Source organism: Petromyzon marinus, unplaced genomic scaffold, assembly GCF_048934315.1.
Source record: "Petromyzon marinus isolate PM22_M1 ecotype Great Lakes invasive population unplaced genomic scaffold, UKy_Petmar_22M1.pri1.0 PM_Scaffold_1, whole genome shotgun sequence".
Taxonomy (NCBI): domain Eukaryota; kingdom Metazoa; phylum Chordata; class Hyperoartia; order Petromyzontiformes; family Petromyzontidae; genus Petromyzon; species Petromyzon marinus.
In genome coordinates this window covers 5,160,774-5,304,952 of record NW_027423057.1, presented here as the reverse complement: position 1 = coordinate 5,304,952, position 144,179 = coordinate 5,160,774, and the positions used below count along the sequence as shown (strand labels likewise).

The 144,179-nt window shown below is 50.7% G+C and overlaps 1 protein-coding gene across 3 annotated transcripts; it reads left to right on the top strand.

Annotated features, from left to right (window-relative positions):
- Positions 1-61,583: 61,583 nt before the first annotated feature.
- On the top strand, positions 61,584-113,946 carry LOC142922534 (fructosamine-3-kinase-like). 3 transcript variants are annotated; one of them, XR_012940139.1, is made up of 5 exons: positions 99,560-99,968; positions 106,663-106,754; positions 110,894-111,016; positions 111,872-112,029; positions 112,770-113,946. XR_012940139.1 is itself a non-coding variant. In XM_076063328.1 (4 exons), the coding sequence occupies exons 2-4, from the start codon at positions 110,960-110,962 to the stop codon at positions 112,786-112,788; spliced, it is 234 nt and encodes a 77-aa protein (XP_075919443.1). In that variant the 5' UTR covers positions 61,584-61,849; positions 110,894-110,959; the 3' UTR covers positions 112,789-113,946. The 3 variants fall into 3 exon arrangements, 1 of the variants encoding a protein (XP_075919443.1); XM_076063328.1 differs by lacking the exons at positions 99,560-99,968; positions 106,663-106,754 and adding an exon at positions 61,584-61,849; XR_012940140.1 differs by lacking the exon at positions 106,663-106,754 and having other exon boundaries at positions 99,569-99,968.
- The last annotated feature ends 30,233 nt before the right edge of the window (positions 113,947-144,179 follow it).

The following is a 144,179-nucleotide window of genomic DNA, read 5'->3' as shown; positions in this document are numbered from 1 at the left end:
CTTGCATCTGCTGCCGTCTCTTGAAGAACTTCATGGCTCCTGTTGGGGGCGCAAGAGACAAACGCAGCCGCTCAGCTCGCTCGCCCTGCCGGAGTGACGTAACGCCATTGGGGTCGGAGGTGAGAGCGCAGGAAGTGACGCAATTGGCCCCGCCTACCATGGGCGGAGCCAGATCACGTGCCCCCAGGCACCCTATGGGGGCAGAGGAAGCTGCCTCCGTATCAGCCAGGGCTCAAAGTTCTCGACGCGGCTTTTGCGTCTGCGATTTGAAACTCGGAACCTCTTCACCCACGTGTCGAGAGTTCAATGTTCGAATGCAATTTAATCGAGGCCACTGTCTTGGTATGGTCCTTTGACTGTTGGTGTTTTGCCATCTTGCCCAAGCTTGGATTTGATGTTGACAAATCTACAAGAAGGTATGAGCTTGCACAGTTTGATTTTACATGACATTTATTCGTGACTTGACTACATTTTCTCAATCCTTACTCGAGTATCTTTAATTGCATTTTGTTGTTGATGCAACTGGCTAACCAACCATTCTGGACGTGTGTGAAAGAGAACGTCAAAACTCATGTAAAATACAGATTCTGATTTATCTACACGCACACGCGGAAGGCAAACGCGGGTACCTGGCCTCTATGCAGCAGACACGAGTAATTTATTATCTTTCAGGATGTTATTTAGAACTTTATTGAATGTTATGTCACCAACCAAACATCGAGCATAGCAACAAATATCATGCAACACTCCGGAGACGGACACCTCCCTTACCGACCTCACCTCATCCTCCTCACCCCTAGCCTCGTCCTCCTCACCCCTAGCCTCGTCCTCCTCACCCCTAACCCCTCACCTCGCCCTCCTCACCCCTCGTTCTCCTCACCCCTCGTTCTCACCCCTCATCTTCTCACCTCGTTCTCCTCACCCCTCGCCTCGTCCTCACCCCCGTTCTACTCACCTCGTCCTCACCGCTCGCCTCATCCTCACCCCTCACCTCGTCCACCTCACCCGTCGTCCTCAACCCTCACCTCGTTCTCACCCCTCGCCTCTCGTTCTACTCACCTCGTCCTTAACCCTCACCTCGTTCTCACCTCATCCTCACACGGCTACCTGCACTCTTTGTAGTAGACGTGAATAATTGACTATAATTCAGATTGTTATTAATAACTTTATTACATGTTTTGTCACGAATCAAACATCACCTCCTCCTCACCCTTCACCTCGTCCTCACCCCGTCCTCGCTTCTCGCCTCGTCCTCCTCACCCCGTTCTCCTTCACCCCTCGTTCTCACCCCTCACCTCGTCCTCCTCACCCCTCACCTCGTCCTCCTCACCCCTCACCTCGTCCTCCTCACCCCTCACCTCGTCCTCCTCAGCTCGTCCTCTTCACCCCTCCTCACCCCTCGCCTCGTCGTCCTCACCCCGTCCTCAACTCGTCCTCTTCACCCCTCGTCCTCCTCACCCCTCACCTCGTCCTCCTTACCCCTCAGCTCGTCTTCCTCACCTCGTCCTCACCCCTCACGTCGTCCGCTTGACCTTTCACCTCGTCCACACCCCTCACCTCATCCTCACCCATCACCTCGTCTTCCTCACCCCTCACCTCATCCGCTTTACCCCTCAGCTCGTCCTCCTCACCCCTCGTCCTCCTCACCCCTCAGCTCGTCTTCCTCACCCCTCACCTCGTCCTCCTCACCCCTCGACTCGTCCTTCTCACCCCTCATCCTCCTCACCCCTCGTCCTCCTCACCCCTCGTCCTCCTCACCCCTCGTCCTCCTCACCCCTCGCCCTCCTCACCCCTCGTCCTCCTCACCCCTCGACTTCGGCACCCCTCGTCCTCCTCACCCCTCGTCCTCCTCACCCCTCGTCCTCCTCACCCCTCGTCCTCCTCACCCCTCGTTCTCTTCACTCCTCGTTCTCCTCACCCCTCTCCTCGTCCTCCTCACCCCTCGTCCTCCTCACCCCTCGTTCTCTTCACTCCTCGTTCTCCTCACCCCTCTCCTCGTCCTCCTTACCTCTCGTCCTCCTCACCCCTCGTCCTCCTCACCCCTCGCTCTCCTCACCCCTCGCTCTCCTCACCCCTCGCTCTCCTCACCCCTCGCTCTCTTCACCCCTCGCTCTCCTCAACCCTCATCCTCACCCCCACACCTCGTTTTTCTTCTCACCCCCCGTCCTCACCCCTCGCTCGTCCACCGCACCCTGCTCCTCACCTCCTCATCCCTCGTCCTCCTCACCCCTCGTCCTCCTCACCCCTCGCTGTCCTCACGCCTCGCTCTCCTCAGCCCTCGCCTCGTCCTCCTCACCCCTCGTCCTCCTCACCCCCACACCTCGTTCTTCTTACTTCTCACCCCCGTTCTCCTCACTTCTCGTTCTCCTCACCCCTCGCTCGTCCACCGCACCCTGCTCCTCATCCTCCTCACCCCTCACCTCGTCCTCCTTACCCCTCACGTCGTCCGCTTGACCCCTCACCTCGTCCTCTTGACCCCTCACCTCGTCCTCTTGACCCCTCACCTCGTTCTCACCCCTCACCTCGTCCACATCACTTGTCCTCAATCCTCACCTCGTTCTCACCCCTCACCTCGTCCTCCTCACCCCCGCAGCTCGTTCTTCTTACTCCTCACCCCTCACTCTCCTCACCCCTCGTCCTCCTCACTCTCTTCCTCCTCACCCCTCGTCCTCCTCACCCCTCACCCCTCGTCCTCCTCACCCCTCGCCTCATCTTCCTCACCCATCGTCCTCCTCACCCCTCGTCCGCCTCACCTTTCACCTCGTCCTCCTCACCCCTCGACTCGTCCTCTCACCTCAGCTCGTCCTCCTCACCCGTCGTCGTCCTCACCGCTCACCTCGTCCTCCTCACCCCTCACCTATCCCTCGCCTCGTCCTCCTCACCCTTAGCTCGTCCTCACTCCTCGTCCTCCGCTCCCCTCGCTGTCCTCTCCATTTGCCTCGTCCTCCTCACCCCACACCTCGTTCTTCTTACCCCTCATCTTGTCCTCCTCACCACTCGACTCGTCCTACTCACCCCTCACCTCACCCTCCTCACCCCTCGTCCTCCTCACCCATTGTCCTCCTCACCGCTCGTTCTCCTCACCCCTCGTTCTCCTCACCCCTCAGCTCGTCTTCCTCACCCCTCACCTCGTCCACCCCACTCCGCGCCTCGTCATCCTCACGCCTCGCCCACCTCACCCCTCACCTCGTCCTTCTCACCCACACCGCGTTCTTCTTACCCCTCACCTCTTCCTCCTCACCGCTCGACTCGTCCTCCGCACCCCTCACCTCCTCACCCCTCGTCCTCCTCACCCCTCGTCCTCCTCACCCCTCGTCCTCCTCACCCCTCGTCCTCCTCACCCCTCGTCCTCCTCACCCCTCGCTCTCCTCACGCCTCGCTCTCCTCAGCCCTCGCTCTCCTCAACCCTCGTCCTCACCCCCACACCTCGTTCTTCTCACCCCCCCGTCCTCACCCCTCGCTCGTCCACCGCACCCTGCTCCTCACCTCCTCATCCCTCGTCCTCCTCACCCCTCGCTCTCCTCACCCCTCGCCTCGTCCTCCTCACCCCTCGTCCTCCTCACTCCCACACCTCGTTCTTCTTACTTCTCACCCCCCGTCCTCCTCACTTCTCGTCATCGTCACCCCTCGTCCTCCTCATCCCTCGTCCTCCTCACCCCTCGTCCTCCTCACCCCTCGTCCTCCTCACCCCACACCTCGTTCTTCTTACCCCTCATCTTGTCCTCCTCACCACTCGACTCATCCTACTCACCCCTCACCTCACCCTCCTCACCCCTCGTCCTCACCCATTGTCCTCCTCACCGCTCGTTCTCCTCACCCCTCTTTCTCCTCACCCCTCAGCTCGTCTTCCTCACCCCTCACCTCGTCCACCGCACCCCGCGCCTCGTCATCCTCACGCCTCGCCCGCCTCATCCCTCACCTCGTCCTTCTCACCCACACCGCGTTCTTCATACCCCTCACCTCTTCCTCCTCACCCCTCGACTCGTCCTCACCCCTCGTCCTCCTCACCCCTCGTCCTCCTCACCCCTCGCTCTCCCCTTGCTCTCCTCACCCCTCGCTCTTCTAAACCCTCGTCCTCACCCCCACACCTCGTTTGTCTTCTCACCCCCCGTCCTCACCCCTCGCTCTCACCCCTCGCTCGTCCACCGCACCCTGCTCCTCACCTCCTCACCCCTCGTCCTCCTCACCCCTCGCTCTCCTCACCCCTCGCTCTCCTCACGCCTCGCTCTCTACAGCCCTCACCGCGTCCTCCTCAACCCTCGTCCTCCTCACCCCCACACCTCGTTCTTCTTACTTCTCACCCCCCGTCCTCCTCACCCCTCGTCCTCCTCACCCCTCGCTCGTCCACCGCACCCTGCTCCTCATCCTCCTCACCCCTCACCTCGTCCTCCTCACCCCTCACCTCGTCCTCCTCACCCCTCACCTCGTCCTCCTCAGCTCGTCCTCTTCACCCCTCCTCACCCCTCGCCTCGTCGTCCTCACCCCGTCCTCAACTCGTCCTCTTCACCCCTCGTCCTCCTCACCCCTCACCTCGTCCTCCTTACCCCTCAGCTCGTCTTCCTCACCTCGTCCTCACCCCTCACGTCGTCCGCTTGACCTTTCACCTCGTCCACACCCCTCACCTCATCCTCACCCATCACCTCGTCTTCCTCACCCCTCACCTCATCCGCTTTACCCCTCAGCTCGTCCTCCTCACCCCTCGTCCTCCTCACCCCTCAGCTCGTCTTCCTCACCCCTCACCTCGTCCTCCTCACCCCTCGACTCGTCCTTCTCACCCCTCATCCTCCTCACCCCTCGTCCTCCTCACCCCTCGTCCTCCTCACCCCTCGTCCTCCTCACCCCTCGCCCTCCTCACCCCTCGTCCTCCTCACCCCTCGACTTCGGCACCCCTCGTCCTCCTCACCCCTCGTCCTCCTCACCCCTCGTCCTCCTCACCCCTCGTCCTCCTCACCCCTCGTTCTCTTCACTCCTCGTTCTCCTCACCCCTCTCCTCGTCCTCCTCACCCCTCGTCCTCCTCACCCCTCGTTCTCTTCACTCCTCGTTCTCCTCACCCCTCTCCTCGTCCTCCTTACCTCTCGTCCTCCTCACCCCTCGTCCTCCTCACCCCTCGCTCTCCTCACCCCTCGCTCTCCTCACCCCTCGCTCTCCTCACCCCTCGCTCTCTTCACCCCTCGCTCTCCTCAACCCTCATCCTCACCCCCACACCTCGTTTTTCTTCTCACCCCCCGTCCTCACCCCTCGCTCGTCCACCGCACCCTGCTCCTCACCTCCTCATCCCTCGTCCTCCTCACCCCTCGTCCTCCTCACCCCTCGCTGTCCTCACGCCTCGCTCTCCTCAGCCCTCGCCTCGTCCTCCTCACCCCTCGTCCTCCTCACCCCCACACCTCGTTCTTCTTACTTCTCACCCCCGTTCTCCTCACTTCTCGTTCTCCTCACCCCTCGCTCGTCCACCGCACCCTGCTCCTCATCCTCCTCACCCCTCACCTCGTCCTCCTTACCCCTCACGTCGTCCGCTTGACCCCTCACCTCGTCCTCTTGACCCCTCACCTCGTCCTCTTGACCCCTCACCTCGTTCTCACCCCTCACCTCGTCCACATCACTTGTCCTCAATCCTCACCTCGTTCTCACCCCTCACCTCGTCCTCCTCACCCCCGCAGCTCGTTCTTCTTACTCCTCACCCCTCACTCTCCTCACCCCTCGTCCTCCTCACTCTCTTCCTCCTCACCCCTCGTCCTCCTCACCCCTCACCCCTCGTCCTCCTCACCCCTCGCCTCATCTTCCTCACCCATCGTCCTCCTCACCCCTCGTCCGCCTCACCTTTCACCTCGTCCTCCTCACCCCTCGACTCGTCCTCTCACCTCAGCTCGTCCTCCTCACCCGTCGTCGTCCTCACCGCTCACCTCGTCCTCCTCACCCCTCACCTATCCCTCGCCTCGTCCTCCTCACCCTTAGCTCGTCCTCACTCCTCGTCCTCCGCTCCCCTCGCTGTCCTCTCCATTTGCCTCGTCCTCCTCACCCCACACCTCGTTCTTCTTACCCCTCATCTTGTCCTCCTCACCACTCGACTCGTCCTACTCACCCCTCACCTCACCCTCCTCACCCCTCGTCCTCCTCACCCATTGTCCTCCTCACCCATTGTCCTCCTCACCGCTCGTTCTCCTCATCCCTCGTTCTCCTCACCCCTCAGCTCGTCTTCCTCACCCCTCACCTCGTCCACCCCACTCCGCGCCTCGTCATCCTCACGCCTCGCCCACCTCACCCCTCACCTCGTCCTTCTCACCCACACCGCGTTCTTCTTACCCCTCACCTCTTCCTCCTCACCGCTCGACTCGTCCTCCGCACCCCTCACCTCCTCACCCCTCGTCCTCCTCACCCCTCGTCCTCCTCACCCCTCGCTGTCCTCACGCCTCGCTCTCCTCAGCCCTCGCCTCGTCCTCCTCACCCCTCGTCCTCCTCACCCCCACACCTCGTTCTTCTTACTTCTCACCCCCGTTCTATTCACTTCTCGTTCTCCTCACCCCTCGCTCGTCCACCGCACCCTGCTCCTCATCCTCCTCACCCCTCACCTCGTCCTCCTTACCCCTCACGTCGTCCGCTTGACCCCTCACCTCGTCCTCTTGACCCCTCACCTCGTCCTCTTGACCCCTCACCTCGTTCTCACCCCTCACCTCGTCCACATCACTTGTCCTCAATCCTCACCTCGTTCTCACTCCTCACCTCGTCCTCCTCACCCCCGCAGCTCGTTCTTCTTACTCCTCACCCCTCACGCTCCTCACCCCTCGTCCTCCTCACTCTCTTCCTCCTCACCCCTCGTCCTCCTCACCCCTCACCCCTCGTCCTCCTCACCCCTCGCCTCATCTTCCTCACCCATCGTCCTCCTCACCCCTCGTCCGCCTCACCTTTCACCTCGTCCTCCTCACCCCTCGACTCGTCCTCTCACCTCAGCTCGTCCTCCTCACCCGTCGTCGTCCTCACCGCTCACCTCGTCCTCCTCACCCCTCACCTATCCCTCGCCTCGTCCTCCTCACCCTTAGCTCGTCCTCACTCCTCGTCCTCCGCTCCCCTCGCTGTCCTCTCCATTTGCCTCGTCCTCCTCACCCCACACCTCGTTCTTCTTACCCCTCATCTTGTCCTCCTCACCACTCGACTCGTCCTACTCACCCCTCACCTCACCCTCCTCACCCCTCGTCCTCCTCACCCATTGTCCTCCTCACCCATTGTCCTCCTCACCGCTCGTTCTCCTCATCCCTCGTTCTCCTCACCCCTCAGCTCGTCTTCCTCACCCCTCACCTCGTCCACCCCACTCCGCGCCTCGTCATCCTCACGCCTCGCCCACCTCACCCCTCACCTCGTCCTTCTCACCCACACCGCGTTCTTCTTACCCCTCACCTCTTCCTCCTCACCGCTCGACTCGTCCTCCGCACCCCTCACCTCCTCACCCCTCGTCCTCCTCACCCCTCGTCCTCCTCACCCCTCGTCCTCCTCACCCCTCGTCCTCCTCACCCCTCGTCCTCCTCACCCCTCGTCCTCCTCACCCCTCGCTCTCCTCACGCCTCGCTCTCCTCAGCCCTCGCTCTCCTCAACCCTCGTCCTCACCCCCACACCTCGTTCTTCTCACCCCCCCGTCCTCACCCCTCGCTCGTCCACCGCACCCTGCTCCTCACCTCCTCATCCCTCGTCCTCCTCACCCCTCGCTCTCCTCACCCCTCGCCTCGTCCTCCTCACTCCCACACCTCGTTCTTCTTACTTCTCACCCCCCGTCCTCCTCACTTCTCGTCATCGTCACCCCTCGTCCTCCTCATCCCTCGTCCTCCTCACCCCTCGTCCTCCTCACCCCACACCTCGTTCTTCTTACCCCTCATCTTGTCCTCCTCACCACTCGACTCATCCTACTCACCCCTCACCTCACCCTCCTCACCCCTCGTCCTCACCCATTGTCCTCCTCACCGCTCGTTCTCCTCACCCCTCTTTCTCCTCACCCCTCAGCTCGTCTTCCTCACCCCTCACCTCGTCCACCGCACCCCGCGCCTCGTCATCCTCACGCCTCGCCCGCCTCATCCCTCACCTCGTCCTTCTCACCCACACCGCGTTCTTCATACCCCTCACCTCTTCCTCCTCACCCCTCGACTCGTCCTCACCCCTCGTCCTCCTCACCCCTCGTCCTCCTCACCCCTCGCTCTCCCCTTGCTCTCCTCACCCCTCGCTCTTCTAAACCCTCGTCCTCACCCCCACACCTCGTTTGTCTTCTCACCCCCCGTCCTCACCCCTCGCTCTCACCCCTCGCTCGTCCACCGCACCCTGCTCCTCACCTCCTCACCCCTCGTCCTCCTCACCCCTCGCTCGCCTCACCCCTCGCTCTCCTCACGCCTCGCTCTCTACAGCCCTCACCGCGTCCTCCTCAACCCTCGTCCTCCTCACCCCCACACCTCGTTCTTCTTACTTCTCACCCCCCGTCCTCCTCACCCCTCGTCCTCCTCACCCCTCGCTCGTCCACCGCACCCTGCTCCTCATCCTCCTCACCCCTCACCTCGTTCTCCTTACCCCTCACGTCGTCCGCTTGACCCCTCACCTCATTCTCACCCCTCACCTCGTCCACCTCACTTGTCCTCAACCCTCACCTCGTTCTCACCCCTCACCTCGTCCTCACGCCCACAGCTCGTTCTTCTTACTCTTCACCCCTCACTCTCCTCACCCCTCGTCCTGCTCACCCCTCGTCCTCCTCACCCCTCGTCCTCCTCACCCCTCGTCCTCCTCACCCCTCGTCCTCCTCACCCCTCGTCCTCCTCACCCCTCGTCCTCCTCACCCCTCGACCTCCTCACACCTCGTCCTCACACCTCATCTCGTCCTCCTCACCCCTCACCTCCTGACCTCGTTCTTCTTACCCTTCACCTCGTCCTCACTCCTTGCCTCGTCCTCCTCACCCGCTCCTGACACGGCCAACACACACGCCCATGGCAACCTCACTTAGGGCACGGCACACCGACTTAGCATCACCCTCATTTATACCTCCACGTTTATCGGCCTCGTTCTATCGTGACGGCCAAGACGCTGGACGTTTGTGATAAAGAACTTCGTAGCTCATCGGATTCCTCCTCCAGTGTACAAATAAATAAATATCACGGCTCTGATCTCTTTGCGGCGCCGCAGTGGCGTTCATCACTCGCCGCCTCCCCATGGCACGACTACGACGCCCTCTGTTGGACGCTGTGTGTCATCAACATTGTTGCCTGTGATTACACTAAACACAACGTCGCTGTGTGTGATTACACTAAACACAACGTCGTTGTTAGTGATTACACTAAACACAACGTCGTTGTTAGTGATTACACTAAACACAACGTCGTTGTTAGTGATTACACTAAACACAACGTCGCTGTGTGTAATTACACACAACATCGTTGTGTGTAATTACACTCAACACAATGTCGTTTTGAGTGATTACACTCAACACAACGTTGTTGTTTGTGATTACACTCAACACAACGTCGTTGCGTCTCATCAATATTTTTGTGTGTGATTACACACACAACAACGTTGTGTTTAATCACGCAACAATGTTGCGTGTAATCACTCACATATTGAGTGATTACACACTCGGCGTGTGTCTGTAGCAGTTGTACGTGTGCCACTTGTCGTAGATGTTCGCGGTTTGGTTCCAGCGGCCGCCCTGTTTAATGCTACAGGCGTGTTCACCGCAAAGACACCATGTGCCGTCTGCTTCAGTGGACGTTGAAGATCCCAGCGTCATGGACCAGATTAACCGAATTAAATACAATTGCCCGCAAATTACCCAGTTGGAATATACTGTGCCTAGTAATCATTGCTGGGAAATGTGGTAGAACCCTCCTGAAAAGAGCCAGTAGGGCTATCCTGGGTAAAACTGACCACCCACCCCCTCGTGTGGCATGCTAGCCTTAATAGGTGCTCGCTAACAGCACTTATTTATCGAACAGACTGTTAAATGAAGGGACTGTGTCTTCATTTCAGTCCGTGACTGTGTAACCTGGTACATAAGGCTGCCGCGGTGGTGGGATGTTAACTCCTTCACCTGGTATGCAATAGGTCGTGGGTTCGATCCGGACCCTGACGCCTGTATATTTGGAGTTTGCATGTCTCTCTCTCTCCCGTGGTCGCGTGGATTGTTCTCCAGGTCTTCCATTTTTTCACTCCATATTTAGAAACATGCGTTTAGAGCAGGAGTCTCAAACTCAACTTACCTGGGGGCCGCTGGAGGTAGAGTCTGGGTGAGGCTGGGCCGCATCAAGTATTCCAAAAAAAAGTGCAACTGATCCAATCTTCTCAATCTTTATTAATAACAGTTCAGAACATGAACGGTTCTTCAGAACATAGGCTTCTCTTACCTACTCCATGCTTCCAGAGACCTGGCAGCGCTTCCTCTTCTTACACAGCTGAGCCACATTTGGCTTGAGGGAGGAAGCAATTGAGACCCTCAGTATGGCTTGAAATGCTCATCAGTAAGTTTGGACCTGTACTTTGACTTATTAAAGTTCATGGTGCAAAAGAGCTTTTCACACAGATATGTGCTCCCAAAAAGGCACATGGTCCGCTTGAACATCCTGGAAAGCTCAGGGAAGGTGGGGGTGATATATTTACATGTTTTTATCCCAATACCTGAGTATTTGGGATCTTATTTAGTATGCCCTTGCTATATATTCTGAGAGGTATTTGAAAACTTTATCATTGTTCATGCTTTTTTTTGAGCACTTCGTTTTTCTTATCATTATTAAATTCATCAATCGTGTTCTCTCTCAGGTGTTTATACCTTTCACATTCATAAGTAAAGTGATCTAGATTTTCTTCTTTTTGTTCACATCCTACATATCCTTCTGCTCTACCGAATCTCTCTGGATGCCATTGAGCTAACTCTGGTGTCCATGTTACTCCATCTGTCTTAATTCTTAACATCAAGTGCATTGTCTCATGTTTTATATCTTTTAATTTCTTGCTCTTTTTTATTAAATTGTTCTTGGTAAATTATTTTCTTTTGCGATTGCACATATCTGTCCTTTTTCCTTTTCTTTGTTTCTCTTGTAATAATAATCTATAACTTCTTTATAATATTCAGGTTCTAACCAACATTTGGCTTTTGTTCTTGCCACCCATCTCATGCTATTTGCTATCCATGTAATTATTTTCCCTTTCCTATTGCAACACTCTGTTGTCTTTATTAGGTCACTGATTACACTTGTTGAGTCCGCCCACTTCCTAAGTCCTCCTGTACCTTGCACTGGGTGACAGGATATATTTTCCTTCCACTTGGTGTCACTCTGGAATCACGTTTCAACCAAGTGACTAACGTTGCTAATTCGCGTTGGCTAACTTGTCAACAAACACCGGAAGCTGGCACGAGCCTGAGCTATGGTAAAAAATATAACAATTAAAAAATAAATAAAAAGTTGATGTCAAATAGTGGGCCAGAAAATATCGTTGCGCGGGCCACAATTGGCTTGCGGGCCGCGAGTTTGAGACCCCTGGTTTAGAGTATTTTACTGCTATAAATTTCCACAAGATGAGCCACTCCGTTAAAACTAACATTTGTGACCAGATCGCTTATTAAAAAGAGCTATATGGCTCACTTACCTGGTAAAATAAAAAGTTACATTTCAAATAATCACCACGGTAATGTGTTACCCACACGACCTTGAACTTGAGGCATCGCGCAGAACGCGGCATGCAGTGTGGGGTTAGCTGGGTGGTGCAGGGAGCTGCTACTACTTGCAGAGGGGGGCGGGGCAGGGGGGGACTGAGTCCTCTTGCATAATTGACTTGCGGATTGACCGATGCATAGACGAAAAGATAGCACGTGAATGAATGAGTGTACGGCTGGACTGCAAATGAATGGACAATATTCTTCATCGCCATTTAAAAAAAAACTTTACATTGTAATCCATCACCCTGTACATCTGCTGAACCAACGTATCCTACAGCAGCATATGAGTGTGTTTTCATACTTTGCCTAAGTGTGTGTTTCTTGCGTATGATCGGTATGTGTTTTACGCATGATCCATTTTTGATATCACGCAAGATATTTGCCTGTTTTTCTAATGATCTGCACGTGTTTCACGCATAATCTCTGGGTTTCACACATGTTCTGTGTGGGTGGCCCGGACCACCCTCAGCTGCCTTTTTCTCCCGAGTTGCGATGTGTACACATCGTACCAGATACTAATTTAAGGCTGAACCGACCTCTCGAGATCCAGGACGCAGTGGTGATGGTGGCTGTAAGCGGGAATCGAGCTCGGGTCGCCTCGTCCTCCTCACCCCTCACCTCGTCCTCGCCTCGTCATCTTTACCCCTTAGCTCATCACCCTCACCTCGTCCCTCTCTAACCCCTCGCTCTCCTCACCTCGTCCTCACCCATCACCTCGTCCTCCTCACCCATCGCCTCGTCCTCCTCACCCATCGCCTCGTCCTCCTCAACCCTCGTTCTCACCTCTCGTCTCCTCCTCACCCCTCGCCTCGTCCTCCTCACCCCTCGTTCTCCTCACCTCTCGTTCTCCTCACCCCTCGTCTCGTACTCACCCCTCACTTAGTCCTCCTCACCCCTCACCTCGTCCTCGCCTCGTCCTCCTCACCCCTTGCCTCGTCATCTTTACCCCTCCTCACCCCTCGTCTCGTACTACACCCTCACCTCGTCCTCCTCACCCCTCACCTCGTCCTCCTCGGCTCGTCCTCTTCACCCCTCGTCCTCCTCACCTTGTCCTCCTCACCCCTCAGCTCATCTTCCTCACCTCGTCCTCACCCCTCACGTCGTCCGCTTGACCTTTCACCTCGTCCACACCCCTCACCTCATCCTCACCCATCACCTCGTCTTCCTCACCCCTCACCTCATCCGCTTTACCCCTCAGCTCGTCCTCCTGATCCCTCATCCTCCTCACCCCTCGTCGTCCTCACCCCTCGTCCTCCTCACCCCTCGCCTCATCTTTCTCACCCATCGTCCTCCTCACCCCTCATCCGCCTCACCTTTTACCTCGTCCTCCTCACCCCTCGACTCGTCCTCTCACCTCAGCTCGTCCTCCTCACCCGTCGTCGTCCTCACCGCTCACCTCGTCCTTCTCACCCCTCACCTCTCCCTCGCCTCGTCCTCCTCACCCTTAGCTCGTCCTCACTCCTCGTCCTCCACTCCCCTCGCTGTCCTCACCATTTGCGTCGTCCTCCTCACCCCACACCTCGTTCTTCTTACCCCTCATCTTGTCCTCCTCACCACTCGACTCGTCCTACTCACCCCTCATCTCACCCTCCTCACCCCTCGTCCTCCTCACCCCTCGTCCTCCTAACCCATTGTCCTCCTCACACATTGTCCTCCTCACCGCTCGTTCTCCTCACCCCTCATTCTCCTCACCCCTCAGCTCGTCTTCCTCACCCCTCACCTCACCTCGTCCACCCCACCCCGTGCCTCGTCATCCTCACGCCTCGCCCACCTCACCCCTCACCTCGTCCTTCTCACCCACACCGCGTTCTTCTTACCCCTCACCTCTTCCTCCTCACCCCTCGACTCGTCCTCCTCACCCCTCGACCTCCTCACCCCTCGCTCTCCTCACCCCTCGTCTTCCTCACCCCTCGTCTTCCTCACCCCTCGCTCTCCTCACCCCTCGTCTTCCTCACCCCTCGTTTTCCTCACCCCTCGCTCTCCTCAACCCTCGTCCTCACCTCGTTTTTCTTCTCACCCCCCGTCCTCACCCCTCGCTCGTCCACCGCACCCTGCTCCTCACCTCCTCATCCCTCGTCCTCCTCACCCCTCGTCCTCCTCACCCCTCGTCCTCCTCACCCCTCGCTCTCCTCAGCCCTCGCCTCGTCCTCCTCACCCCCACACCTCGTTCTTCTTACTTCTCACCCCCCGTCCTCCTCACTTCTCGTCCTCCTCACCCCTCACCCCTCGTCCTCCTCACCCCTCACGCCTCATCTTCCTCACCCATCGTCCTCCTCACCCCTCGTCCGCCTCACCTTTCACCTCGTCCTCCTCACCCCTCGTCCGCCTCACCTTTCACCTCGGCTCGTGCTCCTCACCCGTCGCCGTCCTCACCGCTCACCTCGTCCTCCTCACCCCTCACCTCTCCCTCGCCTCGTCCTCCTCACCCTTAGCTCGTCCTCCTCGTCCTCCCCTCCCCTCGCTGTCCTCACCATTTGCCTCGTCCTCCTCACCCCACACCTCGTTCTTCTTACCCCTCATCTTGTCTTCCTCACCACTCGACTCGTCCTACTCACCCCTCACCTCACCCTCCTCACCCCTTGTCCTCCTCACCCATTGTCCTCCTCACCCATTGTCCTCACCGCTCGTTCTCCTCACCCCTCGTTCTCCTCACCCCTCCGCTCGTCTTCCTCACCCCTCACCTCGTCCACCCCACCCCGCGCCTCGTCATCCTCACGCCTCGCCCGCCTCACCCCTCACCTCGTCCTTCTCACCCACACCGCGTTCTTCTTACCCCTCACCTCTTCCTCCTGACCGCTCGACTCGTCCTCCGCACCCCTCACCTCCTCACCCCTCGTCCTCCTCACCCCTCGCTCTCCTCACCCCTCGCTCTCCTCACCCCTCGTCCTCCTCACCCCTCGTCCTCACCCCTCGCTCTCTTCACCCCTCGCTCTCCTCAACCCTCGTCCTCACCCCCACACCTCGGTTTTCTTCTCACCCCCCGTCCTCACCCCTCGCTCGTCCACCGCACCCTGCTCCTCACCTCCTCACCCCTCGTCCTCCTCACCCCTCGTCCTCCTGACCCCTCGCTCTCCTCACGCCTCGCTCTCCTCAGCCCTCGCCTCGTCCTCCTCACCCCTCGTCCTCCTCACCCCCACACCTCGTTCTTCTTACTTCTCACCCCCCGTCCTCCTCACTTCTCGTTCTCCTCACCCCTCGCTCGTCCACCGCACCCTGCTCCTCATCCTCCTCACCCCTCACCTCGTCCTCCTTACCCCTCACGTCGTCCGCTTGACCCCTCACCTCGTCCTCTTGACCCCTCACCTCGTTCTCACCCCTCACCTCGTCCACCTCACTTGTCCTCAACCCTCACCTCGTTCTCACCCCTCACCTCGTCCTCCTCACCCCCACAGCTCGTTCTTCTTACTCCTCACCTCTCACTCTCCTCACCCCTCGTCCTCCTCACCCCTCGTCCTTCTCACCCCTCGTCCTCCTCACCCCTCGCCTCATCTTCCTCACCCATCGTCCTCACCCCTCGTCCGCCTCACCTTTTACCTTGTCCTCCTCACCCCTCGACTCGTCCTCACCTCAGCTCGTCCTCCTCACCCGTCGTCGTCCTCACCGCTCACCTCGTCCTCCTCACCCTTAGCTCGTCCTCACTCCTCGTCCTCCCCTCCCCTCGCTGTCCTCACCATTTGCCTCGTCCTCCTCACTCCACACCTCGTTCTTCTTACCTCTCATCTTGTCCTCCTCACCACTCGACTCGTCCTTCTCACCCCTCACCTCACCTCACCCTTCTCACCCAATGTCCTCACCCATTGTCCTCCTCACCCATTGTCCTCCTCACCGCTCGTTCTCCTCACCCCTCGTTCTCCTCACCCCTCAGCTCGTCATTCTCACCCCTCACCTCACCTTGTCCACCGCACCCCGCGCCTCGTCATCCTCATGCCTCGCCCGCCTCACCCCTCACCTCGTCCTTCTCACCCACACCGCGTTCTTCTTACCCCTCACCTCTTCCTCCTCACCCCTCGACTCGTCCTCCGCACCCCTCATCTCCTCACCCCTCGTCCTCCTCACCCCTCGTCCTCCTCACCCCTTGCTCTCCTCACCCCTCGCCTTGTCCTGCTCACCCCTCGTCCTCCTCACCCCCACACCTCGTTCTTCTTACTTCTCACCCCCCGTCCTCTTCACTTCTCGTCCTCCTCACCCCTCGCTCGTCAACCGCACCCTGCTCCTCATCCTCCTCACCCCTCACCTCGTCCTCCTTACCCCTCACGTCGTCCGCTTGACCCCTCACCTCGTCCTCTTGACCCCTCACCCCTTTGTCACCCCTCACCTCGTCCACCTCACTTGTCCTCAACCCTCACCTCGTTCTCACCCCTCACCTCGTCCTCCTCACCCCCACAGCTCATTCTTCATACTCCTCACCTCTCACTCTCCTCACCCCTCGTCCTCCTCACCCCTCGTCCTCCTCACCCCTCGTCCTCCTCACCCCTCGTCCTCCTCACCCCTCGTCCTCCTCACCCCTCGTCCTCACCCCTCGCCTCATCTTTCTCACCCATCGTCCTCCTCACCCCTCGTCCGCCTCACCTTTCACCTCGTCCTCCTCACCCCTCGACTCGTCCTCACCTCTCACCTCAGCTCGTCCTCCTCACCCGTTGTCGTCCTCACCGCTCACCTCGTCCTCCTCACCCCTCACCTCGTTCTTCTTACCCCTCATCTTGTCCTCACCACTCGACTCATCCTACTCACCCCTCACCTCACCTCACCCTCCTCACCCCTCGTCCTCACCCATTGTCTTCCTCACCGCTCGTTCTCCTCACCCCTCACCTCGTCCACCGCACCCCGCACTTCGTCATCCTCACGCCTCGCCCGCTTCACCCCTCACCTCGTCCTTCTCACCCACACCGCGTTCTTCATACCCCTCACCTCTTCCTCCTCACCCCTCGACTCGTCCTCCTCACCCCTCGTCCTCCTCACCCCTCGTCCTCCTCACCCCTCGCTCTCCTCACCCCTCGCTCTCCTCACCCCTCGCTCTCCTCACCCCTCGCTCTCCTCACCCCTCGCTCTCCTCAACCCTCGCTCTCCTCAAACCTCGTCCTCCTCAACCCTCGACTCGTTCTCCTCACCCCTCGTCCTCCTCACCCCTCGTGCTCCTCACCCCTCGCTCTCTTCACCCCTCGCTCTCCTCACCCCTCGCTCTCCTCAACCCTCGCTCTCCTCACCCCTCGTCCTCCTCACCCCTCGCTCTCCTCACCCCTCGCTCTCCTCACCCCTCGCTCTCCTCACCCCTCGCTCTCCTCAACCCTCGCTCTCCTCAACCCTCGTCCTCACCTCCACACCTCGTTTTTCTTCTCACCCCCCGTCCTCACCCCTCGCTCGTCCACCGCACCCTGCTCCTCACCTCCTCACCCCTCGTCCTCCTCACCCCTCGTCCTCCTCACCCCTCGCTGTCGTCACCCCTCGCTCTCCTCACCCCTCGCTCTCCTCACGCCTCGCTCTCCTCAGCCCTCACCTCGTCCTCCTCACCCGTCGTCCTCCTCACCCCCACACCTCGTTCTTCTTTCTTCTCACCCCCCGTCCTCCTCACCCCTCGTCCTCCTCACCCCTCGCTCGTCAACCGCACCCCGCTCCTCATCCTCCTCACTCCTCACCTCGTCCTCCTTACCCCTCACGTCGTCCGCTTGACCCCTCACCTCGCCCTCTTGACCCCTCACCTCATTCTCACCCCTCACCTCGTCCACCTCACTTGTCCTCAACCCTCACCTCGTTCTCACCCCTCACCTCGTCCTCACCCCCACAACTCGTTCTTCTTACTCCTCACCCCTCACTCTCCTCACCCCTCGTCCTCCTCACTCCTGTCCTCCTCACCCCTCGTCCTCCTCACCCCTCGTCCTCCTCACCCCTCGTCCTCCTCACCCTCGTGCTCCTCACCCCTCGTCCTCCTCACCCCTCGTCCTCCTCACACCTCATCTCGTCCTCCTCACACCTCATCTCGTCCTCCTCACCCCTCATCTCGTCCTCCTCACCCCTCACCTCCTGACCTCGTTCTTCTTACCCTTCACCTCGTCCTCCTCACCCCTTGCCTCGTCCTCCTCACCCGCTCCTGACACGGCCAACGCACACGCCCATGGCAACCTCACTTAGGGCACGGCACACCGACTTAGCATCACCCTCATTTATACCTCCACGTTTATCGGCCTCGTTCTATCGTGACGGCCAAGACGCTGGACGTTTGTGATAAAAAAAACTTCGTAGCTCATCGGATTCCTCCTCCAGTGTACAAATAAATAAATATCACGGCTCTGATCTCTTTGCGGCGCCGCAGTGGCGTTCATCACTCGCCGCCTCCCCATGGCACGACTACGACGCCCTCTGTTGGACGCTGTGTGTCATCAACATTGTTGCCTGTGATTACACTCAACACATCGTTGTTGTTGTTGTTGTAAGTGATTACACTCAACACAACGTCGTTGTGTGTAATTACACTCAACACAACGTCGTTGTGAGTGATTACACTCAACACAATGTCGTTTTGAGTGATTACACTAAACACAACGTTGTTGTTTGTGATTACACTCAACACAACGTCTTTGTTAGTGATTACACTAAACACAACGTCGTTGTGTGTGATTACACACAACGTCGTTGTTTGTGATTACACTCAACACAACGTCGTTGCGTCTCATCAATATTTTTGTGTGTGATTACACACACAACAACGTTGTGTTTAATCACGACAATGTTGTGTGTAATCACTCACATATTGAGTGATTACACACTCGGCGTGTGTCTGTAGCAGTTGTACGTGTGCCGCTTGTCGTAGATGTTCGCGGTTTGAATCCAGCGGCCGCCCTGTTTAATGCTACAGGCGTGTTCACCGCAAAGACACCATGTGCCGTCTGCTTCAGTGGACGTTGAAGATCCCAGCGTCATGGACCAGATTAACCGAATTAAATACAATTGCCCGCAAATTACCCAGTTGGAATATACTGTGCCTAGTAATCATTGCTGGGAAATGTGGTAGAACCCTCCTGAAAAGAGCCAGTAGGGCTATCCTGGGTAAAACTGACCACCCACCCCCTCGTGTGGCATGCTAGCCTTAATAGGTGCTCGCTAACAGAACTTATTTATCGAACAGACTGTTAAATGAAGGGACTGTGTCTTTATTTGAGTCCGTGACTGTGTAACCTGGTACATAAGGGTGCCGCGGTGGTGGGATGTTAACTCCTTCACCTGGTATGCAAGAGTTTGTGGGTTCGATCCGGACCCTGACGCCTGTATATTTGGAGTTTGCATGTCTCTCTCTCTCCCGTGGTCGTGTGGATTGTTCTCCAGGTCTTCCAGTTTTTCCCTCCATATTTAGAAACATGCGTTCAGAGCAGGAGTCTCAAACTCAACTTACCTGGGGGCCGCTGGAGGTAGAGTCTGGGTGAGGCTGGGCCGCATCAAGTATTCCAAAAAAAAGTGCAACTGATCCAATCTTCTCAATCTTTATTAATAACAGTTCAGAACATGAACGGTTTTTCAGAACATAGGCTTCTCTTACCTACTCCATGCTTCCAGAGACCTGGCAGCGCTTCCTCTTCTTACACAGCTGAGCCACATTTGGCTTGAGGGAGGAAGCAATTGAGACCCTCAGTATGGCTTGAATTGCTCATCAGTAAGTTTGGACCTGTACTTTGACTTATTAAAGTTCATGGTGCAAAAGAGCTTTTCACACAGATATGTGCTCCCAAAAAGGCACATGGTCCGCTTGAACATCCTGGAAAGCTCAGGGAAGGTGGGGGTGATATATTTACATGTTTTTATCCCAATACCTGAGTATTTGGGATCTTATTTAGTATGCCCTTTCTATATATTCTGAGAGGTATTTGAAAACTTTATCAATGTTCATGCTTTTTTTGAGCACTTCGTTTTTATTATCATTATTAAATTCATCAATCGTGTTCTCTCTCAGGTGTTTATACCTTTCACATTCATAAATAAAGTGATCTAGATTTTCTTCTTTTTGTTCACATCCTACATATCCTTCTGCTCTACCAAATCTCTCTAGATGCCATTGAGCTAACTCTGGTGTCCATGTTACTCCACCTGTCTTAATTCTTAACATCAAGTGCATTGTCTCATGTTTTATATCTTTTAATTTCTTGCTCTTTTTGATTAAATTGTTCTTGGTAAATTATTTTCTTTTGCGATTGCACATATCTGTCCTTTTTCCTTTTCTTTGTTTCTCTTGTAATAATAATCTATAACTTCTTTATAATATTCAGGTTCTAACCAACATTTGGCTTTTGTTCTTGCCACCCATCTCATGCTATTTGCTATCCATGTAATTATTTTCCCTTTCCTATTGCAACACTCTGTTGTCTTTATTAGGTCACTGATTACACTTGTTGAGTCCGCCCACTTCCTAAGTCCTCTGTACCTTGCACAGGGTGACAGGATATATTTTCCTTCCACTTGGTGTCACTCCGGAATCACGTTTCAACCAAGTGACTAACGTTGCTAATTCGCGTTGGCTAACTTGTCAACAAACACCGGAAGCTGTCACGAGCCTGAGCTATGGTAAAGAAATATAATAACAAAAATAAATAAATAATTGATGGCAAATTGTGGGCCACAAAATATCGTTCCGCGGGCCACAATTGGCCTGCGGGCCGCGAGTTTGAGACCCCTGGTTTAGAGTATTTTACTGCTATAAATTTCCACAAGATGAGCCACTCCGTTAAAACTAACATTTGTGACCAGATCGCTTCTTAAAAAGAGCTATATGGCTCACTTACCTGGTAAAATAAAAAGTTACATTTCAAATAATCACCACGGTAATATGTCACCCACACGACCTTGAACTCATCGCGCAGAACGCGGCATGCAGTGTGGGGTTAGCTGGGTGGTGCAGGGAGCTGCTACTACTTGCAGAGGGGGGCGGGGCAGGGGGGGACTGAGTCCTCTTGCATAATTGACTTGCGGATTGACCGATGCATAGACGAAAAGATAGCACGTGAATGAATGAGTGTACGGCTGGACTGCAAATGAATGGACAATATTCTTCATCGCCATTTAAAAAAAACTTAACATTGTAATCCATCACCCTGTACATCTGCTGAACCAACGTATCCTACAGCAGCATATGAGTGTGTTTTCATACATTGCCTGAGTGTGTGTTTCTTGCGTATGATCGGTATGTGTTTTACGCATGATCCATATTTTATATCACGCAAGATATTTGCCTGTTTTTCTAATGATCTGCACATGTTTCACGCATAATCTCTGGGTTTCACAAATGTTCTGTGTGGGTGGCCGGGACCACCCTCAGCTGCCTTTTTCTCCCGAGTTGCGATGTGTACACATCGTACCAGATACTAATTTAAGGCTGAACCGACCTCTCGAGATCCAGGACGCAGTGGTGATGGTGGCTGTAAGCGGGACTCGAGCTCGGGTCGCCTCGTCCTCCTCACCCCTCACCTCGTCCTTCTCATCCCTCAGCTCGTATTCTTCACCCCTCACCTCGCCCTCACTTCGTCCTCCTCACCCCTCACCTCGTCCTCGCCTCGTCATCTTTACCCCTTGCCTCGTCATCTTTACCCCTTAGCTCATCCTCCTCACCCTCACCTCGTCCTTCTCTAACCCCTCGCTTTCCTCACCTCATCCTCACCCATCACCTCGTCCTCCTCACCCATCACCTCGTCCTCCTCACCCATTGCCTCGTCCTCCTCAACCCTCGTTCTCACCCCTCGCCTCCTCCTCACCCCTCGCCTCGTCCTCCTCACCCCTCGTCCTCCTCACCCCTCACCTCGTCCTTCTCATCCCTCAGCTCGTATTCCTCACCCCTCACCTCGCCCTCACTTCGTCCTCCTCACCCCTCACCTCGTCCTCGCCCTCGTCATCTTTACCCCTTAGCTCATCCTCCTCACCCTCACCTCGTCCTTCTCTAACCCCTCGCTCTCCTCACCTCGTCCCCTCACCCATCACCTCGTCCTCCTCACCCATCGCCTCGTCCTCCTCACCCATTGCCTCGTCCTCCTCAACCCTCGTTCTCACCCCTCGCCTCCTCCTCACCCCTCGCCTCGTCCTCCTCACCCCTCGTTCTCCTCACCCCTCGCCTCGTACTCACCCCTCACTTCGTCCTCCTCACCCCTCACCTCGTCCTCGCCTCGTCCTCCTCACCCCTTGCCTCGTCATCTTTACCCCTCAGCTCATCCTCCTCACCCTCACCTCGTCCTCCTCACCCCTCACCTCGTCCTCCTCTGCTCGTCCTCTTCACCCCTCGTCCTCCTCACCTCGTCCTCCTCACCCCTCAGCTCGTTTTCCTCACCTCGTCCTCACCCATCACGTCGTCCGCTTGACCTTTCACCTCGTCCACACCCCTCACCTCATCCTCACCCATCACCTCGTCTTCCTCACCCCTCACCTCATCCGCTTTACCCCTCAGCTCGTCCTCCTCACCCCTCGTCCTCCTCACCCCTCAGCTCGTCTTCCTCACCCCTCACCTCGTCCTCCTCACCCCTCGTCCTCCTCACCCCTCAGCTCGTCTTCCTCACCCCTCACCTCGTCCTCCTCACCCCTCGACTCGTCCTCCTCACCCCTCGTCCTCCTCACCCCTCGTCCTCCTCACCCCTCGTCCTCCTCACCCCTCGTTCTCTTCACTCGTTCTCCTCACCCCTCTCCTCGTCCTCCTCACACCTCATCTCGTCCTCCTCACACCTCATCTCGTCCTCACCCCTCACCTCCTGACCTCGTTCTTCTTACCCTTCACCTCGTCCTCCTCACCCCTTGCCTCGTCCTCCTCACCCGCTCCTGACACGGCCAACGCACACGCCCATGGCAACCTCACTTAGGGCACGTCACACCGACTTAGCATCACCCTCATTTATACCTCCACGTTTATCGGCCTCGTTCTGTCGTGACGGCCAAGACGCTGGACGTTTGTGATAAAGAACTTCGTAGCTCATCGGATTCCTCCTCCAGTGTACAAATAAATATCACGGCTCTGATCTCTTTGCGGCGCCGCAGTGGCGTTCATCACTCGCCACCTCCCCATGGCACGACTACGACGCCCTCTGTTGGACGCTGTGTGTCATCAACATTGTTGCCTGTGATTACACTCAACACAACGTTGTTGTTGTAAGTGATTACACTCAACACAACGTCGTTGTTAGTGATTACACTAAACACAACGTCGTTGTTAGTGATTACACTAAACACAACGTCGTTGTTAGTGATTACACTAAACACAACGTCGTTGTGAGTGATTACACTCAACACAATGTCGTTTTGAGTGATTACACTCAACACAACGTTGTTGTTTGTGATTACACTCAACACAACGTCGTTGCGTCTCATCAATATTTTTGTGTGTGATTACACACACAACAACGTTGTGTTTAATCACACAACAATATTGCGTGTAATCACTCACATATTGAGTGATTACACACTCGGCGTGTGTCTGTAGCAGTTGTACGTGTGCCGCTTGTCGTAGATGTTCGCGGTTTGAATCCAGCGGCCGCCCTGTTTAATGCTACAGGCGTGTTCACCGCAAAGGCACCATGTGCCGTCTGATTCAGTGGACGTTGAAGATCCCAGCGTCATGGACCAGATTAACCGAATTAAATACAATTGCCCGCAAATTACCCAGTTGGAATATACTGTGCCTAGTAATCATTGCTGGGAAATGTGGTAGAACCCTCCTGAAAAGAGCCAGTAGGGCTATCCTGGGTAAAACTGACCACCCACCCCCTCGTGTGGCATGCTAGCCTTAATAGGTGCTCGCTAACAGCACTTATTTATCGAACAGACTGTTAAATGAAGGGACTGTGTCTTCATTTGAGTCCGTGACTGTGTAACCTGGTACATAAGGGTGCCGCGGTGGTGGGATGTTAACTCCTTCACCTGGTATGCAATTGGTCGTGAGTTAGATCCGGACCCTGACGCCTGTATATTTGGAGTTTGCATGTCTCTCTCTCTCCCGTGGTCGCGTGGATTGTTCTCCAGGTCTTCCAGTTTTTCCCTCCATATTTAGAAACATGCGTTCAGAGCAGGAGTCTCAAACTCAACTTACCTGGGGGCCGCTGGAGGTAGAGTCTGGGTGAGGCTGGGCCGCATCAAGTATTACAAAAAAGTGCAAGTAATCCAATCTTCTCAATCTTTATTAATAACAGTTCAGAACATGAACGGTTCTTCAGAACATAGGCTTCTCTTACCTACTCCATGCTTCCAGAGACCTGGCAGCGCTTCCTCTTCTTACACAGCTGAGCCACATTTGGCTTGAGGGAGGAAGCAATTGAGACCCTCAGTATGGCTTGAAATGCTCATCAGTAAGTTTGGACCTGTACTTTGACTTATTAAAGTTCATGGTGCAAAAGAGCTTTTTCACACAGATATGTGCTCCCAAAAAGGCACATGGTCCGCTTGAACATCCTGGAAAGCTCAGGGAAGGTGGGGGTGATATATTTACATGTTTTTATCCCAATACCTGAGTATTTGGGATCTTATTTAGTATGCCCTTTCTATATATTCTGAGAGGTATTTGAAAACTTTATCATTGTTCATGCTTTTTTGAGCACTTCGTTTTTCTTATCATTATTTAATTCATCAATCGTGTTCTCTCTCAGGTGTTTATACCTTTCACATTCATAAATAAAGTGATCTAGATTTTCTTTTTGTTCACATCCTACATATCTTTCTGCTCTAACGAATCTCTCTGGATGCCATTGAGCTAACTCTGGTGTCCATGTTACTCCACCTGTCTTAATTCTTAACATCAAGTGCATTGTCTCATGTTTTATATCTTTTAATTTCTTGCTCTTTTTGATTAAATTGTTCTTGGTAAATTATTTTCTTTTGCGATTGCACATATCTGTCCTTTTTCCTTTTCTTTGTTTCTCTTGTAATAATAATCTATAACTTCTTTATAATATTCAGGTTCTAACCAACATTTGGCTTCTGTTCTTGCCACCCATCTCATGCTATTTGCTATCCATGTAATTATTTTACCTTTCCTATTGCAACACTCTGTTGTCTTTATTAGGTCACTGATTACACTTGTTGAGTCCGCCCACTTCCTAAGTCCTCTGTACCTTGCACAGGGTGACAGGATATATTTTCCTTCCACTTGGTGTCACTCCGGAATCACGTTTCAACCAAGTGACTAACGTTGCTAATTCGCGTTGGCTAACTTGTCAACAAACACCGGAAGCTGTCACGAGCCTGAGCTATGGTAAAAAAATATAATAAATAAAAATAAATAAATAATTGATGGCAAAATAGTGGGCCACAAAATATCGTTCCGCGGGCCACAATTGGCCTGCGGGCCGCGAGTTTGAGACCCCTGGTTTAGAGTATTTTACTGCTATAAATTTCCACAAGATGAGCCACTCCGTTAAAACTAACATTTGTGACCAGATCGCTTCTTAAAAAGAGCTATATGGCTCACTTACCTGGTAAAATAAAAAGTTACATTTCAAATAATCACCACGGTAATGTGTTACCCACACGACCTTGAACTTGAGGCATCGCGCAGAACGCGGCATGCAGTGTGGGGTTAGCTGGGTGGTGCAGGGAGCTGCTACTACTTGCAGAGGGGGGCGGGGCAGGGGGGGACTGAGTCCTCTTGCATAATTGACTTGCGGATTGACCGATGCATAGACGAAAAGATAGCACGTGAATGAATGAGTGTACGGCTGGACTGCAAATGAATGGACAATATTCTTCATCGCCATTTAAAAAAAACTTAACATTGTAATCCATCACCCTGTACATCTGCTGAACCAACGTATCCTACAGCAGCATATGAGTGTGTTTTCATACATTGCCTGAGTGTGTGTTTCTTGCGTATGATCGGTATGTGTTTTACGCATGATCCATATTTGATATCACGCAAGATATTTGCCTGTTTTTCTAATGATCTGCACGTTTTTCACGCATAATCTCTGGGTTTCACAAATGTTCTGTGTGGGTGGCCGGGACCACCCTGAGCTACCTTTTTCTCCCGAGTTGCGATGTGTACACATCGTACCAGATACTAATTTAAGGCTGAACCGACCTCTCGAGATCCAGGACGTACTGGTGATGGTGGCTGTAAGCGGGAATCGAGCTCGGGTCGCCGGATTCATTGTTGCGCAGCGTGCTAAACCCACACGCTCACAGACAGGACTCCAGCTCATCCACCTCGCACACCTTTGCCAGGAACTTCCAATTGTGGAGCGACGAGCAAATGAAGCGACCCGACCTCCCCTCGGGATACGATGGCTGGCAGGTGGTTGAAGCTATCCGGCAGGAAGCGAGTGCAGGTAACGCTCACCTGAGCGTTGCGAGGCGTGCCCCGCAGGTGGTATCACGTGGGACGATGGATGTGCGACCACGCTATGGCCCTTTCACGATTCCGCTGCTGTATGGGGACCGCCACAACCTAGCGGATCGTTGCGGTGTATTTGACCATACTTCACCACGCTGGTTGGTTGCAGGTGTGGGGAGCGGCACAGTGCAAGGGTTCATGTTGCTGGACTGCCCCTTTTCTGATCATGTGACCCTTGCCAGATTAATTCTGCAAATGCGCAATCGCCGAGCCATGCGACAGCATCCCCGGTTTGCCACGTGTAGCTCTTGTAGACGATGACAACAAACACGCACCCTGCTCTACGGAGCCTGACAGCAGTCATGATGGTGGTGGTTTGCGTGGTACCTTACCATCAGACAAAAAAACTAAACAATTTTGTATTTTACCCGGTAAAGCTCACTGAGCTACATAGATGTTTCTCTGAAGCGACCTGGCTATCACAAATGATAACTCAACGAAGTGGCTTATCACGCGGAAATGTATTCTAGCCTCGATATTACAGCTGAATACAAATCCTCTGAGGGTACCCACGAGCCCTGGCAGCAAGGGGGCAGTTGGCAGATGGTAAGGGGCCAAGGAGCAAGGGGGAGGATGGAGAAGGGCAGTGGGGAGTGGAGCAGTGGTGTGGCACGTTCGAGTGATGCAAATATTAACTGATTTGTATTGAATACAACTAGAACAATTTACACCGGTGCGTTGATCGATATGATGTTGGTTATAATGTTAACGATAATTATGTTGAGATTAGGATATGCAGGAGATAGTGAATATAATGATAATGTCTCTACGCATGGTGATGGTAGAGATCTATTAATCTGGTGATGATGTAATGATGATGGCTTGGCAAGTTGAAGATGGTGATGATAGTGCTCCTGCTGGTGGTGGTAATTCAGATGATGATTATGATGCTGCGACTTGCTGTAGCTGCTTATAATAATAATGATGCTGCATTTGCTGCTGACGATGATGATCCCCCCCACCCTCGTCCACCTCCGCAGGTTTAGAGGATCGCCGCATGGTGGTGCAAGCACTGAGCCTGCTGAAGCGCGGGAGTGCGGAGAGGCGACCCCGCGAGATGGAATCAGGAGGGACAGGGTCCTCCTGGGGGGATATCGTGAGCGGCGCAGGGGGTCCTAGCGGGGTCGAGAGGGGAGGAGACACAGCGGATGGACACCTCATTGTTCCCCCCGACGGGGACCCTAATGGGGCCCCAGTGGGCGGGGACTCGGGTGGGAGATAACGGCCGAGGTTCGCGTGGCGAGAACAAACGCGCGACCCCGTGTGCGCGTGAGCGTGCGGGGCCACGAGGGCACGTACACGGGACCCAACCTCGGCGGGTTCGAGGAGGAGGAGGCCCTCCTGGAGCTTGGACTGCACTGAGGCTTGAGACGGAGGTAGGTGGCTGAGGGGTTGGGTGAGCGACAGGTTGGGTGAGTGAAGGAGGCATTGATTGATTGCGTGGGTAGAGGGTGAGTGGGTAATGTTGAGTGAGCGGGTGTATGTGGTTGAGTTAGTTGGTAGGTGGCCGAGTGGGCGAATGTGGGAGGTTGAGGGTGTGAATGAATGGTTGGATGAGAGAGTGGGTTGGTGAGTAGGTGGGTGAGTGTGGGAGGTCGAGTGGGTGAGTGAGGGGGGTCGAGTGGGTGAGTGAGACGGATGGTGAGTGGGTGGGGGAGTTTGAGTGGGTGAGTGGATGCATGGGTGATTTGGTAAGTGCATTGTTAATTGTGTAAATGGCTCGGTGAGTTAGTGAGTGCGTGCATGGGTGGGTAAGTGAGAGGATGAGTGGGTTGGGGAGTGCGTGAGTGGGTTGGGGAGTGCATAAGTGGGTGGGGGAGTGAGTGGGGGAGCGAGTGGGTGGGTTAGTGATTTAATCAATCATCGTGTGATTGAATGGCTGAACGGAGGGGTAGGTGAATGAGTGTTTGTGGTTTAGTGAGTGTGTGTGTGGATGAGTTGGTGGGTGAGTGGATGATTGTGGGAGGTTGAGGGGGTGAGTGGATGTGTAATTTAATGGTTGTATGGGTGGGTGAGCGTGGGAAGTTAAGTGGCTGTGTGAATGAGTGAAGGGGTGGGTGAGTTGAGTGGGTAGGTTGTTGGATAATTGGGGTGAGTGAGTGGGTGAATTATTGGGTGGCTGAGTGGGTGTGCGGGTGAGTTAGGGGGTGGGTCAGTATGGGTGGATGGGTGATGGAGTCGGTGATTGAGTTTGTAAATTGAGTGGGTGATTGAGTAGTAGGGTGAGAGTGGGAGGTTGGGTGGGTGGAGGTGAGGGGTTGCGTGAGTGAGGGGTTGGGTGAGTTGGTGGGTGGGTGAATGAGTGGATTGATCAGTTAGTGTGTGGTTGAGTGGGTGGTTGTCTGAGTGGGTGAGAAGATGGGTCGTTGAGTGAGTGGATGGGTTATAGATTAAGTGGGTGGTTGTGTGATTGATTGGCTGAGCAAAGGGGTGAATTAGTGGATTTGTGTGGTTGAGTTACTGGTTAGGTGGGTGAGTGCATGAGTGTGGGAGGTTGAGAGTTCGTTGGTGAGTGTTTGAGTTAGATATTGAGTTGGTGGTTATGTGATTGAGTAGGTGAGCGGAGGATTGGGTGAGTGAATAGATGTTTATGTTTGAGTTAGTGGGTGGGTGATTGGATGAGTGGGTGGGTGATTGGATGAGTGGGAGGGTAATTGGATGAGTGGGAGATTTAAATGGTGAGTGAATGGGTGATTGAATGCTTGGATGGGGGGTGAGTGATTGAATTGGTGGGTACGAGATTGAGTGGGTGGCTGGGTGAGTGGGTGAGATGATGGGTGGGTTAGTGAGGTGATGATGGGTGGGTTAGTTGATGTGTGAGTGGGTGGGTTAGAGATTCAGTGGGAGGGAGGGTGGGTGAGTGGTTACGTGGCTCGTGGGTGAGTAGCTCAGTGGCTGGTTGAATTGGTGAGTTAATTTGTGCGTGATTGATTTGGTGAATGGGTGAGTGAGTGGATGGATGAGGGAATGGATGAGTGAGACGGTGAGTGCGTTGGTGAGTGATTGAGTTAGTGGGTACGAGATTGGATGACCGTGGAAGGTTGGGTTGGTGAGTGAGTGGATGGATGTGAGAGGTTCAGTGGGTGAGTTATTGCGGTTAAGTATGGAGGGGGTGGGTAAGTGAAGGGGTGGTTCAGTGAGTGGGTGAGTGAGTGGATGGTTGGTGAGTGAGTGGGGTGAGTGAATGCGTGGGTGAGCAAGTGAATGAGTTGGTGAGTGGTTGTGTGAGTAGTGGGTGAGTGGGTGGTGAGTGAGTGGATATTTGTGGGTGATTTAGTCGGTGGGTGATTTGGTGAGTATGGGAGCTTGAAGCAGTGAATGGTTAGGTGAGTGAGGGGTGGGTGAGTGAGTAGATGAATTAATTAGTTAGTGGGAGCACTCGTGGGTGGGTGAGTGAGTGGGTGAGAAATTGAGTCAGTTGGTGGGTGGGTGGTTCCGTGGGTAGTGCGTCTTGGGTGAGTAGGTCAGTGGCTCGGTGAGTTCCTGAATTAATGGGTGGGTTAGTGAGTTGATGGGTGAGTGAGTGGGAAAGCGCATTGGTAAGTGTGAGGGTGAGTGGGTGGGTGGTTGCATGAGTGTGGTTTAGATATTTTAGTGGGTGGCTTTTTGAGTGGATGAGTTCGAGTGGGTCAGTGGTTGCGTTAGTGGGTGGTTGAGCTAGTGGGTTAGAAATTGAATGGGTGGCAGAGTGAGTGAGTCCTGGGTGAGTTAATGAGTTGGTGGGTCGGTCAGTGGGTGAGTGTCTGGATGGGTGATTGAGTAAGTCGGTGAGTGAGGAGTTGGGTGAGTGATGGGTTGGGTATGTGTGTTTTTGGTTCGCGAGTTTGTGGGTGAGTGGGTCAGTTCTTGGTTGGGTGAGTGAGTTCGTTGGTGAGTGTTTGAGTTAGTATGTTGGTGGGTGAGTGTGTAGTTTAGTGAGTGAGTGATTTAGAGATTAAGTGGGTCATAGGGTGAGTGGGTGGGTGAGCAAGTGGGTAACTGAGTGAGTGGTTGGGTGGGTCGGTGAGTTGTTGACTGAATGGGGTCAGAAAGTAGGTGAGTCAGTGAATGGGTGAGTGACTGCTGGGTGGGTAAGTTAATGTGGGAGGTTGAGTGGGTAAGTTAGCTTGTGAGTGATTGGGTGAGTCAAAGAGTGGGGCGCTACGGTGGTGAAATGTTCACTAGCTCGCCTAGTATACATGAGGTTGTGGATTCGATTGCGATCCTGCCGCCTGTATATTTGGAGTTCGCATGTTCTCCGCCTGGTCGTGTGGATTTTGCTCCGGGTCCTTTCCGCTGCATTTAGAATCAACATGCCTTTTGAGGATTTGGCTGCAATAAATGTATGTGATAAGCCACTTCGTTTATCTATCATTTGTAGCCAGGCCGATTCTGAAAAGGGTCTATATAGCTCAATGGGCCTTACCTGGTGAAATAAAAAGTAGTATATTTTAGGGGGTGGGTGGCTGGTTGGGTCGGTAGGTCGGTTAGAGGTTGAGTGGGCGGCAGGGTGAGTGGGTGGCAGGGTGAGTGGGTGAGTAGGTAAGTAGCTGGGTGAGCGGGTGGACTGGTGAGTGTGCGAGTTAGAGATTGAGTGGGTGGATGGGTGGGTGTGTAAGTGGATGCGTCGGTAAGTGGTTGAGTTGGTGGCAAGGTGCGGGTTTTTGAGTGGGTGGGTGTTTGAGTGGGTAGGTGGCTGAATGGGTGGGTGAGTGGGTGACTGAGTCAAGAAAGTGGAGCGCCATGGTGGTGAGATATTAACTACCTCGCCTTTTGTACAGGAGGTTGTGGGTTCGATCTCGATTATGACGCCTGTATATTTGGAGTGTGCATGTTCTCCTTGTGGTTGCATGGAATTTTCTGCGAGTCCTCCGGGTTTTCTCTCCATATTTAGAAACATGCATTTCGAGGTTTTGGCTGTTCTCGAACTCACCCACTCAACTACTAAAGCCACCCACCAACCCACTCACAAACCCGCTCACCCTACCATGCACTCAATTTCTAATCAACGCACTCACGCACACACCCACTCACTCAACCACTCATCCACGCACCCACCTACACACGCACTCACTAACTTATTTGAGCAGTCATTTGTGGCCGCGTCGCTTATGAAAAAATCTATATAGCTCCGTGGGCCTTTCCTGGTAAAATTAAAATAGTTTAACATGTAGGCTTTCGCGACCAATATTATTCATAATAAAGGTTTTTGGGTTAGATCGCGTTTATTTATAAATGTGTCGTAACCCTCCACCACCCGACACGGCCAATCAGCAAAAAAAGTGTCACGTTGACAAAAGACAAATAGTGAATTATTTGTCTTTTGTCAACGTGACACTTTTTTTTGCTGATTGGCCGTGTCGGGTGGTGGAGGGTTACGACACATTTATAAATAAACGCGATCTAACCCAAAAACCTTTATTATGAAAATTAAAATAGTTAAATTTTAGTTTACAGTTGGGTGAGTGGGCGGTGAGTGCGTCGGTCGGTGAGTGAATGGGTGGTTAAGTAAGTAGGTGAGGGGCTGGGTGAGTTGTTGGGAGATTGAGTGGGTCACAGTGTGAGTGGGTGGGTTGGAGCGTGAGTTGGTCACTGAATGAGTGGGTGGGTGAGGTGAGTGGGTGGGTAGGTTGGGTGGTTGGGTGGGTGGGTGAGTGCGTTAGTGAGTGCATGTGTAGGTGGGTGCGTGGATGAGTGGTTGAGTGAGTGAGTGGGTGTGTGCGTGAGTGCGTTGATTAGAAATTGAGTGCATGGCAGGGTGAGCGGGTTTGTGAGTGGGTTGGTGGGTGTCTTTAGTAGTTGAGTGGGTGAGTTCGAGAATTGTACGCCACTGTGGCGAGATGTTAGCTACGTCGCCTGGTATTTTGGAGTTCGTAGGTTCCATCCCAACCCTGATGCTTGCATATTTGGGGTTTGCATGTGCTCTATGGTCACGTGGATTTCGACTCCACATTTAGAAACATTCATTTATCGGATTTGGCTGCTATACATTACTATGTGATAGGCCACTTAGTGAAGCTCTCATTTGTGGCCAGGTTACTTTGGAAAAATATTTTATATAGCTCTGTGGGTCTTACCTGGTAACTTAAAAAATAGTTGAATTTAGTCAGTTTGGATTAGCGAGTAGGTGGAATGTTGAGTGCGTGGGTTAGAGATTGATTTTGTGGCAGGGTGAGTGGCTGGGTGAGTTTGTGATTGGTTGGGTGGGTGAGTGTGTGAGTTAGACATTGAGTTGGTGGATGGGTGGGTGTGTGAGGGAGTGAATAGGTGACCTGGTGGGTGAGTGGATTGTTGAGTGAGTGGGTTGTTGAGTTAGGGAGTGGGTGGGCTGGTAAGTGGGTTGGTGAATTAGTTTGTGGGTGTGTGGGTGAGTCAGTCGGTTAGAGATTGATTTGGTTAGTGTGTTGAGGAGTTCCCGACGACGACTCGGAGACGGCTTGAAGGTAAGGGCTTTCGCCAAAGGTTTATTAAGTATATTATAATAACACAAAGGGTGTGACAACTTCCCAGGGGTTAGGGGTCCTACACTAAGTCCTAGTCCAGCCCGGCTACCTCCAGTCTCTTTCCCTCGAGTCGGATGGGGGAACTTGCCAACCCCACCGACCGGGAAGAGCAGCACCTCCTACGGCTACCACCGGCTTCACTCCTGACTCTTCGTCGATCCCTCTCTACCCCTGGTTCCCTCTCCACCCTTCTCACTCTACCCGTTCCCACAGTGACCCCGGTTTCGTCACGGGGTCCCCCTTAAATACTAGAGGAGACATGACGTCATCGAGCCGCCCAGCACGCATGACGCCACGTTCCGTGACGTCATCGCACTAGACGGCACACATGACGTCACGTCCCAATTTTACTCTACAAGTGGTTTGTGTGTGGGTGGGTGGGTGTTTGAGTGGGTGGTTGAGTTAAAGATTGGAATGTCAAGGTGGCAAAATTTTAAGAACCTCGCCTGGATATTTAGAGTTTGCACGTTCTCCCCCGTGGTTGCATGGAATTTTCTCTGGGTACTCCAGGTTGCCCCTCCACATTTAGAAACATGCATTTATAGACTTTGACTGCTATAACGTTCTATGTGAAAAGCCATTCCATTGAGCAATCATTTGTACTCTGCTTGTTTCTGAAAAAGATGTATATAGCATGGGCCTTACCTAGTAAAGTAAAAAAAAGCTACATTTTTATTTGGTGTGTAGATGGGCGGTTTTGTGGGTGGGTGCGTGGATGAGTGAGTGCGACGTTCGATGGGTAGTAGGTGAGAGGCTTGGTGAGTGAGTGTGGATTAGAGATTGAGTGCGTGGCTTGGCGAGTGCGTGGCTGGGTGAGTGAGTGTGTGCAAGGATCGGTGGTTGAATTAATGGATGGTTGAGTTAGTGGGTCGGTGTTTGAGTGTGTGGTTTCGTGGGTGGGAGAGTCAGAGAATGGAGTGTCATGGTGGCAAGATGTTAACTACCTCGCCGGGTATACAGGATGTTGTGGGTTCGATTCCACATTTAGAAACATGCATTTAGAGGAGTTGGCTGCTATGAATGTATACGTGATAAGCCACTCTGTTGAGCTATCATTTGTGGCGAAGTTGCTTCTGAAAATTATCCATATATCTCAGTGGGCCTTGCCTGGTAAAACAAACAATTTATATTTAGGCTGTGTTGGCGAGTGGTCGGGTTGGTGAATTAGTGGGTGAGTTAGTGGGTGGGTTAATAATTGGATGGGTGAGTTCATGAGTGGGTGGGTGAGGGTGGGTCAGTGGGTGTGTTAGTGGGTACGGGTTTGAGAGGGTGGCTGGGTGAAAAGGTGGGTGGGTGAGGGATTGGGTGGGTGGGTGGTTTGGTGCGTGGGTGAGTGAGCAGGTTGGTGGGTGAGTGAGCAGGTGGGTGGGTGAGTGAATGGATGTTTGTGTTTGAGTTAGTGGGTGGGTGATTGGATGAGTGGGAGGTTGAAAAGGTGAGTGGATGGGTGATTTAATGCTTGGGTGGGTGAGTGGTTACGTGGGTAGTGGGTCGTGGCTGGCTGAGTTGGTGTGTGAGTGTGTCGGTGAGTGAGTTGGTGAATGGGAGGGTGGGTGAGTGATTAGAGTTAATGGGTAGAAGATTGAGTGAATAAGAAGATGGGTGAGTTGGTGAGTGTTTGGGTTAGAGATTGAGTTGGTGGTTATGTGATTGAGTAGGTGAGTGGAGGGATGGGTGAGTGAATGGGTGTTTGCGTTAGTGGGTGGGTGATTGGATGACTGTGCGAGGTTGAAGGGATGAGTCGATGGGTGATTAAATGGTTGGATGAGAGGGTGGGTTGGTTAGTGGGTGGGTGAATGTGGGAGGTTCAGTGGGTGAGTTATTGGGTGAGTGTGTGGATGAGTGAAGGGTTCGGTGAGTGAGGGGGTGGGTGAGTGAATGTATGGATGGGTGAGTGAGTGGGGTGAGTGAATAGTTGGTTTAGTGAGTGGGTAGGTGGTGAGTGGGGGAGGTTGAGTCGGTGAGTTTATGCGCGAGTGGTTGCTGAGTGGGTTGGCGGGTAGGCGAATGGGTTGGCTGGTAGGTGAGTGGGTTGGCTGGTAGGCGAATGGGTTGGCTGGTAGGTGAGTGGGTTGGCTGGTAGGTGAGTGGGTTGGCGGGTAGGTGAGTGGGTTGGCGGGTAGGTGAGTGGATTGGCTGGTAGGTGAGTGGGTTGGCGGGTAGGTGAGTGGGTTGGTGGGTAGGTGAGTGGGTTGGCGGGTAGGTGAGTGGGTTGGCGGGTAGGTGAGTGGGTTGGCGAATAGGTGAGTGGGTTGGTGGGTGGGTGAGTGAGTGGGTGGCAGTGGGTGTAGTGGAGTTGTAGCCTCAGTAGTGGGTGAGTGACTGGGTGAGTATGTGGGTGGATGAGTTCGTGGCAGGAGAGTTAGTGGATGCGATAGTGAGTTAGTGCATGAGTGGGTGAGGGGATGGGTGAGTTAGTGGTTGGATGATACGGTGAGTTTGTGAGTGCGTGGGTAGGTATTTGAGTGAGTGGATTGTTGAGTGAGTGGATGGGATGTTGAGTGAGTGAGTGGGTGGTTGGGTTGGTTCGTGACTTTGTGGGTGGGTGAGAAGGTGAGTTCGTGGGTGAGAGAGTGAACGAATGCCTGTTAATACGTGGGTGGATGAGTAGGTGGGTGTGGAGGTTGGTGAGTGAGTGGGTGGGTTAGAGATTGAGTGGGTGGTTGTGTGACGGAGTGGGTGGTTGTGTGATTGAGTGGGTGAGTGGACGGGTGAGTGTGTGGATATTTGTGGTTGATTAAGTCGGTGGCTGATGCGAGCAGTGTGGGAGCTTGAAGGGAGTGAGTGGTTAGGTGAGTGAGGGGTGGGTGAATGAGTTAGTAGGAGCGCTAGTGGGTGGGTGAGTGATTAAGTGAGTGAGTTGTGTGGCTGAGTGAGTGACTGGATGGGTGGATGACTGGGTGAGTGAGTGGGAGAGTGATTGAGTAAGTGAGTCAAGCGGGTGGGTGGCTGGGTGAGAAATTGAGTCAGTTGGTGGGAGAATGGGTGAGTAGTTACGTGTGTAGTGCGTCGTGGGTGAGTAGGTCAGTGCCTGGGTGAGTTTTTGAATAATGGGTGGGTTCGTGAGTTGATGGGTTGGGTCAGTGATGTGGTGCGTGGGTGATTGAGTGGATGGATGAGTGAGTGAGTGGGTGAGTGCATTGGTAAGTGTGAGGGTGTTTGAGTTAGTGGGTGGGTGATTGGATGAGTGTGCAATGTTGAAGGGGTGAGTGGGGATGAGTAATTGAATGGCTGGATGAGAGGGTGGGTTGGTGAGTGGGTGGGTGAATGTGGGGGGTTGAGTGGGTGAGTGTGTGGATGAGTGAGGGTTTGGGTGAGTGAGGGGTTTGGTGAGTGAAGGGGTCGGTCAGTTCGTGGGTTAGTGAATGGATGGAATGGGTGGGTGAGTGAATGGGTGGTTGACCGAGTGAGTGAGTGGATGGGTGGATGAGTGAGTGGGTGGGCAAGCGGGTGAGTTGTTGCATGGGTAATGGGTGAGTGGGTGGTGAGTAGGTGTATGTGGTTGACTTAGTGGGAGGGTGGGTGAGTGGATGAGTGTGGGAGGTTGAGGGTGTGAGTGAATCGGTGAGTCAGTGGCTGAATGAGAGGATGGATGGATTGGAGAATGAGTGTGTGAGTGTGGTATGTTGAGTGGATGAGTTAATGTGTCGGTGTGTAGCTGAATGAGTGGGTGGGTGAGTGAGTGGGTGGCTTATTGAGTTAGTGGGGTGAGTGAGTGAGTGGGGGTGAATAGGTGGGTGGCTGAGTGGATGGTTGGTTGAAGTGAATGAGTGTTTGGGTTGGTTAGGGAGTTTGTGGGTGGGTCAGTTGGTGAGTTATTGGGTGGGTGGGTTGGTGATTGAGTCTGTGGGTGAGTGAGTGGGAGGGTGAGTGAGTGGGTGGGTGAGTGAGTCTGTGCATAAGTGTGTGGGTGGGTGAGTGGGTGGGTGGGTGAGTGAGCTCGTGGGTACAAGATTGAGTGGGTTGCTTGATGAGTGCGTCAGGATGGGTGAGTTTGTGGGTGGGCGGGCAGGTTAGAGATTGAGTAAGTGGGTAAGCTAGTGGGTGGGTTAGAGATCGAGTGGGTGAGCGGAGGGGTGAGTGAATGAGTGAGTGATTTGTGGGTGTGGTTGGATGACAGGATGGGTTTTTGATTGGGCGGGTGCAATGGCAGAGCCAGGATTTTCAGGTAGGGGGGAAACCCCTCCAGCAATGAAAAATCATAGGAGTTGTTAGTAAGTAAGAACTTGTCCCTTGCTTTTTATTCAACGGGTGTCCAGCGATGGCGCAGCCATCGATCGAGGGTCGGATTCGAACGTGTTGTGTGATCGGCATCGCGCTCACTAAAGGTGAATGCCTTGCGGGAAGTTGTGTACTATGCGCAACTTCGCACAATTCTGTGAGTCACTTATAACTGCTTTGCCGTTACTTATTGCCAATTATGGACTCAGACTCTTATCCTATCATCTCATAGAGTTCCTGGCACGTAATAATATGCTACACAGTGGCAGTAGGGGTTGCAAAATGCCGATTTATTACTAATAAACACCAATGATCCGATCGAAATTAGGGATTTTGGTCGGATCATTGGGGGGGGGCACGTGCCATTACACCCCCCCCCCCCCCACTGGCGGAGTGGATGGGTGGGTGAGTGTGGGAGGTTGAGTCGGTGAGTTTATGCGTGAGTGTGGCTGAATGAGTGGGTGGGTATGTGAGTGAGTAGTTGGGTGGGTTAGTGGGTGGGTGAATTGGTTGGTGGGTGTGTGAGTGGGTTTGTGGATGGGTTAGTGGGTTGGCGGGAAGGGGAGTGGGTTGGCGGGTGGGTGGATGAGGGGGTTGGCGGGTGGGTTAGTGGGTTGGCAGGGAGTGGGTTGGGGGGTAGGTGAGTGGGTTGGGGGGTAGGTGAGCGGGTTGGCGGGTAGGTGAGTGGGTTGGCGGGTAGGTGAGTGGGTTGGCGGGTAGGTGAGTGGGTTGGCGGGTGGGTGGATGAGGGGGTTGGCGGGTGGGTTAGTGGGTTGGCAGGGAGTGGGTTGGGGGGTAGGTGAGTGGGTTGGGGGGTAGGTGAGCGGGTTGGCGGGTAGGTGAGTGGGTTGGCGGGTAGGTGAGTGGGTTGGCGGGTAGGTGAGTGGGTTTGTGGGTGGGTCAGGAGTGACTAGGTGGGTGGGGGAGTAGTGGAGTGGTAGCCTGGGTAATGGGTGAGTGGGTGGGTTGTTCACTGGGTGACTACGTGCGTGGGTTCGTTAGTGACAGGCGACTTAGTGGATGCGATAGTGAAGATGCAATAGTGAGACAGAGTGGATGGGTTGTTGATTGAGTGGGGTGAATGAATGAGTGAGTGGATTGGTGAGTGGGTGGGTGAGTGCACGAGTGAGTGGATGGGTTAGAGATTGAGTGAGTGGTTGAGTGGATTGGTGATTCAGTGGGTGAGTTAGTGGGTGTTTGAGTTAATTTGTGTGTTAGTCTGTGGGTGATGGAGTCGGTGACTGGGTGAGTCTGTGCTGGTGGCTCGGTGGATGGTTGAGTTCATGGATGGGTTTTTGAGTGAGTGGATGGGTTGTTGAGTGAGTTGATGGGTGAGTGAGTGGGTGAAACGGTGCGTGGGTAGGTTAGTGAGTGAGTGAGTGGATGGGTGGGTGATTGATTGGGTGAGTGTGTTGGCAAGTGAGAGGGTGAGTGAGTGGGTGGTTAATCGGTTGGTGGATGCGTGAAGGAGTGGTTGGGATGAGTGAGTTAGTGAGTGGATACGTCAGTGAGTGAATGGGTGGGTGAGTGAGTGAGAGGTTACGTTGGTAGTAGGTGAGTGGGTGGTGAGTGGGTTGGTTCTTGAGTGAGTATGTGGTTTGTTAAGTGAATGAGTGGGTGGTTGGGTTGGTTAGTGAGTTTGTGGGTGAGTTGGTGGGTGGGTGAGTTAGTGAATGAATGCCTGTGTTAATAAGTGGGTGAGTGGGTGTGGGGTTGGTGGATGAGTAGGTTGGTGAGTGAGTGGATGGGTGGGTGAGTGAGTGGGTGATTGAGTGGATGGGTGGATGACTGGGTAAATGATTGGGTAAGTTATGATGGTGAGTAAGTGAGTTACAGGGTGAGTGGGTCGGTGGGTGATTGGGTGGGTGGGTGAGTGGGTGTGATCATCGCCATGCTCTCCATGGAGCTCTCTGTAGTGAGGGGCAGCTCACAGGGACAGCTGTTGCAGGGATTCACAACAGCTGCTTCTCCTCCAGTTCTGAACCAGCTGACCAGGGTTGCCAGACGAGACCATGCAGCTCCTCGAGTTGTTCCACAGCTTCCTTCATGCCTGCTGTGCCACGTGCAGCTTCTGCATGAGGCTACTGTGCCACGTGCGGCTTGTGCGTTAGGCTGCTGCGCCGCGTGTGAGGCTGCTGTGTGAGGCTGCTGTGTCGCGTGAGGCTGCTGCGTGAGGCTGCTGTGTGAGGCTGCTGTGCCGAGTGAGGCTGCTGTGTCGCGTGAGGCTGCTGCGTGAGGCTGCTGTGTGAGGCTGCTGTGCCGAGTGAGGCTGCTGTGTCGCGTGAGGCTGCTGCGTGAGGCTGCTGTGCCGCGTGAGATTGCTGTGCCGCGTGGGTCGACGTGACATCACCGTCAGTCTAGGGGGATCTTTGTATGAGTGATGGGGCAGTCGTAGAGAAAGTGGAGAAGTTTCCGTACTTATGCAGTCAGCAGAGGTCTCACGCCGAATCAGCTGAGTAGCATTATTTGTTCGTCGTGTGAACCAAAATTGAGGTGAATAATTTTGAGTAAAAAAAATGATGACATTACACTGGCTATGAATATGACTATATAAAAGGTTAGGATCTTGTGTCGGATGCATATTTGCTGGACTTTATACAGTGGCTTGGGCCAAGAAACTGGCATTCAGAGGCAAACTTGTCATGGTGGGGATTTGTTTCCAGAAACACACTCAGCCACCTTTGTCTCTCCAGTGGTGATGTTTACCAACCACACCTGATACTAATTTAAGGTTAAGTCGACTTAGGGGAGGCATACTGTCGATTAGAATATAATTCATCACTGATTTTGGCCACAACCGGGAATTATATCTCGTAAGACTGCGATCAAGAATACTTGAAATAGTGTCGGGGCCAGAGGACATCCCCATCACACCCCACAGTAAACATGAGGAAATGGCTCTGACACCCGGCCATGCAGCGTTACGTGGGCCTGCCCACCATCATGGTCTTTAATGGTCGTGAACAGAGTCAGGGACCCTAAATAACACGAAGAATAATCCAAGACCATAGCCTCTTAATGGTAATGCAGGCCTCCAGCAGGTGAAGAGAGCTTCCTGATGCGTTTGTGCGTTTTTCACCGTTGCGGTGCCCCGCCATGGCATTTTGGTGATGCTTTTGTTTTCCATTTGTGGAGGCAATTGCTCGTGCCATGGCCAGGTTGGATTCGGTGTACGGTGGCCCCCCACTGCTTGCGGTGGTGGGGGGCCAGCGAGCTTCTTGATGGTTTGATCCACGATGAGGCACTTCTTGGGGATGTTTGAGTTCTCCCAATTGTTTATCCACTCATTCGTACCGGTTGTGTGGACAGAAGCCGGAGGGATTTAAGAAAAGTCCACATTGATTAAAATGGCCACGATAAATCGAACCGGCGACTTCTATATTGTGTACCAACCATTACATCATGGCAACATCCTGTTATGTCACGTTTATAAGGGTGGGGGGAAATAACAACCAGGGTACTAGGTGTTAGTGTGTTTGAGGACGCAAGTTTCAAGTACAATTATTTCTTATCTTGTCCTCTTCCCCCCTGACTGGGGTTAAAACAATCAACAATTGAGGAAAGGGTTGGTGGGACGTGTGCAGAGATCGCCAGTAATCCCAGGTGGACTCCCGCTCGCTGCACAAACGCCTCCTGTGGAATCCATCCAGCAGTTTGTCGACGGAAACGATGATGGTAGGCGACCATGGTTTTTGGAGATCGTAGCCAGGGCCGGAGCGGCAACAGTGATGAAGCAAGAGGGGGGAGCGAGTGGCAGGGGCAGAACGGAAGGGGAGATGAGCGGTATCATTGGTGACGCGCGGACGCGCCCCAAACCGTTTGCGATCAGTCATGTCCATGGGTGGGACGGTGCTCGCGTCCACTTCCATGAAGGTGTCCTGCAGACACCTGAGAGTGGGCGCACACATGCACAAGAGAGAAGCCAATGTAACAATCCAGTTTGTCAACCAGGTATCTAGGCCCAGCCTGGATGCCCACGGCAGCCTCAGTGGGCGACGCCTGCCCCAAGTGGGCCACGCAGGCCCCTTAAACTGTGCCACTTGGCCCACTTTCCTATGGGAGCTGCTCGCTTTGATGTTGGCCGACCTTGGAAACGGTCGTGATGTCACGGAGTCAATGCAAAAGAGAGGCAATCGTCAAGTTAGTGCTGATTAAGGTGAAGTTTATGGCAATAAATGTAAAAAAACAGATTCCAGCTGGGTATATGTGTAAGTCATCTCAACCACGTTAATAATAATTGAAAAATAAATATTGTCGCTTTCATCTGGCTGTGGGCAAAAGGGAGGGTGGGAAGTGGTCGGAGTCATGAAAGGATTTGTGGCCATAGAGCCACAAGGCCCTCAATGTTTGAAGAATAATTGTTGCTCGTTATTGCAACGAAGCATAAAAGCGTATTGCGGAAAGTTTCGCGCATGTGTCTGTAGCGCGGTGCCCCCACATGTTCTCATTCACCTCAGCAACCATATCACAGTTCATGGTATTTGAGTGGTTCGTTTTTTTTCTATTGCATAATCTTGCTGGTATCCATGAATGAACAAGACGAATCTATGAACGCATATTTGTGCCTTTAGGAATAATAATGGTTTGAGTGTATTTCCATATGAACAGCGTTGCATAATAATCAATCGTCCTACTGTTAACAACGTGACAAGAATCTGCATTAAGGGTCGCATATGATCAATGACCGAATGCCGTGTTGTGTAACAATTTAAATATAGAATAGTTTGCATGTTTTAATCACTCTCTCTCAACAACAACATTGCGTTACGCGTCGGGAATTAACCACAGGTGCCATTATCTAAGTGAAACAACGCAATTGTGATGTGTACCATGTTAATGCTGTGTTGAAATTCCGAAGTTGAGAGTTCTCATATTATCCAAAAATTTAAGTTTAGCTAGAAAATAAAATTGATTAAAGCAGAAGAGTTGTGTGTGATTCTTTCCGTGATTCTGCATAGAATTGTTCTGCGAATGAGATCTGAATCTCGGTTACCTATCATAAGCACACTAATCACTAATCCAGCACATAATCAATAAGCGTTAAATCGAAGATAATTGTATCCTTATTGAAAATACGGAATTAAATAACAAGTCGAGTCTACTCTCTCTCATTCACGCTCGCAATACCTGCACAACTGCATACGATTAATTGCGTTGTTCCAATTAATAACCAACCTTTGTCACCGAAGCTGGACCTAATTATCATAACGACCTGCATCATAACCACGCCCACTCGCATAAATTAATTTTGATTATCTCTCGAATTAGCATAGTTTATGCACATAATTACACCAATTAATTCAGATAAATTATTTAAATTTCAAATTTAATCAAATTTTCATTATTTTCATCAAATTTTCATAACCTACATATACAACAACCTTCGAGAACCCATATCTCACAGAGCGGGCCCTAACCTATAACAGCTGGCAGTTCACCAGCATTGCTTCAAGTGAGCTGGAGCGTGCTGATGAATATAAAAAACGGACCAGAGTTTGGTTTATGTACAACCAATACTGCTGAAATGGTGCACTCCCAGAAGGAAAGCCGTGTGGCTAATGGGATGTGTACAAATACTTGTATTTTTTAAGTGGAAAGACAGATATGTGAAGGAGGGGAATCATCGTTTGCGTGTTAATTTTGTTACTCATATCCACGATGTAAGCCAGTTATTATATTGAAACTTCGCAGAGCTTTCATGAGTAAGAAAGTTGTACCAACAATAATTATTATCGGTTCTATTGCGATCGAGGGCTGCACGTTTCAACGGGCACACATGTGTCATGCTGCGATGGTGACGGTGCTCCCGGTTTTTTAAGACCGGGAGGAAGTGAGGGCTTCACCTTTCTGGCAAATTGCCCGATGATGCTGGATGTAATTACCAGCGAAACGTCGTACTCAAAAATTGTAAATGTTGTGGATTCACTCTTCAACACACCGGTGGGCTGAAGGAGTGATCTATTTCTCTTTTGTCAATGTGACACATTTTTTACTGATTGGCCGTGTCGGGTAGTGGAGGGAAACGACACATTTATGAGTAATGCGATCTAACCCAAAAACGTTTATTATGAATAATATTGGTCGTGAAAGCCTACGGCCTTTCTGGCCGTGATTTTTATTTCAGCAGCATTGGTTCAACACGAGCAAACGTCAGAATGGTTTTCAGCTCTGCAAAGCTCATGATGACTTTTTGTGAAGTATTCCACAGTTTTGCATAGAACTAGGACCTGTAACTAACAGAGAGCATCCTTGCCTGCAAATATCTGGCAGTTCACCAGCGTCGGTTTGAGACACTGAATGCTCAAACGAACGCAAATGTGGTAATGATTATTTTGTGTTATCTCCATATATAAAAGTTGTAAATATGTGTCTGTTCAAAATGTTTAGCGTACTTCCCGACATGCAACACACTTGAAATTTACCATGTGGGTACTTTCCAGACTCTACACCATGCAAAAGTTATGAAAATACACTTTTTGTGTGTGGGGGGGGGGGAGCTCAATAATGCATTTATTTTTTGTACGGAAAGTGAGCTGTGACGTCAAATCTATCACGTGACCCGCACATGTGGAAGCGTAACGCATTGTCGTGTAGTGGTTAGCGCGCTGCGCTACGAATCCGGCAACCCGAGTTCGATTCCCGCTCACGGCCACTACCAGTGACGATTATTTTAACCGGTCCTGGGCCTCCCCTACGTCGACTCAGCCTCAAAACGAGTAACTCCTGTGGTGTGTAAACATCGCCACTGGGGAGACAAAGGCGGCCGGGCGTGGTGGATCCAAGTCCCAGGAGAAGCTGGGTAGTACAGCTAGTGTATTATATGCGCGAGTACTAAAGCTGGAACGATTCGATTACCAAGTTGATTATAACCGATTCCTTGTGTATGGTCAATTACTCAGACCCCTTTAAAAATGACAGCCATCCCCACATCTTACTTCCTCTGACGCGGCTGATGTGATCAAGTCCCTCCCATCAGGTGGGACAACCACAGCAAGAAAAAACTGCTGAAGTAGGCGAGAGATCTGCCGTGGCACGAGGTTATATAGGCCTCGGCAGTAGGGGGGAGAGAGAAGGGGGGGGAAGGAGGCGGGGCAGAAAGTGGACCCCGCAGCAGCACCCGGGTCACTGGAGTAAAGTGGGCCACCACTCATTGATCCGTACATTTAACTCGAGGAGTCGATTCGATTCCGTGCCCCGTTGGGTCCTCCCCCCTTTTGTGCTTTTGGGTGTGCTGGGTTTCAACATAATTCCCGATCCATTGTGAATCTTCCCTTCCCCCATTTCAGCACTCCGATCTACATCCGACAGGAGATGATAAACCGCAGGGAGGGGGAGTAAAACCTAATCGCCAGGTAATTGGAAAAGTCGCCCATTGTCTCGCGGATTTGCATGATTGTACGATGGATGGGGCAGAGGAACGTGCTACAGGGACACGCCCTGAGGAATGCAGGCATCGGCCTTTGGATGAAAAACTATTTTTCAGTAATTCAGTGGGCAGTGCTCTCACTGGAAGCTCATTCTCAATTAATGTGGGTGATTCACCACGTGTTTGTGCCACATTTTGTATCTGAGTTGAGTCCTTTTTGTTTCCTTTCCTGTTTCTCTACTCCCTCCTGGTATAGCCGGGTGGGGGTATCGAAGGGGGAATGGGCAGATTGTGTTTAACCTTGAATTTGTCATGGCATGGGGTGCTGGTATGATTCCGCTCTTGGCTTCCACACCCTGAAATTCCAATAATTACCTGTCTTTGTGCGCTGTGGTTGCCTCGGATTGGTGTGCCACTCTCTCGCTGGATTGTTACCTTGCCATCTCTGCGTGTAATTATGTTGGTAGTTCGTGGGTGCTTGCTCCTCTCTGAAAAAAAATTCCGCAGACTACCTACTGGATCTCCTCTCTGTTTCAAAGAACAAATTTGACCTCAGGTTTTCGCTCATTTACCAGCTTCACATTCCCTATTGCCGTACAAAAACTGGAGGAAGGGCCTTTGCTATTGATGCCCCCAGGGTCTGGAATGCTATTGCCAATAAACTGCAACTTGAATCACTACCTATGATATCTTCACTCAAAACTGCTCTAGAGGAGTTGTACAACCCTAGCTGCCACTGCTATTCAGTGGCCTAAAATATGGCTCTAGATTTTGGTGTTATAATTTATTTATGTAGTTTATTCTTAAAAATTCGGTCACAGTCCCTATGATCACTGTTACATTGGATTTATGGCTTTTATTTTGGTGATTTCGAAAAGTTTTTTTTGTTTTGGCCATGTTTTTGTTTATTGTAGCACGGAGTTAGACTGATGGCTTTAATCTTAGTTGTCTTGTGGTTGTTGTTGTTATTTGACTTGCATCCCACTGGGATTTTTGCACACAGCGTTGGTGTACGGTGCTATTTCAGGAATATTTTGATATTTTTTTCCTGTATTTTCTGTTTGCACAGTCACATACTCACTTTAAGATGTTTTCTTGTTCATGTTTTTTGTTTGTTGCGGTTGCACCCGATTCAAGAGCCGAATGGCTCACAGGGCTATACCAAATAAATGAACTATGAACTAACTAACTCTGTGTTGTGGGTCTTGGTGTGAGGTGCTGTAGCTGCTCACGTGATTTTTACTTCCCTCTAGATGGCGGGGTGCATTATCTCTCTCCCTGTGTTTTGTCCGAATTATGGCTCCTAATTCTATATAGCCATGCCGTGTGAACCCTATTCTGTATGTGGTGTAAGGAGGCCGTCTCTGGGTCCAAAACCATACCCACAATTTCTGTAATCTCTGGACTCAAGGATTAAAAAAACAATCTTGAACATTTTGTCACCTTCGTGGTATTGATCAACATCACCTGCGTAATACACTCCTCGTTTACGCACTGGGTCATAAATTTGGCAGCATTAAACCCCTCAGTGTTGAATATTCTCCAAACTTCGTAATCACTGTTAGGCTGAGTTGTTTGAAATAATTCCTAACCTTGTATGGTAGCGACTTTACCCATGGTATAGAATATTCATGTAACCTTCTTTTCAGCACTTGTTTTCTCGTCCAACTTCCTCAGACCTCTGATCATTGCCTCCACTTCGACTGTTGTGATATGAGTGTATGTTTCTGTTCCTATTGTGTGGATCAAAATAGGGGATTCTGACGAGAGCTTTCTCCGTCAATTTAAGAGTCTTACTACTGAATGAGTATTCGGAAAGTTGGTCGTTGTGAGAGGAGTCAGTGTCAGATGAGCTATCACTCAAACTTTGCTGCTGCTTAGCATAACTTCTGTAATGTATTTTGCGCCTGTGTTGTGGGTATGAACGTAGAGCGAGACTTCTCCTGGAGGCAATGCGTTTATTACAATAAACGATAACAACACCAATAGCCGTAACACGACTGGTGTCTGTTAAAAACACTGCTGCAGTCAATCACAGTTGGTTTTGAGTGATTACATTGGGGTGGGGGGGGGAGGGATGGCAAGTGATGGGTGATGGGAGGAGACAAGGGACGCAACGTGACCGTCCATGTACGAGGATAAGAGTTGCCATCTGTGACGTACACAACCTGGGGACACATCATGGGAAGAAGGATCTCTCAAAACCCGAAGAGGGGAGAACTACATGGAAACGCATTGTCTTGAGCAATGAATTAGCACAAGGGGACGAACAGGGGTTGGAGTCATGTTCTTCGTATGGTCGACGTTTATGTAGAGCAACAACTATATTGGATTGAGGTGGTTGAGCCAGATCATTGTGTAAGAAGTAGAGTTGGTGCATCGCTGTGATGATGCCTCCGAATTTGTGAATTGGACATTGAGTTTTCATATATTCCATAGTCTATTCAGGCTTGGAGTTAGGGATAGGGCTACAGATTTGCTGCAGAAATATTTTTCAGAGCGTCAGTGTTTGGCACTACATGTAGGGCAGTTTCACATATTAGGCAAACATCACAATTTCAGCATCATCTTAATTTTATATATTTATATGGGATATAATATAGAAGGTAATTATTGCTTTAGAAATTACATTATTCACACAGATGATTTCTATCTGAATCTCTTGGTTGAAATACTTTGCCCAAGGTAAGATAACTGTGCGATTATGGTAATGAGTATCCACGTCCGTCTGAGACTGTGGAACTGCCCTCCAGCACTGCCGCTCACATCAGGGGACGTAGGAACGACTATGGTTGCTGGCTTCACCGTGGCCAACTAGTTTATTGATGGGCATCTCCTCCTTGCCATCCTCCTAAATTTCCACCACCATCACCACCTCCACAACCTTGTGCTTGTCGCCCCCAACTCAAACTCAGTGCAAACCCCTTGGAGGGCTGGCATTACCCAAGGGACACAGAACTCTGCCTCACATTTGGTTTCTAGAAGCTCCGCAACAGCCACACTGTGGATGTAGACAGCCCTTAGCATTATAAATGTGAGCCACTCGCGTGTCCCAAACACTCAAAAGAATTGAGACGAGGCGATAGTATTAGATACAAATATTTATTATTAAAACGCGACGCCTTGTAAGGAAGGGGAGGTGCTGGTGGGGGTGGGTGGTGCTGGAAGTGTGGGGGGCTGTGAGATGCTCAGAGGGTGTTCGAGGCCTGGGGGGGCAGGTCTTGGGAGGCTTCTTGAATGCCGGGCTCCAGTGAGCAGCCAGAGATGTCCTCTTCCTCCTCAACCGTGACAAGCTGTGGACATACTGACCCATTAGACACTACACACAACTCAGTACTTCTACCAGCTCAACTGGGATTACACACAACAATCAGCACCCCCTACTGGCAGACAAATGCCAATTGCACACCAGGTGCTGAGTCACCTTGTGCCCACAGGACATCTGTCATTGGGGGTGCCCTTTCACACGTGTTGAGATGAGATGTGATGTAAAGCGCTCTGAGATGCCCCGGTGTACAGAAAGGTGCTAAATCATTCTCATCGTTATCACTGTGTCCAGCAATAATGAAATTGTCTATAGATAGATAATCTGTATTTGTAAACGGGGACCATGACGGCTTAACGTGATGGTTAGACCAGCTCATCATTATCATAATACACTGAATCGTGTGTGCATGAATCTATTATTTACGTTAAACGCAAATTATATACGTGTGTGTGTGTGTGTGCGATGCGCGAGTGCTGTGCACTCACCTCCACCTCGCTCTGCAGATGCTGCTGCTCCGAGTGTTTTCTTCTCTGCTCGTTGTCGCGGTAGGGCACCAGCTCAGCGTGCAGCTCCGCCACTACACGTTGATACCAGTGAATCTCTGCCTGCAGAGATTCCAATTGCCAATTCCTGTCAATGAGCTGCGTGGGCCACGGGCAAATGGCGGCAGAGGGACACAGGAAAGCATTTTAACGACTGCGTGAGGTTATTGCAGAACATACAGGTATAATAACACACACAACCAGGATCTTTATTTATAATTGAGTAATGTAATGACCTACGAAGCTCTTTTACACAGATGTCCATAGACCACCTTTGACCAAATAAACCGAAATGCATCCAATCATCTCAGATCTTGGAAGAAAAGCATGGTTGAACTTCAAATGCTTGGATGGGCAACCACCATCAATACAAACCAAGATAACACCTATAAAAGCATGATGAAGACCGCTTGTGTTGCAATCGAAACGTCGTGGGTTTTTTATATTATTAAAAAAAAGTACGTGACTTTACCGAAAGAATCAAGAATATGAATTCCTGCAGTCACGAAAGTTTTATGTTAAACATTTTTTAGGAATTAATTAACTCAAAATCTGGATTAAAATAATAGATTAAGATCGCTTCCCAACCAAAAAGAGGGAGGGGATGGAGATGCATGTAGCAGAGGGGAGCAGATGGTCTAGTAGTCGTAGGTACTTCTACTAGAGGTGGGATGGTGGATCGTAACGTGGTACAGTCCTTAAACAGAGAATGCTCAGTAACCTAGTGCGCATCCATTCTGTACAACCATCAGTGTGAAAAACAAGTGTATACATACAGTCCTCGACTTAGGAACACCATACTTACGGAGACCCGACTTACGGATACCCGACTTCCGAATCTGTTTCTATGAAATGTATTAATTTTTGGTTACCATTGACTTTAAAACGCGAACTTGCACTTCCAAACTGAACCACAGAACTATTTTGTTCAGTGCTGCGATCCTCCACGAGATGTCATGAGTCAGCCTCGTGCACGCGCACATGTGCGTATATGTGAAAGTGATTGTGTGGGGAGCGGTAGTGTTGCAGTTCACGCGCTGCGCTACAAACCCACCGACCCAAGTTCAATTCCAACTCACGGCCAACACCAGTGACGATTATCTGAACCATTCCTGGGCCTCCCGTAGGTCAACTCGGCCTCAAATGAGCACCTAGCGCGCTGTATAAACATCACCACTCGGGACACAAATGCAGCTGGGTGTGGTGCTGGCACACAACCCCTCGCATGCCGTGCTGGCTTTCATAGGCTATCGCTAACAGCACGTGCCCCAACAGCCTATTAAAGCTACACGGTGGATCTTTGTGCGGATCGGAAGTGTAGCGGTGAGCACGCTTGTGATTTGAAAGCGGTGAGTGAAAATAAAAAATATTTTTACTACATTTTATGTATTACTTACGATACACTATAATTTTAGTGTTAATGCAAATGTACATGATTTCTTATTTACGAGTTTAACAATGCTTGACTCTTTTGTTGAACCTTAACACATTTTATAACACTGACAATATGGGAATTTAAATATCGCACATTATTGTATTCCGACTTACGAACCGTTCCGACTTATGAATGGGCCTCAGGAACTAAATGCGTTCGTAAGTCGAGGACTGCCATATTATTGATACATTTGTCTATTATACTATGTGTATTATTAGTTGTTTATCATGTAAAATTAGTTTACACTTGAAAAATATTCACCATAAATCCGGTATGTGGGGAAAAAATATTGATAGAGTATGTGTAGTGGCATAGCGCTGGCTGCTGGTAAAAAAGGGTAACTGCGGTGTATGGTAGTACCCACGTCAGCAGGCCACGATAGACACGAGAGGGGGACATCTAGGGGAAAGGTCACAGAGGGGGGGCCATCGGGAACCCGCTAGTAGGTTCCAGAGAGGGGGCGTGGCCGTGGCGGAGCGAGGCCACGCTGAGAGTATAAGAAGGGCCCCTGTGAGGGACCTTGTGGCTGTTGCTGGAAGTGGGATCCTCGTCGTGCTGTTCGTATATATAAGATAGTCGTCGTCACCATCTCGTCATCGTCGTTGTCGTCTCGTCGCTGTCGTCTTGTCGCCATCGTCGCTGCCGTCTTCACTCGATATTACGCTGCTAGATAGGTGTTCGCTGTCTCCGTTCAGTGCTGTCAGTGTTAGATGGTTAGTGTTTTGTATAGGCAAGCAACGATAATAGTGTGTACCCACGTAGGGTGTCTGTATTATCCCAATGGTGCTCGTTAAATAAAAGAAGCGCCTAAAAGTCTTACTGTCTCTGAGTTAGTCACTACACATGTACACATGAAAGTGACTACTGTAGTCAGAGATGCAAACGCTTGGGCGTCATCTGGTGCCTTACTGTCGCCATCCAGCGTAAACTATTTGGGTCTTTATAGTAAAGTTCGTAAATCTCAAGTACGCTATGGCAAGGTACCACAGTACATAACATGCAATTGGCTATCAATGACTTGAGTACGTTAATAGTGAAAGTACGTACAACGGGACGGCGTAAATAATGGTATTACTGTATATATCTGCGTTTGTGCCATGCCGGACTTCATAGGTGCTCGCTAACAGCACTTGCTCACCTTCGCCTCACTCTGCTGGTGCAGCACTTGCAGATCCTGGAGCTGAAAGTGAATGCTCTGCAGGTTTTCTTGGCATGGCGCCAGCTCAGCGTGCAGCTCTGCCACCACACGCTGGTAACCCAAAATCCCCGCCTGCAGGGATCCCAGGTGCTCATTCTTTTCGATGAGCTGCATGGGCCACGGACAAACGGCAGCAGAAGGACATGGCTAAGCATTTTAACGACTGCGTGCAGTTGTTAAAGAACTTACAAATCCAACAAACACATACAGAACCAGTATCTTTATTTTAAATGAAGGAATCTGATAAGCTATGAAACTCTTTTTCACAGATGTCCATACACCACACCACCTATGACCAAATGACCCGGAATGCACCCAATATTATAAGATCTTGGAAGAAAAGCAGGGTTGAACTTTTATGGTACTTGGATGGGTGACCACCATCCATACAACCCAAGATAACACCTATAAAAGCCCAGATATATGGATTAATTAACCCAAAAGCTACTTTAAAATGTCCGATTATAATTGCCTCCCAACCAAAAATAGGGAGGGGATGGAGATGCACGTAGCAGAGGGGAGCAGATGTTCTAGTAGTAGTAGGTACTTTTACTAGAGGTGGGATGGTGGATTGTAATGTGGTACAGTCCCTAAACAGAGGATGCTCAGTAACCCAGTGCGCATATACACATCTGTGTGAAAAATAAGTGTATATATAGGCAGTCCTCAACTTACAAACACCTGCACTTACGAACCTGCTTCCATCAAATATATATTTTATAACATTGACTTTAAACGCGAACTTGCACTTGAAAATTGAACCGCGTCACTATTTTGTTCAGTGGAGCAATCCTCCGCGACATGTAATAATTCAGGATGGCGCTTGGAGCAAGTGTTTGCCTATAAGTGTGTGTGTGCACGCGCACGTGTCTATGTGTATGAAAGTGAATGTGTGGGGAGCGGTAGTGTAGCGATTAGCCTTCGAAAGCGGCGACCCGAGTTCGATTCCCGTTCATGGCCAACACCAGTGACGATTATGTGAACCGGTCCTGGGCGTCCCCTAGATCGACCCAGCCTCAAATGAGTACCTGGTGCGATGTGTAAACACCACCACTGGAGAGACAAAGGCAGCGAGGCATGGTGCTGGCCAATCACCCCCTTGTGTGCCATGCCGGCCTTCATAGGTGCTGCTCACTAACAGTACTTTCCCCAACAGTCTATTAAGGCTATACGGGGAGTCTTTGTCTGCGACGTGCGAATCCAGTGTACTCACCTCCGCCTCGCTCTGCTGGCGCAGCATGTCCAAATGCTGCAGCTGTGAGCGTCCGATCTGTGCGTTTTCGCGGTACTGCTCCAGCTCTGTGTGCAGCTCGGCCAGCATACGCTGATACCAAAGAATCCCCGCATGCAGGGATCCCAGCTCCTGGCTCCTCTCGAACAGCTGCTTGGGCCACAGGCAGAGGGACAGAGAAAAGCATTTTAACGACTGTGTGCGGTTATTGTAGAACATACAGATGCAACAACAGACACATTTAGAACCAGAATCTTTATTCATATTGGAGGAGTCTGATGAGCTGTGAAAATATTTTTCACAGATGTCCATACCCCATGTTTGACCAAATCACCCAGGATGCACCCAATCTTGTCAGACCATCATGCACACAACCCATGATTACGCCTATAAAAGCCCACATATATGGATTAAGTAACCCAAAATCTGCAGTAAAAGGTCAGATTAAAATCGCTTCCCAAACCAGGACAGGGAGGGCATGGACATGCACGTAGCAGAGGGGAGCAGATGGTCAGACCCTACACAGCCTGACGACTCAAGTGCTGTGTCACGGTCAGACCTGGGCCGTTCCGGGGCCAGGAGAGCCTGGGTTCTCAGCAGCCGTGGGAACGAGGCTGGGAGCATTACCTGACGCAGAGTGTCCTCATTCTCAGCTTGGGACGTGGTCAGCTGATCCTGCAGCGCCGACAGTCCCTGTTGGGGGGTGGAGAGCTCCGGCTGGGCACTGGCGCGCTCCGCCTCACTCGCTGCGAGCTCCTCCTTGCTCGCCTTGAGCTCCTCCCTCAGCCGAGTGATTGTGTCCTCGTCCTCCTGAGCCTTAATACAGGCAACGTTCGTTTTACCATCGTAATCATCACCATCATCATCATGAACAGCCATGATCCGTCCACCGCTGAATGTGTTTTTGTGATACTGCTGGATGAAAGTTTCCCTGAGCCATACCGGTCATGGGAATTAATTGATCATACTTCATCACACTGGTCAGCACGAAGTGGTACACCCAAGACTGGGTCAGATTTCACTGGCCACCAATGCTAGCCATGGTTGGTAATCAAACTCGGACAGCTTGGTTCAGAGTGCAGAAGGCTCATCACAGTAAATTAATACGTTGTATATCATCATAAATATTTCGCCGCACAAGGGTCTCCTCCTCTTGTGAACGCTGCCACAAATGTCTTAAAACTCAAACTTTAATTATCTTTATTTTACCAGCTAAGGCCTACTGAACTATATAGCTCTTTTTCAGAAGCGACCTGCCCACAAATGAAAGTTCAACGAAGTGGCTTATCATGTGGAAATGTATTGCAGCTATAGAATCTAAACGCACGTTTCTAAATGTGGAGGAAGAACCGGAGGACCCGGAAAAGATCCACGTGACCACAGGGAGAACATGCAAACTCCAAATATACAGGTGTCGGGGTTGGGATCAAACCCACAACCTCCTGCATACAGGCGAGGTAGTTAACATCTCGCCACCGTGGCGCCCCTCTTCAGTGCCAATCGCGGCTTCACCACGCGTGCACTTGCGAGCCGATACCTTCTTGGAGTTGCGCTCGAACTGCTTAAAAGCATCGGTAAGGGTGAGCCGGACCTCCTCCAGCCCTGTCGCCAGCTCGCAGGCCTCTTTCCGATGCGCGTCCTGCTGCTGCGCCTTCTCCATCCCAAGTGCCTGGACGTGCCCCTCCGACTCCTTCAGCTACAGGCACGCACACGTTCCACAATGTTGGATTCATGTCTGGGGAGGTATACTGAATATGGTGTGCAGAATGTGGAAATATTTTCTGGGTTGGAAAAGACCCAGCTGTAATTAAGCCCGGCTTGCAAACAGATAAATAATTACCACTTAAGTCATTTAAACTCTGTGGTGTGCATATAGCTGTGTGTCTGCAAGCCTATATTGTTTCTCTAACAAATGCAAGCCAATCACATTTTAGAAAAAGTCCTGTAAACTGCAGCTGACTTCATAATTAAATTGTATTCATTCTAACTGAAAGTATTAAAATGTGAGAAAATACATTCGCAACTCTGAATCATGACAAATTATGAGAGGGAGTGAATTAGTTAAAGGCCTAGTCAGGGATTGCCTTGTCTAGTGTAATTACCTCATCCAACATTCACCTATCTGCAGACAAAATTAAGAGCCATGAGGGGAGGACCGATCCTGTGGTCACAATTATACCTTTTGCCATATAGAAATGCATTATCATACTACATTCGAAAAAAAAACCATTCTGGCTGTCTGCCCTCCTGGCTGCATCCATATTACTTATATAACCACTTCAGGTTTCAGCCACCTGTGATTAAGCCAGGTTCACATGTGCAGTGAGTTAATGATCTCAGCCTGATCATCAATGACTTCACAGAAAAGCCCATGAAAACAATGTCGGCTTTACACTAAATCGAGCTAAGTTCCAGCTCTGAAAACCAAAGATCAGACTGTTTTGTGATGAACATTACTCATTACTCTCCATAGCAGGGCAGATATCAAAGTATTTCCTCCTATTGTGTGGGTACCAGAGGGCACTTAAATATTTCTCAGAAGTAGTTATGTGATTTATGCTTCTGCAAACCATTCTCTAACATGAAACTTGAACCATCTTCTTTGGTTCTTTCGGTAAAGTCACGTAGAATGAGAATAAAATAATAAATTGATAAAATAAAATAACACAATAATATTCTCACGACGTTTCGGCCACAACACAAGCAGCCTTCATCAGGTTGTTGTGGCCGAAACGTCGTGAGAATATTATTGTGTTATTTTATTTTATCAATTTATTATTTTATTCTCATTCTACGTGACTTTACCGAAATAACCAAAGAAGATGAATCATTGCAGTCACGAAAGCTTTAAATCGAAATGAAACTTGAATTTGGAGCTTTCGTGACTGCAGGAATTATTCTTTGGTGTTTTATTATTAATTTTATTATTTCTTATTTCTACGTGACTTTACCTAAAAAAACATTCTCTAACATGCGATGGTGCACTGCTCAGGCGATGAGGACAGGCCTCATGCACACACATGGAGGTGGGGGGGCTGCCGCATAAGGCTCTGGTTACCTGGTGCTGCAGCCCGGCGATCTGGCCGTGCATGCACTCCATCTCAGCATCCGTGTGCTGAAGTGTGTGCTGCAGCTGCACCACCTCCTGTGCCCTCGCGGCCTCCTCTGCCCTGGAGACTCCCAGCTCGGCCTTGAGAAAGTCCGTCTGTTGCTCCAGAGAATTGCCTGTCGGAAGGGACACAAAACCATGGCGATGAAGACAGTACAGCCACCAGTGGCAGCAGACAGAGAAGGAGCAGCAGCTCAGGAGGAAGAGTACCAGCAGCGGGAGTAGTAGCAGACAGAATAGGTCTGAGGTCCCTCACACCTATTCACCAGCTTGCATGCAAACACAGGGTCCAGAATAATAATATATGCACAGGAAGGGCCTAGTGAGAGAGCAGTTAGTAAACCCAGTGCAGTCCTATGTTAGACAGCGGAAGTGGTCCACGTGGGAAATGAAGTAAAAACGAGGAATTACTCGTTTTAACTCGTAAAAAGAAGTTATTGGTGCACAGTGCTCGACAAAAATTAGTGTTCAATGGGTCCGTGGATTCAGAAAGATTTTGGAGCACAGGCCCCTACCCACCGGTCTCCTCGCAGCAAGCGTTAGCCTCCTGCAGTCGTTGCTGCAGCTCCAGTACTTCATGCCGCAGGTTGTCCACCTCGGTCTGCTGCACCTCTTGGTTGGTAAAGAGGTCGCGCATGTTCGCTCTCAGCTCCGCGGCCTCGGTGCCCAGCCGCTCGGTTTCAGTCCCGCGCTCTCGCGCCTCTTCCCGCGCCGCCACCAGGTCTGCCTCTGAGCGCCGCAGCAGCTCGTCACGCTCCTTCAGCGCCTGCGGGCGGAGACGGGCAGCATCTAAATTACACGTAATTACAACATGTAATTTGAATATATTAATAAATTGTTTAGCATTCATCCAAAATATTGAGAAAATAAGTGGGCTTGGGCAGGACACATTGCTGTTGCAAGAAGGGGGGTGGCTATTGCGAGAGTGGAGGCCTCACCTTCTGGAGGACCGTGATGTGCACAACGTGAGCGTCGTACTCTGAATCGTCGTGCATATGTGATGCACGATATTCGGCCAGCTCTATGTATGCCAGATGCAGAGTCGCATCGTGCTCACGCCTCAGCTGCTCCTCGCGCTCGCCCCACCGCACTGCCTCCAACTCCACCTGCAGGCTGTTGATGGCCTGCGAGTGTGCCATTAGCTGCTCACGGGCAGAAGGGCACAGTGTCACAGGCACGTGCATGCATAGGTGGGCAGCCCTTCATCACAGACACATGCAGCGTGCAGATGAGGACAGGTACAGACATACAGACACACGGAGCATGTAGTTGTACAGAGAGATAAGAGACTATAGACATGGGCAGGAGGCACAAGAAAATAAATTACAGATGCAGAGACATACACACAAAGACACAAGCAAGTCATACAAATTTGGACACATTATGGAAAGACAGTGCATGTGGAGAGAGATGTACATAGCCAAAGGCAGAACATGCAGAGGGAGACAAGATAAGAATGCGGAGACACGGGCATTGAGTACAGAGACGCACATACAGGCGCCTCGCATGCAGACGGACGCACACGTGCAGTGAATGCTTTTCAAGATGAAAATAAGAAATTGAGATTCTATTGTAAACAAATCAAGAACTACAAAAATATGCAAGGTAAACACCTGTGGTCTTATTGAACATACCACAATCACGTTTAAAATATTTAGAATGATAATAGAAAGTCAAAAAATAGAACCATGATACATTGTATACATCAATCAACGATTGGTAAGCGTGCATACAACATGGCAACGTTCTTCATCATAAGATAATGAAGAAACTCGTTGCACCCAAATGTTCATCTTCAAATTGAGTCAATATTCAAAACAAATAACTCACAACGCCTCCTCACACCATGTCGGTCATGGGAATGTGTTTGACTATACTTCCCCATGCTGGTCAGCACCGTACAGATGTATTAATCAATAAAACATAATACATGCACATTATGTGGGGAGATGCTATGATACAAAAATTTAGTTTGATCTGCTTTTATCTTTCGTTTTCAACATTATTGGGAATAAAACCATGGACCACTCGCTACAGTGAATTTAGCAAAATTTATTACGGAACCAAAATATAATTCGATGGGTTTTTTGTGCACTCATTTGCAACTAGGCTGAGACCACTATGCTTGAGAATCCGGTTTAATCACTGTGGTTGGGCAGCTGTAATCCACATTCAATCCTGGCATCTCAGCCATGCTGGCACAGCATGTCTGACCCCTGGGGCACCTAGCTACCTCCCAGAATGCACTCATTTAATGTGCCATTTCCTTGACGTTCAGATCGTAACTCTGAATAAAAACTCAACGCATGAATCAATAATGATGCACTTAATAGGGCAGAGCTTCTAAAAGGTGATGTTTCAGGCAATGGGCCTTCATCACATCAGAGAAGTCAAAGCAATATCCATTGCAGCGTTATTGACGAATATGTTGAGGTTTTGTTATCTCTGCTTGTGTGCCACGCAGCTTCACAACGTGAACACATTATTTGGGTCTTTCGGTAAGGCCATGTAGATACAAAAATAATAAAATAATAACAATATCACGACGTTTCGATCGCAACACAAGCAATCGTCATCAAGTGAAGGATATGGCAGGAGAGCTGCCGAGGCAGGAAAAAATATATGGCGGGAGCGCTGCTAAGGTAGGGAGTTAAAAAGGTTTGAGATGGGTGTAGCTCAAGGGTCAGTGGGCAGGGCTTGATGAAATTTGCATGTAAATGTAAGATCAGCGAAATCTTGACAAACGAAGTTTCACTTTAGCCGTGCTCCGTGTAACAAGGGGACAGGGGGGTTGGTGGTGGCCACAGTACCTCCTCAGCATGGTTTTTCTTGAGTTGGTGCAGCATCTCGAGGAGACTCTTCTCTGTCTGGCTCAGTGAGCCACGCAGGGTGGCGAACTGCGCTCTTGCCCTGCTCAGATTGTCCCGCAGGGTCGACACCTCCTGGGACAGGTGGTGCATTTCCTTTTCCGGCATTTCCAACTGCGACGGGAGCAAGGGCACATGGCACGGGCACGTTAGCTCCTCCCAGCGTAAATCCTGCCTTCAATCGCATCGTGACATGCCATTCGCCATCGGATGGTGGAGACAACACCATGGCACATGGCAAGTGAGGTGCCTAATACACAGGTATACACACATAGGACAGATGGGCTGACACCCACACACCCAAGCAAAGGCAACACCACGATTCCCCGCACAGCCTAAACAGAGTGGTAGAATGCGCAGCAGCGCTGGCCTAGGAAACGCACCCACATCATCTTCATTTACATTCGCTCAGCCAATGACTTACGTTTATTCGGGACCTCGGGGTCCCGCCATAAGGTTAATTTGATATTCAGTTTTATCACAGTATGCTCTGAGCCACACAGCGCTCGCCAATTTTTAAAAGACAAACTCGTCCGCCGACGTGTTTGCTCCTCCTTGGTCTCTCTGCCTTAGCCCCAAAATGTCTGGGAATGTCAACATGCCAGTGATAAGGCCGGTCGAGGTGAGTGAGCATATGGCGGTTACACTGGTGAGTACAGTACATAATACTTCCTGATGCTATTATTAAAAAAAAAATTCGTTTGATGGAATGTTTACCATCTGTTTTATTACTCTTATAAAATAGCGCTGATACTCCAATGAAGCCCTCATTTATTGTTCATAAGAGATAACGCTGTCGAGAAGTCATCCCCATATATAATGGTATAACCCTTTTCGCGCTGATTTCCTGAATGCTCACTTCTCCACATAGGCATCTTGAGCGCTAAGCGAGACTGCCTGTATTCATTTCAGCCTAAGTCGACATAGGGGAGTCCCAACACTGGCTCAGATATCCCTCGCCACTGGTGTTAGCAGGTATTTGTGGTTCATGCGGACTTGCTGCCTTGTAAAAGGTGTCAATCTGGTGTTGGGGCAAAGCTTTTTTTTATCATTCCATACACGTTTGCATTTTAGCTGGTAAGTGGCAGAGTGGTGGCCTCCACTCCAGCCTAGATTTGTCTGTCCCCTACCTCTCTTACCGAGTACAACTCCTCTGACATCAAAACACAAGGGGCCGTCCATAAATGACGTCATGCGATTTTGGACCCCTCCCCCTTTGTCACACGGTGTCACAAAAAGTCAGACCCCCCCCACCCCCCCAAAAAAAAACATGCTTCAAATCGCTTTAGTTCACAGTTCCATTTATTTGGTATAGCCCTGTGAACCATTCAGCCCTTGAATCGGGTGCACCCGCAACAAACAAAAAACATGAACAAGCAAACATATTAAACTATTGCCATTGTGCGTATTAATGTGGTGCTGCACTCTGATGTTGTAGAACATTTATTTAAAAATATTTAATTAAGTAGAACGTATTCTTAGTTTTTTCGGTAAAGTCACGTTGAAGAGAAACAACAAAATAACAAAATATATATAAAACAATAAAAAAATTCTCACGACGTTTCGACCATAACTCAAACGGTCATCATCAGGTGTGTCGGTTTGCATAAATTTATTTTGAAAACGGCATATTTATTTATATATATAAAAATAACGTTTGCGTCACGCGCAACGATGGCAGTTTGCCAGGACTAGTCCATCTATTTTTTTTGAAAAGAGGAGGGGGGAGACGAAATTTGTTTTTATGTATGCTGTCTGAAAGGCACTGTAAGCGTGAACAATCAATCAAGAACTGAAATGATTTATCAAATCTTTCCAATGATTGCTAAGATAGAATCCATCTTCTCGGTTGAAATTGTCTCTGTGTTTGTATATGTGGATAGCCTCATGAACGAATCTCTCATGGAAGCCAGATGGCTTACAAAGAACCTCCGTCTTGGAAAAGTCAATGGCATGTGAGCCTACTGAATTAGAACAATGATCTGCTACGGCCGAGGTGTTGGTCCTACCGTGTTTAAGGTCTGCTTTATGTTCACGAATGCGGTCCGAGATATGGCGTTTGGTTTCTCCAATGTAACTACTACCACAGAGGCAACTTAGTTTGTAGACACCAGGGTATTGTATGTCCGGAATCACATACAATACCCTGGTGTCTACAAACTAAGTTGCCTCTGTGGTAGTAGTTACATTGGAGAAACCAAACGCCATATCTCGGACCGCATTCGTGAACATAAAGCAGACCTTAAACACGGTAGGACCAACACCTCGGCCGTAGCAGATCATTGTTCTAATTCAGTAGGCTCACATGCCATTGACTTTTCTAAGACGGAGGTTCTTTGTAAGCCATCTGGCTTCCATGAGAGATTCGTTCATGAGGCTATCCACATATACAAACACAGAGACAATTTCAACCGAGAAGATGGATTCTATCTTAGCAATCATTGGAAAGATTTGATAAATCATTTCAGTTCTTGATTGATTGTTCACGCTTACAGTGCCTTTCAGACAGCATACATAAAAACAAATTTCGTCTCCCCCCTCCTCTTTTCAAAAAAAATAGATGGACTAGTCCTGGCAAACTGCCATCGTTGCGCGTGACGCAAACGTTATTTTTATATATATAAATAAATATGCCGTTTTCAAAATAAATTTATGCAAACCGACACACCTGATGATGACCGTTTGAGTTATGGTCGAAACGTCGTGAGAATTTTTTATTGTTTTATATATATTTTGTTATTTTGTTGTTTCTCTTCAACGTGACTTTACCGAAAAAACTAAGAATATGAATTACTGCAGTCACGAAAGCTTTAAATCAAAATTTAAGTAGAACGTGTTGTCTATTTTTATTTAAAATTGCGCATTTTGATGTGACATCACATTTCTCAAACCCCCCCCCCCCGTCACACATCGTCACAAATGTCTGCCAACCCCCCAAGTGCGTGACGTCATTTATGGACGGCCCCCAAGAGGTGGCACTACGCACCTACTCTGTTGACACATTCATTGTCTCATGTGTTGCTTTCTCAACTGTGGTCTGTTGAAGAATATCATGTATATTCTTGCCGACGCAGATAAAGAAACACAGGTGCTCAGATCGCTGGCTTTGCCCGAATTACAGGCCACCACGCAGCGATAAGGAGCCCGCAGCGCTGACGTAATCAAATGCAGCGATGCCGTCATCAGATGCAGCGATTACGCCATCGACTACAGCGATGACATCGATTAGTGATGACGTCATCAATTACAGTGACGACGTCAATTTCAGTGAAGAAGGCATCGAATACAGTGATGACGTCATCTATGGCAGTGATTACGTCACTGGCTTTACCCAAAAAGGGCGGAGCCAATGGCTCGGGCCTTATTGCGTCACCAAACGTCACGTGACCCCCAGGCACAGCTGCTGGGAAATGGCAGTTGACACGAGATGCTATCACCTTGGCAACGCAAACAAGGACCAACTGCCCAGAGAAAGCTTTCTCCGACTAAAATCCTTGATGAAACTCTCAATCTGTGATCTTAAACTATGAACCTCGTTACTTACGCATCAAGCGCTCAATTTAAAGTAAAATTTAAATATTTTAAAAAATAATATTTTTTCTCGATGTGATCGCAGTACTCTATTTGTTACTTCGTATAACTCCAACGCAAGAGGTGGCGCCACTCACCTCCACTGTTGACGAATTTGGAGTCTCCAGCGTCGCTTGCATCTGCTGCCGTCTCTTGAAGAACTTCATGGCTCCTGTTGGGGGCGCAAGAGACAAACGCAGCCGCTCAGCTCGCTCGCCCTGCCGGAGTGACGTAACCCCATTGGGGCCGGAGGTGAGTGCGCAGGAAGTGACGCAATTGGCCCCGCCTACCATGGGCGGAGCCAGATCACGTGCCCCCAGGCACCCTATGGGGGCAGAGGAAGCTGCCTCCGTATCAGCCAGTGCTCAAAGTTCTCGACGCGGCTTTTGCGTCTGCGATTTGAAACTCGGAACCTCTTCACCCACGTGTCGAGAGTTCAATGTTTGAATGCAATTTAATCGAGGCCACTGTCTTGGTATGGTACTTTGACTGTTGGTGTTTTGCCATCTTGCCCAAGCTTGGATTTGATGTTGACAAATCTACAAGAAGGTATGAGCTTGCACAGTTTGATTTTACATGACATTTATTCGTGACTTGACTACATTTTCTCAATCCTTACTCGAGTATCTTTAATTGCATTTTGTTGTTGATGCAACTGGCTAACCCGACCCTTCTGGACGTGTGTGAATGAGAACGTCAAAACTCATGTAAAATACAGATTCTGATTTATCTACACGCACACGCAGAAGGCAAACGCGGGTACCTGGCCTCTATGCAGCAGACACGAGTAATTTATTATCTTTCAGGATGTTATTTAGAACTTTATTGAATGTTATGTCACCAACCAAACATCGAGCATAGCAACAAATATCATGCAACACTCCGGAGACGGACACCTCCCTTACCGACCTCACCTCATCCTCCTCACCCCTAGCCTCGTCCTCCTCACCCCTAGCCTCGTCCTCCTCACCCCTAGCCTCGTCCTCCTCACCCCTAGCCTCGTCCTCCTCACCCCTAGCCTCGTCCTCCTCACCCCTAGCCTCGTCCTCCTCACCCCTAGCCTCGTCCTCCTCACCCCTAGCCTCGTCCTCCTCACCCCTCGTCCTCCTCACCCCTCGTCCTCCTCACCCCTCGTCCTCCTCACCCCTCGCCCTCCTCACCCCTCGCCCTCCTCACCCCTCGCCCTCCTCACGCCTCGCCCTCCTCACCCCTCGCCCTCCTCACCCCTCGCCCTCCTCACCCCTCGTTCTCCTCACCCCTCATCTTCTCGCCTCGTCCTCACCCCTCACCTCGTCCACCTCACCCGTCGTCCTCAACCCTCACCTCGTTCTCACCCCTCGCCTCTCGTTCTACTCACCTCGTCCTTACCCCTCACCTCGTTCTCACCTCATCCTCACACGGCTACCTGCACTCTATGTAGTAGACGTGAATAATTGACTATAATTCAGATTGTTATTAATAACTTTATTACATGTTTTGTCACGAATCAAACATCACCTCCTCCTCACCCTTCACCTCGTCCTCACCCCGTCCTCGCATCTCGCCTCGTCCTCCTCACCCCGTTCACCTTCACCCCTCGTTCTCACCCCTCGCCTCGTCCTCCTCACCCTTCACCTCGTCCTTCTCATCCCTCAGCTCGTATTCCTCACCCCTCACCTCGCCCTCACTTCGTCCTCCTCACCCCTCACCTCGTCCTCGCCTCGTCCTCACCCCTTGCCTCGTCATCTTTACCCCTTAGCTCATCCTCCTCACCCTCACCTCGTCCTTCTCTAACCCCTCGCTCTCCTCACCTCGTCCTCACCCATCACCTCGTCCTCATCACCCATCGCCTCGTTCTCCTCAACCCTCGTTCTCACCCCTCGTTCTCCTCACCCCTCACTTCGTCCTCCTCACCCCTCACCTCGTCCTCGCCTCGTCCTCACCCCTTGCCTCGTCATCTTTACCCCTTAGCTCATCCTCCTCACCCTCACCTCGTCCTTCTCTAACCCCTCGCTCTCCTCACCTCGTCCTCACCCATCACCTCGTCCTCCTCACCCATCGCCTCGTTCTCCTCAACCCTCGTTCTCACCCCTCGTTCTCCTCACCCCTCACTTCGTCCTCCTCACCCCTCACCTCGTCCTCGCCTCGTCCTCCTCACCCCTTGCCTCGTCATCTTTACCCCTCAGCTCATCCTCCTCACCTCGTCCTCCTCACCCCTCACCTCGTCCTCCTCAGCTCGTCCTCTCAACCCTCACGTCGTCCGCTTGACCTTTCACCTCGTCCACACCCCTCACCTCATCCTCACCCATCACTTCGTCTTCCTCCCCCCTCACCTCGTCCTCCTCACCCCTCGACTCGTCCTTCTCACCCCTCATCCTCCTCACCCCTCGTCCTCCTCACCCCTCGTCCTCCTCACCCCTCGACTCGTCCTCTCACCTCAGCTCGTCCTCTCACCTCAGCTCGTCCTCTCACCTCAGCTCGTCCTCCTCACCCGTCGTCGTCCTCACCGCTCACCTCGTCCTTCTCACCCCTCACCTCTCCCTCGCCTCGTCCTCCTCACCCTTAGCTCGTCCTCACTCCTCGTCCTCCCCTCCCCTCGCTGTCCTCACCATTTGCCTCGTCCTCCTCACCCCACACCTCGTTCTTCTTACCCCTCATCTTGTCCTCCTCACCACTCGACTCGTCCTACTCACCCCTCACCTCACCCTCCTCACCCCTCGTCACCCCTCGTCCTCCTCACCCATCGTCCTCCTCACACATCGTCCTCCTCACCGCTCGTTCTCCTCACCCCTCGTTCTCCTCACCCCTCAGCTCGTCTTCCTCACCCCTCACCTCACCTCGTCCACCGCACCCGCGCCTCGTCATCCTCACGCCTCGCCCACCTCACCCCTCACCTCGTCCTTCTCACCCACACCGCGTTCTTCTTACCCCTCACCTCTTCCTCCTCACCCCTCGACTCGTCCTTCGCACCCCTCACCTCCTTACCTCTCGTCCTCCTCACCCCTCGTTCTCCTCACCCCTCGTCCTCCTCACCCCTCGCTCTCCTCACCCCTCGTCTTCCTCACCCCTCGCTCTCCTCAACCCTCGTCCTCACCTCGTTTTTCTTCTCACCCCCCGTCCTCACCCCTCGCTCTCCTCAGCCCTCGCCTCGTCCTCCTCACCCACACACCTCGTTCTTCTTACGTCTCACCCCCCGTCCTCCTCACTTCTCATCCTCCTCACCCCTCGCTCGTCCACCGCACCCTGCTCCTCATCCTCCTCACCCCTCACCTCGTCCTCCTTACCCCTCACGTCGTCCGCTTGACCCCTCAACTCGTCCTCTTGACCCCTCACCTCATTCTCACCCCTCACCTCATTCTCACCCCTCACCTCGTCCACCTCACTTGTCCTCACCCCTCACCTCGTTCTCACCCCTCACCTCGTCCTCACCCCCACAACTCGTTCTTCTTACTCCTCACCCCTCACTCTCCTCAGCCCTCGTCCTCCTCACTCTCGTCCTCCTCACCCCTCGTCCTCCTCACCCCTCGCCCTCCTCACCCCTCGCCCTCCTCACCCCTCGCCCTCCTCACCCCTCGCCCTCCTCACCCCTCGCCCTCCTCACCCCTCGCCCTCCTCACCCCTCGCCCTCCTCACCCCTCGCCCTCCTCACCCCTCGCCCTCCTCACCCCTCGCCCTCCTCACCCCTCGCCCTCCTCACCCCTCGCCCTCCTCACCCCTCATCTTCTCACCTCGTTCTCCTCACCCCTCGCCTCGTCCTCACCCCCGTTCTACTCACCTCGTCCTCACCGCTCGCCTCATCCTCACCCCTCGCCTCATCCTCACCCCTCACCTCGTCCACCTCACCCGTCGTCCTCAACCCTCACCTCGTTCTCACCCCTCGTCTCTCGTTCTACTCACCTCGTCCTTACCCCTCACCTCGTTCTCACCTCATCCTCACACGGCTACCTGCACTCTATGTAGTAGACGTGAATAATTGACTATAATTCAGATTAAATTTTGATTTAAAGCTTTCGTGACTGCAGTAATTCATATTCTTAGTTTTTTCGGTAAAGTCACGTTGAAGAGAAAAACAACAAAATAACTAAACTAAGAATATAATTCAGATTGTTATTAATAACTTTATTACATGTTTTGTCACGAATCAAACATCACCTCCTCCTCACCCTTCACCTCGTCCTCACCCCGTCCTCGCATCTCGCCTCGTCCTCCTCACCCCGTTCACCTTCACCCCTCGTTCTCACCCCTCGCCTCGTCCTCCTCACCCTTCACCTCGTCCTTCTCATCCCTCAGCTCGTATTCCTCACCCCTCACCTCGCCCTCACTTCGTCCTCCTCACCCCTCACCTCGTCCTCGCCTCGTCCTCACCCCTTGCCTCGTCATCTTTACCCCTTAGCTCATCCTCCTCACCCTCACCTCGTCCTTCTCTAACCCCTCGCTCTCCTCACCTCGTCCTCACCCATCACCTCGTCCTCCTCACCCATCGCCTCGTTCTCCTCAACCCTCGTTCTCACCCCTCGTTCTCCTCACCCCTCACTTCGTCCTCCTCACCCCTCACCTCGTCCTCGCCTCGTCCTCACCCCTTGCCTCGTCATCTTTACCCCTTAGCTCATCCTCCTCACCCTCACCTCGTCCTTCTCTAACCCCTCGCTCTCCTCACCTCGTCCTCACCCATCACCTCGTCCTCCTCACCCATCGCCTCGTTCTCCTCAACCCTCGTTCTCACCCCTCGTTCTCCTCACCCCTCACTTCGTCCTCCTCACCCCTCACCTCGTCCTCGCCTCGTCCTCCTCACCCCTTGCCTCGTCATCTTTACCCCTCAGCTCATCCTCCTCACCTCGTCCTCCTCACCCCTCACCTCGTCCTCCTCAGCTCGTCCTCTCAACTCTCACGTCGTCCGCTTGACCTTTCACCTCGTCCACACCCCTCACCTCATCCTCACCCATCACTTCGTCTTCCTCCCCCCTCACCTCGTCCTCCTCACCCCTCGACTCGTCCTTCTCACCCCTCATCCTCCTCACCCCTCGTCCTCCTCACCCCTCGCCTCATCTTCCTCACCCCTCGCCTCATCTTCCTCACCCATCGTCCTCCTCACCCCTCGTCCTCCTCACCCCTCGACTCGTCCTCTCACCTCAGCTCGTCCTCCTCACCCGTCGTCGTCCTCACCGCTCACCTCGTCCTTCTCACCCCTCACCTCTCCCTCGCCTCGTCCTCCTCACCCTTAGCTCGTCCTCACTCCTCGTCCTCCCCTCCCCTCGCTGTCCTCACCATTTGCCTCGTCCTCCTCACCCCACACCTCGTTCTTCTTACCCCTCATCTTGTCCTCCTCACCACTCGACTCGTCCTACTCACCCCTCACCTCACCCTCCTCACCCCTCGTCACCCCTCGTCCTCCTCACCCATCGTCCTCCTCACACATCGTCCTCCTCACCGCTCGTTCTCCTCACCCCTCGTTCTCCTCACCTCTCAGCTCGTCTTCCTCACCCCTCACCTCACCTCGTCCACCGCACCCCGCGCCTCGTCATCCTCACGCCTCGCCCACCTCACCCCTCACCTCGTCCTTCTCACCCACACCGCGTTCTTCTTACCCCTCACCTCTTCCTCCTCACCCCTCGACTCGTCCTTCGCACCCCTCACCTCCTTACCTCTCGTCCTCCTCACCCCTCGTTCTCCTCACCCCTCGTCCTCCTTACCTCTCGTCCTCCTCACCCCTCGTTCTCCTCACCCCTCGTCCTCCTCACCCCTCGTTCTCCTCACCCCTCGTCCTCCTCACCCCTCGCTCTCCTCAGCCCTCGCCTCGTCCTCCTCACCCACACACCTCGTTCTTCTTACGTCTCACCCCCCGTCCTCCTCACTTCTCATCCTCCTCACCCCTCGCTCGTCCACCGCACCCTGCTCCTCATCCTCCTCACCCCTCACCTCGTCCTCCTTACCCCTCACGTCATCCGCTTGACCCCTCACCTCGTCCTCTTGACCCCTCACCTCATTCTCACCCCTCACCTCATTCTCACCCCTCACCTCGTCCACCTCACTTGTCCTCAACCCTCACCTCGTTCTCACCCCTCACCTCGTCCTCACCCCCACAGCTCGTTCTTCTTACTCCTCACCCCTCACTCTCCTCACCCCTCGTCCTCCTCACTCCCGTCCTCCTCACCCCTCGTCCTCCTCACCCCTCGTCTTCCTCACCCCTCGTCTTCCTCACCCCTCGTCTTCGGCACCCCTCGTCCTCCTCACCCCTCGTCCTCCTCACCCCTCGCCTCATCTTTCTCACCCATCGTCCTCCTCATTCCTCGTCTGCCTCACGTTTTACCTCGTCCTCCTCACCCCTCGACTCATCCTCACCCCTCACCTCTCGACTCATCCTCACCCCTCACCTCGTCCACCTCACCCGTCGTCCTCAACCCTCACCCCGTTCTCACCCCTCGCCTCTCGTTCTACTCACCTCGTCGTTACCCCTCACCTCGTTCTCACCTCATCCTCACACGGCTACCTGCACTCTCTGTAGTAGACGTGAATAATTGACTATGATTCAGATTGTTATTAATAACTTTATTACATGTTTTGTCACGAATCAAACATCACCTCCTCCTCACCCTTCACCTCGTCCTCACCCCGTCCTCGCATCTCGCCTCGTCCTCCTCACCCCGTTCTCCTTCACCCCTCGTTCTCACCCCTCACCTCGTCCTCCTCACCCCTCACCTCGTTCTTCTCATCCCTCAGCTCGTATTCCTCACCCCTCACCTCGCCCTCACTTCGTCCTCCTCACCCCTCACCTCGTCCTCGCCTCGTCCTCACCCCTTGCCTCGTCATCTTTACCCCTTAGCTCATCCTCCTCACCCTCACCTCGTCCTTCTCTAACCCCTCGCTCTCCTCACCTCGTCCTCACCCATCACCTCGTCCTCCTCACCCATCGCCTCGTCCTCCTCAACCCTCGCTCTCACCCCTCGCCTCCTCCTCACCGCTCGCCTCGTCCTCCTCACCCCTCGTTCTCCTCACCCCTCGTTCTCCTCACCCCTCACTTCGTCCTCCTCACCTCGTCCTCCTCACCCCTCACCTCGTCCTCTTCACCCCTCACCTCGTCTTCCTCAGCTCGTCCTCTTCACCTCACCCCTCGCCTCGTCCTCCTCACCCCTCGTTCTCCTCACCCCTCGCCTCGTACTCACCCCTCACTTCATTCTCCTCACCCCTCACTTCGTCCTCCTCACCCCTCACCTCGTCCTCGCCTCGTCCTCACCCCTTGCCTCGTCATCTTTACCCCTCAGCTCATCCTCCTCACCCTCACCTCGTCCTCCTCACCCGTCACCTCGTCCTCCTCAGCTCGTCCTCTTCACCCCTCGTCCTCCTCACCTCGTCCTCCTCACCCCTCAGCTCGTCTTCCTCACCTCGTCCTCACCCCTCAGGTCGTCCGCTTGACCTTTCACCTCGTCCACACCCCTCACCTCATCCTCACCCATCACCTCGTCTTCCTCACCCCTCACCTCATCCGCTTTACCCCTCAGCTCGTCCTCCTCACCCCTCGTCCTCCTCACCCCTCAGCTCGTCTTCCTCACCCCTCACCTCGTCCTCCTCACCCCTCGTCCTCCTCACCCCTCGCCTCATCTTCCTCACCCATCGTCCTCCTCACCCCTCGTCCGCCTCACCTTTCACCTCGTCCTCCTCACCCCTCGACTTGTCCTCACCTCAGCTCGTCCTCCTCACCCGTCGTCGTCTTCACCCCTCACCTCTCCCTCGCCTCGTCCTCCTCACCCTTAGCTCGTCCTCACTCCTCGTCCTCCCCTCCCCTCGCTGTCCTCACCATTTGCCTCGTCCTCCTCACCCCACACCTCGTTCTTCTTACCCCTCATCTTGTCCTCCTCACCACTCGACTGGTCCTACTCACCCCTCACCTCGTCCTTCTCACCCACACCGCGTTCTTCTTACCCCTCACCTCTTCCTCCTCACCCCTCGACTCGTCCTCCTCACCCCTCGACCTCCTCACCCCTCGCTCTCCTCACCCCTGGTCTTCCTCACCCCTCGTCTTCCTCACCCCTCGCTCTCCTCAACCCTCGTCCTCACCTCGTTTTTCTTCTCACCCCCCGTCCTCACCCCTCGCTCGTCCACCGCACCCTGCTCCTCACCTCCTCACCCCTCGTCCTCCTCACCCCTCGTCCTCCTCACCCCTCGTCCTCCTCACCCCTCGCTCTCCTCAGCCCTCGCCTCGTCCTCCTCACCCCCACACCTCGTTCTTCTTACTTCTCACCCCCCGTCCTCCTCACTTCTCGTCCTCCTCACCCCTCACCCCTCGTCCTCCTCACCCCTCACGCCTCATCTTCCTCACCCATCGTCCTCCTCACCCCTCGTCCGCCTCACCTTTCACCTCGTCCTCCTCACCCCTCGACTCGTCCTCACCTCTCACCTCAGCTCGTCCTCCTCACCCGTCGCCGTCCTCACCGCTCACCTCGTCCTCACCCCTCACCTCTCCCTCGCCTCGTCCTCCTCACCCTTAGCTCGTCCTCACTCCTCGTCCTCCCCTCCCCTCGCTGTCCTCACCATTTGCCTCGTCCTCCTCACCCTTAGCTCGTCCTCCTCGTCCTCCCCTCCCCTCGCTGTCCTCACCATTTGCCTCGTCCTCCTCACCCCACACCTCGTTCTTCTTACCCCTCATCTTGTCTTCCTCACCACTCGACTCGTCCTACTCACCCCTCACCTCACCCTCCTCACCCCTCGTCCTCCTCACCCCTCGTCCTCCTCACCCCTCGTCCTCCTCACCCCTCGTCCTCCTCACCCCTCACTCTCCTCACCGCTCGCTCTCCTCACGCCTCGCTCTCCTCAGCCCTCGCCTCGTCCTCCTCACCCCTCGTCCTCCTCACCCCCACACCTCGTTCTTCTTACTTCTCACCCCCCGTCCTCCTCACTTCTCGTTCTCCTCACCCCTCGCTCGTCCACCGCACCCTGCTCCTCATCCTCCTCACCCCTCACCCCTCACCTCGTCCTCCTTACCCCTCACGTCGTCCGCTTGACCCCTCACCTCGTCCTCTTGACCCCTCACCCCTTTGTCACCCCTCACCTCGTCCACCTCACTTGTCCTCAACCCTCACCTCGTTCTCACCCCTCACCTCGTCCTCCTCACCCCCACAGCTCATTCTTCATACTCCTCACCTCTCACTCTCCTCACCCCTTGTCCTCCTCACCCCTCGTCCTCCTCACCCCTCGTCCTCCTCACCCCTCGTCCTCATCTTTCTCACCCATCGTCCTCCTCACCCCTCGTCCGCCTCACCTTTCACCTCGTCCTCCTCACCCCTCGACTCGTCCTCACCTCTCACCTCAGCTCGTCCTCCTCACCCGTCGTCGTCCTCACCGCTCACCTCGTCCTCCTCACCCCTCACCTCGTTCTTCTTACCCCTCATCTTGTCCTCACCACTCGACTCATCCTACTCACCCCTCACCTCACCTTCCTCACCCCTCGTCCTCACCCATTGTCCTCCTCACCGCTCGTTCTCCTCACCCCTCAGCTCGTCTTCCTCACCCCTCACCTCGTCCACCGCACCCCGCGCTTCGTCATCCTCACGCCTCGCCCGCCTCACCCCTCACCTCGTCCTTCTCACCCACACCGCGTTCTTCATACCCCTCACCTCTTCCTCCTCACCCCTCGACTCGTTCTCCTCACCCCTCGTCCTCCTCACCCCTCGTCCTCCTCACCCCTCGTCCTCCTCACCCCTCGCTCTCCTCACCCCTCGCTCTCCTCACCCCTCGCTCTCCTCACCCCTCGCTCTCCTCAACCCTCGCTCTCCTCAACCCTCGCTCTCCTCAACCCTCGCTCTCCTCAACCCTCGTCCTCCTCACCCCTCGACTCGTTCTCCTCACCCCTCGTCCTCCTCACCCCTCGCTCTCCTCACCCCTCGCTCTCCTCACCCCTCGCTCTCCTCAACCCTCGCTCTCCTCACCCCTCGTCCTCCTCACCCCTCGCTCTCCTCACCCCTCGCTCTCCTCACCCCTCGCTCTCCTCAACCCTCGCTCTCCTCAACCCTCGCTCTCCTCAACCCTCGTCCTCACCCCCACACCTCGTTTTTCTTCTCACCCCCCGTCCTCACCCCTCGCTCGTCCACCGCACCCTGCTCCTCACCTACTCACCCCTCGTCCTCCTCACCCCTCGTCCTCCTCACCCCTCGCTCTCCTCACCCCTCGCTCTCCTCACGCCTCGCTCTCCTCAGCCCTCACCTCGTCCTCCTCACCCGTCGTCCTCCTCACCCCCACACCTCGTTCTTCTTCCTTCTCACCCCCCGTCCTCCTCGCCCCTCGTCCTCCTCACCCCTCGCTCGTCCACCGCACCCCGCTCCTCATCCTCCTCACTCCTCACCTCGTCCTCCTTACCCCTCACGTCGTCCGCTTGACCCCTCACCTCGCCCTCTTGACCCCTCACCTCATTCTCACCCCTCACCTCGTCCACCTCACTTGTCCTCACCCCTCACCTCGTCCTCACCCCCACAACTCGTTCTTCTTACTCCTCACCCCTCACTCTACTCACCCCTCGTCCTCCTCACTCCTGTCCTCCTCACCCCTCGTCCTCCTCACCCCTCGTCCTCCTCACCCCCCGTCCTCCTCACCCCTCGTCCTCCTCACCCCTCGTCCTCCTCACCCCCCGTCCTCCTCACCCCTCGTTCTCCTCACCCCTCGTTCTCCTCACCCCTCTCCTCGTCCTCCTCACCCCTCATCTCGTCCTCCTCACCCCTCACCTCCTGACCTCGTTCTTCTTACCCTTCACCTCGTCCTCCTCACCCCTTGCCTCGTCCTCCTCACCCGCTCCTGACACGGCCAACGCACACGCCCATGGCAACCTCACTTAGGGCACGGCACACCGACTTAGCATCACCCTCATTTATACCTCCACGTTTATCGGCCTCGTTCTATCGTGACGGCCAAGACGCTGGACGTTTGTGATAAAGAACTTCGTAGCTCATCGGATTCCTCCTCCAGTGTACAAATAAATAAATATCACGGCTCTGATCTCTTTGCGGCGCCGCAGTGGCGTTCATCACTCGCCGCCTCCCCATGGCACGACTACGACGCCCTCTGTTGGACGCTGTGTGTCATCAACATTGTTGCCTGTGATTACACTCAACACATTGTTGTTGTTGTAAGTGATTACACTCAACACAACGTCGTTGTGTGTAATTACACTCAACACAACGTCGTTGTGAGTGATTACACTCAACACAATGTAGTTTTGAGTGATTACACTCAACACAACGTTGTTGTTTGTGATTACACTCAACACAACGTCGTTGCGTCTCATCAATATTTTTGTATGTGATTACACACACAACAACGTTGTGTTTAATCACACAACAATGTTGCGTGTAATCACTCACATATTGAGTGATTACACACTCGGCGTGTGTCTGTAGCAGTTGTACGTGTGCCGCTTGTCGTAGATGTTCGCGGTTTGAATCCAGCGGCCGCCCTGTTTAATGCTACAGGCGTGTTCACCGCAAAGACACCATGTGCCGTCTGCTTCAGTGGACGTTGAAGATCCCAGCGTCATGGACCAGATTAACCGAATTAAATACAATTGCCCGCAAATTACCCAGTTGGAATATACTGTGCCTAGTAATCATTGCTGGGAAATGTGGTAGAACCCTCCTGAAAAGAGCCAGTAGGGCTATCCTGGGTAAAACTGACCACCCACCCCCTCGTGTGGCATGCTAGCCTTAATAGGTGCTCGCTAACAGAACTTATTTATCGAACAGACTGTTAAATGAAGGGACTGTGTCTTCATTTGAGTCCGTGACTGTGTAACCTGGTACATAAGGGTGCCGCGGTGGTGGGATGTTAACTCCTTCACCTGGTATGCAAGAGGTTGTGGGTTCGATCCGGACCCTGACGCCTGTATATTTGGAGTTTGCATGTCTCTCTCTCTCTCCCGTGGTCGCGTGGATTGTTCTCCAGGTCTTCCAGTTTTTCCCTCCATATTTAGAAACATGCGTTTAGAGCAGGAGTCTCAAACTCAACTTACCTGGGGGCCGCTGGAGGTAGAGTCTGGGTGAGGCTGGGCCGCATCAAGTATTCCAAAAAAAAGTGCAACTGATCCAATCTTCTCAATCTTTATTAATAACAGTTCAGAACATGAACGGTTCTTCAGAACATAGGCTTCTCTTACCTACTCCATGCTTCCAGAGACCTGGCAGCGCTTCCTCTTCTTACACAGCTGAGCCACATTTGGCTTGAGGGAGGAAGCAATTGAGACCCTCAGTATGGCTTGAAATGCTCATCAGTAAGTTTGGACCTGTACTTTGACTTATTAAAGTTCATGGTGCAAAAGAGCTTTTCACACAGATATGTGCTCCCAAAAAGGCACATGGTCCGCTTGAACATCCTGGAAAGCTCAGGGAAGGTGGGGGTGATATATTTACATGTTTTTATCCCAATACCTGAGTATTTGGGATCTTATTTAGTATGCCCTTTCTATATATTCTGAGAGGTATTTGAAAACTTTATCATTGTTCATGCTTTTTTTGAGCACTTCGTTTTTCTTATCATTATTAAATTCATCAATCGTGTTCTCTCTCAGGTGTTTATACCTTTCACATTCATAAATAAAGTGATCTAGATTTTCTTCTTTTTGTTCACATTCTACATATCCTTCTGCTCTACCGAATCTCTCTGGATGCCATTGAGCTAACTCTGGTGTCCATGTTACTCCACCTGTCTTAATTCTTAACATCAAGTGCATTGTCTCATGTTTTATATCTTTTAATTTCTTGCTCTTTTTGATTAAATTGTTCTTGGTAAATTATTTTCTTTTGCGATTGCACATATCTGTCCTTTTTCCTTTTCTTTGTTTCTCTTGTAATAATAATCTATAGCTTTTTTATAATATTCAGGTTCTTTTGTTCTTGCCACCCATCTCATGCTATTTGCTATCCATGTAATTATTTTCCCTTTCCTATTGCAACACTCTGTTGTCTTTATTAGGTCACTGATTACACTTGTTGAGTCCGCCCACTTCCTAAGTCCTCTGTACCTTGCACTGGGTGACAGGATATATTTTCCTTCCACTTGGTGTCACTCCGGAATCACGTTTCAACCAAGTGACTAACGTTGCTAATTCGCGTTGGCTAACTTGTCAACAAACACCGGAAGCTGTCACGAGCCTGAGCTATGGTAAAAAAAATATAATAATTTAAAAATAAATAAATAATAGGTGTCAAATAGTGGGCCACAAAATATCGTTTCGCGGGCCACAATTGGCCTGTATTTTACTGCTATAAATTTCCACAAGATGAGCCACTCCGTTAAAACTAACATTTGTGACCAGATCGCTTCTTAAAAAGAGCTATATGGCTCACTTACCTGGTAAAATAAAAGTTACATTTCAAATAATCACCACGGTAATGTGTCACCCACACGACCTTGAACTTGAGGCATCGCGCAGAACGCGTCATGCAGTGTGGGGTTGGCTGGGTGGTGCAGGGAGATGCTACTACTTGCAGAGGGGGGCGGGGCAGGGGGGGACTGAGTCCTCTTGCATAATTGACTTGCGGATTGACCGATGCATAGACGAAAAGATAGCACGTGAATGAATGAGTGTACGGCTGGACTGCAAATGAATGGACAATATTCTTCATCGCCATTTTAAAAAAAACTTTACATTGTAATCCATCACCCTGTACATCTGCTGAACCAACGTATCCTACAGCAGCATATGAGTGTGTTTTCATACATTGCCTGAGTGTGTGTTTCTTGCGTATGATCGGTATGTGTTTTACGCATGATCCATATTTGATATCACACAAGATATTTGCCTGTTTTTCTAATGATCTGCACGTGTTTCACGCATAATCTCTGGGTTTCACACATGTTCTGTGTGGGTGGCCGGGACCACCCTCAGCTGCCTTTTTCTCCCGAGTTGCGATGTGTACACATCGTACCAGATACTAATTTAAGGCTGAACCGACCTCTCGAGATCCAGGACGCAGTGGTGATGGTGGCTGTAAGCGGGAATCGAGCTCGGGTCGCCTCGTCCTCCTCACCCCTCACCTCGTCCTTCTCATCCCTCAGCTCGTATTCCTCACCCCTCACCTCGCCCTCACTTCGTCCTCCTCACCCCTCACCTCGTCCTCGCCTCGTCCTCACCCCTCACCTCGTCCTTCTCATCCCTCAGCTCGTATTCCTCACCCCTCACCTCGCCCTCACTTCGTCCTCCTCACCCCTCACCTCGTCCTCGCCTCGTCATCTTTACCCCTTAGCTCATCCTCCTCACCCTCACCTCGTCCTTCTCTAACCCCTCGCTCTCCTCACCTCGTCCTCACCCATCACCTCGTCCTCCTCACCCATCGCCTCGTCTTCCTCACCCCTCGCCTCGTACTCACCCCTCACTTCGTCCTCGTCACCCCTCACCTCGTCCTCGCCTCGTCCTCCTCACCCCTTGCCTCGTCATCTTTACCCCTCAGCTCATCCTCCTCACCCTCACCTCGTCCTCCTCACCCCTCACCTCGTCCTCCTCAGCTCGTCCTCCTCAGCTCGTCCTCTTCACCCCTCGTCCTCCTCACCTCGTCCTCCTCACCCCTCAGCTCGTCTTCCTCACCTCGTCCTCACCCCTCACGTCGTCCGCTTGACCTTTCACCTCGTCCACACCCCTCACCTCATCCTCACCCATCACCTCGTCTTCCTCACCCCTCACCTCATCCGCTTTACCCCTCAGCTCGTCCTCCTCACCCCTCGTCCTCCTCACCCCTTAGCTCGTCTTCCTCACCCCTCACCTCGTCCTCCTCACCCCTCGACTCGTCCTTCTCACCCCTCATCCTCCTCACCCCTCGTCCTCCTCATCCCTCGCCTCATCTTTCTCACCTATCGTCCTCCTCACCCCTCGTCTGCCTCACCTTTTACCTCGTCCTCCTCACCCCTCGACTCGTCCTCTCACCTCAGCTCGTCCTCCTCACCCGTCGTCGTCCTCACCGCTCACCTCGTCCTCCTCACCCCTCGTCCTCCTCACCCCTCGTCCTCCTCACCGCTCGTTCTCCTCACCCCTCGTTCTCCTCACCCCTCGTCCTCCTCACCCCTCGCTCTCCTCACCCCTCGTCTTCCTCACCCCTCGTCTTCCTCACCCCTCGCTCTCCTCACCCCTCGTCTTCCTCACCCCTCGCTCTCTTCACCCCTCGCTCTCTTCACCCCTCGCTCTCCTCAACCCTCGTCCTCACCTCGTTTTTCTTCTCACCCCCCGTCCTCACCCCTCGCTCGTCCACCGCACCCTGCTCCTCACCTCATCCTTCGTCCTCCTCACCCCTCGTCCTCCTCACCTCTCGTCCTCCTCACCCCTCGCTCTCCTCAGCCCTCGCCTCGTCCTCCTCACCCCCACACCTCCTTCTTCTTACTTCTCACCCCCCGTCCTCCTCACTTCTCGTCCTCCTCACCCCTCACCCCTCGTCACCCCTCACGCCTCATCTTCCTCACCCATCGTCCTCTTCACCCCTCGTCCGCCTCACCTTTCACCTCGTCCTCCTCAACCCTCGACTCGTCCTCACTCTCACCTCAGCTCGTCCTCCTCACCCGTCATCGTCCTCACCGCTCACCTCGTCATCCTCACCCCTCACCTCTCCCTCGCCTCGTCCTCCTCACCCTTAGCTCGTCCTCCTCGTCCTCCCCTCCCTTCGCTGTCCTCACCATTTGCCTCGTCCTCCTCACCCCACACCTCGTTCTTCTTACCCCTCATCTTGTCCTCCTCACCACTCGACTCGTCCTACTCACCCCTCACCTTACCCTCCTCACCCTTCGTCCTCCTCACCCATTGTCCTCCTCACCCATTGTCCTCCTCACCCATTGTCCTCCTCACCGCTCGTCCTCCTCACCCCTCGTCCTCCTCACCCCTCGCCTCATCTTTCTCACCTATCGTCCTCCTCACCCCTCGTCTGCCTCACCTTTTACCTCGTCCTCCTCACCCCTCGACTCGTCCTCTCACCTCAGCTCGTCCTCCTCACCCGTCGTCGTCCTCACCGCTCACCTCGTCCTCCTCACCCCTCGTCCTCCTCACCCCTCGTCCTCCTCACCCCTCGTCCTCCTCACCCCTCGTCCTCCTCACCGCTCGTTCTCCTCACCCCGCGTTCTCCTCACCCCTCGTCCTCCTCACCCCTCGCTCTCCTCACCCCTCGTCTTCCTCACCCCTCGTCTTCCTCACCCCTCGCTCTCCTCACCCCTCGTCTTCCTCACCCCTCGCTCTCTTCACCCCTCGCTCTCCTCAACCCTCGTCCTCACCTCGTTTTTCTTCTCACCCCCCGTCCTCACCCCTCGCTCGTCCACCGCACCCTGCTCCTCACCTCATCCTTCGTCCTCCTCACCCCTCGTCCTCCTCACCTCTCGTCCTCCTCACCCCTCGCTCTCCTCAGCCCTCGCCTCGTCCTCCTCACCCCCACACCTCCTTCTTCTTACTTCTCACCCCCCGTCCTCCTCACTTCTCGTCCTCCTCACCCCTCACCCCTCGTCACCCCTCACGCCTCATCTTCCTCACCCATCGTCCTCCTCACCCCTCGTCCGCCTCACCTTTCACCTCGTCCTCCTCAACCCTCGACTCGTCCTCACCTCTCACCTCAGCTCGTCCTCCTCACCCGTCATCGTCCTCACCGCTCACCTCGTCCTCCTCACCCCTCACCTCTCCCTCGCCTCGTCCTCCTCACCCTTAGCTCGTCCTCCTCGTCCTCCCCTCCCTTTGCTGTCCTCACCATTTGCCTCGTCCTCCTCACCCCACACCTCGTTCTTCTTACCCCTCATCTTGTCCTCCTCACCACTCGACTCGTCCTACTCACCCCTCACCTTACCCTCCTCACCCTTCGTCCTCCTCACCCATTGTCCTCCTCACCCATTGTCCTCCTCACCCATTGTCCTCCTCACCGCTCGTTCTCCTCACCCCTCGTTCTCCTCACCCCTCAGCTCGTCTTCCTCACCCCTCGTCTTCCTCACCCCTCGCTCTCCTCACCCCTCGTCTTCCTCACCCCTCGCTCTCTTCACCCCTCGCTCTCCTCAACCCTCGTCCTCACCTCGTTTTTCTTCTCACCCCCCGTCCTCACCCCTCGCTCGTCCACCGCACCCTGCTCCTCACCTCCTCATCCTTCGTCCTCCTCACCCCTCGTCCTCCTCACCTCTCGTCCTCCTCACCCCTCGCTCTCCTCAGCCCTCGCCTCGTCCTCCTCACCCCCACACCTCCTTCTTCTTACTTCTCACCCCCCGTCCTCCTCACTTCTCGTCCTCCTCACCCCTCACCCCTCGTCACCCCTCACGCCTCATCTTCCTCACCCATCGTCCTCCTCACCCCTCGTCCGCCTCACCTTTCACCTCGTCCTCCTCAACCCTCGACTCGTCCTCACCTCTCACCTCAGCTCGTCCTCCTCACCCGTCATCGTCCTCACCGCTCACCTCGTCATCCTCACCCCTCACCTCTCCCTCGCCTCGTCCTCCTCACCCTTAGCTCGTCCTCCTCGTCCTCCCCTCCCTTCGCTGTCCTCACCATTTGCCTCGTCCTCCTCACCCCACACCTCGTTCTTCTTACCCCTCATCTTGTCCTCCTCACCACTCGACTCGTCCTACTCACCCCTCACCTTACCCTCCTCACCCTTCGTCCTCCTCACCCATTGTCCTCCTCACCCATTGTCCTCCTCACCCATTGTCCTCCTCACCGCTCGTTCTCCTCACCCCTCGTTCTCCTCACCCCTCAGCTCGTCTTCCTCACCCCTCGTCTTCCTCACCCCTCGCTCTCCTCACCCCTCGTCTTCCTCACCCCTCGCTCTCTTCACCCCTCGCTCTCCTCAACCCTCGTCCTCACCTCGTTTTTCTTCTCACCCCCCGTCCTCACCCCTCGCTCGTCCACCGCACCCTGCTCCTCACCTCCTCATCCTTCGTCCTCCTCACCCCTCGTCCTCCTCACCTCTCGTCCTCCTCACCCCTCGCTCTCCTCAGCCCTCGCCTCGTCCTCCTCACCCCCACACCTCCTTCTTCTTACTTCTCACCCCCCGTCCTCCTCACTTCTCGTCCTCCTCACCCCTCACCCCTCGTCACCCCTCACGCCTCATCTTCCTCACCCATCGTCCTCCTCACCCCTCGTCCGCCTCACCTTTCACCTCGTCCTCCTCAACCCTCGACTCGTCCTCACCTCTCACCTCAGCTCGTCTTCCTCACCCATCGTCGTCCTCACCGCTCACCTCGTCCTCCTCACCCCTCACCTCTCCCTCGCCTCGTCCTCCTCACCCTTAGCTCGTCCTCCTCGTCCTCCCCTCCCCTCGCTGTCCTCACCATTTGCCTCGTCCTCCTCACCCCACACCTCGTTCTTCTTACCCCTCATCTTGTCCTCCTCACCACTCGACTCGTCCTACTCACCCCTCACCTTACCATCCTCACCTTTCGTCCTCCTCACCCATTGTCCTCCTCACCCATTGTCCTCCTCACCGCTCGTTCTCCTCACCCCTCGTTCTCCTCACCCCTCAGCTCGTCTTCCCCACACCTCACCTCGTCCACCCCACCCCGCGCCTCGTTCATCCTCACGCCTCGCCCGCCTCACCCCTCACCTCGTCCTTCTCACCCACACCGCGTTCTTCTTACCCCTCACCTCTTCCTCCTCACCGCTCGACTCGTCCTCCACACCCCTCACCTACTCACCCCTCGCTCTCTTCACCCCTCGCTCTCCTCAACCCTCGTCCTCACCCCCACACCTCGTTTTTATTCTCACCCCCCGTCCTCACCCCTCGCTCGTCCACCGCACCCTGCTCCTCACCTCCTCACCCCTCGTCCTCCTCACCCCTCATCCTCCTCACCCCTCGCTGTCCTCACCCCTCGCTCTCCTCACGCCTCGCTCTCCTCAGCCCTCACCTCGTCCTCCTCGCCCCTCGTCCTCCTCACCCCTCGCTCGTCCACCGCACCCGGCTCCTCATCCTCCTCACCCCTCACCTCGTCCTCCTTACCCCTCAAGTCGTCCGCTTGACCCCTCACCTCATTCTCACCCCTCACCTCGTCCACCTCACTTGTCCTCAACCCTCACCTCGTTCTCACCCCTCACCTCGTCCTCACCCCCACAGCTCGTTCTTCTTACTCCTCACCCCTCACTCTCCTCACTCCTGTCCTCCTCACCCCTCGTCCTCCTCACTCTCGTCATCGTCACCCCTCGTCCTCCTCACCCCTCGCCTGATCTTCCTCACCCATCGTCCTCCTCACCCCTCGTCCGCCTCACCTTTTACCTCGTCCTCCTCACCCCTCGACTCGTCCTCACCTCAGCTCGTCCTCCTCACCCGTCGTCGTCCTCACCGCTCACCTCGTCCTCGCCTCGTCCTCCTCACCCTTAGCTCGTCCTCACTCCTCGTCCTCCCCTCCCCTCGCTGTCCTCACCATTTGCCTCGTCCTCCTCACCCCACACCTCGTTCTTCTTACCCCTCATCTTGTCCTCACCACTCGACTCGTCCTACTCACCCCTCACCTCACCTCACCCTCCTCACCCATTGTCCTCACCCATTGTCCTCCTCACCCATTGTCCTCCTCACCGCTCGTTCTCCTCACCCCTCGGTCTCCTCACCCCTCAGCTCGTCATTCTCACCCCTCACCTTGTCCACCGCACCCCGCGCCTCGTCATCCTCATGCCTCGCCCGCCTCACCCCTCACCTCGTCCTTCTCACCCACACCGCGTTCTTCTTACCCCTCACCTCTTCCTCCTCACCCCTCGACTCGTCCTCCGCACCCCTCACCTCCTCACCCCTCGTCCTCCTCACCCCTCGCTCTCCTCACCCCTCGTCCTCCTCACCCCTCGTCCTCCTCACCCCTCGTCCTCACCCCTCGCTCTCCTCACCCCTCACCTCGTCCTCCTCACTCCTCGTCCTCCTCACCCCCACACCTCGTTCTTCTTACTTCTCACCCCCCGTCCTCCTCACTTCTCGTCCTCCTCACCCCTCGCTCATCAACCGCACCCTGCTCCTCATCCTCCTCACCCCTCACCTCGTCCTCTTTACCCCTCACGTCGTCCGCTTGACCCCTCACCTCGTCCTCTTGACCCCTCACCCCTTTCTCACCCCTCACCTCGTCCACCTCACTTGTCCTCAACCCTCACCTCGTTCTCACCCCTCACCTCGTCCTCCTCACCCCCACAGCTCATTCTTCTTACTCCTCACCTCTCACTCTCCTCACCCCTCGTCCTCCTCACCCCTCGTCCTCCTCACCCCTCGTCCTCCTCACCCCTCGTCGTCCTCACCCCTCGTCGTCCTCACCCCTCGTCCTCTTCACCCCTCGTCCTCCTCACCCCTCGTCCTCACCCCACGCCTCATCTTTCTCACCCATCGTCCTCCTCACCCCTCGTCCGCCTCACCTTTCACCTCGTCCTCACCTCTCACCTCAGCTCGTTCTCCTCACCCGTCGTTGTCCTCACCGCTCACCTCGTCCTCCTCACCCTTCACCTCGTTCTTCTTACCCCTCATCTTGTCCTCCTCACCACTCGACTCATCCTACTCACCCCTCACCTCACCTCACCCTCCTCACCCCTCGTCCTCACCCATTGTCCTCCTCACCGCTCGTTCTCCTCACCCCTCAGCTCGTCTTCCTCACCCCTCACCTCGTCCACCGCACCCCGCGCCTCGTCATCCTCACGCCTCGCCCGCCTCACCCCTCACCTCGTCCTTCTCACCCACACCGCGTTCTTCATACCCCTCACCTCTTCCTCCTCACCCCTCGACTCGTCCTCTTCACCCCTCGCTCTCCTCACCCCTCGCTCTCCTCACCCCTCGTCCTTCTCACCCCTCGTCCTCCTCACCCCTCGTCCTCCTCACCCCTCGCTCTCCTCAACCCTCGTCCTCACCCCCACACCTCGTTTTTCTTCTCACCCCCCGTCCTCACCCCTCGCTCGTCCACCGCACCCTGCTCCTCACCTCCTCACCCCTCGTCCTCCTCACCCCTCGTCCTCCTCACCCCTCGTCCTCCTCACCCCTCGTCGTCCTCACCCCTCGTCGTCCTCACCCCTCGTCGTCCTCACCCCTCGTCCTCTTCACCCCTCGTCCTCTTCACCCCTCGTCCTCCTCACCCCTCGTCCTCACCCCACGCCTCATCTTTCTCACCCATCGTCCTCCTCACCCCTCGTCCGCCTCACCTTTCACCTCGTCCTCACCTCTCACCTCAGCTCGTTCTCCTCACCCGTCGTTGTCCTCACCGCTCACCTCGTCCTCCTCACCCTTCACCTCGTTCTTCTTACCCCTCATCTTGTCCTCCTCACCACTCGACTCATCCTACTCACCCCTCACCTCACCTCACCCTCCTCACCCCTCGTCCTCACCCATTGTCCTCCTCACCGCTCGTTCTCCTCACCCCTCAGCTCGTCTTCCTCACCCCTCACCTCGTCCACCGCACCCCGCGCCTCGTCATCCTCACGCCTCGCCCGCCTCACCCCTCACCTCGTCCTTCTCACCCACACCGCGTTCTTCATACCCCTCACCTCTTCCTCCTCACCCCTCGACTCGTCCTCCTCACCCCTCGCTCTCCTCACTCCTCACTCTCCTCACCCCTCGCTCTCCTCACCCCTCGTCCTCCTCACCCCTCGTCCTCCTCACCCCTCGCTCTCCTCAACCCTCGTCCTCACCCCCACACCTCGTTTTTCTTCTCACCCCCCGTCCTCACCCCTCGCTCGTCCACCGCACCCTGCTCCTCACCTCCTCACCCCTCGTCCTCCTCACCCCTCGCTCTCCTCACCCCTCGCTCTCCTCACCCCTCGCTCTCCTCACCCCTCGCTCTCCTCACGCCTCGCTCTCCTCACGCCTCGCTCTCCTCACGCCTCGCTCTCCTCAGCCCTCATCTCGTCCTCCTCGCCCCTCGTCCTCCTCACCCCTCGCTCGTCCACCGCACCCCGCTCCTCATCCTCCTCACCCCTCACCTCGTCCTCCTTACCCCTCACGTCGTCCGCTTGACCCCTCACCTCACCCTCTTGACCCCTCACCTCATTCTCACCCCTCACCTCGTCCACCTCACTTGTCCTCAACCCTCACCTCGTTCTCACCCCTCACCTCGTCCTCACCCCCACAGCTCGTTCTTCTTACTCCTCACCCCTCACTCTCCTCACCCCTCGTCCTCCTCACCCCTCGTCCTCCTCACCCCTCGTCCTCCTCACCCCTCGTCCTCCTCACCCCTCGTCTTCACCCCTCGTCCTCCTCACCCCTCGTCCTCCTCACCCCTCGTCCTCCTCACCCCTCGTCCTCCTCACCCCTCGTCCTCCTCACCCCTCGTCCTCCTCACCCCTCGTCCTCCTCACCCCTCGCTCTCCTCACCCCTCGCTCTCCTTACCCCTCGCTCTCCTCACCCCTCGTCCTCCTCACCCCTCGCTCTCCTCAACCATCGTCCTCACCCCCACACCTCGTTTTTATTCTCACCCCCTTTTCACCCCTCGCTCGTCCACCGCACCCTGCTCCTCACCTCCTCACCCCTCGTCCTCCTCACCCCTCGCTGTCCTCACCCCTCGCTCTCCTCACCCCTCGCTCTCCTCACGCCTCGCTCTCCTCAGCCCTCACCTCGTCCTCCTGACCCCTTGTCCTCCTCACCCCCACACCTCGTTCTTCTTACTTCTCACCCCCCGTCCTCCTCGCCCCTCGTCCTCCTCACCCCTCGCTCGTCCACCGCACCCCGCTCCTCATCCTCTTCACCCCTCACCTCGTCCTCCTTACCCCTCACGTCGTCCGCTTGACCCCTCACCTCGCCCTCTTGACCCCTCACCTCATTCTCACCCCTCACCTCGTCCACCTCACTTGTCCTCAATCCTCACCTCGTTCTCACCCCTCACTTCTTCCTCACCCCCACAGCTCGTTATTCTTACTCCTCACCCTTCACTCTCCTCACCCGTCGTCCTCCTCACTCTCGTCCTCCTCACTCCTGTCCTCCTCACCCCTCGTCCTCCTCACCCCTCGTCCTCCTCACCCCTCGTCCTCCTCACCCCTCGTCTTCGGCCCCCCTCGTCCTCCTCACCCCTCGTCCTCCTCACCCCTCGTCCTCCTCACCCCTCGTCCCCCTCACCCCTCGTCCCCCTCACCCCTCGTCCCCCTCACCCCTCGTCCCCCTCACCCCTCGTCCCCCTCACCCCTCGTCCTCCTCACCCCCCGTCTTCCTCACTTCTCGTCCTCCTCACCCCTCGCTCGTCAACCGCACCCTGCTCCTCATCCTCCTCACCCCTCACCTCGTCCTCTTTACCCCTCACGTCGTCCGCTTGACCCCTCACCTCGTCCTCTTGACCCCTCACCCCTTTCTCACCCCTCACCTCGTCCACCTCACTTGTCCTCAACCCTCACCTCGTTCTCACCCCTCACCTCGTCCTCCTCACCCCCACAGCTCATTCTTCTTACTCCTCACCTCTCACTCTCCTCACCCCTCGTCCTCCTCACCCCTCGTCCTCCTCACCCCTCGTCCTCCTCACCCCTCGTCGTCCTCACCCCTCGTCGTCCTCACCCCTCGTCGTCCTCACCCCTCGTCGTCCTCACCCCTCGTCGTCCTCACCCCTCGTCCTCTTCACCCCTCGTCCTCTTCACCCCTCGTCCTCCTCACCCCTCGTCCTCACCCCACGCCTCATCTTTCTCACCCATCGTCCTCCTCACCCCTCGTCCGCCTCACCTTTCACCTCGTCCTCACCTCTCACCTCAGCTCGTTCTCCTCATCCGTCGTTGTCCTCACCGCTCACCTCGTCCTCCTCACCCTTCACCTCGTTCTTCTTACCCCTCATCTTGTCCTCCTCACCACTCGACTCATCCTACTCACCCCTCACCTCACCTCACCCTCCTCACCCCTCGTCCTCACCCATTGTCCTCCTCACCGCTCGTTCTCCTCACCCCTCACCTCGTCCACCGCACCCCACGCCTCGTCATCCTCACGCCTCGCCCGCCTCACCCCTCACCTCGTCCTTCTCACCCACACCGCGTTCTTCATACCCCTCACCTCTTCCTCCTCACCCCTCGACTCGTCCTCCTCACCCCTCGCTCTCCTCACTCCTCACTCTCCTCACCCCTCGCTCTCCTCACCCCTCGTCCTCCTCACCCCTCGCTCTCCTCAACCCTCGTCCTCACCCCCACACCTCGTTTTTCTTCTCACCCCCCGTCCTCACCCCTCGCTCGTCCACCGCACCCTGCTCCTCACCTCCTCACCCCTCGTCCTCCTCACCCCTCGCTGTCCTCACCCCTCGCTCTCCTCACCCCTCGCTCTCCTCACCCCTCGCTCTCCTCACGCCTCGCTCTCCTCAGCCCTCATCTCGTCCTCCTCGCCCCTCGTCCTCCTCACCCCTCACTCGTCCACCGCACCCCGCTCCTCATCCTCCTCACCCCTCACCTCGTCCTCCTTACCCCTCACGTCGTCCGCTTGACCCCTCACCTTGCTCTCTTGACCCCTCACCTCATTCTCACCCCTCACCTCGTCCACCTCACTTGTCCTCAACCCTCACCTCGTTCTCACCCCTCACCTCGTCCTCACCCCCACAGCTCGTTATTCTTTCTCCTCACCCTTCACTCTCCTCACCCGTCGTCCTCCTCACTCTCGTCCTCCTCACTCCTGTCCTCCTCACCCCTCGTCCTCCTCACCCCTCGTCCTCCTCACCCCTCGTCCTCCTCACCCCTCGTCCTCCTCACCCCTCGTCTTCGGCCCCCCTCGTCCTCCTCACCCCTCGTCCTCCTCACCCCTCGTCCTCCTCACCCCTCGTCCTCCTCACCCCTCGTCCCCCTCACCCCTCGTCCCCCTCACCCCTCGTCCTCCTCACCCCTCGTCCTCCTCACCCCTCGTCCTCCTCACCCCTCATTCTCTTCACTCCTCGTTCTCCTCACCCCTCTCCTCGTCCTCCTCACACCTCATCTCGTCCTCCTCAGCTCGTCCTCTTCACCCCTCGTCCTCCTCACCTCGTCCTCCTCACCCCTCAGCTCGTCTTCCTCACCTCGTCCTCACCCCTCACCTCATCCGCTTTACCCCTCAGCTCGTCCTCCTCACCCCTCGTCCTCCTCACCCCTCACCTCGTCCTCCTCACCCCTCATCCTCCTCACCCCTCGTCCTCCTCACCCCTCACCCCTCGTCCTCCTCACCCCTCGCCTCAACATCCTCACCCATCGTCCTCCTCACCCCTCGTCCGCCTCACCTTTTACCTCGTCCTCCTGACCCCTCGACTCGTCCTCTCACCTCAGCTCGTCCTCACCCGTTGTCGTCCTCATCGCTCACCTCGTCCTCCTCACCCCTCACCTCGGTCTTCTTACCCCTCATCTTGTCCTCCTCACCACTCGACTCGTTCTACTCACCCCTCACCTCACCCTCCTCACCCCTCGTCCTCCTCACCCCTCGTCCTCCTCACCCCTCGTCCTCCTCACACATTGTCCTCCTCACCGCTCATTCTCCTCGCCCCTCGTTCTCACCCCTCAGCTCGTCTTCCTCACCCCTCACCTCGTCCACCGCACCCCGCGCCTCGTCCTTCTCACCCACACCGCGTTCTTCTTACCCATCACCTCTTCCTCCTCACCCCTCGACTCGTCCTTCGCACCCCTCACCTCCTTACCTCTCGTCCTCCTCACCCCTCGTCTTCCTCACCCCTCGCTCTCCTCACCCCTCGCTCTCTTCACCCCCCGCTCTCCTCAACCCTCGTCCTCACCTCGTTTTCCTTCTCACCCCCCGTCCTCACCCCTCGCTCGTCCACCGCACCCTGCTCCTCACCTCCTCATCCCTTGTCCTCCTCACCTCTCGCTGTCCTCACCCCTCGCTCTCCTCACCTCTCGCTCTCCTCAGCCCTCGCCTCGTCCTCCTCATCCCTCGTCCTCCTCACCCCCACACCTCGTTCTTCTTACTTCTCACCCCCCGTCCTCCTCACTTCTCGTCTTCCTCACCCCTCGCTCGTCCACCGCACCCTGCTCCTCATCCTCCTCACCCCTCACCTCGTCCTCCTTACCCCTCACGTCCCCTTGACCCCTCACCTCGTCCTCTTGACCCCTCACCCCTTTCTCACCCCTCACCTCGTCCACCTCACTTGTCCTCAACCCTCACCTCGTCCTCCTCACCTCCACAGCTCGTTCTTCTTACTCCTCACCTCTCACTCTACTCACCCCTCGTCCTCCTCACTCTGGTCATCGTCACCTCTCGTCCTCCTTACCCCTCGACTCGTCCTCACCTCTCACCTCAGCTCGTCCTCCTCACCCGTCGTCGTCCTCACCGCTCAACTTGTCCTCCTCACCCCTCACCTCTCCCTCGCCTCGTCCTCCTCACCCTTAGCTCGTCCTCCCCTCCCCTCGCTGTCCTCACCATTTGCCTCGTCCTCCTCACCCCACACCTCCGTCTTCTTACCCCTCATCTTGTCCTCCTCACCACTCGACTCGTCCTACTCACCCCTCACCTCACCCTCCTCACCCCTCGTCCTCCTCACCCATTGTCCTCCTCACCCATTGTCCTCCTCGCCGCTCGTTCTCCTCACCCCTCGTTCTCCTCACTCCTCGTTCTCCTCACCCCTCAGCTCGTCTTCCTCACCCCTCACCTCGCCTCGTCCACCCCACCCCGCGCCTCGTCATCCTCACGCCTCGCCCGCCTCACCCCTCACCTCGTCCTTCTCACCCACACCGCGTTCTTCTTACCCCTCACCTCTTCCTCCTCACCCCTCGTCCTCCTCACCCCTCGCTCTCCTCACCCCTCACTCTCTTCACGCCTCGCTCTACTCAACCCTTGTCCTCACCCCCACACCTCGTTTTTCTTCTCACCCCCCGTCCTCACCCCTCGCTCGTCCACCGCACCCTGCTCCTCATCCTCCTCACCCCTCACCTCGTCCTCCTTACCCCTCACGTCGGCCGCTTGACCCCTCACCTCGTTCTCACCCCTCACCTCGTCCACCTCACTTGTCCTCAACCCTCACCTCGTTCTCACCCCTCACCTCGTCCTCCTCACCCTCACAGCTCGTTCTTCTTACTCCTCACCCCTCGTCCTCCTCACTCTCGTCATCGTCACCCCTCGTCGTCCTCACCCCTCGTCCTCCTCACCCATTGACTCCTCCTCACCTCAGCTCGTCCTCCTCACCCGTCGTCGTCCTCAGTGCTCACCTCGTCCTCCTCACCGCTCACCTCGCCCTCGCCTCGTCCTCCTCACCCTTAGCTCGTCCTCACTCCTCGTCCTCCCCTCGCTGTCCTCACCATTTGCCTCGTCCTCCTCAACCCACACCTCGTTCTTCTTACCCCTCATCTTGTCCTCCTCACCACTCGACTCATCCTTCTCACCCCTCATCTCACCTCACCCTCCTCACCCCTCACCCTCCTCACCCCTCGCCTCCTCCTCACCCCTCGCCTCGTCCTCCTCACCCCTCGTTCTCCTCACCCCTCGCCTCGTACTCACTTCTCACTTCGTCCTCCTCACCCCTCACCTCGTCCTCACCCCTCACCTCGTCCTCGCCTCATCCTCCTCACCCCTTGCCTCGTCATCTTTACCCCTCAGCTCATCCTCCTCACCCTCACCTCGTCCTCCTCACCCCTCACCTCATCCTCCTCAGCTCATCTTCCTCACCTCGTCCTCACCCCTCACGTCGTCCGCTTGACCTTTCACCTCGTCCACACCCCTCACCTCATCCTCACCCATCACCTCATCTTCCTCACCCCTCACCTCATCCGCTTTACCCCTCAGCTCATCCTCCTCACTCCTCAGCTCGTCCTCCTCACCCCTCGTCCTCCTCACCCCTCAGCTCGTCCTCCTCACCCCTCGTCTTCCTCACCCCTCGACTTACTCCCCCCTCGACTCGTCCTTCTCACCCCTCATCCTCCTCACCCCTCGTCCTCCTCACCTCTCATCCTCCTCACCCCTCGCCTCATCCTCACCCATCCTCCTCACCCCTCGTCCGCCTCACCTTTCACCTCGTCCTCCTCACCCCACACCTCGTTCTTCTTACCCCTCACCTTGTCCTCCTCACCACTCGACTCGTGCTACTCACCCCTCACCTCACCCTCCTCACCCATTGTCCTCCTCACCCATTGTCCTCCTCACACATTGTCCTCCTCACCGCTCGTTCTCCTCACCCCTCGTTCTCCTCACCCCTCAGCTCGTCATCCTCACCCCTCACCTCACCTCGTCCACCGCACCCCGCGCCTCGTCATCCTCACGCCTCGCCCACCTCACCCCTCACCTCGTCCTTCTCACCCACACCGCGTTCTTCTTACCCCTCACCTCTTCCTCCTCACCCCTCGACTCGTCCTCCTCACCCCTCGTCCTCCTCACCCCTTGCTCTCCTCACCCCTCGCTCTCTTCACCCCTCGCTCTCTTCACCCCTCGCTCTCAACCCTCGTCCTCACCCCACACCTCGTTTTTCTTCTCACCCCCCGTCCTCACCCCTCGCTCGTCCACCGCACCCTGCTCCTCACCTCCTCACCCCTCGTCCTCCTCACCCCTCGCTGTCCTCACCCCTCGCTCTCCTCAACCCTAGCTCTCACGCCTCGCTCTCCTCAGCCCTCACCTCGTCCTCCTCACCCCTCGTCCTCCTCACCCCCACACCTCGTTCTTCTTACTTCTCACCCCCCGTCCTCCTCACCCCTCGCTCGTCCACCTCACCCTGCTCCTCATCCTCCTCACCCTCACCTCGTCCTCCTTACCCCTCACGTCGTCCGCTTGACCCCTCACCTCGTCCTCTTGACCCCTCACCTCATTCTCACCCCTCACCTCGTCCACCTCACTTGTCCTCAACCCTCACCTCGTTCTCACCCCTCACCTCGTCCTCACCCCCACAGCTCGTTCTTCTTACTCCTCACCCCTCACTCTCCTCACCCCTCGTCCTCCTCACTCTCGTCCTCCTCACCCCTCGTCCTCCTCACCCCTCACTCTCCTCACCCCTCGTCCTCCTCACTCCCGTCCTCCTCACCCCTCGTCCTCCTCACCCCTCGTCCTCCTCACCCCTCGTCCTCCTCACCCCTCGTCCTCCTCACCCCTCGTTCTCTTCATTCCTCGTTCTCCTCACCCCTCTCCTCGTCCTCCTCACACCTCATCTCGTCCTCCTCACACCTCACCTCCTGACCTCGTTCTTCTTACCCTTCACCTCGTCCTCCTCACCCCTTGCCTCGTCCTCCTCACCCGCTCTTGACACGGCCAACACACACGCCCATGGCAACCTCACTTAGGGCACGTCACACCGACTTAGCATCACCCTCATTTATACCTCCACGTTTATCGGCCTCGTTCTATCGTGACGGCCAAGACGTTGGACGTTTGTGATAAAGAACTTCGTAGCTCATCGGATTCCTCCTCCAGTGTACAAATAAATAAATATCACGGCTCTGATCTCTTTGCGGCGCCGCAGTGGCGTTCATCACTCGCCGCCTCCCCATGGCACGACTACGACGCCCTCTGTTGGACGCTGTGTGTCATCAACATTGTTGCCTGTGATTACACTCAACACAACGTTGTTGTTGTAAGTGATTACACTCAACACAACGTCGTTGTTAGTGATTACACATAACGTCGTTGTGTGTAATTACACTCAACACAACGTCGTTGTTAGTGATTACACTAAACACAACGTCGTTGTGTGTGATTACACACAACGTCGTTGTGTGTAATTACACTCAACACAACGTCGTTTTGAGTGATTACACTCAACACAACGTTGTTGTTTGTGATTACACTCAACACAACGTCGTTGCGTTTCATCAATATTTTTGTGTGTGATTACACACACAACAACGTTGTGTTTAATCACGCAACAATGTTGCGTGTAATCACTCACATATTGAGTGATTACACACTCGGCGTGTGTCTGTAGCAGTTGTACGTGTGCCGCTTGTCGTAGATGTTCGCGGTTTGAATCCAGCGGCCGCCCTGTTTAATGCTACAGGCGTGTTCACCGCAAAGACACCATGTGCCGTCTGCTTCAGTGGACGTTGAAGATCCCAGCGTCATGGACCAGATTAACCGAATTAAATACAATTGCCCGCAAATTACCCAGTTGGAATATACTGTGCCTAGTAATCATTGCTGGGAAATGTGGTAGAACCCTCCTGAAAAGAGCCAGTAGGGCTATCCTGGGTAAAACTGACCACCCACCCCCTCGTGTGGCATGCTAGCCTTAATAGGTGCTCGCTAACAGAACTTATTTATCGAACAGACTGTTAAATGAAGGGACTGTGTCTTCATTTGAGTCCGTGACTGTGTAACCTGGTACATAAGGGTGCCGCGGTGGTGGGATGTTAACTCCTTCACCTGGTATGCAATTGGTCGTGAGTTCGATCCGGACCCTGACGCCTGTATATTTGGAGTTTGCATGTCTCTCTCTCTCCCGTGGTCGCGTGGATTGTTCTCCAGGTCTTCCAGTTTTTCCCTCCATATTTAAAAACATGCGTTCAGAGCAGGAGTCTCAAACTCAACTTACCTGGGGGCCGCTGGAGGTAGAGTCTTTGTGAGGCTGGGCCTCATCAAGTATTCCAAAAAAAAGTGCAACTGATCCAATCTTCTCAATCTTTATTAATAACAGTTCAGAACATGAACGGTTCTTCAGAACATAGGCTTCTCTTACCTACTCCATGCTTCCAGAGACCTGGCAGCGCTTCCTCTTCTTACACAGCTGAGCCACATTTGGCTTGAGGGAGGAAGCAATTGAGACCCTCAGTATGGCTTGAAATGCTCATCAGTAAGTTTGGACCTGTACTTCGACTTATTAAAGTTCATGGTGCAAAAGAGCTTTTTCACACAGATATGTGCTCCCAAAAAGGCACATGGTCCGCTTGAACATCCTGGAAAGCTCAGGGAAGGTGGGGGTGATATATTTACATGTTTTTATCCCAATACCTGAGTATTTGGGATCTTATTTAGTATGCCCTTTCTATATATTCTGAGAGGTATTTGAAAACTTTATCATTGTTCATGCTTTTTTTGAGCACTTCGTTTTTCTTATCATTATTTAATTCATCAATCGTGTTCTCTCTCAGGTGTTTATACCTTTCACATTCATAAATAAAGTGATCTAGATTTTCTTCTTTTTGTTCACATCCTACATATCCTTCTGCTCTAACGAATCTCTCTGGATGCCATTGAGCTAACTCTGGTGTCCATGTTACTCCACCTGTCTTAATTCTTAACATCAAGTGCATTGTCTCATGTTTTATATCTTTTAATTTCTTGCTCTTTTTGATTAAATTGTTCTTGGTAAATTATTTTCTTTTGCGATTGCACATATCTGTCCTTTTTCCTTTTCTTTGTTTCTCTTGTAATAATAATCTATAACTTCTTTATAATATTCAGGTTCTAACCAACATTTGGCTTTTGTTCTTGCCACCCATCTCATGCTATTTGCTATCCATGTAATTATTTTCCCTTTCCTATTGCAACACTCTGTTGTCTTTATTAGGTCACTGATTACACTTGTTGAGTCCGCCCACTTCCTAAGTCCTCTGTACCTTGCACTGGGTGACAGGATATATTTTCCTTCCACTTGGTGTCACTCCGGAATCACGTTTCAACCAAGTGACTAACGTTGCTAATTCGCGTTGGCTAACTTGTCAACAAACACCGGAAGCTGTCACGAGCCAGAGCTATGGTAAAAAAGTATAATAATTTAAAAATAAATAAAAAATTGATGGCAAATAGTGGGCCACAAAATATCGTTCCGCGGGCCACAATTGGCCTGCGGGCCGCGAGTTTGAGACCCCTGGTTTAGAGTATTTTACTGCTATAAATTTCCACAAGATGAGCCACTCCGTTAAAACTAACATTTGTGACCAGATCGCTTCTTAAAAAGAGCTATATGGCTCACTTACCTGGTAAAATAAAAAGTTACATTTCAAATAATCACCACGGTAATGTGTCACCCACACGACCTTGAACTTGAGGCATCGCGCAGAACGCGGCATGCAGTGTGGGGTTAGCTGGGTGGTGCAGGGAGCTGCTACTACTTGCAGAGGGGGGCGGGGCAGTGGGGGACTGAGTCCTCTTGCATAATTGACTTGCGGATTGACCGATGCATAGACGAAAAGATAGCACGTGAATGAATGAGTGTACGGCTGGACTGCAAATGAATGGACAATATTCTTCATCGCCATTTAAAAAAAACTTAACATTGTAATCCATCACCCTGTACATCTGCTGAACCAACGTATCCTACAGCAGCATATGAGTGTGTTTTCATACATTGCCTGAGTGTGTGTTTCTTGCGTATGATCGGTATGTGTTTTACGCATGATCCATATTTGATATCACGCAAGATATTTGCCTGTTTTTCTAATGATCTGCACGTGTTTCACGCATAATCTCTGGGTTTCACAAATGTTCTGTGTGGGTGGCCGGGACCACCCTCAGCTGCCTTTTTCTCCCGAGTTGCGATGTGTACACATCGTACCAGATACTAATTTAAGGCTGAACCGACCTCTCGAGATCCAGGACGCAGTGGTGATGGTGGCTGTAAGCGGGACTCGAGCTCGGGTCGCCTCGTCCTCCTCACCCCTCACCTCGTCCTTCTCATCCCTCAGCTCGTATTCCTCACCCCTCACCTCGCCCTCACTTCGTCCTCCTCACCCCTCACCTCGTCCTCGCCTCGTCATCTTTACCCTTTGCCTCGTCATCTTTACCCCTTAGCTCATCCTCCTCACCCTCACCTCGTCCTTTTCTAACCCCTCGCTCTCCTCACCTCGTCCTCACCCATCACCTCGTCCTTCTCACCCATCACCTCGTCCTCTTCACCCATTGCCTCGTCCTCCTCAACCCTCGTTCTCACCCCTCGCCTCCTCCTCACCGCTCGCCTCGTCCTCCTCACCCCTCGTCCTCCTCACCCCTCACCTCGTCCTTCTCATCCCTCAGCTCGTATTCCTCACCCCTCACCTCGCCCTCACTTCGTCCTCCTCACCCCTCCCCTCGTCCTCGCCCTCGTCATCTTTGCCCCTTAGCTCATCCTCCTCACCCTCACCTCGTCCTTCTCTAACCCCTCGCTCTCCTCACCTCGTCCCCTCACCCATCACCTCGTCCTCCTCACCCATCGCCTCGTCCTTCTCACCCATTGCCTCGTCCTCCTCAACCCTCGTTCTCACCCCTCGCCTCCTCCTCACCCCTCGCCTCGTCCTCCTCACCCCTCGTTCTCCTCACCCCTCGCCTCGTACTCACCCCTCACTTCGTCCTCCTCACCCCTCACCTCGTCCTCGCCTCGTCCTCCTCACCCCTTGCCTCGTCATCTTTACCCCTCAGCTCATCCTCCTCACCCTCACCTCGTCCTCCTCACCCCTCACCTCGTCCTCCTCTGCTCGTCCTCTTCACCCCTCGTCCTCCTCACCTCGTCCTCCTCACCCCTCAGCTCGTCTTCCTCACCTCGTCCTCACCCATCACGTCGTCCGCTTGACCTTTCACTTCGTCCACACCCCTCACCTCATCCTCACCCATCACCTCGTCTTCCTCACCCCTCAGCTCATCCGCTTTACCCCTCAGCTCGTCCTCCTCACCCCTCGTCCTCCTCACCCCTCAGCTCGTCTTCCTCACCCCTCACCTCGTCCTCCTCACCCCTCGACTCGTCCTTCTCACCCCTCATCCTCCTCACCCCTCGTCCTCCTCACCCCTCGTCCTCCTCACCCCTCGTCCTCCTCACCCCTCGTCCTCCTCACCCCTCGTCCTCCTCACCCCTCGTCCTCCTCACCCCTCGTTCTCTTCACTCGTTCTCCTCACCCCTCTCCTCGTCCTCCTCACACCTCATCTTGTCCTCCTCACACCTCATCTCGTCCTCACCCCTCACCTCCTGACCTCGTTCTTCTTACCCTTCACCTCGTCCTCCTCACCCCTTGCCTCGTCCTCCTCACCCGCTCCTGACACGGCCAACACACACGCCCATGGCAACCTCACTTAGGGCACGTCACACCGACTTAGCATCACCCTCATTTATACCTCCACGTTTATCGGCCTCGTTCTGTCGTGACGGCCAAGACGCTGGACGTTTGTGATAAAGAACTTCGTAGCTCATCGGATTCCTCCTCCAGTGTACAAATAAATAAATATCACGGCTCTGATCTCTTTGCGGCGCCGCAGTGGCGTTCATCACTCGCCACCTCCCCATGGCACGACTACGACGCCCTCTGTTGGACGCTGTGTGTCATCAACATTGTTGCCTGTAATTACACTCAACACAACGTTGTTGTTGTAAGTGATTACACTCAACACAACGTCGTTGTTAGTGATTACACTAAACACAACGTCGTTGTTAGTGATTACACTAAACACAACGTCGTTGTTAGTGATTACACTAAACACAACGTTGTTGTGTGTAATTACACTCAACACAACGTCGTTGTGAGTGATTACACTCAACACAATGTCGTTTTGAGTGATTACACTCAACACAACGTTGTTGTTTGTGATTACACTCAACACAACGTCGTTGCGTCTCATCAATATTTTTGTGTGTGATTACACACACAACAACGTTGTGTTTAATCACACAACAATATTGCGTGTAATCACTCACATATTGAGTGATTACACACTCGGCGTGTGTCTGTAGCAGTTGTACGTGTGCCGCTTGTCGTAGATGTTCGCGGTTTGAATCCAGCGGCCGCCCTGTTTAATGCTACAGGCGTGTTCACCGCAAAGGCACCATGTGCCGTCTGCTTCAGTGGACGTTGAAGATCCCAGCGTCATGGACCAGATTAACCGAATTAAATACAATTGCCCGCAAATTACCCAGTTGGAATATACAGTGCCTAGTAATCATTGCTGGGAAATGTGGTAGAACCCTCCTGAAAAGAGCCAGTAGGGCTATCCTGGGTAAAACTGACCACCCACCCCCTCGTGTGGCATGCTAGCCTTAATAGGTGCTCGCTAACAGAACTTATTTATCGAACAGACTGTTAAATGAAGGGACTGTGTCTTCATTTGAGTCTGTGACTGTGTAACCTGGTACATAAGGGTGCCGTGGTGGTGGGATGTTAACTCCTTCACCTGGTATGCAATTGGTCGTGAGTTCGATCCGGACCCTGACGCCTGTATATTTGGAGTTTGCATGTCTCTCTCTCTCCCGTGGTCGCGTGGATTGTTCTCCAGGTCTTCCAGTTTTTCCCTCCATATTTAGAAACATGCGTTCAGAGCAGGAGTCTCAAACTCAACTTACCTGGGGGCCGCTGGAGGTAGAGTCTGGGTGAGGCTGGGCCGCATCAAGTATTACAAAAAAGTGCAAGTAATCCAATCTTCTCAATCTTTATTAATAACAGTTCAGAACATGAACGGGTCTTCAGAACATAGGCTTCTCTTACCTACTCCATGCTTCCAGAGACCTGGCAGCGCTTCCTCTTCTTACACAGCTGAGCCACATTTGGCTTGAGGGAGGAAGCAATTGAGACCCTCAGTATGGCTTGAAATGCTCATCAGTAAGTTTGGACCTGTACTTTGACTTATTAAAGTTCATGGTGCAAAAGAGCTTTTTCACACAGATATGTGCTCCCAAAAAGGCACATGGTCCGCTTGAACATCCTGGAAAGCTCAGGGAAGGTGGGGGTGATATATTTACATGTTTTTATCCCAATACCTGAGTATTTGGGATCTTATTTAGTATGCCCTTTCTATATATTCTGAGAGGTATTTGAAAACTTTATCATTGTTCATGCTTTTTTGAGCACTTCGTTTTTCTTATCATTATTTAATTCATCAATCGTGTTCTCTCTCAGGTGTTTATACCTTTCACATTCATAAATAAAGTGATCTAGATTTTCTTTTTGTTCACATCCTACATATCTTTCTGCTCTAACGAATCTCTCTGGATGCCATTGAGCTAACTCTGGTGTCCATGTTACTCCACCTGTCTTAATTCTTAACATCAAGTGCATTGTCTCATGTTTTATATCTTTTAATTTCTTGCTCTTTTTGATTAAATTGTTCTTGGTAAATTATTTTCTTTTGCGATTGCACATATCTGTCCTTTTTCCTTTTCTTTGTTTCTCTTGTAATAATAATCTATAACTTCTTTATAATATTCAGGTTCTAACCAACATTTGGCTTTTGTTCTTGCCACCCATCTCATGCTATTTGCTATCCATGTAATTATTTTACCTTTCCTATTGCAACACTCTGTTGTCTTTATTAGGTCACTGATTACACTTGTTGAGTCCGCCCACTTCCTAAGTCCTCTGTACCTTGCACAGGGTGACAGGATATATTTTCCTTCCACTTGGTGTCACTCCGGAATCACGTTTCAACCAAGTGACTAACGTTGCTAATTCGCGTTGGCTAACTTGTCAACAAACACCGGAAGCTGTCACGAGCCTGAGCTATGGTAAAAAAATATAATAAATAAAAAATACATAAATAATTGATGGCAAATAGTGGGCCACAAAATATCGTTCCGCGGGCCACAATTGGCCTTCTGGCCGCGAGTTTGAGACCCCTGGTTTAGAGTATTTTACTGCTATAAATTTCCACAAGATGAGCCACTCCGTTAAAACTAACATTTGTGACCAGATCGCTTCTTAAAAAGAGCTATATGGCTCACTTACCTGGTAAAATAAAAAGTTACATTTCAAATAATCACCACGGTAATGTGTCACCCACACGACCTTGAACTTGAGGCATCGCGCAGAACGCGGCATGCAGTGTGGGGTTAGCTGGGTGGTGCAGGGAGCTGCTACTACTTGCAGAGGGGGGCGGGGCAGGGGGGGACTGAGTCCTCTTGCATAATTGACTTGCGGTTTGACCGATGCATAGACGAAAAGATAGCACGTGAATGAATGAGTGTACGGCTGGACTGCAAATGAATGGACAATATTCTTCATCGCCATTTAAAAAAAACTTAACATTGTAATCCATCACCCTGTACATCTGCTGAACCAACGTATCCTACAGCAGCATATGAGTGTGTTTTCATACATTGCCTGAGTGTGTGTTTCTTGCGTATGATCGGTATGTGTTTTACGCATGATCCATTTTGATATCACGCAAGATATTTGCCTGTTTTTCTAATGATCTGCACGTTTTTCACGCATAATCTCTGGGTTTCACAAATGTTCTGTGTGGGTGGCCGGGACCACCCTGAGCTGCCTTTTTCTCCCGAGTTGCGATGTGTACACATCGTACCAGATACTAATTTAAGGCTGAACCGACCTCTCGAGATCCAGGACGTACTGGTGATGGTGGCTGTAAGCGGGAATCGAGCTCGGGTCGCCGGATTCATTGTAGCGCAGCGTGCTAAACCCACACGCTCACAGACAGGACTCCAGCTCATCCACCTCGCGCACCTTTGCCAGGAACTTCCAATTGTGGAGCGACGAGCAAATGAAGCGACCCGACCTCCCCTCGGGATACGATGGCTGGCAGGTGGTTGAAGCTATCCGGCAGGAAGCGAGTGCAGGTAACGCTCACCTGAGCGTTGCGAGGCGTGCCCCGCAGGTGGTATCACGTGGGACGATGGATGTGCGACCACGCTATGGCCCTTTCACGATTCCGCTGCTGTATGGGGACCGCCACAACCTAGCGGATCGTTGCGGTGTATTTGACCATACTTCACCACGCTGGTTGGTTGCAGGTGTGGGGAGCGGCACAGTGCAAGGGTTCATGTTGCTGGACTGCCCCTTTTCTGATCATGTGACCCTTGCCAGATTAATTCTGCAAATGCGCAATCGCCGAGCCATGCGACAGCACCCCCGGTTTGCCACGTGTAGCTCTTGTAGACGATGACAACAAACACGCACCCTGCTCTATGGAGCCTGACAGCAGTCATGATGGTGGTGGTTTGCGTGGTACCTTACCATCAGACAAAAAAACTAAACAATTTTGTATTTTACCCAGTAAAGCTCACTGAGCTATATAGATGTTTCTCTGAAGCGACCTGGCTATCACAAATGATAACTCAACGAAGTGGCTTATCACGCGGAAATGTATTCTAGCCTCGATATTACAGCTGAATGCAAATCCTCTGAGGGTACCCATGAGCCCGGGCAGCAAGGGGGCAGTTGGCAGATGGTAAGGGGCCAAGGAGCAAGGGGGAGGATGGAGAAGGGCAGCGGGGAGTGGAGCAGTGGTGTGACACGTTCGAGTGATGCAAATATTAACTGATTTGTATTGAATACAACTAGAACAATTTACACCGGTGCGTTGATCGATATGATGTTGATTATAATGTTAACAATAATTATGTTGAGATTAGGATATGCAGGAGATAGTGATTATAATGCTAATGTCTTTACGCATGGTAATGGTAGAGATCTATTAATCTGGTGATGATGTAATGATGATGGCTTGGCAAGTTGAAGATGGTGATGATAGTGCTCCTGCTGGTGGTGGTGGTAATTCAGATGATGATTATGATACTGCGACTTGCTGTAGCTGCTTATAATAATAATGATGCTGCATCTGCTGCTGACGATGATGATCCCCCCCACCCTCGTCCACCCCCGCAGGTTCTGAGGAGCGCCGCATGGTGGTGCAAGCACTGAGCCTGCTGAAGCGCGGGAGTGCGGAGAGGCGACCCCGCGAGATGGAAACAGGAGGGACAGGGTCCTCCTGGGGGGATATCGTGAGCGGCGCAGGGGGTCCTAGAGGGGTCGAGAGGGGAGGAGACACAGCGGATGGACACCTCATTGTTCCCCCCGACGGGGACCCTAATGGGGCCCCAGTGGGCGGGGACTCGGGTGGGAGATAACGGCCGAGGTTCGCGTGGCGAGAACAAACGCGCGACCCCGTGTGCGCGTGAGCGTGCGGGGCCACGAGGGCACGTACACGGGACCCAACCTCGGCGGGATCGAGGAGGAGGCCCTCCTGGAGCTTGGACTGCACGAGGCTTGAGACGGAGGTAGGTGGCTGAGGGGTTGGGTGAGTGACAGGTTGGGTGAGTGAAGGAGGCATTGATTGATTGCGTGGGTAGAGGGTGAGTGGGTAATGTTGAGTGAGCGGGTGTATGTGGTTGAGTTAGTTGGTAGGTGGCCGAGTGGGTGAATGTGGGAGGTTGAGGGGGTGAATGAATGGTTGGATGAGAGAGTGGGTTGGTGAGTAGGTGGGTGAGTGTGGGAGGTCGAGTGGGTGAGTGAGGGGGGTCGATTGGGTGAGTGAGACGGATGGTGAGTGGGTGGGGGAGTTTGAGTGGGTGAGTGGATGCGTGGGTGATTTGGTAAGTGCATTGTTAATTGTGTAAATGGCTCGGTGAGTCAGTGAGTGCGTGCATGGGTGGTAAGTGAGAGGATGAGTGGGTTGGGGAGTGCGTGAGTGGGTTGGGGAGTGCGTAAGTGGGTGGGGGAGTGAGTGGGGGAGCGAGTGGGTGGGTTAGTGATTTAATCAATCATCGTGTGATTGAATGGTTGAACGGAGGGGTAGGTGAATGAGTGTTTGTGGTTTAGTGAGTGTGTATGAGTTAGTGGGTGGGTGAGTGGATGATTGTGGGAGGTTGAGGGGGTGAGTGGATGTGTAATTTAATGGTTGTATGGGTGGGTGAGCATGGGAAGTTAAGTGGGTGTGTGAATGAGTGAAGGGGTGGGGGAGTTGAGTGGGTAGGTTGTTGGATAATTGGGGTGAGTGAGTGGGTGAATTATTGGGTGGCTGAGTGGGTGTCCGGGTGAGTTAGGGGGTGGGTCAATATGGGTGGATGGGTGATGGAGTCGGTGATTGAGTTTGTAAATTGAGTGGGTGATTGAGTAGTAGGGTGAGAGTGGGTGGTTGGGTGGGTGGAGGTGAGAGGTTGGGTGAGTTGGTGGGTGGGTAAATGAGTGGATTGATCAGTTAGTGTGTGGTTGAGTGGGTGGTTGTCTGAGTGGGTGAGAAGATGGGTCGTTGAGTGAGTGAATGGGTTATAGATTGAGTGGGTGGTTGTGTGATTGATTGGCTGAGCAAAGGGGTGAATTAGTGGATTTGTGTGGTTGAGTTACTGGTTAGGTGGGTGAGTGCATGAGTGTGGGAGGTTGAGAGTTCGTTGGTGAGTGTTTGAGTTAGATATTGAGTTGGTGGTTATGTGATTGAGTAGGTGAGCGGAGGATTGGGTGAGTGAATAGATGTTTATGTTTGAGTTAGTGGGTGGGTGATTGGATGAGTGGGAGGGTAATTGGATGAGTGGGAGATTTAAATGGTGAGTGAATGGGTGATTGAATGCTTGGATGGGGGGTGAGTGATTGAATTGGTGGGTACGAGATTGAGTGGGTGGCTGGGTGAGTGGGTCAGTGAGTGGGTGTGTGGGTGTGTGTGTGTAGATTAGTTTGGTATGAGATTGAGTGGGATGCTGGGTGAGTGGTTGAGAAGATAGGTGGGCAAGTTAATGAGTGAGTGGGTGGGTAAGCGGAGGGGTGAGTGACGGGTTGGGTGAGTGAGTGAATGGGTGAGTGACGGCTGGGTGGGTAATTTAACATGGGAATCTTCTTTGGTTTTTTCGGTAAAGTCACGTAGAATGAGAATAAAATAATAAATTGATAAAATAAAATAACATAACACAATAATATTCTCACGACGTTTCGGCCACAACACAAGCGGCCTTCATCAGGTGAAGGGACGAGACTGTCTGGTAGGACAGCGCTGGAGTGGCGCTGTCCTACCAGACAGTCTCGTCCCTTCACCTGATGAAGGCCGCTTGTGTTGTGGCCGAAACGTCGTGAGAATATTATTGTGTTATGTTATTTTATTTTATCAATTTATTATTTTATTCTCATTCTACGTGACTTTACCGAAAGAACCAAAGAAGATGAATCATTGCAGTCACGAAAGCTTTAAATCGAAATTTAACATGGGAAATTGAGTGGGTAAGTTAGCGTGTAAGTGAGTGGATGGTTGAGTCAGAGAGTGAGGCGCCAAGGTGGTGAGATGTTCACTATTTTGCCTTGTATACAGGAGGTGGTAGATTCGATCCCGACCCTGTCGCCTGTATATTTGGAGTTTGCAAGTTCTCACCCGTGGTCGCCTGGATTTTGTTCTAGATCCTCAGGGTTTTCCCTCTGCATTTAGAAGCAACATGCGTTTAGAGGATTTGGCTGCAATAAATGTATCTGTGATAAGCCACTCGTATATCTTTCATTTGTAGCCAGGTCTATTCTGAAAAGGATCTATATAGCTTAATGGGCCTTGCCTGGTGAAATAAAAAGTAAATTTCAGTTTAAAGCTTTCATGACTGCAAGGATTCATCTTCTTGGTTCTTTCGGTAAAGTCACGTAGAATGGGAATAAAATAATAAAATAAAATAAGACAATAAAATTATCACGACGTTTTGGCCACAACACAAGTGGCCTTCTTCAAGTGAAGAGACAGGTCTGTCCGGAAGACAGAGCTTGAATGAACGCTGACATGCAAGGACCGCGTCTATTAAGCTGTGTGGGCGGAGTTAAAATATGAATTTGCATGTTACCTGCATCACCTCCGGAGAGGAGGAGGGAGGGGGCTGGGAACACAGGCAGAGAGGAAACAAGAAAAGGGGCAAGTGCAACAGCCAAGGTGCGCTGTTGTTTCCTGAGTTGCCTTATGACTATGCTGTAAACTGGACTACTATATAATACAATATTATACCTTCCAATCTAAACTACATGGTATAACATCACATCATAGACAAATTCCACTTTTGAATTATACAATGCGTTACTTTACACTACCCTATACTTTAGATTATAAACTATTAGACTTGTGATATTACACTATGTCTTATTCTATGAACCCAACTATATACCACACTGATGTATATTCATTATGCAATTACGATGCTATATATTGCCTTATGAGTTATGTTAAACATTACAATGTTATACTATTAATTATTATACTACATGTTGTAAACCATACCATTGACCGTGGTGTGAGAAGTATTAAGAGGCAGTGCCAGCGAAAGGGCTGCGGTCTGAAAATCACCATAAAATACAATCAATTAAGAACCGAAATGGTTTAAAACATCTTTCCAATGGTTACTAAGCCAGAATCCATCTTCTCGGTTGAAATTGTCTCTGTGCTTGTATATGTGGATGGCCTCATGAACGAATCTCTCATGGTAGCTGGTTGGCTTGCAACGAACCTCTGTCTTGGAGAAGTCAATGTCATGTGAGCCCACTGAATTATAACAGTGATCTGCCACGGCAGAGGCGTTCGTCCTACCGTGTTTCAAGTCTGCTTTATGTTCGCGGATGGGGTCCGATATATGTCGTATGGTTTCTCCAATGTAGCTGCTACCACAGAGGCACTTTAGTTTGTAAACGCCCAGGTACTGTATGTCTGGAACCACATCCTTTACAGATGGAACCAGATCACGGATTTTTTGTACTGTGTTGAATCGGACCTGGATCTTGTGTTTATTCAGGATTTTGGAGATATTTTTGTGACCCCCGCAATGTACAGTGAGGGGAAAAAAGTATTTGATCCTCTGCTGATTTTATACGTTTGCCCACTGACAAAGAAATGATCAGTCTATAATTTTAATGGTCGGTTTATTTGTGGTGAAGGTTGTTTTGAAAACGAGCTATGTAGCTCATTGGGCCTAACCTGGTAAAATAAACATAATTTATTGTGTAGGTGAGTGAGCGGCGTGTGAGTGAGTGCATACGTGTGTAGGTGAGTGGGCGGTGGGTGAGTGAGATATTGGGTTAGAGATATAGTAGTGGATGGCTTGCTGAGTGGGTGAGTGGCTCTGTGGTTAAGTTAGTGGGTGGTTGAGGTAGTGGGTGGTTTAATTAATAGGCGATTTAGTTTGTGAGTGGTTGAATTATTGGGTGGTTGACTGATGGGTGGGTGAATAATTCCGTGGTAATGGGTGAGTAGATGAGTGGGCGGGTGGTTGGGTGAGTGGGGGATTATAAATTGAGTGGATTGCAGGGTAAGTGGATGTGTAAGTGGGGTGGGTAAGTAGGTGAGTGGCTGAGGGAGTGGGCAGCTGGTTGGGTGAGTGGGTGGGTTAGAAATTGAGTGGGTGGCAGGGTCAGTTGATGTGTAAGTACTGGGTGAGAAGGTGAGTGGCTCATTGAGTAAGTGAGTGGATGGGCGAGTAGGTGAGTGGATGGATGAGGGAGTGAGTGGGTGGGTGAATTAGTGGGTGGGTGAGTGGATGTTTGGGTGGGTGGATGAGTGAGTGAGTGTTTGGGTGAGTGAGTGAGTGTGTGGGTAGGTGGTTAGGTGGTTAGTGTGTGGGTTAGAAGTTGAGTGGGTTAGTACCTGAGTGAGTGAGTCGGCGGGTGGGTTGGTGAGTTCGTTGTTGGATGAGTGGGTGAGTATTAGTGGGTAGGTATGTAGGTGAGTGATTGACTGTGTGGGTGGGTGAGTGAGTGAAGAGATGGGTAGGTGGGTTGGTTGGTGGGTGCGTGAGTGAGTGAGTTAGTGGGTGCGTGAGTGCATAAATGGGTAGGTGAGTGAGTTAGTGGGTATGAGATTGCGTGGGTGGTTGGGTGAGTGGTTGAGAATTAATTTTGATGAGTTAGTGGGTGGGTGATTCGGTGAGTGAGTGGTTGGGTTAGCGTATGGGTAAGTGAGCAAGTGGTTGGGTGAGTGTGTGGGGTAGTGAGTGATTGAATAAGTGGGTGAGTGAGGGGCTGGGTGGTTGGCTTGGCTAGTGAGATTGTGGGTGGGTAAGTGAATGGGTGTATTGGTCTGTGAGTGTGTGAGTAAGTTAGTCGGCACGTGATTGAGCGGGTGGCTGGCTGAGTGCGGGAGAAGATGGGTGGGTGAGTTAGTGGGTAGGTGAGTTGGTGCGTGGTTGGGTGAGTGAGGGGGTGGTTGGGTGAATGGGGGAGTGACTGGTGGGTGGGTAAGTTAATGTGGGAGGTTGAGTGGGTGAGTTAGTGTGTAATTGGGTGAGTGGGTCAGAGAGCGGGGTGCCACTATGGTGAGATATTAACTACCTCACTGAGTATACAGGAAATCGTGTATTCGATTCTGACCCTGCTGCCTGTATATTATGAGTTTTAATGTTTTGCCTGTGTCCTCGTAGATCTTTCTCCGGGTCCTCCAGATTTATCCCTCCGCATTTAGAGTCAAGATTTGTTTAGAAGAAATGTCAGCTTGATAAGCCACTTCGTTCACGTATCAGTTGTAACCAGATCACTTCTAAAATGTTTTATATAGCTCTGTGGGGCTTACCTGGTAAAATACAAAATAGTTTAGTTGTAGTTTATTGGATGGGTGATTGGGTAGGTGGGTAGTTCGGTGCGTGGGTGGGTTAGAGGTTGAGTAGGTGGCAGGATGAGTGGGTGGGTGAGTAGATAAGTGGCTGGTGAGCAGGTAGGTGGGTGAGTGCATGAGTTATAGATTAAGTGGGTGAATGGGTCAGTGTGTGATTTGGGGCATGAATAGGTGATTGGGTGGGTTAGTGGAGTGTTGAGTGAGTGGGTCGTTGAGTTAGTGAGTGGGGGGTATGCAGGTGGGTTCGTAGGTAAGTGGTTAAGTGAGTGGCTGGGTGTGTTGATGAGTGAGTGGGTTTCGCGATTGAGTGGGTGCCACGGTGATTGGGTTCATGAGTGCTTGGCTGGGTGTTTGAGTGGGTGGGTGGGAGGCTGAGTCAGAGTGGAGCGCCAGGGTAGCGGAATGTTAACTCCCTCGCCATTTGTATAAGACATCGTGGGTTCGATCCCGATCGTGACGCCTGTATATTTGGAGTTTGCATGTTCTCCCTGTGGTTGCATGGATTTTTCTCTGGGACCTCCGAGTTTTTCATGCATATTTAGAAATATACATTTAGAGGCTTTGGCTGCTATAAATGTCCACGTGATAAGCCACTTCTTTGAGCTATCATTTGTTTGCCACGTCGTTTCCGACAAGGATCTATATAGCTCAGTGGGCCTTACCTGGTGAATTTTAAATAATTCAATTGTAGTTGAACTATTTTAAGTGAATAGGTGGATGAGTGGGTCGGTGGGTTGGTGAGTGGCTGGTTTAGTAAGTGAGAGGTTGGATGAGTGGGTGGGTGGTTGAGTTGTTGGTTTAGAGATTCGGTACGTGGCAGGGTGAGTGAGTGGGTGGGTGGCTTTACGAGTGGGTGGGTGGGTGGATAAGTCAGAGAATGGGGCGCCATGGTGGCTAGGAGATGTTAACTACCTCGCCTGGTATATTGAACTTCGTAGGTTCGATCCCGACCTTGACGCCTGCTGTATTTTTGAAGTTTGCATGTTTTCCCCGTGGTCGTGCAGGTTTTTCTCCAGTTTCTCTAGTTTTTCCCTGCACATTTAGAAACATGAGTATTTTGAGCATTTGGCTGCTATAAATTTCCCTGTGATAAGCCACTTCGTTAGGCTATCATTTGTGGCCAGGTCGGTTCTGAAAAATAGCTCTGGTAAAATAAAAAATGGTTTCATTTATAGTCTACATAGGATTGACTTCCCAGGAAGTAACACTCATTGTATAAACCCCAGAAGAATATTGTTTTGAGTCACCCAAACCAGAATGTGAACTGATATATTCGTATTTTCAAGCGAGGTTCTCGGCCACAGACCACCTGGACAAATATGATGTACTTTAGTTTGCATATGAATTATTACTTGGGGTTTGTTGGCATGATAAAGTTAATGTTTTCTTTGACAGGTCTATTGTGTTGTACACTCTGACAGGGGCTCAGGCTTGTTGGGGCAGCATCTGGCTGAAATGCACTTTCACAACAGGAAGATTGGAGAGAGGCTTCACAAGGAAGAGAAAACTATCGGTATTGAATCATGAAAATGTAAAACATGTGGAAAACTAGGCCCACCGATCCAACCCTAGCATCATGTCAACTATGTATTATGTTGACATTCCTTCGCACTGAGAGTAGGCATGCTAATCGGATCGAATGAATATGTGTAAACAGGCGATGTGTGTGTAAACAAACACACATTTCATACAGCTGTTTATTAATCGTAAAAATCAAGTGATTGAGCTAGTGAATGAGATAGACACATGCTGTCATTATTTCATACATGAACACAACCAACCAGCCAGCGGTCATGATTTTCCACACCTAATCACATTCATCTCTTTGTTTTAGCCATCTTTGTGATGAAGGGAACTGTATTGTTCATGTGTGTGCAATGTACTTTTCAGAATATGAATTATGTTGGGTAATATATGAATTATGGCTATTAAAAGTATCTGTATTTAAGTCCATCAGGGCAAACTCTTCTGCAAAGGAGACTTAGAGCATTCAACATTGCGTCCCTTTATATTTTTGCTAATCGCATTATTTTTCGATTTAAAGCTTTCGTGACTGCAGGGATTCATATTCTTGGTTCTTTCGGTAAAGTCACGTGGAAGGGAAATAATAAAATAATACAAATAAAACATATAATAAAATTTTCACGACGTTTCGGCCACAACGCAAGCAGCGGTCCTCAGGTGAAGAAACAGAGCTGTCGGAAAGACAGCGTCTTAATGAACACTGCCCAGTGTTCACTGCCCAGTGTTCATTAAGACGCTGTCTTTCCGACAGCTCTGTTTCTTCATCTGAGGACGTCTGCTTGCGTTGTGGCCGAAACGTCGTGAAAATGTTATTATATGTTTTATTTGTATTATTTCCCTTCTACGTGACTTTGCTGAAACAACCAAGAATATAATCGCAATATGTTCAGGAGATAAATGTCAAGGTCTGCTAGCCAAAAGAAGGCTTTAGGAGAGAGTTCATGTAGTTTTGCTATTCATTCATTAAAGGGCAATAGAGTAAATGCTCAAATAAATGTTTTCAGCTAATTTTTTATATACGCTAGATTTACAAGTCTATAATGTACAGAAAATACCATGGTTGGCCAGACCATTGCTCGGCTTCTGCATGTGGCTCCTGGGCAGTTCAAGTGTGGCTCTGTAGAGGTGCTGCTAATTTGTAACTCTTCAATTTAACTTTATATGAAGTGAGAACAATCTGGTATCGGAGGCAGGCCATGAGTACTCCCAGGGCACTGAGATTTCTAAACTCAAAATTCCACAGCCAGTCGACACGAGTCAACTTCTGTATGGCTAATCTTTATCTCTTGTGGCTCCCGCGGCCATCTGAAGATTATGATATGCTGCTGGTAGGGTCAGGAAAGTTGGTCACCCTTGGTATATATCTGTATATGCGTTGATGATTTTGTGCATTGTTCAGCTGCTCCGTCACGACAGGGCTCCCAGTCAGTTTGAGACTGCTAAATTAAGGTTCTCATGTGCTTTACAGATTTTGATAAAAATTTCAGTCTTTAATTTCTCCCAACAGGTATGGACCCTGGGCAGGAGGTGTAGAGTATGTGGGTTTCATACGGCTATATGCTGTGGTTACATCCCACATGTGATCTCCGCTTTAAAGTCATGAAACTGGTTGTAGCCCATTTAAATTTTAATATACCCGTTGAACACGTAGGCTTTCGCGGCCAATATCATCCATAATATCGTTTTTTTTGGGTTAGATCGTTGAAATATAAATCTGTCGTTAAACCCGCCACCACCGACACAGCCAATTCGTAAGGTTTGTCACGTAAACAGAACATTCCAATTCGTGAAGGGCTCACAAGTGACGTCATCACATCTATCCCTCCAAGGAATGAAACAGGAGGATTTCTCTACGAATTTGGCTGTCCACCTAATGATGATAGTTGTAATTACTGGCGAAACGTCATACTCAGATTGTAAATGTTGTGGATTTTCTCTCCATCACTTCGGTTTGCTGTACAAGTAGCGGATTGGCATGTTCCGTTTACGTGACAACCTTACTAATTGGCTGTTAGGTGGTGGTGGGTTTAACGGCTCATTTATTTTTATGCGATCTAACCCAGAAAAACTATATTATAGATTTAATATACCCTTTTGTTGAAGGACAGCCTAGGTGACCAAAGTTTTATAGGAACGGCAATAATGTTTACTTGATTAAATTAGTTTTATCATGGAGCGGTGAAATCAGTTGTTGTTCAGATGTCAGTCTAATTAGTATTACATCGTAGAAATATGAGAGTCCTTTGTGTAATAGTCTATTAACCACTGATGATGGTAACATTGGTTTAAGGTTACATTTTAAGAAGAACTAGATTGGCGTACATTTTATACTCTTTGGTTCTGTTCGGTAAAGTCATGTAGGTAAGTAATAAAACAACAATAATCACGACGTTTCGGCCACAACACAAGCGGCCTTCATCAGGTGAAGGGACGAGCCTGTCTGGAGGACAGCGCTGGAGTGGAAGTAGCCACGCTTAGATCACGACATTTAAGCTGTGTGAGAAGAAGAAGAAGACCACGGGCTTTGACAAAGGAATTAGCATATAAATTAGCATTGAAATGGCTCATTGAAATAGCTAAGTTAAAGTATACACATCCGCAGAGGTGCCCCTTGACAAAGGAAATTAGCATAGAATTTAGCATTTAAATAGTTTAGTGATTAGCTAGTAACTGGTCACAGAAATAGCTATGTTAAAGTCAGAGTATATACATTCACCGAGGCACCTAGTACTCATCAAACAGGAGAATTTAGCGAAACACAACCACGCTCAGACATCGGACCTGTGTGCGAGCAAAGAGGTGGTGTACGTGCCGGTGGACTTGCAGTTTGGCGAGGGGGGGGGGGGAAAGGAGGGAGGGGGATTTTACCCGTTGATGGTGTGAAAATGGGAATTTATAAGAGCTGCGAAAGTTTGGGGTACCACTACTCGAAAAATATACTGTACCATTGAAATTAGTTTAATGTTTAGTTCGATTTAGAACATCTTTCCAATGGTTGCTTAATTTGAAACCATCCTCTCGGTTGAAATTGTGTCTGTGTTTGTAGATCTGAATTGCTTCATGAACAAATCTCTGATAAAAGCCCGTGGGTTTGCAAAGAACCTTGGTATCGGAAAAAATTATATCGTGATCCCCCACAGCGTTGTAACAGTGATCAGCTACGGCAGAAGAATTCGTTTTGCCGTGTTTCAAATCTGATTTGTGCTCGCGAATTCGGTCAGAGACATGTCGCTTTGTCTCACCGATGTAGCAATAACCGCAGGTACAACTCAATTTGTAAACCCCGGGGTACTGTAAATCAGGAATGACATCCTTCACGGATGGGATCAGATCACGAATTTTGCATAAGTACACAAATTTATAAAACAATATATCTGATAAAAAAATGCATATATTTTCTTCCATTGCACACAGTTGTACCATTGATAACAGGGCACACAGTTACAACTGACACCACCAGATGTCACTGAAGTTCCCTCAGAGATCGATCTTGCATAACCAGTGTTCACATAATTAGTTATGTTTTCGCTAATTACCAATTACACTCAGAGCCGGGTTTGACAGACTTGTATGAATGTATGTTGAACTTCCTTTCCACCGTACATAGCCAACCGTGCTAAGCGGAGTTGCGGGAATTAAGCGCAGAACCTATCGTTAGGATCAATGCTGTTGTATTTTTTTATGAGGATATCAATTGGTGGCTGAAATGAGATGTTCAAAGACTACAGCATGATAATCGGTACATAACATGAGTGTCGAATTATGTCTTAAGAATTACCCAGCCATTTGTACGTACAATTCAACGTTTCTGGGTGACATCTTAAGTCCGTGTTCTTCATTGCAAGGCCCGCGGGCCGGTGGCAGTCCCTGGTGTCCTTTTTACTGCGACCTCTGACGTGCAGTCCCCGACAATACACACAAGTGAAAACACCCCATCATGCTGTCAAACCCCCCAATGGTTTCAAATGTGAGATGGCTCTTTCACTGATAATGTCTTATTCGCGAAAGTGGCCCCCCTCCGAAAATGAGTGAATATCACTGTTTTAGGTCAAGGATTGGCCAAATAAAGTAGGTATTATTTGCTTATGTTTTTAAATGTCCGTAATAAAACTATATTAATGCCACCAGCTGAATGAGTGGCAGGAGGACTGGGTGACGTTCTTCTCACGGCAGCGACTGCAGCTTCAGCTGGACATGATAGAGAAGGACTACGGTGAACGGGAAACCCACGAGCTCTGGTCTCGGCTTCAGGTTCGTAAGCTGTTTCACTCTCGCCCTTAATCCTTTCCCGTTCCGAGACGACTGCTCATTTCAGAATGGGTCTCGTTCACCACCGAATCTCGGAACGCGCAAGCGGTTCAGCGGTAATTTTATTTAGAGAGGCATAGCGCCGTTGTTTTTAAAGACATTGTACTAGCCGCAGAGCACCGTAGCGACAGGACAGCACTCTATTATAGCTGGTACCAAACTGTGCTACACACTTTCCCGCACGGCCTTGTGGGATCCTCGGTACCGATAAAGTTATTTAATATTTACTTCCTATTACGTTCCGATGACGTACACGAGATTCAGCGGTGAACGGGATGCACCCCGCAACTTGCAGTCATCTCGGAACAGGAAAGAGTTAATACATGCAGCAGTGTAGCTCATCATGTGCACAGCCATATGGGAAACCCATTTGATCGCAGTGGGTTTTCGAGGGGACTTTAAAGGTAACGTGTTTCACACGCAGGCTTTCGCGACCAATATTATTCATGATAAAGTTTTTTTTGGCTTAGATCGCGTAAGTGTAAATGCGTCGTACACCCACATCCACCCAACACAGCCCATTAGTAATGTTTCTGACATGAACAGAACGTGCCATTTATGTTATTGCTTCGGCACTCTGGTGTGTTAGAGATGAAACGCAGAACATTTTCAAACGAGTACGACCTTTCGCTGGTGATTACACCCAGCATCATCAAGCAATTGCCAGAAGCGTTCTGACTTCTGGCAATTGCCTAATGGCAATTGGAGTGGGTGTACGACGCATGTAAATTTATGCGATCTAACTCTAAAAAAACGTTATCATGAATAAAGTGGTGTTGTTTTTTGCGTGGTGTGCAGCTTCGGTTGGGGGAATTTTTCCGGGACGTAGAGGTGGTTCCGGCACTGCTCCACGGTGACCTATGGACTGGGAACGCTGCAGAGATTAATGAAGGGCCCGTCATCTTTGACCCAGCCTCCTTCTATGGGCACTCGGAGTACGAGCTTGCCATCGCTGGGTAAGAAAAAACTACAAACAACCAAAACAATAGCAGCAACTGCCGTTCACTGCCCTGTCTGTGGCATGCAAGGTTCATTCGTATAACCTCAGTGTGGCAAGGGCTGGCTCATTAAATAAATAACAGAGACCAGGTAGAGTTGTGGTTGAGATGTCTACATGCTGAGGTCTCCACCCTCTCTATTTGCTAACTTACAAAGACTCATCCTTCCTTGCTAAGGCTTTTTGGGCAAATCCTGTTAAAGCTGATACGGTGCACAAAACACTAGTGGAACGATAAAACTCTTACTTATCCACGGCACTTGAGGATGCTTGAATGTTCCAGAAACACAGTTTGTCGAACAAGGAAGACAAGTTGCCACTGATGTGCTTTACCAGAAATCCAAGCTGAAGATAATTCATTACACGTCAAATGGAATTCAAACCCTCAGAGCTGGGATATGCTTCAGTGAACAAAAACACATTTGACATGATGTTTACTGTGCAGCCATTGGTGACTAAGTTGAGACCACAGCATTCCTGCCCTCAATTCGCAGGAACGTTTGTTGATAGATGGCTCACTGAATTTTGAACGGAGGACCTCAATGGCATTGGCTCGGTGCTCTGACATTGAAATTAACCTCGAGCCACTCAATTTCCTGCATTACGTTGAATTTGTGAAAATGTTGTTCATTGTTATGTTGTTCATACTGGAACAGCAGCATTGTAAGATTTTGAATGTTTGGTGTTGTTTGGGTACAGGATGTTCCAGGAGCTTTAGCTTCACGCTTCACTCATCCTACCACGCTTCACTCATCCTACCACGCTCTCATCCCAAAGTCACAAGGCTTCGGCAAGAGCCAGAAGCTCTAGCAACTCTTCCACTACCTGAACCACTGGAATCACTTTGGGACAGGATACCGAGGGTCATCCATCTCCACCATGCGCAGTCTCCTCAAGTGAATGAACGGTGCAGGAAATCGTGGGCTATGGTGTATGACTATAAAAATTATTATCGGCCATGATATACATTGTTGAATAAAGGCCTTCCCTAAGCCACCACTCAATCTCACAAAACTAGTCCATTTAAATGCTGTGCAATGCCCTAGGCATTCCACGTGAGTGTGACCGGGGGTCCCTTTGTTCCACATCCTGGCCGTGATCTCCACGCGAAAACTGGGTCAGTTAATGTCCGAATCAGAATCTTTAATTAGGCTGGACGAATCTGATGAGCTATGAAGCTCTTTTTTTCACAGATGTCCAGTCGGGGCGAGTCAGAAAGTTACAACAACAAACAACAGTACAAACAGATAGGAGGGCAAAGTAAAGGAACGCGAAGCAAATTTTGACTTAAAACTTTCGTGACTGCAGGAATTCATATTCTTGGTTCTTTCGGTAAAGTCACGTAAATAGAAAACAAAAAACAATAAAATAAAGACCGCTTGTGTTGCGATTGAAACGTCCTGGGTTTTTTGCTTTTATTATTTTCAATTTATTTTTTATTTGGTTTATGTATTTAATTATTTAATTTGAATTTGATTTCTTGTTTTCTATTTACGTGACTTTATTTACGTGACTTTACCAAGAATATGAACGCTAAGCAAGTCATGAAATAAAAATATGTAAGAGTTCAAATTGCATTAGTGCATCAATTCCTGCCAAATTTTTTTATCACCAAATGCCATTTTGGGCAATGCAGTATAACAAAAACAATCCCAGATGTTTGGCTAGTACCAGTTACAGTGTATGTTTTTGTTGTTGTTTTGCTATGGGAGTAAACCCATGCAGAGAAAGGGACCAGAATTAGGAAAGCGAAACCAGGCACTCCTTCAGAAGATGCCATGCACGGGCGTGACCACTGCACCACCCTGACGCCCAAACAAATGTAATTCAAATAATCTACAATACTGGCAAATAAACCCTATTAGTGTCAACCGAATATCCGGACAATCTGGCCTGTGTATAGCTGCATCGGTGTTTCTATAAGTCGTATTCAAATTGCCTGCTATGAATAATATTTTAAAGTACAGGTTGCCCACCTCTGGTTTTATTTAACTTACCAGTTGTACTCATTCTGTTTGTCACAGGTAATATGGCAAGGAAAATATTTCGCAGCACGATTAGGACAATTATGGTGACACATGTGACCCCCTCTACACAAGTAACAGTTGAGAGTCAATGCTGTGATGTTGTGCGATTGGTGCAAGCGACCCCATCGTTGTGTTTTAATGTTGAGCAGTTAAACTTGCACTGTTGTGGGGTGAGGTCAAGGCCGATGTCTGCTTGCAGCGGTGTCAAGATGAGCGTTTTGAAGAGGCTCGCGAAGGATGATACTTGGCAGTTGGGTGCAGTCTCCCTCCATTAACAACAGAGGGCAGAGGAGCGACACTCACAACAATTGGCTGAGCACTGGGCGTATACAACGCATGAAGTCGGCAGCAAGTTTATCTCAGGGAGTTGACCCGCACACGACAACTGGGTCTGTCCCGCGTGTTCACGCTATAACGCGGTTGCCTTCATTTAGGGAACGCGCACCGCCATAAGGCGACTTGTGAGCGGTCGACGCCGAACTACTTTCTTGAACTGCGCGGTTGAGCGAGACGAGACGGTAACGCGGCGGCGTCCCCTCAAGTTGTTTGTAACCCAATTCTGACTGCGCAGTGAGGCGGTGGGGGGGTCACCAAGTGACACGCAGCTTGACCGTGGAGTAGATCGCGAGGACGCCAACGTCGCCTAGGCAATGCCCCCCCCCCTCTGGCTCTGCCTGCCTCGCTCTGTGCACGTGAGGTGTCAACCACGTGACGCGGGCCACTGCGCGCGTTGCGTCACCGCTCACCGTGGGGGGCCCCTCCGCTACGTCCACATCGTACAGTTGCACATTCATTAATAGTCACACTCTTAATCATGTTTATGGTCATCGTCATTAAAGGTGAGTTTAATAATAATACCACTACACAATGTGTGCATTAATATATACGGTATGAATAAAATGCACCTGTAAATATTCTAAGTAAGTTTGACCTGACATTATTGCACAACAATTGCCCAGCCACCGTGGGATGTTTATCCTCCAATGTGTATCTGGCTCTGACCTGACTTATATAAAAGTGCAGCTCTGCAATTGCTTGGTCACACCACCACTGGTGAAAAGACCTTCATGAGAGCGAACTCTTTACGAGTATTTGGTCTACTTTTCCATATAACAATAGGGTTTACCCTTTCTGGCAATACAACAGGTGTCAAGATGTTAAAACACCAAACAGAATCCTTATTCAAGGAATCCTGTCTGCATTAACCACACGTACTTGTGGTGAACATGGAAACATGCTCTGATAATATATGCATTGTCTTTGAAACTGATTAGTCCACACCAGGAAGGTCCCATATTCCTTTTCCACGTTGACCAGATGTGTTGGAAGAGCCGGCTGAAAGCCACACTTTGCTGCATCACACACGACTTGCCGATCAGCTAACTGTGGTGTACCCATTTAGCGACCTCTGGTCTGTGAGTTCAGTTTACTAACCATTAACAGCATGGCAGCTTTCTAATTGGCTTGTGTGACAATTAACCCATGTCATTATCTCTTGCACAGCCTGAAATAAGTTTTGGCGTCAGGGATGGAAATTATGACTCACCCACCTGCACCTGCCTTGTGCTCCCAGACACCTAAGGACCTTACTACCGCTGTGAGAAATTGACGGGCGTAGACTGCTGCATGGCGATGATGTATTCACGTCGTTCCTGCTGTTTTCCTCTTTTGCTAGGTGATGCAATTGGTGTGCCAACACCTCCAGATGCAGTTCCTGAAGGACGTGGGCATTAGGGACATGTTCGTTTTGCCTGCGAGTTTGTCCGAACACACAGGGAAGTCAGCCTGTTCATCGAGGTGCGTTTCCCATGTTTATTTCACTCGATTGGTCGTCTGTTTGCAAGGTCATGCTGTGCCCAGAGGTCACCCACTGAGTTTTTTTTACCGTAACATTACCGTCACTTGGGTTTGGTGATCGATTCAACAGGGCAAAAATATTTGTAAGAAGCGTAAACATGGCAACGTGATCATTGTCAGGACACGGTGGACCTTCAGAATGCCGAGTATGATCTTTAAATTTATCCTGGGCTGGTTCGGGGGATATTTGAACAATTTGAATATTGGGGAGATATCGTCTTGCTATGGGTCTGAGTGAGAAGTCTCCCAGCGGTTTTTTGAGTCCATAATCGAGATTTTTGGGTTAGAGCACGTAAACATGCACTCAATGATACACTAAATATGCACTATTTATTTATATATACAGTGAGGCAAAAAAGTATTTGATCCCCTGCTGATTTTGTACGCTTGCCCACTGACAAAGAAATTATCAGTCTATAATTTTAATGGTAGGTTTATGTGAACAGTGAGAGACAGAATAACAACAACAAAATCCGGAAAAACGCATGTCAAAAATGTTATAAATTGATTTGCATTTTAATGAGTGAAAAAAGTATTTGACCCCTCTGCAAAACATGACTTAGTATTTGGTGGCAAAACCTTTGTTGGCAATCACAGAGGTCAGACGTTTCTTGTAGTTGGCCACCAGATTTGCACACATCTCAGGAGGGATTTTGTCCCACTCTACTTTGCAGATCTTCTCCAAGTCATTAAGGTTTTGAGGCTGACTTTTGGCAACTCGAACCTTCAGCTCCCTCCAGAGATTTTCTATGGGATTAAGGTCTGGAGACTGGCTAGGCCACTCCAGGACCTTAATGGGCTTCTTCTTGAGCCACCCCTTTGTTGCCTTGGCCGTGTGTTTTGGGTCATTGTCATGCTGGAATACCCATCCACGACCCATTTTCAATGCCCTGGCTGAGGGAAGGAGGTTCTCACCCAAGATTTGGCGGTACATTGCTCTGTCCATCGTCCCTTTGATGCGGTGAAGTTGTCCTGTCCCCTTAGCAGAAAAACACCCCCAAAGCATTATGTTTCCACCTCCATGTTTGACGGTGGGGATGGTGTTCTTGGGGTCATAGGCAGCATTCTTCCTCCAAACACGGCGAGTTGAATCATTCAGATGTTCATTGGCAAACTTCAGACGGGCATGTATATGTGCTTTCTTGAGCAGGGGGACCTTGCGGGCGTTGCAGGATTTCAGTCCTTCACGGCGTAGTGTGTTACCAGTTGTTTTCTTGGTGACTGTGGCCCCAGCTGCCTTGAGATCATTGACAAGATCCTCCCGTGTAGTTCTGGGCTGATTCCTCACGGTTCTCATGATCATTGCAACTCCACGAGGTGAGATCTTGCATGGAGCCCCAGGCCGAGGGAGATTTACAGTTCTTTTGTGTTTCTTCCATTTGCGAATAATCAAACCAACTGTTGTCACCTTCTCACCAAGCTGCTTGGCAATGGTATTGTAGCCCATTCCAGCCTTGTGTAGGTCTACAATCTTGTCCCTGACTTCCTTGGAGAGCTCTTTGGTCTTGGCCATGGTGGAGAGTTTGGAATCTGATTGATTGATTGCATCTGTGGACAGGTGTCTTTTATACAGGTAACAAGTTTAGATTAGGAGCACTCCCTTTAAGAGTGTGCTCCTAATCTCAGCTCGTTACCTGTATAAAAGACACCTGGGAGCCAGAAATCTTTCTGATTGAGAGGGGGTCAAATACTTATTTCCCTCTTAAAATGCAAATCAATTTATAACATTTTTGACATGCGTTTTTCTGGATTTTTGTTGTTGTTATTCTGTCTCTCACTGTTCAAAAAAACCTACCATTAAAATTATAGACTGATAATTTCTTTGTCAGTGGGCAAACGTACAAAATCAGCAGGGGATCAAATACTTTTTTCCCTCAATGTATACTAAATTCTTCTGTTGATATGTAAACTCTGACTTTAACATAGCCACTTCCGTGACCAGTTACATGCTAATTCGTCACATTAACATTATGCTAATCTCCCAGTTACATGCTAATTTCTGACTTTAACATCCTGCTAATCTCTCACATTAACATAGCTACTTCAATGCAAAATTATTCTGTTGATATGTAAACTCCTTTGTCAAGGCGCTCTGCTCCTCCCATCCAGCTTAAAATACGCTGCCAAGCTTAGCAGTGTTCATTGGAGCACTGTCTTTCCGACAGCTCTGTTTCTTCCCCTGAGGACGGCTGCTTGTGTTGTGGTCAAAACGTCGTGATAATTTTATTTTATTATGTTTTTTATTATTATTTTATTATTTCCCTTTTACGTGACTTTACCGAAAAAACCAAGAAGATTAATCCCTGCAGTCACGAAAGCTTTAAATCGAAATCAACACACGTGGTAGGAAACAAGTATCGTATGTTATAATAATAATATAAACATGTAATATTCACGGCAATGGCAGTGTTGTTCAGCGTGCTCTGCTGTGGAAGCCAGCCACATGAGTTTGATAACCAGTCATGGCTAGTATCAGTGGAAAGCAAAATCTGAACTGGTTCAATGCTTCGCTGACCCAGACTGAGCAGTATAGAGTGCTAATAAGTTAACCCGATGATACATTATTATTTGGCAATGCTGTTGCTGCGTTGGCAGTGGTGCCCAAGAACAATGAACTAAAAAGCTCAACACATTAGTCAGTAATGTTGTGGCCTCAATAGACACAACATTATATGCAACGTTTCGGGCAATGGTCCGTCTCCCATTTGTACAATGAAAAAGGGCCATTGCCCAAAAGTCTACATTTTTCCATTTTTATTTAATTTTAAGGTCATTGTTATTTACGAACGTGTTGAGTTCCCATGATAATTAAGAACAAATTTTGGTAAGAAAAGTCCTGTTACTATGATGAATGTATCCTATAGACAAACATACAAATTCATCACAGGGTTGCCTAAAGCTTGCCAATAGAAAATAATGCCGATCAAGTTGTGGGCACCCGACATTCACTTGCCCTGCGGCCACTCCCTCAATGACACGAGTCGCATTGACTCAGGGTCCCGCGGGTAGTTCCACGACTCGGTGGTCCAGGAGAGTGGCACGAGCGATGCGGGCATCAGCTGGGGCGCCACAGGGGCAGCCACGCTTCGAGTCACTCGCACAGCTCCCTGTTCAGCATGACGTGAACGCATTCCCAGCCTTCTGATCTATGTGGCTTTTCCGAATGAAGCAAATTGTCACTGATAATTTAGCACATTTGCTAAGCTATTTAAAAGTATATATAGCGATTCATTTTATATAGCGTCGTTCATGATAATTGCATCTCAGAATTGCTGAGAAGCCAAAGACCAAGCTGGAATATTGCAAGGGAGGTGAGCCTGCGCCAACAATTGCCCTGCATTTCTATATATGTCCAGATGTTGCCAGCCAATTAGTGAGTGTATATATGTGGAAGGAAACTGGAGCACACAGATAAGTCACTGCTGAGTGCATTAATCACCCTTTGTGACATTTGTTTGTTTTTAAGTAAGAGGAGAGCGGAGTTTTAATGCCATGTCCTGAATGGGCCTTCCACAACAAAGTCCTCATTCAGGATCCCAGTCCCACAACATTTCAAGCCTGCCTCTCAGTTCTACTGCTCTTTGCACTGAACATTTAAACCTACTTATTGGACCTTCTGATATGCCTTCTTTGGTATCATGACATGCCATTTCCTATACTGGGTCATTGTAATCAGCGCTCCATCATGCCTCCTTGTCAGTCAGTAAACTTCTAACATTGGTGTCGTGTGTGTCTGTTGCAGGGATACTCTGGGGGGCCCTTTGTTTGCCAGGACTCAAACGGCCGCTGGTTCCTTTCTGGAATCGCCAGCTGGGGCGTTGGCTGTGCACGGGCTTACCAGCCAGGTGTCTAGCGCACCGTCGCCAAGTTCATGGACTGGATTCACCAGAACATGCAGTAGTCTCTTACACATTTCTGCACAAGCAGAATACTATAGACCAGGGATATAAATATTATGGGAACTATACATCAAAATAATTAATTAAGGCAATAAATATATTTTTCAAAAACTGATTTAAAGTTAATGTTTAAAGGTTAATTTAATGAGCTGAATACTATATTTTAACTGCACCATAATGCAAAAATGATTTCCAAGTGAACACGGATTTTGGGTCAAATCAGGAAAGTCTTTTTTTTACATGCGTTGTCAATAGCGTTTTTAACTTTTGGGTTTGCCACACATGTCAACGGGCCTGGCAAAGCAAACATGAGCATGATGTTGGCATTGGCAGAAGATGAAGACAGAGCTTGCTATTTTTCAATGTTGCTTAATTCTTTCAAAACTGACACAATGGACAATGAATGCACTGTCTAAATATTTGGCCCAACCTGATTGTACATGATAGCAAAGTGAGTGTTGTCCAAACTACGTATGATACATTTATATTCTTGTTTTATTTTCACCTGGGTCATCAACTCGCATCTCCCATACATTAATTGCCATGGATGTTGAGCAGTCGGGGTACTCAGAGGGGGTCTATTGGCCTTCTAGGGGACCACTGCAATGATCGGGGCATCCAGAAGGGATGATGAGTTCCACAGGGAGAACGTCCTTTACAGAGGTTGTCTTAGAGTATGTCCATGGCAAGGTTATTGGTGATTATCTTCACCTCCCCCGGTCAACACAGTCCATGAGTTTGTGAGTTTTGCTTTACTAACGACGTGAAAACAAGACTGGTTTGCACAAGGAGCCTGCAAAAAATTTAATTTAGATAACCTCATGAAATATGCTGCATGGCACTTATCTGAGACGCCCCTTATCTGAGACGCTCCTGTGTAAATGGCGTGATATCAAAACCATTATTATAGTGAACTACATGACGCGTGTAAGAAAACTATATAAACATCTATTGGAAACATTTCATGAAAATATGTACAAAAATGAACACTTTAATAGTGTTTCATGGTATTCCAAAAATCATAGCATATTTGATTGGTTAAGATGGTTTACTGGTCGGGATGATAAATGGCAATGATCCTTCATCATGTAAAAGACTGTAAGCTGCTCTCAAAAATATATATATTTGAAGATCGTATTCACACTCTGCAACAGTCTATTTTCCACATCAAACCATAATGTGTCTGTGGACTGCAATTGGAAATTGATGCATGCTTAGTAGCAATCGGGTAAATAAACATTGAAATGTGTCACATGTTCGTGTCTGGTGGCTTTTTGCTTGAGATTAGGGATCTTGTGAAAACAGTTATAAGACTTTATATGAAAACCTCCTCCACAGAGGCCGATTTAGACACTGTTGGTACAAGTCATCAAAGTCCAATTAGCTCCATCCACATCCTTCTGTACCACATCATTCCATCTCTCTTCTAGCCTATGACACATCCATTTAGCCCCATCCAGCCAAACAAGCTGTATCATGGGACCTTTTTCCAGAATCAGTGTGAAAAATAACAAAAGGTTTTACCCTTTCTGGCAGTAAAACAGGAAGTGGTGTTAAAATGTTCAAACAACCAATTAGAAACCTGTTGCAATGAATCAAGTCTGCATTAACCACACACGGTACTTGTGGTGAATATGCAAACAAACATGCTCTGATAATATTTGCATTGTCTTTGAAACTGATTGGCCTACACCAGAGACAGCCTTCTTTATGACCCAGTCTCACCACCAGTGTCAGACCAGAGATCGCCAAAAGGCGAACAGTACAAAGGCAATGCCACACGTATCGGAGCATTTATAGCTAACCACCGTGCCCACCGCTCCCCACTCACTCGGTGTGCTAACCGCGGTGCCACCACTCCCCCCTCACACAATGTGCAAACCACTACGCCACCAATCTCCACATTCTCACACTGCGCTCACCGCTGCGCCACCGGTCCCCACTCGCATCTAGAATATGAATTAAATGTCCACAGTCATCGTTTTCTGATTTCTGGAATAATTGTGCCAGAAATAATACGAGTTGCATTCCATTCAACATTGGGAAGGGGTCTGCCCTTCGTTTAAGTGCCTGGCTGCTTACAGAATTGTCGCAGACTGTTTTGCCTCAGCAGCTTTCCTCTTTTCTCCTCCTGATGACGATCAAAACGTCGTAGTTTTTTTGTTATTTTTAAAAATTATTTTCTTTCAACTTATCTACGTGACTACCGAAAGACCCAAAGAATATGATTTCATGGATATTTATGAGGTCTGTTGCTGAGTGTTTCAAAGAAGTGAAGGCCTCTCTCAGTACATAAGAGTGAGGGGTTGTAGGTTTCGGCTTGGGTCATGGGTACGGGTTATTTTTTGGCATATTTTATTTAAAAAAAATCGAATTCCAATGTCGTGGATATTGTGATGTTTGGATTATTGACGGTAGAATTCATATTATTGCGAATATTTATTATATTCTCGTTTCATGCCACTGATTATTGATGTAAAAAAAGGTTCAAATTTAAACGGCATGCAAAGAAGGTTACAGTTAATTATGAAACAATTTGCAACTGTTGATTTATGTGTTGTAGTGTATGATTGTCTGCTCGACTCAATTTCTGAGGATCTCACGTTTATTTCTATATTATTGTACATTTTACAGTAGTGCTATAAAAATAAAATGAAAAAAAAATTATGTGAGATTTTCACCACAAACTAGGCTACAATGAATTTTGATTTAAAGCTTTCGTGACTGCAGTAATTCATATTCTTAGTTTTTTCGGTAAATTCACGTTGAAGAGAAACAACGGTTATGGTTATATTACAATGGTTATGATATTGTGATAATTAGATTTTCACCACAAACAAGGCTACAATGGTTATGATATTGTGATAATTTGATTTTCACCACAAACTAGGCTACAATGGTTATGATATTGTGATAATTTGATTTTCTGCCACCAAATTACAATTAGATTCGTTGCTTCGCATATTCCCTGATATTTTGTTTAGACCGCAAGCGTGTATCTATTTAAACTTTTGCTAACTAGCTTGTTTATGTCATCTAGAAAATGAATACAATTTTCACCATCATCGTTTTCTTATTTCTGGGACAATTGTGCCCTAAATAATAGGAGTTGCATTACATTCAGATCCTGGCTGATGACGTAGTTGACTCCAGTCTGTGATGTCACAGTCATGTGGGTGGTACCTTTGACATCATGATGTCTATGACGTCATGTACCACGTGTCATTCATATTGGAAGAGCTGTGTTTATTGGTCGCTGTGTTTCTTGTCTCAGCTAAAATATGCGTGATATTATTTAGCCTCGTGGTTATTAAAGCCTCCACTACTGTTGATGAAACTGAAATTAATCTCAGCAGTTGTCAGCCTGCACATCATTTAACCAGTGAGCCTGAAAGGGGTGGTTTAAGGATTGTTTGCGTGTTAATGGGGTTTATTATTGAGGCTTTCAAGGGTGTGGGAGTCTCACTCACTACATGAGCATGAGGGGTTTGGGGGTTTCGCTCAGCTTATGGTAACGTGTTGTAACAAATACGTTTAAATATATAATTTTAGCAAATGTTATTAGAAAATCAAACTGAAAGGGCTGGTTTAAGGATTGTTTGCGTGTTAATCGGGTTTATTATTGAAGCTTTCAAGGGTGTGGGGGTCTCACTCACTACATGAGCATGAGGGGTTTGGGGGTTTAGCTTAGCTTAAGGTAACGTGTTGTAACAAATACTTTTGAATATACAATTTTAGCATATGTTATCAGAAAATCAAACTGCAATGTCGTGGATATTGTGATTCTTGGATTCTTGACGGTAGAATTAATATTGATGTGGATATTTCTGACATCGTCGTTTTATGTGACTGATTATTGATGTAAAAACTAGTTTCAAATAGAAACGGCATGCAAAAGGTGAACATTAATCATTAAACAATGCCCAATTGTTAATTTGTAATGCAGTGTATGATCATCTGCTTGACACAATTTATGATTTTCTCTTTTATTTCTATAATATTGTAAATGTTACAATAGTTTTTTTCATAAGATGCCATTTTAAAAATATAATTTTACATTGTCACCTCAAACTAGACTCAAATATTCATAATATTGTGGTAATTGGATTGTCTGCCATCAAATTAAGACAATTAGATTCGTAACTTGGAATATCACTTCATATATTGCTGTTTCTAACATTGTTTAGACCGTAACCGTGTAACCATTCAAAACGTTGATAACGAGCCTGTTTAAGTCATCTAGATTACGAATAAAATGTACACAATCATCATTTTCTTATTACTGGGACAATTGTGCCCGAAATAATCTGAGTTACATTACATTTAACATTAGGAAGGGGTCTGCTGTTCAGGTCAGATCCTGGCTGATGACGTAGTTGTCTCCAGTCTGTGATGTCACAGTCATGTGGGTGGTACCTTTGACATCATGATATCTATGACGTCATGCACCACGTGTCATTCATATTGAAGAGCTGTGTTTATTGGTCGCTGTGTTTCTTGTCTCAGCTAAAATAAACGTGAGATTATTTAGCCTCGTGGTTATTAAAGCCTCCACTACTGTTTATGAAACTGAAATTATTCTCAGCAGTTGTCAGCCTGCACATCATTTAACCGGTGAGCCTGAAAGGGGTGGTTTAAGGATTGTTTGCGTGTTAATGGGGTTTTTATTGAGGCTTTCAAGGGTGTGGGGGTCTCACTCACTACATGAGCATGAGGGGTTTGGGGGTTTAGCTCAGCTTATGGTAACGTGTTGTAACAAATACGTTTAAATATATAATTTTAACAAATGTTATTATAAAATCAAACTACAATGTCGTGGATATTGTGATTTTTGGATTCTTGACGGTAGAATTAATATTGATGTAGATATTTCTTACATTGTTGTGAGAATTAGTTTCAAATAGAAACGGCATGCAAAAGAGGTGAACATTAATCATTAAACAATTCCCAATTGTTAATTTACGTGTTACAGTGTATGATCGTCTGCTTGACACAATTTATTATTTTCTCTTTTATTTCTATAATATTGTAAATGTTACAATAGTTTTTTTCATAATAATGCAGATACTCCTGCATTTTGTCTTGTTATTCAACAATTATTTAATTGATGGAAAACATTGTTTGTAAAGCAAAATTATGTAAATGCATTTACAATTAAATAATGTGCAACTGGACGCAATTATTTCGCATTCTAGTTTTTAAAAGATGCACAACCGGTGATAAAAGTAAAGTTAATCTCGTCAGTTGTGAGCCTGGTCTTCATCACATCTGAAAAGTGAGCCCGACACGGGCGTTTTAAAAATGATCAGGAATCGTTGTTAATAATTAGGGGTGAAAAGTTGTGGTTATGGGCTACAGGCTGAGTTTTAGTGTTTGGGGATAGAGTGAAGGGTTAGAGTTCACAGTTATAATTAGAGGTTGGAGTTTGCCATACGGGCAAGTGTGATACAGTTACGGTTTAGAACTTAGAGTTACGGTTGTGTATTAGGGTTTGTGTATTAAGGGTTAGTGTTCGGTATGACGGGTTAGGGTTGCCTATCAGGTGTTCGGGTTATGCTTGAGTAATAGTATTTTGATGTTTGGGCGAGGGATATTACTCAGGTAATTCGATTGGTTGACCTCTGAATAGATTACCCGTTATGTTCCTGATTTCATCAGGTCTCAGAAGCTAAGCAGGGTCTAGCTTGGGGAGTGATTGGATGTCCTAGCATTGGGTGGCCACCACGTGCTATAAATGGTGTAATAGTCATTGTGAGCATTGGAGGGCAGTGCAGAAAAATATTTTCTTTTGCAGTCTCCCCGACCTTCACCAACCCACACTGACCAGCGTTTTTAAGTATGGTTACATAACCCTCATCATCCATGAGGCATTGAGAGGCCTTTATCAACCAGTGGATTAATACAAATGGGTTCTACATGAACATGGTTAAGTCTGACGATTATGTTCAATGGAATAGTGGATTGGAATAAACATGTGTGAGTGGGTGAGTGAATGAGTGAGTGAGCGGGTGCACAAGTGAGTGAGTTGGCAGTAAGCAAGTAAATGAAGGGGCTTGTAAATCAACATGCACAAGAGTGAGTGACTGGTACTGTGAGTGGAAAATGGTAATAATTGAGAGGATGAGTGATTAATTGAGTTGATAAATTTGATCCTTGTTCTAACCCCTCCAGGCCACCACCATCAAACAGACACAACACCTACAACATGGACAGACAACTTAAGTGGGCTGATATCTTGGAGCACTATGAGAGTAAGTTACATATACCTACATAAAATAGTTTGTTAGAATCAGAATATTTATATATTCTGGAGAATTCTGATGAGCTATAAACTTACTTTTCACAAATAACTAGGAAATGCAGAGGAGAACTCCATAATAATGGCATTCAGCAGAACTGGCTTGGTGGGTAAGGGATTAGACACTGATCCAGCATGGCAGAGAACGTTTATTAAGCTCTGGGTTTCAGCAACCTATAATTAAACTAGGGTCTCAAGTTTATGGAATGAATGATCTCAACATGCTCACAAAAATATGACATGTAAAGTGTTAATGCCATGTGATGAATATTTCTCAATAGCAGGGCCTGTAGTGTGATAAGAGGTAACTAGAGGGATCTCAGAATGAGTTCTGTGAAATCTCCATGTGCTTCGTTCTCTAACCCATCACTCATCCTTTGAATGAAATGTCTGTGCTCCGTAGTCCGGAAGTCGCAGCTCCAAACGACCACGTGGGGGGACATTATGGACAGAGTTGACCCTTTCCCGAACCAAGGTGACAAGAATGGCGACCAAAAGGTGTGTATGTGGTCGGTGAGGGTCAAGGACACCGTCTGTACACGATAGCACACCATGCCACCACACGATAAAACTACAACATGACTACACATCACATCACCAAACCATCTCTCCACACCACCTTTCCCATCATACCACCCCACCATCCAGTCAATAACCCATCACAGAACCTCACCATGTGTCTACACCATCACATGACACGATCTCTCCATAACATTCCAACACATCACATCTAAATACCACCACATCATCTCCCGACATCACCCCATCTTGCCACCATGTCACGCCATATCCCACTCGTGCATGCACATCAATTGGCCTTTTTTTCAGGCAGTGACGCGACCTCTGTCTGTGAGCTCATTGGAAGGTGCTATTCCAGTTGCCCACGATGAGCGCTGCTGTTAGATTTTTCCAGATTATGGGCAGCTAGATCCTTTCAATGGAACATTCTGTGGCACCTATTGCCCGTGATGAATGTTAATAACAATCGCCATTAAATTATCGCAGTTGATCAAGGCCTCAATGGGGTTCATGAGGTCTGTGGGGTCGATAGGTGTCTGTGGGAATATATGAGGGTGTAACATGTATCATTAGTTTGTAGGGTTTAGGTGAATTAGTGGTTAGGGCTACATTAATGCTGTGTTCAAAAGTACTGATTGGTAAAGGTTTGTTTTAACATCGGGTGATTGTGTATGTGTGTGCTCAGCATATTTGGTGTGTGCTCAGCATATTTGGATGAGTCAATATACATGTTTGCGTCCATGCATAGGTGTGTGAGTATGCATTTGTGTATGGGTGGAAATGCATGTTTGCGTGCGTGTGGGTATTATTTTGTGCATGTGTGTGCATGTTTGAATGTTCCTGTGCTTATCGTTGCGCATATGCACGAATAGAAGCAGCTCAAGTGTAGGCGCCCCAAGAACCAGAGGAGCATTCGGGAGGTGAATAACCTCGGCGAGGTGAAGCCTCTCTAGGAGGAGAAGCGCTTCACCAAATTGAAGCACCACTGCCTCCGGACCACGGCCACCAGCACCACCGCCAGCACCACCACCAGCACCACCGCCAGCACCACCACCAGCACCACCGCCAGCACCACCACCAGCACCAACACCAGCACCACCACCAGCACCACCGCCAGCACCACCACCAGCACCACCACCAGCACCACCACCAGCACCACCGCCAGCACCGCTGCCAGCACCACCGCCAGCACCGCCGCCACCTCCTCCGCTACCGCTACAACCACCACTACCACTCCTGTGCAGGGCCCAATCACACTGCACATTGGAGAAGATGTCTTTAGAGAAGGAGCCGCTGAGCCAGGGTAAGCAATTATGCGTGTGTCCTGTGTGTATTTATTATTATTGTTTACGCAGGATAAGCATCAGTGAGTCTCAAGACCTTTTTTCAGCAGGGTCCTGCCAAGTTTTGTTAGTAATCGGGAACAAAATGACTGTTGTTTGCGATCCTAATTGAGTGATTTGCATTGCTTATGTGGGTTCAGTTATGGGGAGAAAGCTGCAGAGCCCACCCAGAACAGGGGGAGAGAACAAACTCCACACAGAGAAAGTGGCCCAGTTGGGAATCGAACCCAGATCCCTCTAGTTATGAGGCAAAGATGTTCCAGCTCTGCCACCCGCACAAACACACAGACAATGCAAACCCCACATGTACATTCGGCGATAGAAATGTTCTTCATAATTGCTTTCTGGTTGAGACCACGTAACAATGCGGTAAAATATTCACCATGTAACCCTACATCCACTATATTGTTGCCAGACTAATGCCCGTTTCCTGGCCAACTACCAAGTGTATTTTTACTGCACAAGGATAGCTGCCATTGGGAGGAGGGGGGTGCCCCCTTTCAAATGCATTGAGACGAGAAATGCAAGATGTGAGTGGCTCATCACGTGTAAAGCGCTCTGAGATGCCATCAAAGTCAAAGGGGGCAACTTAGTCGACCACAAATCACCATGGATATTTTTCCACAATCGTGCATGGGTGAAGCGGGCCAGCGATAGCGGGTTCATCACTCACTGCTTACAGTTCAGCTCTGGCGTCCTGCCCTGGGTATTAGTGCTGCTGCGTAAACCACAAAGACACGCACACCCTCTCCTTCATAGCACACGTTAAAAATCTCCCCTGATGTCATTGGAAATTAGTATGCCATTGTGTGCCAGGGATCAATTATAGCACACATATACAAATGTCACTGCAAGTTATTCCATTGGATTTACACAGCAATTCCAGCCACTACTGTGAAACTACAGCAGTCTGTGTTAGATTCAGCAGCACCTTTCTTCGTGCTAGCCTTGCATTGAGAGAATGACAGCTGCAATGCCAAGCGTACTCACTGATTGTGATGTTTTGTGTGGTTATTAAATTCGAATTAATCCGCCACACAGTCCACCTACAGATTGTAAGGAGACGACTGCGATGTCTGCCATAGCAGGAAGGTTGAACGGTGTCATGCGCGTCTCTTCACAGAGCGGAGTCAGCGCAGCAATCCTTGCAGGCCGTTGAAGAAAAGAGAGAGGTTGTGGAGAAGAAGATGAAAGAGGAAGTGAAGGAGGAGGTGAAAGAGGAAATGGAGAAGGTGGAGAGGGAGTTGGAGAAGACAAATGAGGAGATAGCGGTGGAGGACGAAGAGGACGACAAGGAGATGGAGGAGAAGATGGTGGTGGTGGTGGTGGTGGTGGTGTGGTGGAAGAGATGGTGATGCAGGAGGTCGAAAAGACGGAGAAAGAGAAGACGGAGGAGACAGAGGAGGCGACGGGGAAGGAGACAGAGGAGGAGACAGAGGAGGAGACCGAGTGGCAGGAGGCGGTGGTAGTGCAGGAACGAAAGGGCCTGGCTCGTGTGGCGAACGCGATCCGTGCGCTCTTCCGCAGCATGATGCTGTTTGGTTGCGGCCGGTCGACCGCACAGTTGGGGTGATGGAGGTGCCACTGGGACCGCAGCCGGGGAAGGAAACTGAGCAGCAGATGCCAGGACTGTACTGGACACTGACTGCTGCCAACAGACTAACTCTGTTAAGAGTTAGCATCAATCCAATGCATTATGTAATAATTATCATTGTTGTTTTTATTATAAACTTTATGACATAAACCTATGAGGAAACAATGTAACTTTGCATTGCTTGTGAGCGCTGCCTGGGTTGGTTCAATGTGCCTTGGCTCGTGTGCAGTGTCCCGGCTGTGTGTGCGGCGGTACAATGACAACTATGTCATGAGAGAAGTTTCAGGCAATGGCCCTTCTTCAGAACGTGTACAAGCAGTGGTGGGAAAAGATCATCAGGCGATTCGTCTGACACATCCACCCCTTCACTGCCCCACTGCCCCTCTGCCAAGCTGCTTCCGCTGTCCTGCTGCCCCTCTGCCCCTCTGCCCACTGCCCCATTGCCTCACTGCCCCTCTGCTCCGCTGCCCCACTGCTTTGATGCCACTCTGCCCTAATGCCCCGCTGTTCCATTGCTCCACTTTCCCACTGCCATCACATCCATCACGAAGCAGCGAGACGTCCATACCACCTCATTAAATATTACCCTGATGTGCACGCAGAGAGAGAGACCCTCGTTTAGCATTGCATACTGGAGGGGGCTGCTGTGATGCAATGGCTCGTAAACTTCACTGGCAATGGAGAGATTGCTGGTTCCACCTTCTGGCACAGCAGTTGAAACAAATGGTCGAGTATCTGAAGTTCCCCTGCCTCTGTCCGCCAAACAGTACAACTGGGTACACCATAATCGAGTGGCAAGTTGCGTGTGGTAGGTAAAAGTGTGGGTACTCCTTCCTCTTCAAAATCATCTGACGAGTATGGAAGAATAGACCAAAATATCGTTCAAACGCCTTTATAGAGGTCTCTATTGTGTAAATTCTTCTTGCCAGCAGAGGCATGAGAAAGCAATTGCAGGACTGCTCCACAATACCAATTGTCTTGGCAAAGTATTCCAATAATGCTTCTTACTAAACAGGCTGCTTATATATTTAACATGGGGGGGGGGTGTTGATTGTTTAGAGATGGTCCAGTGGCTCAGAGGTCAGAGCACTAAAATGGGGTTGAATCCAGGCATTCACCTACGATTAAAGCAGGTTCTCAAGTCTGGTGAATTAATGGTCTCAGCGCGGTTGCCATTGACTGCACATTATAAACCATCACATTACTGCTTGGGTGAGTGGGAAATTGAGTAAGTGGGTGGGTAGGTGGTGGATGAATGAGTGCATCGGTGTGTGGATATGTGGGTGAGTGGATGGGTAATTGGATTAGTTGGTGCCTGGGTGAGTGGATGGTTGGTGGTTGAATGGGTGGATGGGTAATTTAATGAGTGGGTTAGTGTGTAAATTGGTGGATGTGTGAATGTGTTAATGAGTAAGTGGATGGTTGAGTTGGTGAATGATTAGGTGGGTGGATGAGTGAGTGGGTGGGTCAGTGAGTTAGTTTGAATGAATCAGTGGTTGAGTGGCTAATTAAATGAATGGGGAACTGGATACATGATTTGGTGCTTGGGTGGGTCAGTGGGTAATTGAGCGAGTGGGTGAATGAGTATAGGGGTGAGTGGATTTTTGAATGAGTGATTGGGTGAATGGGTGAGTTCGTGAGTCTGTGTGTGAGAGGGTAATGGAGTGGTTGGATGTGTGAGTGAGTAAATTAGTGGGTGAATGAGTGGTGGGTGAGTGGGGAGATGATTGAGTGAGTGGGTGAGTTAGCTGGTGGGCAAGTGGGTGCGTGGGTGGGTGGGAGAGCGGGTGGGTTAGTTAGTAGGTGGGTGAGTGAGTGAGCGGGTGAGTGAGTGAGTGGGTGGCTGGGTGAGTGGGTGGTTGAATGGGTGGGTGGGTGAGTGGGTGGGTGAGTGAGTGGGTGAGTGGGTGGGTGAGTAGTTGAGTGGGTGGGTGAGTGGGTAATTGAGTGAGTGGGTGAATAAGTACGTGGGTAAGTGGTATTTGAATGATTGAGTGATTGGGTGAGTTGGTGAGTGTGTGTATGAGTGAGTGAGTGGGTGGGTGAGTGAGAGTGGGTGGGTGGGTGAGTCAGAGTGGATGGGTGAGTAGGTGGGTGGATGGGTGGGTGAGGGTGAGTGGGTGGGTGGGAGATTGAGTGAGTGGATGAGTGGGTGGGTGAGTGAGTGTGTCGATATGTGGTGAGTCTGTCCCTGGTGAGTGTCTCTGGTGAGTCTGAGGACCAGACACTGTTCTGACCATTCCGTCCCCTTCGAGCGCCTTGCTGGCCTTCATCGGGGCTCACTACCAACACGAGCTGCCCCAGATATGTATATGAGAATCAAAATCTGAATATGTAATCATACTGGAGGAATCCGATGAGCTATAAAGCTTTTTTCAGAGATGTCCAGTAGGGACGGCTTTGTACGTTACAGCAACAAACAATACAAAAAAAAAGATCGGAGTGCAAGGTATAGGAAAAGTAAACAAATCACTAAAAAAAGAATAAACTAAGCAATTTTTTAAAATATTATCAGGTAAAGTCCAATGAGGTATTAGCTTATTTTTCAGAAGCCAATTGACCACAAATGATAACTCATGTCTGGGGGCAGCTATTGAAGGCTGAATTTCTTTCGCACCGTACATAGCCAACCGTGCTAATCGGAGGTGCCGGGGAAGGACACCAAAAGTATTAGGTTAGGGTCAGGGCTATAGGGTCAGGGCTATAGGGTCAGGGCTATAGGGTCAGGGCTATAGGGTCAGGGCTATAGGGTCAGGGCTATAGGGTTAGGGCTACAGGATGTAGGGGCACTGCAGGTTCTCCACAAGGCACGTGATGCCCTCTAGTGGACAAACGCATAACTACAGCTGCTGCTGCAGCTCAAGGAACAAGATATCCGAGTTGTACAGCCTCCACATCGCCACTTCTCCACGCACACAATGCGAGTGGTGCTACTCAGCCGCACAAGCTTCTAAGAGTGCATCTCATCATCAACATTAACTCAACACAAGCAGCACCCTGAAACAGGCTTCGTCTCTCAGTGTCTCATCAGCAGTCAGGCTCGCTTGAACTGGTGAACTGCCAGATGTTACTGAGATGGGGGGGGGGGTTCCATGTGGAGGACGTAACCTGTTCATGATTATTGAGGGCGGCTGTTCGATGTGGAGTGACGTCACTTGTTCATGATTATTAGTGAGGGGGGGAGTACTGCATCTTGAGTGACGTCACCCGCTTATGATTATGAATGAGGCGTGGGGGTGTGTCCATTTGGAGGACGTCACCTTCTCATGAATATTAATGAGGGGGGCTGGTCGATGTGGAGTGACGTCACGAACGTTAAGGACATACATTCCTGGGTGATTACAGTAGATATATAACAACAACCGCCATTCGCCACTAAGTGGCGGTGACGTCACCACGACGCTTGTGCCAGGCCATGTGCACCTTGAGGCCACGTGAAGTGTCGAACGCCCGCTGGCAGGAGGTCACGGGGCAGACCCAGGTGCCACGGGTTGACTGACTGAGATGACTGAGATGACTGGCTGATGCACCACCTGTGCCCCCTATTGTGCCAACCTGCTGTGCCCTAGCCACCCGGCGCTCCCCTCGTTGTTGTGAGCGTCGCTCCTCTGCCCTCCATTGTTGTTGGAGGGCGACTACCTCCAAATGCCCAGTAGCGTCCTTCATGAGCCTCCTCCACAGAGGCCGATTTTGACACTGCTGGTACCAGTCATCGGCAACTCCACTCAGCTCCACGTCCTCCTGTACCACATCACTCCATCTCTTCTCTAGCCCGTGCCGCGCCCGTTTAGCCCCCTCGATCCGGCCGAACAAAAGCTGTTTCGGCATGCGGTGGCTGGGCATGCGGGCTACATGACCCAGCCATCGCAGCCTTGCCTGCCGGAGGAGCTCATCGATGGGACCTTGCCCAGATCTTTCAAGGATTTGTGAGCTCCTCACACAATCCAGTCTGGTTAAACCCAGGATGGATCGTAGGCAGGCCTGTCTAAATGTTTCTAACCGGCGAAGATGTTCCATTAGGGGGGTCCACGTTTCGCAAGCGTAGAGAAGTGAGGAAATGACCGTGACCGAGAAGACCCGAAGCTTCGTGTGGCGCGACAGACCAGGCAGCTTCCACACAACGTTACGCAACCGATGAAAAGATATTGCCACTCGACTTATTCAGAGTGAGACCTCTGCTGTTAAACTGGAGCCGGTCATAAGCACACTACCCAGGTATGGGAAACTCTCTACTCTCTCCACAACTGCCCCATCACCGATTGAGAGTTGTGGGGGTGGAGTGTCCGATGGTACAAAATACCCAGGCAGGTGCTTAGTTTTGGTGTTGCTGATGGTAAGGCCCCATCTATTAGTAGCACGCTCCAGTCTCAGCAGCAGCATCTCCAACTCCTCCTCTGAATGAGCAGCTATTACCAAATCATCGGCATACATAACATGACGATTTAAAGCTTTCGTGACTGCAATGATTCATCTTCTTTGGTTCTTTCGGTAAAGTCACGTAGAATGATAATAAAATAATAAATTGATAAAATAAAATAACACAATAATATTCTCACGACGTTTCGGCCACAACACAAGCGGCCTTCATCAGGTGAAGGGGGCGAGACTGTCTGGTAGGACAGCGCTGGAGTGAAAGAGCCACGTTCAGATACGGCCTTTAAGCTGTGTGAGAGGAACAAAGCGCCCTCAAATTTCAGCACCACGGATAGCTACGGGCCCCGTTCAGACGGACGAGTTCGTCCATGGTCGGAACAGAGGAGGGGGAGAGAAACAGCTGCGAGGCCCTAGTATGCTCCATGTTGTAAAACTATACCATTAACCGTGGTGTGAGAGGTATTAAGAGGCAATGCTGGCGAAAGAGCTGCGGTCTGAAGGTCATCGTAAAAATACAATTAATTAAGAACAGAAATGATTTAAAACATCTTTCCAGTGGTTACTAAGCCTGAATCCATCTTCGCGGTTGAAATTGTCTCTGTGCTTGTATATGTGAATGGCCTCATGAACGAATCTCTCATGGTAGCCGGTTGGTTTGCAAAGAACTTCCGTCTTGGAGAAGTCAATGTCATGTGAGCCCACTGAATTATAACAGTGATCTGCCACGGCAGAGGAGTTCGTCCTACCGTGTTTCAAGTCTGCTTTGTGTTCGCGCATGCGGTCTGAGATATGTCTTTTGGTTTCTCCAATGTAGCTACTACCACAGAGGCACTTTAGTTTGTAAACGCCCGGGTACTGTATGTCTGGAACAGCATCTTTTACAGATGGAACAAAATCACGGATTTTATGTGCTGTGTTGAATCGGACCTGGATCTTGTGTTTGTTCAGGATTTTGGAGATCTTTTTAGTGACCCCTGCAATGTAGGGTAAGGTGATGGTTTTGAGTGGCTCCACAAGAGGATCCTTCTTCATGACTGGAGTGATGGCTTTGCGGATTGTGTAGTCGGAGTAGCCATTAGCCCCGAGAGCCTGGTGTACGTGCTTGAGTTCACTGGTAATGTGTTCCTGGTCGGAAATGCATTGGGCTCTATGGTATAGAGTCTTGATGAGGGAGTTCTTCTGGAATGGATGGTGGTGGGAATCCGGTTTCAAGTAAGCATCTGTATGGGTAGCTTTCCTGTAGACAGAGTGGCTCATTGAACCATCATGTCTTCTTTTAATTAAGACATCCAAAAAGGGTAGGACGCACTCTTCTGCCATGGCAGATCACTGTTATAATTCAGTGGGCTCACATGACATTGACTTCTCCAAGACGGAGGTTCTTTGCAAACCAACCGGCTACCATGAGAGATTCGTTCATGAGGCCATTCACATATACAAGCACAGAGACAATTTCAACCGAGAAGATGGATTCAGGCTTAGTAACCACTGGAAAGATGTTTTAAATCATTTCTGTTCTTAATTAATTGTATTTTTACGATGACCTTCAGACCGCAGCTCTTTCGCCAGCATTGCCTCTTAATACCTCTCACACCACGGTTAATGGTATAGTTTTACAACATGGAGCATACTAGGGCCTCGCAGCTGTCTCTCTCCCCCTCCTCTGTTCCGACCATGGACGAACTCGTCCGTCTGAACGGGGCCCGTAGCTATCCGTGGTGCTGAAATTTGAGGGTGCTTAGTTCCTCTCACACAGCTTAAAGGCCGTATCTGAACGTGGCTCTTTCACTCCAGCGCTGTCCTACCAGACAGTCTCGCCCCCTTCACCTGATGAAGGCCGCTTGTGTTGTGGCCGAAACGTCGTGAGAATATTATTGTGTTATTTTATTTTATCAATTTATTATTTTATTATCATTCTACGTGACTTTACCGAAAGAACCAAAGAAGATACATAACATGGTTGAGCAATAGGGAGCCATCCCTTGACCGCACCCGGGCATCGATCAGCCTCCCATTATATCTGTACCATATGGAGATTCCCCCGGTACAGCTATTGAAGGCTTCACAAACTACGTGGTCAAAATAGATGTTAAATAATGTGGGAGCTAGAGGACATCCCTGTCGTACCCCAAGGTATACAGGGAATGGCTCGGACTCCCGGCCACGTAGTTTTACCCGGGCCCGCTCACCCTCATGAAGGTCCTTAATGATCGTGAGCAAAGGGTCAGGTACTCCAAAAGCACGAAGAACAAACCAGAGCCCAGGCCTACTGATGGTATCATAGGCCTTGACCAGGTCAATAAAGCAGAGATGTAGGTCTTGCTGGAATTCCCTACACCTCTGCTGTAGCAGACGGACAGAAAATATGGCATCTGTGCAGGACCGCCCTTTCCTGAAACCGCATTGGGGCTCCGCAAGCCTCTCCTCAGCGTGCCTGGAAAGGCGATGTTGAATAATCCTTGCCAGGACCTTTCCCGGCACACTGAGGAGTGAGATGCCCCTGTAGTTGTTACAGTCTGTGCGGTCTCCCTTCTTAAAGAGGGGGACCACCAGAGCATCCTTCCAATCCTGCGTAACCTGTCAAGTGGTCCTGACTGTTGTTATGATGTCATATAGGGCAGTCTGTGCACCAACACCACCCTCCCTCAGCATTTCGCTTGGGAGATCATCTTTGCCCGCTGCCTTTCCTGGTCTCAGACTCCGGATTGCCTTCAGTACTTCCTCAACAGATGGCACTTCAGCCAGCCACTCACAGGCGGTGACTTCTTCCAATATTTGAGGCACCGCAGCCTCAGCAGAGTCATCCTCACTTTGTGCCACGATTTTTTCCTGGCTGAGGGATTTTCCTTCCCCCAGGACCTCACAGAAATGCTCAGCAGATCTGCAAACCTGTTTCACCGGGGGGTCAGAGATTGGATCACCGTTTTTTCCCCTAATGATGGTAATAGGTGTGGCGCTGCAGGTTACTTTTTTGATGGAGTTAAATAGAGATTTGTGATCGTGGGCCACTGAGGCAGACTCCATCTCCTCAGCAACCCGCGACCACCACCCATCCTTGCAGCGCCTCACGGCTCTCCGAACCTCCGAGCGAAGGCTGCGGTAAGCCTCCTCATTCTCTGACGTGGGATTCTGTAGCCAATGACAGTGGGCCTGTCGCTTTTTCTCAACCATCTTGAACGCCTCCTCTGTCAACCAGGGTCTCTGGGGAGGTCTGGACCACGTACCCAAAAGCAGCCATTGCAGCTGCATGAGTCACAGTCCTAAACCTCGCCCATTTACCCTCGACATCAGGAGGAGTGGGGGACGATGCCAACCCCAGCCGCAGGCGATGATGAAATTCTCAGTAGATATATGGGCCCTGCTTCACCCACCCACCCATTCACTCCCTCATCCATCCACTCACCTACTCACCCATGCACTCACTTACTCAATGAGCCGCTCACCTTCTCACCCAGTACTTACACATTAACTGACCCTGCCACCCACTCAATTTCTAACCCACCCACTCAATTTCTAACCCACTCACTCGCTCAACCAGTTGCCCACTCCCTCAGCCACTCACCTACTTACCCACCCACTTACACATCCACTTACCATGCAACCCACTCAATTTCTAACCCACCCACTCACCCAACCACCCGCCCACTCATCTGCTTACCCATTACCACGGAATTATTCACCCACTCACCCATCAGTGAACCACCCAATAATTCAACCACTCACAAGCTAAATCACCTATTAATTAAACCACCCACTAACTCAACCACCCACTAACTCGACCACCCACTAACTCAACCACCGATCCACTCACCCACTCAGCAAGCCACCCACTACTATATCTCTAACCCACTATTTCACTCACACACCGACTCACTCACCTATCCACTTATGCACTCACTCACCCACCTCCCACTCACCTACACACTAAACTAAATCTAAATTATGTTTATTTTACCAGGTAAGGCACACTGAGCTATACAGCTCGTTTTCAAAAAAACCTTCACCACAAATGATAGCTCAACAATTTGGCGTATCACGGATACATTTATAGCAGACAACTCCTCTAAATGCATGTTTCTAAATGTTTAGGGAAATAGAGACGCAACAAGGTAGGGATTGAACCTAGAAGCTCCTGGATACCAGGCAAGATAGTATCTCGTCACCATGGCGCTTCGCTCTTGGACTCTCTCACCCACTCAAACACCTACCCACTAACTTAACCACTCACTAACTCAACCAGCCACTTACTCAACCACCCACAAACTCAACCACCGAGCCATTCACACACGCACCCACTCACCATGCCACCCACTGTTGTTATTCTGTCTCTCACTGTTCAAATAAACCTACCATTAAAATTATAGACTGATCATTTTTTTTGTCAGTGGGCAAACGTACAAAATCAGCAGGGGATCAAATACTTTTTTCTCTCACTGTATATGTGATAAACCACTTTTTTCCTGTCATTTGTAACAAGGTCGCTTTTGAAAAAGATCTATATATCTCTGTGGGCCTTAGCTAGTACGATGAAAAATAGTTCAGTTTTAGTTTATTGAGTGGGTAGGTGTGTGATTGAATCATGGGTGGTTGGGTAGGTGGGTGAGTAGGTAAGTGGCTGGGTGAGCGGGCGTGTGAGTGTGTGAGTTAGAGAGTGGGTGGGTGGATGGGTGGGTTTGTAAGTGGGGGAGTGAATAGGTGAGTGGGTGGGTGAGTGGAGTCTTGAGTGAGTGGGTCAGTGATTGAGTGAGTCGGTTGGTGGGTGGGTCGTAGAGTTAATGAGTGGGTGTGTAGGTGGGTGCACAGGTAAGTTTTTGAGTGGCTGGCTGTGTCCATGAGCGAGTGGGTTGGCGGCTGAGTGGGTGGCAGGGTGACTGGATTTGTGAGTGAGTTTGTGAGTAAGTGTGTGGGTGGCTTTAGTAGTTGACTGGGTGGTGAGTCAGATAATGAGGCGCCACAGTGGCGAGATGTTAACTCCCTCGCTTGGTATATTGGACATTGTAAGAAATAAAATTAAACCCCTCTTATGGATGATATTGGTCGCGAAAGCTGACGTGTTAAACTGGTATATTGGAATTAATAGGTTTGACCCCAACCCTGATGGCTGTTTATTTGGAGTTTGCATGTTCTCCCTGTGGTCGTGGGCATTTTTCTCTGGGTTCTCTGGGTTTTCCCTCCACATTTACAAACATGCCTTTATAGGAAATTAGCTGCTATACATTTATATGTGCTAACCCACTTGGTTGAGCCATCATTTGTGGCCACGTCGCTGCTGAAAAAGATCTATATAACTAACTTGTAGTTTTTGTTTATTGAGTGAGTGAGTGGGTTCCTGGGTGGTTGGGTGGGTGGGTTTGTGGGTGTTTGAGTGAGTGGGTCATTGTGTGAGCGGATAAGTTAATATGTGAGTGGTGAGTAGGTGAATGTGTGGGTGGTTGAGTGAGTGGGTGTTTGGATAAATGGTTGGGTGACTGGTGGGTGGGTAATTTAGTGTGGGAGGTTGAGTGGGTGAGTTAGTGTGTGAGTGGGTGGTTGAGTCAGAAAATGGGTCACTACGGTGTTGAGATGTTAACTACCTCGCCCAGTATACAGGAAGTCATCAATCCCAACCCTGAGCCTGTATATTTGGAGTTTGCATCTTCTCCCGTGGTTGCGTCGATTTTTCTCTGATTCTTTCGGGTTTGTTTAACACGTAGACTTTCATGACCAATATCATCCATAATAGGTTTCTTTGGGGGTTAGATCGCGTAAATCTATAAATGTGTCGTTAAAACCCACCACCACCCGACACAGCCAACTAGTAAGGGTTGTCACGTAAACAAAACATTCCAATTTGTAACTAGTACAGCACACCGGTGTGTTGGAGAGTCAAGCCACAACATTTACAATCTGAGTACGACGTTTCGCCAGTAATTACAACTAGCTTCAGCAGGCGACTGCCAGATTTGTGGAGGCGTTCACCCTGTTTCGTTCCTTATATAGAGACGTAGATGTCGTGCCCGTCTTTATCATTTGCCTGTTATCAATTTAAAAGTAGAAATAGTTGTTATTATTGTTGTAATCACGTTATAAGGAGAAAAAATTGTGATTATTTCGTTAAAAGAAGAAATAAATATTGTTATCAAGTTGTAAGTGGAAATAATAATTATTGGTATCATTCGCCTGTTCTTACCATTCGTCTGTTCTCATTCGCCTGTTGTTCTCATTCGCCTGTTGTTATCAAGTTATAAGTAGAAAGTTATTATTGTTATCATTTGCCTGGTGTTGGTAGCGCACGTCTCTAATCCAGCACTGTGGAAGGTAGCGAGGGTTGGCGAATCACCGCACAATGATGTTGTCAAATCCCCTTCCCGTGGGCGTCAAGGTGCTATAACCTGACTCGCCAGGAGAACGCAGTAGAGCAAGTGGACTAATCACCATCTTCACCTTGTTGTATATCTGTACAGGGATAGAGTGTTTCACCCTCGCACGCATGGGTTTTCTATGGGTACTCCGGTTTCCCCCACGTGTATAAACACTCGTAATTAATTGGCGCATAATGCCTCCATAGAGGACTGCAGAGCTTGGACAATCGTTGGTACTGGCTCACCACGTGGCTTCCTTCCTGCACGTGTGTGGTTCCTCATGCCTCTGAGTCGTTCTTGTGCACGCTAATAAACTTTAAATAATTACTATTATTCACCAGGCGGTCGTGTTGCAAGCCTGTAATCCAGCAGTGGAAGGCAGCAAGGGTTAGTGGACCACACAGTGAATGTTGTGAAACCCCCTTCCCGTGGGCGTCGAGGTGCCTTCTCCTGGCTGGCTGGCCAGGAGAAGACGGTACAGAAATTGGGATAATCGCCATCTTTGCCTGTACGATTTAAAGTGCTGCCCCCTCGTATGCGTGGGTTTTCTCCAGGTGCTCTGGTTTCACCCACTTGTGTAAGCACTCATCATTCATTATAGCTTCAACCGAGAGGATGGTTTAAAATTAAGCAACCACTGGAAGGACGTTTTAAATCATACCAAACGTCAACTAATTTCTAACAGTAATTTCAAGTAGTGGTATACCAAGCATATTCCTTCCGAACTTTCTATTTCCCTTTTTTATACTTCCCCCTTACATCACTTTCTTGCCGATCTTTAATTTTTATATATTTTTTCCGTTTCTATTGCACACACACAGTGACCCATCCCACGCACCCTCTACACAACAAAAGACGGATTAACTCAGCCCCGCACCCCACCAAGGTCCCCCTACATGGCTCCTCCCCCCCCCTTAACCTGCATTTAAGCTGTTCTATTTCCACGGTTTTCTACTCCGCACCTTGCAGCACATTCTTGCCGATCTTTAATTTTTTATATTGTTCCTTTTCTATTGCACACACACAGTGACCCACCCCCTCACCCTCTACACAGCAAAAGACGGATTAACTCAGCCCCTCACCCCACCAAGGTCCCCCTACATGGCTCCCCCCCCCCCCCCTCCCTTAACCTGTATTTAAGCCAGAGGTTCCCAGAGCCTCGCCACTTGGTGCAGCAATTTTTTGCTGTGACTGTTTCCACCTGAAGACGGAAGCTTGTGTTGCCTCCGAAACGTCGTTTTAATTTTTTCTTTTATTTAATTTTAATTTGTTTTTTACCTACGTGACTTAACCGAATAAAACCAAAGAGTATGAATTCTTGCAGTCACGAAAGCTTCAAATCTAGAATTAACAACTTCTACGGGGAAGATTTTCACCTATCTGTCAGAGCTTTTAACAGACGAGACAAGAAGTCACAGCTCATCGAGACGCTGACCTTCCTCAAAAAATGCCGCGACCAGAAGGTAATACCCATCACTTTCACTCTCACATCTGCAGCTGTATCTTCACCGAACTCTAAACAGATTCTATTTAAGGCAAGTCTATCATTAATCTCAGAGAGGATTAGGTTAATTCTAGATTTAAAGCTTTCGTGACTGCAAGGATCCATACTCTTTGGTTCTATTTGGTAAAGTCACGTAGGTAAAAAATAAAACAGCAAAAATCACGACGTTTCGGCCACAACACAAGCGGCCTTCATCAGGTGAAGGAACCAGGCTGTCTCGAGGACAGCGCTGGAGTGAAACACAGCCACGCTCAGACCGCGACCTTTAAGCTGTGTGCGAGGAAACAAGATGCCTTGACAAAGGAATTAGCATAAAAATAGCATTTGATTGGCCGACTTAGCATGATGAACGGTGTACATGCGGGTGCACATGCCGGTTGGCGCGGGGGGGGGGGGGGGGGGAGGGGGAGTTTACCTATTGATGGTGTGAAAAGGGAATTTTTAAGAGCTGCGAAAGTTTGGGGTACCACTACTTGAAAAATATACTGTACCATTGAAAATTAGTTTAATGTTTGGTTCGATTTAGAACATCTTTCCAATGGTTGCTTAATTTGAAACCATCTTCTCGGTTGAAATTGTGTCTGTGTTTGTAGATCTGAATTGCCTCGTGAACAAATCTCTGATAAAAACCCGTGGGTTTGCAAAGAACCTTGGTATCGGATAAAATTATATCATGATCAATCACAGCGTTGTAACAGTGATCAGCTACGGCAGAAGAATTCGTTCTGCCGTGTTTCAAATCTGATTTGTGCTCGCGAATTCGGCCAGAGACATGTCGCTTTGTCTCCCCGATATAGCAATCACCGCAGGTACAACTCAATTTGTAAACCCCGGGGTACTGTAAGTCAGGAATGACATCCTTCATGGATGTGATCAGATCACGAATTTTGTCTACTGCATTGAACCGGACCTGGATCTTGTGTTTGTTTAGAATTTTGGAAATCTTTTTGTAACGCCTGCTATATATGGTAATGTGATGGTTTTGACCGGAGTATCAAGTGGTTGTTTCTGTATGGAGGGAGAAACAGCTTGGCGGATGGTACGGTCAGGGTATCCATTCCTTTTGAGGGCCAGTTGTACATGTTTTTCATTCACTGGTCAGGTGGTGTTGGTCCGAAATGCAATGAACCCTATGGTATAAAGTTTTGTTGAGATAATTATTTTGGGCTGGGTGGTGGTGGGAATCAGGTTTCAAGTAGGAATCTGTGTGGGTGGGTTTCCTGTAGACAAAATGCCCCAATGAGCCATCAGGTCTCCTCTCAAATAGAACATCTAAGAATGGTAGCTTGCCATCTTTCTCCACTTCCATGGTGAATTTGATGGCGGGATGTCTGGAATTGATGTGGTGTAGGAAAAGGTTCAGAGCTGGGAGGCCATGTGGCCAAATGACGAAAGTGTCATCCACATATCTCTTCCAAAGGGAAGGTCTGAGGGTGGAAGTCTGGATGGCATCTGATTCAAATTTCTCCATGAAAATATTGGCTATCACTGGTGACAAGGGGGATCCCATGGGGGTACCCTTATTTTGTTTGTAGAAGGAGCCATTCCAAGTAAAGTAGGTATTGGTGAGGCAGTGCCTAACCAGTGCAGGTGTATCGGGGTCTAGTCCATGTTGGACCAAATTTTCAATTATTTCAATGGTATCAGGTACTGGGACCTTGGTGAACAAAGAGACCACATCGAAGCTGACAAGAATATCATCAGGGGACAGTACAACGTCTTTGACCATAGAGACCAATTGGGCTGAGTTAAGTACTGCTGAGGCGGTCTTGCCAGTGAAAGGCAGCAAGGTATCTGACAGAAAATGGGCTAGTCTATAGGTAGGGCAGTTGATCGTGGATACGATGGGTCGTAGTGGGGTGCCTTCTTTATGAATCTTGGGAAGACCATAGAATCTAGGAGTTCTTGCAGTAGAAGGTTTTAGGGAGGGACGTTTAGTTGGGTCGATTAGGGAGGTCGAACTTGTGATGATCTTGTTGGTTTTCATCGCTAGGCTATTGGTAGGGTCATTTTTTTATTTTTGAGTAACTTCCATCGTTGAGCAGATTCTGAATTTTGTTGTTGTATGAATCTTTATCCATAATTACAGTAGTGTTGCCTTTATAGGCTGAGAGGATGACTATATCACTTCTGTTTTTTTTAAATTCGCAAGTTCATGACATTCAGTTTTGCTGATGTTACTAATGGGTTTCTTAGCATTCTTAAGAAAAGTGGCTATTTCAGCTCTCGCAACGTCTGCTTGGATGTGTCCTACGCCTTTGAGGGCTACATCGACCTGAGAGATCATATCATCTACTGGTATGTGTTTTGAGGTGACAGCAAAATTCAGTCTTCTAGCCAGTACTGTTTCCAG

What these genes read in the sequence shown, in the direction of transcription:
- LOC142922534 (XM_076063328.1), top strand. Translation starts at nt 110,960, where the DNA reads ATGATAGAGAAGGACTACGGTGAACGGGAAACCCACGAGCTCTGGTCT. An exon ending in AGCTCTGGTCTCGGCTTCAG is followed by an intron (nt 111,017 to 111,871) that starts GTTCGTAAGCTG and finishes CGTGGTGTGCAG; the next exon opens with CTTCGGTTGGGGGAATTTTT.